Source organism: Myxine glutinosa, chromosome 7 (genome assembly GCF_964187855.1).
Source record: "Myxine glutinosa chromosome 7, kmMyxGlut1.1, whole genome shotgun sequence".
Lineage (NCBI taxonomy): Eukaryota > Metazoa > Chordata > Myxini > Myxiniformes > Myxinidae > Myxine > Myxine glutinosa.
The window spans coordinates 98769280-98872463 of record NC_136267.1 but is presented as its reverse complement, the minus strand read 5'-3'; the positions used below and the strand labels follow the sequence as shown (position 1 = coordinate 98872463).

General features: G+C 45.9%; 2 protein-coding genes across 5 annotated transcripts; both read right to left on the bottom strand.

The window, feature by feature from the left end:
• Positions 1-7997: 7997 nt before the first annotated feature.
• On the bottom strand, positions 7998-39743 carry LOC137431466 (protein HEG homolog 1). 2 transcript variants are annotated; one of them, XM_068122815.2, is made up of 14 exons: positions 39147-39743; positions 37801-38502; positions 34411-34527; positions 30713-30841; positions 28863-28969; positions 28384-28478; positions 27804-27964; positions 25287-25415; positions 14155-14197; positions 14017-14054; positions 13831-13918; positions 13562-13733; positions 11989-12142; positions 7998-8780 (listed from the first exon to the last, which is right to left on the bottom strand). In XM_068122815.2, exons 1-13 carry the CDS (start codon positions 39532-39534, stop codon positions 12002-12004), a joined length of 2310 nt encoding a protein of 769 aa, XP_067978916.2. In that variant the 5' UTR covers positions 39535-39743; the 3' UTR covers positions 7998-8780; positions 11989-12001. The 2 variants fall into 2 exon arrangements, with proteins under 2 accessions (XP_067978916.2, XP_078638163.1); XM_078782037.1 differs by lacking the exons at positions 7998-8780; positions 11989-12142; positions 13831-13918 and having other exon boundaries at positions 13575-13733; positions 39147-39707.
• A 12483-nt stretch (positions 39744-52226) lies between these two features.
• LOC137431463 (zinc finger protein 148) lies at positions 52227-94657 on the bottom strand. Of its 3 annotated transcripts, XM_068122808.2 has the most exons (11): positions 94557-94631; positions 94327-94401; positions 83122-83258; positions 73090-73164; positions 69936-70135; positions 69626-69776; positions 61051-61179; positions 60829-60949; positions 60303-60386; positions 55823-55941; positions 52227-55031 (listed from the first exon to the last, which is right to left on the bottom strand). In XM_068122808.2, the coding sequence occupies exons 5-11, from the start codon at positions 70121-70123 to the stop codon at positions 53589-53591; spliced, it is 2235 nt and encodes a 744-aa protein (XP_067978909.1). In that variant the 5' UTR covers positions 70124-70135; positions 73090-73164; positions 83122-83258; positions 94327-94401; positions 94557-94631; the 3' UTR covers positions 52227-53588. The 3 variants fall into 3 exon arrangements, with proteins under 3 accessions (XP_067978909.1, XP_067978910.1, XP_067978911.1); XM_068122809.2 differs by lacking the exon at positions 73090-73164 and having other exon boundaries at positions 94557-94657; XM_068122810.2 differs by lacking the exons at positions 73090-73164; positions 83122-83258.
• Positions 94658-103184: the final 8527 nt, after the last annotated feature.

The following is a 103184-nucleotide window of genomic DNA, read 5'->3' as shown; positions in this document are numbered from 1 at the left end:
ATTGCTGTTCGTTTTTTAATTCAAAATGGCGTTTTCAGACGATGGGTTCTATATACGACACGCCCCCAAGTTTGGCATATAAGCGTAAGGTGACGTCATTACGTAAAATTACACGTTGCTGCCTGTTTCCATCAAATTTTTCATGCAACTGAAATTTTATATCAAACTTTCGTAAAGAAAATATTATTAATTTTTTTTTTTTTTTTTTGTATACAAGATCGAGGCTCGTGAAAGAGCGAACATTAATCACACAGAAAGACAAACAGACACATAAAACAAATAACATCGGGAGTGGTAGACAAGATGGGGAGAGAGGGGGAAGGACACAAACACATCATTTGAGAGCAGGGACCGTGAGACATGGAGACATCGAGAGAACTGTGGGAGGGAGAGGGCTTTGGGGGGGAGGCATGGGAAGGGGGGGGAGGCATGGGAAGGGGGGGGGCATGGGAAGGGGGGGGAGGCATGGGAAGGGGGGGGGAGGCATGGGAAGGGGGGGGGAGGCATGGGAAGGGGGGGGAGGCATGGGAAGGGGGGGGGGGGTGGGAGAGGTATAAAACATATGGACACTGCCAGGACTTCCAGGAAAGAAGTTGGAATTTCAAACAAGGTGGATCTGGGGTGAATTAGTGGGGGTAGAAAAGATCAAGGTTTTGGATGGGGGAAGATAAGAGATGGTGGTGAACAGCTGTTTTAAAGACCTGGAGGGAGGAGTGTGATTGAAGTGAGTGTGGAAGTTTGTTCCAGAGGCGGGAGAAAAGAGGAATGAAAGAGTGAAGGTGAGCAGAGAGCCGAGATTTCGGCAGTTTAACCATCAGAGGGTGGCTGGCAGATCTTGTGCGACCTGTAGGAATATTTGGGGGACAGAGCACAGAGAGAGCTGGGGGAGCAAGGCCGGAGAGGAGTCTGTAGAAGACAGAAAGACCACCTACCTGCCTGCGGTGAGTGAGTGAAAGGCCCTCAGAGATAGCTTCATCGCGGGAGATTCCAATGATTCTGAAAGCTTTGGATTCAACAGCATGAAGCCGAGCCAGGTGTGAGGCAGGAGCACCAGCCCATAGGGGAGAACAGTATTCCATTGAGCTGCGGATGAAAGCCTTGTATGTGGTGAGGAGCTCAGGTGTGCCTAGGAAGGACTTCGCATGATGGAGGATGCCCAGTCGGCGACTGGCTTTGGAGGCCAGCTTGGAAATGTGGTTTTCCCAAGAAAGATCATGGCAGATAGTGAGACCTAAAAGCTTGAGTGACAGAACTTCTTGGAGAGGATTGTTGAGACAGTAGATGGGAGGCTTGTCCAGTCGATCTTTTCGGAGAGACATAGTAAGAGTGTGAGATTTGTCAGGATTGAAAGACATGTTCCACTTGTTTGACCAGTCTGTGATTTTGTCCAGGTCTGCAGAGAGTGAGGAGGCTGCAGACTGCCGATCAGAGGGATGAAGAATGGAGCGACAGAGAGTAGAGTCATCAGCAAAGAGAAAGAGAGGATTTTCCAGAGAGTCAGCGAGATCATTGATAAAGACCAGAAAAAGCACAGGGCCCAGCACACTGCCTTGGGGAACTCCAGCCTGAACAGGAAGGGGAGATGAGAGAAATCCATTCAGGGCCACACGTTGACTACGACCAGAGAGGAAGTCCGTAAGCCATGCATGGAGATTTCCAAGGATACCATAGGAGGAGAGTTTGGTGAGCAGAGCTGGGTGCCAGACCGTATCGAAGGCATGTGATATGTCAAGGGAGACAGCTCTGATTTCCTGTTTGGCATTGAGGACCTCCATCCATTGTTGAGACAGCAGAAGCAGCATGTCCAGAGTAGAGTGACCTGGTCTGAAACCAAATTGATGATCAGAGATCAAGCCATTGGAGAAGAGGAAAGATTTCATATCCGAAGCAATGATGGATTCCATGACTTTGCTGATAATTGGGAGCAGGCTGATTGGTCTGTAGTTGCAAGGATCTGTTTTTGCACCTTTTTTGTGTAAAGCGGTAATGTTTGCTGATTTCCAGGATGCTGGCAGATGACCTTGAGCAAAAGATAGGGTGAAAAGAACAGAGAGAGGGTGAGATAGAGCGGCAGAGCAGGATTTTAGGACCCGTGGGCTGATGCCGTCTGGTCCAGTTGCAGAATCAGAGTCGAGGTTTGACAAAAACTCCTCCACCTTGTCAGGAGAGAAGGACACAGAGTCCAGGAGCAGTTGGGTTCGACTGGGAAAGGTGGGAACAGAGAGAGATGGGTTTGGGACTAAGGATTTTGAGGCAAACACAGAGTTGAGGCATTCGGCTTTGTCACGTGCGATGTCAACTGTGTGGCCATTTGAGGTAAGGGAGGGGATGGAGGGGGAACAAACACCAGAAACGGATTTGACCAGACGCCACCAGGATTTGGAGGAAGGAGACAGGTTTGAGAGTTCATTCTTGAGTGAGGAGAGATAGTGCTTCCTGGCACTCCTGAGGGTAGACACACACTTGTTCCGAGCTTGGTGGAAGGAACTGAGATTGCCTTCAGTTGGATTAGCCTTCCAAGGGGCAAAGGCAAGTTGTTTCAGGGCAACTGCCTCACCACAAGATTCAGTGTACCATGGACGGGAGGAAGGGTAAGACAACTGAAGACGAGATGGGATAAATCTGTGCATGAGAGAGAGCAGTTTGCTTTGGAAGAATTCCCAGGAAGAATTGATGTCAGAGGCAGTGGAGATGGGAGACCAATCCAGACGATTGATGGCTGCTTGAAGACCGTCCCAGTCGGCCTGAGTGAAATGCCAGACTCGTCGACGCTGAGGAGGCTCTCTGAGAATGGCCAGAGAGATGTCCACTTTGACAAGCACATGATCAGAAGAACCGATTAGAGCAGAAGAAGAGCAGCAGACATTAGCAGGGAAGTTTGTCATAACCAAGTCTAGAAGAGAAGATACTCCATTGGCTGAGATCCGGGTCGGGAAATTGACAGATTGTGTCAATCCCAGTGAATCACAGAAGTCCTTTGCTGAGGTGCCATGACTGGTGAGAGAGGAATCCACACCCAACCAGGTGGCATGATGACAGTTGAAGTCACCACATATGAGGAAGAGAGAGTTGGGATGAGTGGATAGAAGTTGGTCCATGTTGTCAGACAGTGAAATGTAGATGAAGTCATCACTGTTTGGGGGACGGTACAGAACACATATGAACAAAAGGTGGGAGCAGAGAGGAAGCCGTAGCCAGAGGTACTCCTGGGGGTAAGGAGGAGAGAGGGCAGTGCAAGGAGAGTGAGGAAGAGAGTTTTTGATAAAGATAGCCACCCCACCACCAGGCCGAGGCTCAGGTCTATCATACCGGAGGAGGGAGTAACCAGGAAGAGATATTAAGGAATCAGAGACATCTTGAAGGAGGAAAGTCTCTGTTAAGCAGAGCAAGTCTGGATTGTCAGAAGCAACCTGTATGGAGAGATCAGTCAGGTTTGAGCGAAGGCCCCGGATGTTTGAGGTCCATACCGTTAATGAAGAGAGAGGGGGAGCATCGGGTACAGGACAGGGGAGGGGAGGAGTAGGGTAAGATGAAGGATGAGAGGGGGAGGTAGGGAGAGCAGTTGATAGTGTGTCAGAGATTGCAGAAGAGTTCCAAGAAAGGGAAGGATGAGGAGGATGAAAGGTTTGATGGTGAAGGGATGAGGCACAGTGAGGGGTTGTTTGAGGGGGGGCAGAGGAAAGTAGAAGGTTGGGGGGGTGGAGGTATGAGATAGAAGGGAGACGAAGTGGGGATTCATTGCTGTCATGGAGGAAATTTGTATGTTAAGTCGTGCATAAAAAAATACATTATATCTGGTCATCTGTATCCAGACGTCACTCGTTTTGTGGGCGTTGGCATTCTTGTGGATGGAATTGGAAGTGTCATTGAAATTAAAAAATATTCCATTTTCAATTCACAATTTTCTACTTTCACTGTCACATCCTCTCGATATGACCTCGTGTCTCATGCAATGCATATTCTATTATAGTGTCACTAGCAGAAGTACCCGGCATTGCCGGGCGGGGGAGGGGAGGGGCAGGGGGAAGGGGAGGGGAGGGGAACGGGGGGAGAGCGAGCCCCTTGGTAAAGCGAGCGATTTTTTTTTTCATAGCGTCAATAGCGTTCATAGCGTTCATAGCGTTTCTTAGCGTCATAGCGATTTTTTTTTTTCATAGCGTCATAGCGTTCATAGCGTTTCTTAGCGTCATAGCGATTTTTTTTGTCATAGCGTCATCACGTGATCGCTCTGAGCGAATCAGCGCCCACCTGCTCTGATTCCGTTGATTCCGTGCGCTGAAATGCGCTGAGGTAAATATGAATAAAAAATATGGATCGTCAAATATTTTGAGTTCGGCCATGTTCGTCCCAGGCTCAATGGCCATGTCTATGCCAAATATCAAGCACGTAAGCCTCTCCGTTTAGGAGTCTATCGGTAACATTACTTACACACACACACACACACACACACACACACACACACACACACAAACTGTGTTTTATATATATAGATATATCTTTGGGTTAGTAACATCACTCACCTAATTCCCAGTGGAATAACTTGCCAATAACGTACCCGGGGTACTAGAACTAGATGTACCTAGTGGCTATTCCTAGTAGATGTACCTGGTCTGAGTAGTGTACATAGTCCGAGTAGTAGTAGATGTATCTATAGTCCCAGTGTATCCTTTATTACTCTGCACTCACGAAGCGAAAATCAGGGTTAGGCATTTGGTTACGTGTGGCGTGCGTACGTGTGACGTGCGTACGTGTAGTGCGTACGTACGTGTTGGGCGTCTGCATTTTAAAATTCATTTTCTCGGCAACCGTTGGTCCGATTGACACGAAAGTTTTACCATAGGAGCGCCTCCACCTGAAAATTTTTTATTTATAATTATGACATCATAGGTCACATGGTGCAGACGCCATCTTTGAAAAAACGTTACACATCTATATCTCCGAAACCAATCCTTGGAAAAAATTGAAACGTGACTCATTGTCAAGTACTCCCCATGGAGAATAAGATATGTTGATGATGATGTCATCGGTGCCTTCATTATGACGTCATAATTCGACAAGTATAACACTTCATCTGACCAAGATGAATTTTTCTTCTCTGCAACTGTTGGTCTGATGGACACAAAATTTTCACTGTAGGAGCGCTTCCTCCTGTAGAATATTTTAATAATTATAATGTCATAGGTCACATGGTACATGCACCATCTTGGAAAAACCGAAAAACGATGCACCTCTATATCTCCAAAACCGCTCCATGGAAAAATTTAAAAGTGGCTCATTGTAAAGAACTCCACATGGGGAATAAGTGTTAATGATGACGTCATTGGTGTCGTAATTATGACGTCATAATTCGACAGGGACAACGCTTAGTCTGATCAGTTTGGAATTTATTGAGCGCAATCTACGCAACAATTATATTAAAGAATATAAATCTATGATGTAATCGCTCACGTGATCTGGCAGCCATATTGGATCAAAGAAAAAAAAGCCTTCAAAAACAGAAGAGATGGCTCGCACCAAGTTGACTGCACAGGGTAAGTATTCTATGAATACCATCTAGTTAACTCAGTGTAACATTGAATCGAGTCCATGTATTTATGCATTTTCATGTATTCATATTTTTTGGGGGATGTTTTGTGCCTAAATATTTTTACACACTTTTATTTAACTTCATCTGAACTTTGTTTGTTTGTCCGTTTCAAATATTTGAGCTGTTCGTTTTCTAGGTTCCATACGCCCCAGAGAGCTGAAATTTGGCTCACTGCCCTCTTTTCTGGTACATTTTCATCTCTCAAACTTTAATAATAAAAAAAAAAAATTTGGTTTACAACTTTTTTTTAAATAAAAGTGTGTAGCCCTAAAACATGTTTTTCATTTACTTGTTTGTGCCTAGGGCCCCAAAATGTTAATCTGCCTCTGATACCCCATTCTATGGAGTATTGGAGATCCAGTTTTAATGCACAACATTCAAATCTCAAAACAAATTTTCATTCATTATTTCATTCATTTATTCATTCATGATTTAATATATTATTATTTCATTAATCTCATTCATTCTTGTCATTCATTCATTACCTCCACCACCGAAGGTGTACGTGGATGGAGTTTATGTTTTCACCTGTGTCTGTTAGCAGTAAATCACAAACGGCTATTGTCAAATTTGGACGAAACTCGGTGGACAGGTACTGTTTGTCAATGTAAACTACGATTAGGATCAAGGTGGGTTAGCAGTGTGACTTCACAGGTGAAATCGAAATCTATTTTCGACACTTTGTGATTGGCAAAAATATTACAAAATAATGACACGTTTAATGATTTTCAATGGTTTTCAGAAAAACTTTTTTTTTTGGCATTTGGGTTCCCCTTTAATGTCACTCCTTTCTCTCGATACAATATTGTCTTTTACCCAGATTGCCCACTCTCCTTTTCCTATCAAACCTCCTGCAACTACAGACCAATCAGCCTGCTCCCAATTATCAGCAAAGTCATGTAATCAATTATTGCTTCGGATATCAAATCCTTCCTCTTCTCCAATGGCTTGATCTCTGATCATAAATTTAGATTCAGACCCAGGTCACTCTTCTCTGGACATGCTGCTTCTGTTGTCTCAACAATGGATGGAGGTCCTCAATGTCAAACAGGAAATTAGAGCCGTCCCCCTTGACATATCACGTGCCTTCGATACGGTCTGGCACCCCGCTCTGCTCACCAAACTCTCCTCCAATGTTATTCATGGAAATCTCCATGCATGGCTTGCGGACGTCCTCTCTGATCGTAGTCAACGTGTGGCCCTGAATGGTTTTCTCTCATCTCCCCTTCCTGTTCAGGCTGGAGTTCCCCAAGGCAGTGTTCTGGGCCCTGTGCTTTTTGTGGTCTTCATCAATGATCTCTCCGACTCTCTGGAGAATCCTCTCTATCTCTTTGCTGATGACTCCACTCTCTGCCGCTCCATACCTCATCCCTCAGATCGGCAGTCTGCAGCCTCCTCACTCTCTGCAGACCGGAACAAAATCACAGACTGGTCAAACAAGTGGAACATGTCTTTCAATCCTAACAAATCTCACACTCTTACTATGTCTCTCCAAAAATATCATCTGGACAACCCTCCCATCTACTTTCTCAACAATCCTCTCCAAGAAGTTCTGTCACTCAAGCTCTTGGGTCTCACAATCTGCCATGATCTTTCCTGGGAAAACCACATTTCCAAGCTGGCCTCCAATGCCAGTCGCCGACTGGGCATCCTCCGTCGTGCGAAGTCCTTCCTTGGCACACCTGAGCTCCTCACCACATACAAGGCTTTCATCCACAGCTCAATGGAATACTGCTCTCCCCTCTGTGCTGGTGCTCCTGCCTCACACCTAGCTCGGCTTCACGCTGTTGAAACCAAAGCTTTCAGAATCATTGGAATCTCCCGTGATGAAGCTAACTCTGAGGGCCTTTCACTCACTCACCGCAGGCAGGTTGGTGGTCTTTCTGTCTTCTACCGACTCCCCCAGGCCTAGCCCCCTCCCCCAACCGCCCTCCAGCCCTGTCTGTGCTCTGTCCCACAAATACTCCTACAGGTCGCACAAGATCTGCCAGCAACCCTCTTCTGGTGAAACTGCTAAAATCAAGACTCTCTGCTCACCTTCACTCTTTAATTCCTCTTTTCTCTCACTCTCTTCAATCCCAATCCTCCCTCCAGGTCTTTAAAACAGCTATGCACCACCATCTTTTATCTTCCCCCATCCAAAACCTTGATCTTTTCTACCCCCGTTAATTCACCCCAGATCCACTTTTCTGAAATAGCGACCTCTTTCCTGGAAGTCCTAGCTGTGTCCATGTGTTTTTTGTTTTTTACCTCTCCCACCCTCCCCCTCACCCTCATTCCCACGTCCCCTTCCCCCAAGCCCTCTTTCTCCCACAGATCTCCCGATGTCCCTGCTCTCAAATGTTGTACTTGTGTGCTTCCCCCCCCCCCCCCCCCCCTCCCCATCTTGTCTTGTCTGTTTTTTTTTTTTGTCATTAATGTTAGCTCTTACACGAGCCTCAATCTTGTGTCCCAAAAAAAATACAAAAAAAAAACCTATACATCTTGTTACCTTCTAATCCTATCCTCCAAATACTCAATAAACCAAGTCTCACTTTCTGCAACTACATCGCACACGTTATCTCCTTTAGCCTTAAGCTCTTTCATCTTACTCGTATTATTTAAACTCCTGGCATTGGTATATGATATCCTTAACTTTTCCCCTTCTGTAACCACCATTTGCTGCCTGTCCACACCGTCCATGCCATCTGCAGCAGTTCTCCCACCAATAGCATCTCCACCCTCCTCTAGCTTAAAAAAAAACCCCTTAATTCCCTCGTCAATTCCCATTGCAAACCTTGGTGAAAATAAAGGTGAAATTGGAGGATAGGATTATAGAAGGTTTCAAGATTTGAAAAGCTCTGGGTATAGATGGTTTTGACGGTTATTAGGTCATAGTATTTTATTCAATTTATATTTGGTTATCACCAATGCCTTACAGCAAACATCAGTGGTTATCAGATGCATTATTGTACTGTTCCTTCAGTGCAAGTCCAAGTTCAATGGTGGATTGTGGTCAGACATGAGCATTGAGGCAGCATTCCAAGGAGTCCCAGAGTGGTGTCTTTGGGTTTAAGTCAGGGTTCTGCTCTGGCCGCTGCAGCCTTGCAACATTGTTGCCCTCGAACCAATTCCCAACAGATGCAACAGTTTGGCAAGGTGCATAGTCGTGCTGGTGGAGGCAAGGACCTGCACCATAGCAGCAAAGCTTGTACTGCGGGGTTTTGAAAATGGCACAATATGACACCTTTATAAAGCACATGTTGCTTTGCATTGCTGGAAAAAAAATAAACATATGTGGGTTGGAACAGTTCATTGCAAGTTTGGCTGTGCAGTCTCAATAGTTCAGTATTCCTTATTTGCAATAGTTACCTTCGCAAAAGCGGAAGGTTATGTTTTGATCGCTGTGTATTTATTTGTATGTCTGTGTGTGTGTGTGTATGTTATTCGCATAACTCAAAAAGTATTCAACCGATTCGCATGAAATTTGGTGGGATGATAGGTTATTATCCGGGAACCATTTGATTAGATTTTGGAATCGATCGGGTCAAAGGTCAAGGTCAAGGTCACGAAAAGGTCAAAATCGTATTTTTACCATAGCGCGGTCAATTTTTATCCAATTGGCATGCAACTAATGCCAAAATGTTCAGAATTCAATGCCCGATCTTGTGATATACGACATGACCCAGTGAAGACATTACCCTTGTTAGCGGTTGGGGGTCAAAGGTCAGGGGGGTCACGACCTTGCAAAATGTGCGTTTTTTGTCATAACTCGGTCAATTCTTATCCGATTTGCATGAAATCAGCACCAAACTGTTCACTGTTCTGTTCCCTACACTCCCATGCCAAGTACAGAACAGTAGCTGCGGCGAAGCTATGCGCTCTACCGAGTGCCCGTTCTAGTTTTATATAATATTGTACAGTTTTTCATAATGGTCAGATTTGCATGCTGTTATTTATTGTAGCAATATCATATTATTAGTCATAAAAATAAAATAAATAAATATTAAACATCAGTACTTTACTTTTTTTTTTTTTTTTTTTTTTTTTTTTTTTTTTTTTTTTTTTTTTTTTTTTTTTTTTTTTTTTTTTTTTTTTTTTTTTTTTTTTTTTTTTTTTTTTTTTTTTTTTTTTTTTTTTTTTTTTTGTATACAATATCGAGGCTCGTGAAAGAGCGAACATTAATCACACAGAAAGACAAACCGACACATAAAACATATAAAATAGGGAGCGGTAGACAAGATGGGGAGAGAGGGGGAAGGACACAAACACAACATTTGAGAGCAGGGACCGAGAGACATGGAGACATCAAGAGATCTGAGAGAGGGCGAGGGCTTTGGGGGGGGGGGGGCGTGGGAAGGGGGCAGTGGGAGAGGTATAAAACATATGGACACTGCCAGAACTTCCAGGAAAGAAGTTGGAATTTCAAACAAGGTGGATCTGGGGTGAATTAGCGGGGGTAGAAAAGATCAAGGTTTTGGATGGGGGAAGATAAGAGATGGTGGTGAACAGCTGTTTTAAAGACCTGGAGGGAGGAGTGGGATTGAAGGGAGTGAGGGAGTTTGTTCCAGAGGCGGGAGAAAAGAGGAATGAAAGAGTGAAGGTGAGCGGAGAGCCGAGATTTCGGCAGTTTAACCATCAGAGGGTTGCTGGCAGATCTTGTGCGACCTGTAGGAATATTTGGGGGACAGAGCACAGAGAGAGCTGGGGGTGCAAGGCCGGAGAGGAGTCGGTAGAAGACAGAAAGACCACCTACCTGCCTGCGGTGAGTGAGTGAAAGGCCCTCAGAGATAGCTTCATCGCGGGAGATTCCAATAATTCTGAAAGCTTTGGTTTCAACAGCGTGAAGCCGAGCTAGGTGTGAGGCAGGAGCACCGGCCCATAGGGGAGAACAGTATTCCATTGAGCTGCGGATGAAAGCCTTGTATGTGGTGAGGAGCTCAGGTGTGCCGAGGAAGGACTTCGCACGACGGAGGATGCCCAGTCGGCGACTGGCTTTGGAGGCCAGCTTGGAAATGTGGTTTTCCCAAGAAAGATCATGGCAGATAGTGAGACCCAAAATCTTGAGTGACAGAACTTCTTGGAGAGGATTGTTGAGAAAGTAGATGGGAGGGTTGTCCAGTCGATCTTTTCGGAGAGACATAGTAAGAGTGTGAGATTTGTCAGGATTGAAAGACATGTTCCACTTGTTTGACCAGTCTGTGATTTTGTCCAGGTCTTCAGAGAGTGAGGAGGCAGCAGACTGCCGATCTGAGGGAAGAGGAATGGAGCGGCAGAGAGTGGAGTCATCAGCAAAGAGATAGAGAGGATTTTCGAGAGAGTCAGAGAGATCATTGATGAAGACCAGAAAAAGCACGGGGCCCAGAACACTGCCTTGGGGAACTCCAGCCTGAACAGGAAGAGGAGATGAGAGAAACCCATTCAGGGCCACACGTTGACGACGACTAGAGAGGAAGTCCGCCAGCCATGCGTGGAGATTTCCATGGATACCAAAGGAGGAGAGTTTGGTGAGCAGAGCGGGGTGCCAGACCGTGTCGAAGGCACGTGATATGTCGAGGGAGACAGCTCTAATTTCCTGTTTGGCATTGAGGACCTCCATCCATTGTTGAGACAGCAGAAGCAGCATGTCCAGAGTAGAGTGGCCTGGTCTGAAACCAAATTGATGATCAGAGATCAAGCCATTGGAGAAGAGGAAATATTTCATATCAGAAGCAATGATGGATTCCATGACTTTGCTGATAATTGGGAGAAGGCTGATTGGTCTGTAGTTGCTAGGATCTGTTTTTGCACCTTTTTTGTGCAAAGCGGTGATGTTGGCTGATTTCCAAGCAGATGGCAGTTGACCTTGAGCAAAAGAGAGGGTGAAGAGAACAGAGAGAGGGTGAGATAGAGCAGCAGAGCAGGATTTTAGGACCAGTGGGCTGATGCCGTCGGGTCCAGTTGCAGAATCAGAGTCGAGGGTTGACAGAAACTTTTCCACCTTGTCAGGAGGAAAGGACACGGAGTCCAGGAGCAGCAGGGTACGACTGGGTATGGTGGGTACAGAGAGGGATGGGTTTGGGACACAAGATTTAGAGGCAAACACAGAGTTGAGGCATTCAGCTTTTTCACGTGCGGAGTCAGCTGTGTAGCCGTTTGAGGTAAGGGAGGGGATGGAGGGGGAACAAACACCAGAAACGGATTTGACCAGACTACTTTTTTTAAATTATTATAATCCTCGTGAAATTGTATGTAAAAGCAAAAGTAACGTTGTTGTCTTTTTGTTGTCCAAATTGTCCATTGCTGTCCAAATATACAATTTGATCTCCAGTCCAATCAAATCTGACAAAAACCGTTTATTTGCGTATGCAACAAACAGAGTACCTATTACAAAATCTTCTTCCTTATACAAAAAATTCCGGCAACTTTGCAAGCACGCTTACCTGTTCACATGAGTCAGAAATAATCACTGCGGCGATTCTCATCATATGTGTAAGACAGATTCTGTCGACCACCAAATATGTCACACTGCACTCCTGGCAGAATAGCGTAGGATTCTTCACCTTCCAATGTTTTAAGCGAACTGCGATAAGCAGGCTGAAAAAGGTGAATGGGGAGAATGAAAGAAAAATAATACAAATAGGTCTTCATGATGCTTGGCCTAACTTGCTTTGTCTTATTAACTGAAAAACGTTTTTCGAAGTAACTAAAAACGGGCCGAACTGAAAAACCTTTTTAAACGTTTGGTTCATCGACATATTAGGGACACACAAATATCTGAGTTTTTCGACCACCTCCCATTCCCAATTTCCCTTTCCACTTCCCTCTCCTTCCAAATATCATTACCCATATCTTCTCAGATTAATTCCCTTGCCTTGTCCCTTGGGATCTGTTTTGCAACTTGTTGCATTCACTCATCTTGATGTCGATTTATACATTAGCATGTGTGCGTACCGATCCATCACTGATGGGTTTAATCCAAAGACAACACGTTGTACTTCACAAACATATTGCATGTCTATCTATGAGTGTCAATAAGGATGTAAAATGAGGTGAAAGAAACAAAAAAAAGTTTTTTTAATTTTTATTTTTACATGTTTTTGCTGTTGCTGTTGCTGCTGCTGCTGCTCTCATTGTTGTTTGTGTGCTCTTCCCATTACATTTATATATATTTCAATTGCCTTGCAAAATATTACTAAATATGATTTCGTGTGATCCTTTCTTGTCCTCCCTTATAAAGGGTTCCAGCTGCCGAAACATAATAAATATTAGCGTTTGAACTGCTACATTAAGCTCACATTACCGCTTCTTCTTCTTCAATGCTGGAAAGAAGGCTTTTTAAAACAGGCAACTTTACGATTAAACGGATATGAAGTTTTGGTCCAAGTCAGTCAATTATATAATGACAATAATTGACTGACCTGAACCAAAACTTCATATCCGTTTAATCGTAAAGTTGCCTGTAAAAAAAAATTAAAAATAACCACCTTTAGAGGCCATTTTTCCCCGCAAGCGGGGGTTGGCCTTTTTCGGGAACCGTGGTTGTTGTTGTTTTTCGGTCCCCTTTTTGAAGCAATGTTTTACGGCCGGATGCCCTTCCTGACGCCAACCCTTTTTGCCGCCTTTAACGACAAACAGGGAATTACCAGTGAACTGGTACTCAATTAGCCGACCTCGGAAGGATGACAGGCTGAGTCAACCCCCCTGGCGTGAATTCAGCGATCGACCGGGATTCGAACCCAGGATCCTTGGATCCTAAGCCAGCACCCTAGCCGCTAGCCCAACACCAGGGATTTACTTTTGTAAAGTAATGAATTTACTTTGTTGGAAAGCTAATAATTATTAGCCTTCAAACCAAGTAAATTCATTAATAGTTTACCAACAGTACCGTTTTTATTATTCGAAAAGCCGCTAAAGCTCCATTGTGCTGCTTCTTCTTCGCATGACATATACACACAAACACACAAACATGGATGGATGGATGCGTCTCCTTTTAGTAAAAGATGGAAAACAAACCGAGATGTAGCTTTCCTCTGTACGCAGTAGGCTGTGGGTGCTGCTATTATCATGGATTTCATTTTCCTCCCTTAACCAGGAGTTCCGTGGGATGTCAGGTAGTTCAGAATACGGTGAAAGCTGGAAAGCTTCGTGATTAAAGTGTGAGCATCTCAAGTCCACCCGGCGTTTTCTGCAATGGCATATGAAACAAGTCATCTCTCAGTTTATGATTCAATTTTATGAATTAAATATTAAGATTAAGGAGTGTTTGGTATTCTGGATAAGACCTCTTGCATATCACTCCAAGTGCAACAGTGAAAATCAATAGTAGAAGTCCTGCAGATGCAGCAAGCAGGACGGAAGAAAGTAGGTATGCTGTCAAGAAAAGCAAAGTAATAAATACTCAGAGAAATGCAACAGAAACCAATATAATTGTGAATAAGCATTAAAAAAAACAATTTGCATTTACATACGTTCTCTGCATCCATGTCCAGAAAATCCAAAAGAACACCTGTACAAAGGAGATCAGAGAGACCATTATTTAACATTGCTGAGTCAATACACATAAAGATAGAAATGAACACAAATAAAGGTGTTTGTTTTAAACTTACTGAATGCATTCTCCATTTTGGAGAATGAACCCATTTTCACAAGCTGTAACAACAAACATGACATTTGATGTTCATCTAGGTACCAAAATCATGTAACTGGCTTTTTTTGCTCATGTAAATATATGAAGAACAAACAAAAAGTTATCTCAACGAGATGCTCACAACAGTGCAAGTCCAAGAAACGCCAGTGGGTTTTTTTTTTTCAATATACAGGTCTGATAAAAAATATATACATATTGACAATCATTGTCACGTGCACCTCTGGGTATCAGTTTGCAACAACACAAGTTTTTAGCTCTTAATTGTGAGCTCAGTGAATTGTGAATTGTGGAACAGGAATCGACCGGGTCTCACAGTATCCACGTGGGTGTGTGTGTGTGTGTGTGCATACATGTGTGTATATGTGCTTGTGTGTTTGTGCGCACAATGTGCACTATGTCACGAACAAGACGCGTGTACACAACATACCACTGTACAACATTTCACATATAACGTGTGCATACAATACAACATGTGCGCACAATATGTATATATGTATATAATGCATAAAAATAGTATGTGTGCATACAATGCACAGCATATGATGTCACACAAAACAAAACATGCCAAAGCAAAGCCAAAAGCAAAACCAAAGCCAATCGTGTATGTGTACATGCAAATTACGACCCATGCACATGTGTGTTTGTGTGCGTGTGCATGCATGCATCATCGCCACCGGTTCTCATCTTTCTCAGGCCCTCCTTGCACTCGGGTCTGCCAAATCTCAGGTCTCCCCGTCCCCTTTCCACTCGTGTCTGCCAAATCTCAGGTCCCCCTTCCGCTTGGTCTGCCAAATATCAGGCGCTTCTTCCACTGATCCCAAGAAGCAATTCGAGCTGTGTCTACCTTTTTTAATGACCTCCCTCACTATCTCTCTGGGCATTATCAGCTCTGCAAAATCAGCAGTTTTTAACAGCTCGGTGCATGATGAAGGGCTTTTGCAAAAAGCCATGTGCTGCAACAAACCTTTTTCACATGACACCCACCCCTCCTCCCTTGCAGTGATGTTAAATGCTGTGTGTCAAGCACCTTGCACATCAAGGTCTTGTGTGTGGTTAAAAGCAAACATTTAAGGGACAGATAACAGAGGAAAATATTTCAATGCTTACTTAACAAGGCATAATCGAGCTGCAGACACGATACAGAATGGAAGGATCACAATTAAATCTGTGTATAGACACACCTCGACACGTTGTGATCCTTGTACACAAACACCATACGTCTTATGCCCAACATTTGATAATGAATTAACTATACTACTGTACCCCCTTTAAAGCCTACCACTTTACCGTCACGTGAAAAAGTAAGTACACCCCATGTAAAGTTTTGACTTTTTAAACATATTTCAACATCCAGCTATTTGATGTTCATTTCAACAACATTGATAGATAAAGGTGATATAATATAACAAATATCATGAAACATTTACATTTTGTAGTCCATTGTATAATTTAAATAAACATAAATGCAAATTTCGCATGTGGAAAAAGTAAGTACACCCCATGAAATAATTTTTTAAAATCTTTTTAACATATGTGGACATATCAATATTTGATCTTCATTTAAACAGTATCTATAGATAAAGGTGATCTAATTGAACAAAAAACATTGATAAATTGACTTTGCAATAATTTATTCAACAAAAAATTAAGATGTTTGAGGGGTTTCTTGCATGCACAGCTCATTTCAAATCCCCCCACAACATCTCGATGGGATTTCGATCCGGGCTTTGACTTGGCCATTCCAGAACCCTCCATTTCTTTCTTTTCAGCCATTCATTGGTGGATCTACTGGTATGTTTAGGGTCATTGTCATGTTGCAAGGTCCACCTTCAGTTGAGCTTCAACTTTCCGGGCAGATGGCCTCACATTATCCTCAAGCACCCTCTGGTGCAATGAAGAATTCATAGTGGATTCTATGATGGTGAGCTGCCCAGGCCCTGATACAGCAAAGCTGCCCCAAACCATAATATTTCCACCACCATGCTTTACAGTTGGTATCAGGTTCTTGTGGACAAATGCTGTCTTTGGTTTTCGCCAAACATGTCTTCTGGTACTGTGGCCGAATAACTCTACCTTTGACTCATCTGTCCAGAGCACATTGTTCCAGAAGTGCTGGTCTTTGCCTCGGTGTTCATTGGCAAACTTTAGTCTTGCCCTGATGTTCTTTCTGGACAGCAAAGGTTTCCTCCTGGCACACCTTCCATGTGGATCAAATTTGTACAGCCTCTTTCTAATGGTAGACTCGTGCACTTTGACATCAACAGTGGCAAGAGCTACCTGTAGGTCCTGTGATGACATTCTGGGGTTCTTAGAGACTTCTTTCAGCATCTTGAGGTCTGCTCTCAGGCTGAACTTGCTGGGGCGGTCTGGCCTGAACAAGTTGGGAGTTGTTTGGAATCTTCTCCACTTGTCCATGATCTTCTGGACAGTCGAATGATTGATTTCAAATTGTTTAGAGATCTTTTTAAATCCCTTCCCAGACTCGTAGGCATCTATAACCTTCTTTCTGAAGGCCTCAGTGAGCTCTTTTGATCTAGGCAAGGTGACGACGCACACTTCAACAACAAAGAGCAAACCAAACTAAATGTCTGAGGTTTAAATAAGACAGGTTCCTCCAAGATCCTCTCTAACGATGTTCTAATCATTTGCACCTGAGCTGGTGCACCTGATTCAAATTTTAGGTATTTGAAGTCGTGATAAATGTCGGGGTGTACTTACTTTTTCCACATGCGAAATTTGCATTTATGTTTATTTAAATTATACGATGGACTACAAAATGTAAATGTTTCATGATATTTGTTATATTATATCACCATTATCTATCAATGTTGTTGAAATGAAGATGAAATAGCTGTATTTTGAAATATGTTTAAAAAGTCAAAACTTTACATGGGGTGTACTTACTTTTTCACGTGACTGTGTATGTATATATATATATATATATATATATATATATATATATATATATATATATATTGTTGCGGATTTGATAATCTTGTTGTAAATATCACCCTGAGTAGTGTAATGATTCCTTGTAAATATCTCTGTTTTGTGTGTAAAGGTCAAAGGTCGTCCTCTTAGTTAGTCCATATACATGCACATAGGCCACCATATACCCTTCTAAATAGTTATTTCCTTATTATGTGTATTAGTTTAAGGCTGTGTTTCCCATTAATCGACTCTGCATTGCATCAGATGACATAAGATAGTTCCCTTTTCAAATTCCCAAAAACCTCCATTGCCAACCGCATTTGCCAACTGCATTCGCCCTCTATTAAGCACGCGGTCGGTTCGGAGAAGAAAGGCGTGTCTCCACCTCGTCATAGGAAGGAGGAGGGAGCCCTTGCCGATCAACCAACCAAGCACGAGGGGTTTGGCTTGAGAGGGCGGAGAAAGAACGATCGGGCAGGTTCGCGAAGATTCAAGGGTGTGGCCCTATATAACCCGTCACGCGACGCCCCCACCAGGGAAGGGATGAGTTCACCTAAAGGAGTCCACCGCAGCTTTGAACAAACCGCAGCTTTGAACAAACCGCAGTTTTAACCACCGCAGCTTTGAGCGTCGACAGCGGTGACGGCAGTTGCGGCCATGAAGCAACATCGCCGTGCGGAGACGATTGGGGAGAGTCGGCGGCTGCTCAACTCGAGCCGGGATCACACCCACCACCCGCATCCTTCCCGCTTTGTGACCCCACCTCCTCGTCCGTCCAGCCATCCACCTCTAGCTGAACCTTCCTCCCCTTCCAGCCATTCGTTCCTGCCTTCATTCCCCATTTGTGTAAGTCTGATTGTCGTCCGTCTTCTGTGTTGTCCTGGGGTTTAAGTAAGACTGCATAGGTAAGCTAGAATTGCTCAGTGTCCTTCTGGTCCTTCCATCCTTCTGTAAATTATTTTCGTATCTTTCCTTCTCCTTGGTTACTTTTGATTGTGTACATAATAGTTAGTAATAAATTCCTGTTCCTCCTTTCTCTGCCTTCTTTCCTTTACATCCGTTTCGTTTTAGTGATTTCCCCATTGGATACCTGTGGCACGATTTGGCCAATGTTTAAGAATCGGGTCTAGTTTCTGCTAATGGTTCGTGCCGCGGCTGCTAATCCGCTCGGCAATTAACATCTTGTCCGTGGTCGCGAACGAGGTTGCTCACCTGCCTCTCCGGAGGGAGCTGGGCAACTTCAGGACTCACGTCGGTCAGTCACACACAAGGGGATTAATCCCCCCTTCTTAAGGGGGAAAAAGGCCGACGTTGAGATCCGTAACAATTGGTGTCAGGATCGGGATTCGGACCTGAAGTGCGCTTAGCGCACTCAAAATTACGACTGGCCCAAAATATTATTTTATAACCACTAAATTTTAAAATCGTGCCATGGATAGTCAAGGCGACCGGATGCCGGTGGGTGAATTAGAGGGTTTAGAGTCGACCCAGGACCCCAGGGAAAGGTATATGGGGGAGAGAGAGGAGAGCAATGAGGATGTGGTTGCAGAGGTTTCAGGCGCACAAAATGGCGACGCCGCAGACGAGGTTGGAGGCGCACAAAATGGCGGTTCGCACATGGTTGCGGCGGCCGCGCCCGCTGCACCAATGGGGATGGTCCAAATGCAGGCCCTCATGGAGCAATTTATGGCACAAATGCAGGCGTCCCTGAACCTGTAGGGGGACAAAACAAGGGCGGAAATCAGAGCAATGAGGGCTCAGGAAAGCAATTGAGAAACCAAATTAAAGAAATAACTGAGGGACTGGCAAGGGACAGAGCCGCATACGAGGTAAGGGAAGCGGAGAGGGAGGTTGACCACAGGTTGAGCGGGAGGGGCGCACGGGTGCACGACGAGGTAAAGCGGGTCGAGGAGCGCTGGTTGAGCGAGTCAGAGCAAGGCACAGGTAACTGGACCGGGGTAGACATCGCGACTCGGGGTATGGAGAAGCCGGCGACCGCTGAGGTAGAAGAGAGAATTTTTATAAAGCCAGCGGTCGTCGAGGTGAATAAAGAAAAAGCAAAAGTTGAAATTGAAATTGTAGAAACGACAGATGTAGAAGAGCAACAGTTGGAGGAAGGAATGGAAATTGCTCAAAGTCCGTGCTCACATCACAATGCTGTGCTTATTAACCCAAATTAAAGTTTGCAGGTGTTGGTGCAGGGAAGGAGAAGAATCCCCCAGGTGAGTCACGCTGTTTATGGTGCTAAGAGGTTTTTCGGCAAAGTGTTTGGCGCAGAAAGAATTTTCGCGCGCTTGGGATCGAGAAAGCATCCGGGCGTTGGTGAAGGGTCCCCTGTGAGTGGTGTGCGTGGAAATGGCACGCTTGTGAGGAAAAAGTGTGCGTCGGCGAGTGGGAGTGTTATAAAGTGTGGGAGTAAAACCGAGTGCGAGCGGGAATGCACGTCGGAGTGTACGGAGTGTGACACAGAGAGTGAGAGCGATACGGAGTGTACGTGCGAGGGTGAGAGTGACCCGGAGAGTGAGCTGGTGGAGGAGCGGGTGCGAGGATGCACGTTTGGAATGGACGGCGAGAGTGTGCGAGGGAGCACACCTGAGTTGGTTGTGACGCGTGTGCGGCAGGGCACATCGGAGCGCGTGAGTGGGTGGATGCAAGAGTGCACCCCCATGAGTGGTACGGAGTACGTACCGAGGGAGAGTGTGCAAGACGGTGCGCGAGGTGTGTTAAGGAAGTGTGCGAACGGTGAGTGTGCGCGAGAGGAGTGGTGTGTAATAGGGAGTGCGGTGGTAGAATGGACGGAGTGTGTGGGATGCACTGGAGGTTTGGATGCCGAGACGCCGGGTTTGGCGAGTGTGAAAAGGGTCGCGTGGTGTGAGCATGCAAGTGAAGCATCGACGTTAACCGGGTTAGCAGTTAGGGCGAAGGATAGCCGAGGCGAGCACATGGGGCGCGGTGCGCTTTGTTGGATGCGAGGCCCGGCACGGGTCGGTGCTGCTTCGCTTCTCTTCGAAGCGTCGCGCCCGATTCTGGCCTGGCCCCGCCCCGCACGGTCGAGTCCGGGCCTTGTCGGGCAAGGCGACCGGTCCGGTTCAGGAGCAGGTGGGAGGAAGCGGAACTGTGCCCCCTCGTGGGGGCGGGGTCCCAACCGGGCGAGATTGAGCCATCGGGCCGGAGGCCGCAAGGTTCTGCGCCGAGATGGTGCGTGGAATCTCGGCCCGACCAAACCGCCTCCCCTGAACCGAATGCCGGACGGATTCAACCTGCAGGTGACCAAACCACCCGAATTCATTGCTCGGCTTTGCGAAGCCGAGTTTTAATAATGTAACGACGCACCGAGGCTCAGATATAGCGGACTGTGATGATGATAGTGTTTTGGACCCGAAATTGAGGATAGGGAATTTGTGATTGGAAAATTTTTGATTGGTTGGAATTTAATGGCAAATTTGGTAGTGAGAGATGCCCGATGTGGTGGGATGGCAAATCTGCCATCCCTCACATACGGGGGCACATGAGCAATAGTTCTATGGGGTTTAGCAGTGAAAACTAGCCCGGGAGGGTTAGGATAATGTATAGGGACCTAGAGATGACCATAGGTAACTGTAGATTTAAGTAGCGACACTGGACAGGTAGTCGGGGACATAGAGAGGTTAGAATGGATGTTAATGACGTGGGATGTGCTTAGTTTAAAGGGAAGACGGGGAGCATCAAGTTAGAAGGAAACCTGGTAGAGCAGATGATGCCGTGTGTTTGAGAATCGAAAGTGTATGGAGCAGTGTATGAGTGAGTGAGGTGATTGTGAGATGTATTGAGCGTGGAAGTGTATGGAGCAGTGCATGAGGAACAATTGTGGTTGTGCATTGTATTGAATGAATGAAGAAGCCTGGGAGGAAGGAGGGTGCAGGAAGCACCAGGTGTAGGAGTGATTGCACAGGTGTGCCAATACAGGTGAAAATGGTTGTGTGGAATACATGGAGTATGGAATGGATGGTGTGGAGCGAGTATGGTGAAAACTGTGGCGTGGAGTGGATGGTGCGATGGCAGTGGATGGGGAGGATGGACCCCATCACGAATACCTGGGGAGGGTAGTTTAAGAGTTAGGTAGAGGGAGTAGGTAAACTGTGGTTGGATATTGGCATCTGTGTTGCATGGTGGAAGAATGGTGTTTGGATGGGTGCATTAGTGACGTGGAAATGGCTGGGCGTGTGGCCTGTTAGTGTGTGTAGTTAAATGGGCACTCCACCACTGTGAGGATGTCGGCCAGGTGAGGCCGCAGGTGGGCTCTGGGAGCCGGTAGAGTTGTGGATGGGGCCCGAGGATCCGGAGGACGGACCCGGGTAGCCCAGTGCCAGAGGGCACCGAGTGGGGAGAGCGCCAAAGGGCCTTCCCCAGGTTGTTGTTTTTTTTTTTCCCCTTTTTTTTTTTTTTGTATACAGAGTCGAGGCTTGTGAAAGAGCTAACATTGATCAAACAAACAAATCAAACAAACAAGTAAACAAAGCACATAAAAGTGGGAGCGGTCGACAAGATGGGGAGAGAAGGGGAGGAAGCACACAAACACAACATTTGAGGGCAGGGACATCGGGAGATGTGTGGGAGGCAGAGGGCCTGGGGGGAGGCAGGATAGGTATAAAACGCAAGGACACCAAGGACTTCCAGGAAAGAAGACAAAAGTCACCTCAAAATAGTGGATTTGGGGTGAAATTAGCGGGGGTAGAAAAGATCAAGGTTTTGGATTGGGAAAGATAAGAGATGGTGGTGAACAGCCGTTTTAAAGACCTGGAGGGAGGAGTGGGATTGAAGAGAGTGAGGGAGTTTGTTCCAGAGGCGGGAGAAAAGAGGAATGAAGGAGTGAAGGTGAGCAGAGAGTCTTGATTTTGGCAGTTTAACCATAAGAGGGTTGCAGGCAGATCTTGTGCGACCTGCAGGAATATTTGGGGGACAGAGCCCAGAGAGAGCTGGGGGACCAAGGCCGGAGAGGAGTCGGTAGAAGACGGAAAGACCACCAACCTGCCTGCGGTGAGTAAGTGAAAGGCTCTCGGAGATAGCGTCATCGCGGGAGATTCCAATGATTCTGAACGCTTTGGTTTCAACAGCATGAAGATGAGCTAGGTGTGAGGCAGGACCAGCCAGGTTGATAGGTTAGGGTAAGGAGCAGGTAAGCTCGGAGGCAACTGCAGTGGTGGAGGTGTGCAGGTGGGTAGACCTGCTGGGAGAGCCACACGACCCAGTCTTGACATTGTGCAAAGGCACAGGGAGTTGAATCGGGGGAGTGAGACCCCAAATTGATGAAGCACCACAGTTTGGTCAATGGGAATTTGGTTCTTAAAACCGCATAGAGTAAGATTGCCAATGGATTGGCAGGGAAAGACCCCAGGTAGTGTAAAGTGTGTTAGTCATTTAGAGCATAGTTAGGATTGAAATCCCCTCGCACCATCTACATCCACTCACCTGAGGTGACAGGACTCCACACCGTGCCATGGTTTGTTGTTTTTATTATTTTTGTGAAAATGTTTTGGGTTGTGAGACGCATCATGACGTGGGTGTGACATTGTGCTGATGTTCCATCTCTCCCTCCTTATGAGGATTGATGATGAATTGGGGATGGCAAATTTTGGATTAATGGGATTGTGGTGACGAATTTGGTATTAGGGGAAATATGGGGAAGACGAGACAGTTGTGATGAATTGGTAAATGTGTAGGTTTTTGTAAATATGGGTAAGGGCAAGGGTAGAACAGGTGACGGGTGGGGTGACGTATGATAGGGACGAGCTTTTCTCCGCTCGGTCTCCAGGCGCACCTCACCTTGCATTGCCTTTATTGATGTGTACCCTTGTGACCTTACCCCTCGCTAACCTGCCCTCTCTGTCTTCCTTCCCCGACCCATGGATCGTGCTCTGGGCACTGAGGGGAGCGTGCGGGAGTCCGCCATTGTGTGCCCGAACCACCGCAACCAGCTGCTTGCATCGATGCACCACTTATGGACCACATGTCTGTGGCTGAGCACCACTCATGGACCCCACGGGTTGGGGCATGGCCCCTCTGCTGGGACCGGCCACGATGGCCCAAGATCTTGCTTGCGGACGTCGGTGACGTGGCACCTATGCCACACAGGTGAACCACTCATAGTCGGCCCCTGTGGGCCATAAATAAAAAACGGACACGTTTGTGCTTTTTATTATGTCCAAATAGGCCACCAGCAAGAAGAAGAAGTTGACAACATCTGGAAGAACAACGACCAGCAGAGGGAGCCGAAGAGCAAGACCAGCAACAGGGTTTTGGTTTTTTAAATTCGAATTGTAGTGACTGTGCACTCTGGTGCGTTTTGGTGCTTTATGGTGCTCTTTGTTGGTGCTGGTGCGTCGATGCAGCACAGGCTGTCTTCCCCCCCCCCCCCCCCAAAGTCTCCCCTCCCCCAAAAAGAACTATCGCAGGTCCTGGGTTGCAGTGTAAATACAATCAGCGTCACTTGTAAATAATGCTCCCCACCGTTCATGTATAGTTTGAGAACAATTCCACAATTCGGTTATCCTGTGGGCGTAAATCTGTTAGGCAGGGTGCAATGCAGCAGGGGGACATATTTATTTGTGTTTTAAAACTGTCACATTCAGGGTCAGGTTAAATGTAGAGGGAACTACACCTACGTGTCGCACTAAGTTAAAGTTTTTTCGGCCCGAGCCCGTGCCTGGAGGATGAGGGTGCAGTGTTGCGGATTTGAGAATCTTGTTGTAAATATCACCCTGAGTAGTGTAATGATTCCTTGTAAATATCTCCGTTTTGTGTGTAAAGGTCAAAGGTCGTCCTCTTAGTCCATATACATGCACGTAGACCACCATATACCCTTATAAATAGTTATTTCCTTATTATGTGTATTAGTTTAAGGCTGTGTTTCCCATTAATCGACTCTGCATTGCATCAGATGACATAAGATAGTTCCCTTTTCAAATTCCCAAAAACCTCCATTGCCAACCGCATTTGCCAACTGCATTCGCCCTCCATTAAGCATGCGGTCGGTTCGGAGAAGAAAGGCGTGTCTCCACCTCGTCATAGGAAGGAGGAGGGAGCCCTTGCCGATCAACCAACCAAGCACGAGGGGTTTGGCTTGAGAGGGTGGAGAAAGAACGATCGGGCAGGTTCGCGAAGATTCGAGGGTGTGGCCCTATATAACTCGTCACGCGACGCCCCCACCAGGGAAGGGATGAGTTCACCTAAAGGAGTCCACCGCAGCTTTGAACAAACCGTAGCTTTGAACATACCGCAGCTTTGAACAAACCGCAGTTTTAACCACCGCAGCTTTGAGCATCGACAGCGGTGACGGCAGTTGCGGCCACGAAGCAACGTCGCCGTGCGGAGACGATTGGGGAGAGTCGGCGGCTGCTCAACTCGAGCCGGAATCACACCCACCACCCGCATCCTTCCCGCCTTGTGACCCCATCTCCTCGTCCGTCCAGCCATCCACCTCCAGCTGAACCTTCCTCCCCTTCCAGCCATTCGTTCCTGCCTTCATTCCCCATTTGTATAAGTCTGATTGTCGTCCGTCTTCTGTGTTGTCCTGGTGTTTAAGTAAGACTGCATAGGTAAGCTAGAATTGCTCTGTGTCCTTCTGGTCCTTCCATCCTTCTGTAAATTATTTTCGTATCTTTCCTTCTCCTTGGTTACTTTTGATTGTGTACATAATAGTTAGTAATAAATTCCTGTTCCTCCTTACTCTGCCTTCTTTCCTTTACATCCGTTTCGTTTTAGTGATTTCCCCATTGGATACCTGTGGCACGATTTGGCCAACGTTTAAGAATCGGGTCTAGTTTCTGCTAATGGTTCGTGCCGTGGCTGCTAATCCTCTCGGCAATTAACATCTTGTCCGCGGTCGCGAACGAGGTTGCTCACCTGCCTCTCCGGAGGGAGCTAGGCAACTTCAGGACTCACGTCGGTCAGTCGCACACAAGGGGATTAATCCCCCCTTCTTAAGGGGAAAAAAGGCTGACGTTGAGATCCGTAACAATATATATAAAAAAAAATTTTTTGTCTTTTTTAAACAGCGTTTCTTGCACTATTGTGTGTATCTCGTTCTGAGAAAATTTTGAACTCGTGCATAATACAATGTTTTACTCAGGTGAAAATTTATTAATAAGTGGAGAATTTATTAATGCCATCCATAGGTGCTACCTCTGCAGGCACGGTCCAGTGAGTGGTGTTTGAAGAAGCCAGGCAAGCAGGTGCAGCTTATGATGCCTTCATTGTTGACGCAAGTTGAACTTTGAACGTCACATACGTTCAGCTCACAGATGTCTCTCTCTGTAGTGTTCCACATAACAATAAGAGATCAACAAAAATTATGTGGAACTGGCAGGTAGGAGGAGGAGGGAGAGTATGGGGAGTAGGAGGAGGAGTAGGAGGGGGCGAGGGGGAGTAGGAGGAAGAGTAGGAGGGGGAGAGGGGGAGTAGGAGAGGGAATAGGAGGGGAGGAGGAGCGGGAGGAGGAGGATGAGATTGGATGAGGGAGGGAATGTTGAAATGGTCAGTTTTCATTTTGTCATAGTTACTATATGTCATACTAATATTGGGTGCATTGGAGTGCCCACAACCAATCTTGAATTTTTACATCATAAAGGATTTACCCCTGGGCAGGACATTACTCCATTGCAGAGTGCTGCCGAAGGATCCTTCAACCATGGCAGAAATTTGAATTTGGCCAGGAATGTACACAGTATTGCCTAATCTTTCCATACCTTAAGATAATTATCAAGCACAAGCTAAAGCTAGAAGATGGGACAGCCAGCTATGCCTCCTCTGAAGGATGACATACTCAGTGGTGCAACACTCTGCCTAGAAAGCATCATGCTTACAGTCAGACAAGCAATCAAACCCAGATTAGACAGCTCAGAAGGGAATACGTCACCTTTGAACTATCTTGTCAGCAGCCTCAACATTAATATTGTGAAGTTTATTGACAAATGCATTAACCAAAGGACTAGCCCAGAGTTCCATGGGATTTTACAAATCCACGACCATGTTCACGTCCTCTCAAGAGGAGAAAGTACTAATGTCTCAGTTTGGTCATGGTTTACTTTGTGAGTTGTCAAAGGCAGAACCCGTCAACACAAAAGGAAGTACTCTCACAAATCTCACAAATCTCACAAATCTTACAAATCTCACACTCTTACTATGTCTCTCCGAAAAGATCGACTGGACAACCCTCCCATCTACTTTCTCAACAATCCTCTCCAAGAAGTTCTGTCGCTCAAGATTTTGGGTCTCACTATCTGCCATGATCTTTCTTGGGAAAACCACATTTCAAAGCTGGCCTCCAAAGCCAGTCGCCGACTGGGCATCCTCCGTCGTGCGAAGTCCTTCCTCGGCACACCTGAGCTCCTCACCACATACAAGGCTTTCATCCGCAGCTCAATGGAATACTGTTCTCCCCTATGGGCCGGTGCTCCTGCCTCACACCTAGCTCGGCTTCACGCTGTTGAAACCAAAGCTTTCAGAATTATTGGAATCTCCCGCGATGAAGCTATCTCTGAGGGCCTTTCACTCACTCACCGCAGGCAGGTAGGTGGTCTTTCTGTCTTCTACCGACTCCTCTCCGGCCTTGCACCCCCAGCTCTCTCTGTGCTCTGTCCCCCAAATATTCCTACAGGTCGCACAAGATCTGCCAGCAACCCTCTGATGGTTAAACTGCCGAAATCTCGGCTCTCCGCTCACCTTCACTCTTTCATTCCTCTTTTCTCCCGCCTCTGGAACAAACTCCCTCACTCCCTTCAATCCCACTCCTCCCTCCAGGTCTTTAAAACAGCTGTTCACCACCATCTCTTATCTTCCCCCATCCAAAACCTTGATCTTTTCTACCCCCGCTAATTCACCCCAGATCCACCTTGTTTGAAATTCCAACTTCTTTCCTGGAAGTCCTGGCAGTGTCCATATGTTTTATACCTCTCCCACTGCCCCCTTCCCACGCCCCCCCCAAAGCCCTCGCCCTCTCTCAGATCTCTCGATGTCTCCATGTCTCTCGGTCCCTGCTCTCAAATGTTGTGTTTGTGTCCTTCCCCCTCTCTCCCCATCTTGTCTACCGCTCCCTATGTTATATGTTTTATGTGTCGGTTTGTCTTTCTGTGTGATTAATGTTCGCTCTTTCACGAGCCTCGATATTGTATACAAAAAAAAAAAACAAAAAAAAAAAAAAAAAAAAAAAAAAAAAAAAAAAAAAAAAAAAAAAAAAAAAAAAAAAAAAAAAAAAAAAGTATGGTAGTACTAAGCTGCCTGTCGAGAAGCAGATAAATGTTTTCATTGGTAGAATATTTTGAATGACCCACAATACAAGAGTTGTAACAGCTTGTGGAATTAATGGGACTTCCCAGCTGAGATCAGTGCTACCGCGGAGTTTCTAGTCAGAGCGGAGCAGGATACTACAAAAATGAAACATCGAGTAATAAGTTGAGTTGATTTTTATTTTTATTTTGCACTTGTATCTTTCCTGGTGAGACTTTGCTCAGTGCTTTTCCTTACGCTTTGCTCAGAGCCGTGTGCATTTATTGCATCTCCAGCTGTTGAAATGTTGTACTGCAGAATGTTGTTTTACTATTACAACTGGCATGTTTTATAAAAGAAATAGTTGTGTTGTGTCGTCGTGAGATCGTTGTGCAATGCAAGTTGTAAAAAAAAAACAATGTATTCTGTACTCACGTGCATATAGCAAATTGTGGGTTTGTGCAAAGTGGCATTCCGAAGAATATCTGATGTCACAGTTGTGAATAAATCTATCTGCCGCAGTAGCCACTGTCCTCTCCGTAACATTTGCATCAATTTTGAAACTGTTTATCACCAAGGCCACAAGGCTCCCTGGCCTATCAGAAAGAAAAGAGATGTGATAAATTATTAGGGCACACAAAGATCGAGTTTTTTATGAAGAATATTTTATGGAACCCAAATGACCATAAATGTTGACACACGGAAAAGAAAGTTAAACAACGCTCATAATGAACACACATATATTTCAAATCCACACTTTGAAAAATGGCGAGACATAACCAACTTAACAAAAAAGACAATGCTGGCAAGTCCTGGAACAAACACTCCTGTAAGACACTGCAAGGAAATAATAATTTATTATTTAGTAAGTATTTAACCTGAATTTATTTTATGAATGCCGATATGAGCATTGTGTGTGCCGTGCATTGTCATAATGGGTTTGATTTGATCATACAAGTAACGAGGTGTACACTACATCAAGCAAACGACAGTTGCTTTAATTCGCTCTACATACAGCAAGTTTTTGTGCTCTGTTGCCTTGACTTGCTGCAATTTCACCACCACTGACTCCTTGTAGCCAAATGCGAAGCTGCTCAGTGATTCATTCAACTGAAACAGAAAGAGGGAAATATTGTTACCATTGTAGCTTTTTAAAAGGGGAAACATTTGTGGTTTTCACCAGCTCCTCCGAGCTCTTTGGGGCCCCAGACATTGCAATGTCGTGTCGAGTCCCCAAATAGCATACTTGGAGGAACTGCTCAAGCCCACAAACTTGACAGTAACAGCAGCTAGAAATCGACAATGCTAATAGTACAGTGACAAATTGAGAATCTATACATGTGCTCAAACCTCCACACAGAGTTTTGTGAAAAACCTGAGCATCAACATTGCAGCAGTTAAAGCTGAGAATTACAGGAGTCCCTAACATTGCCTCTTGACGATACCGGATCTCTGTATATTAAAATACACAACTATCTGTTGGATGTGACTTACAAGTGCCAGTATTTGCTTTTCAGTCTCAGCAAATTCCTTAGAACTCGTGTCATCCATTTCCTTGAGATATTGAACTGTCATCATAATGTCGCCAAGAAATGTTTTCCCTGAAAAGAAAAAACGAACTACTATTATTACTTTCCTGCTTAAATGCAACTTGATGATATCAGAAGCTGACCACCACCTGCTCAACAAGAATTTCCAAACCATTCAGCCTAGAAATGACCCCTGGAGGTAGGCCAGCAATGTAAGACAGATATTTCCTAAGTTGGAACATTACAAAGCACAAATAGCTTTCTCTTTCCAAGATGTACTGTTTTCATTTAAAAAGGACAACATTCACATTCAGTGTAAACTGCAACGGTGTCTTCCTAATTGTATCGATACACAATGATAGACAAATTTTATTGTCAAAAATACCTCCATGAATAAATTATCCTCAGCTGTCTACCAGTCACTACCGGACACTTCAAAAGTCGTCCATCCAACCTCGTGTCCAAACAGTTTCTGTTATTTTATCAATGAGCGTACCACCTCACATTGCCGACTTGTTGAGCTGATCTGGGATTTTCCCTCCAACAGCCATTGGAAATCACACAGACCAATAAAATGTAAAACTAGAACGGCACTCAGTAGAGAGCATACCTCCGCCAGGTGAACAGTTTACGTTTTGTATCCCACTGAGAGGTCGTATCTGGATCCAGACCTGAACCAAAATCTAATCAGCTTGTTCCTGTCACCTAACCAATTCATGAACCGAGTTTTGTCATAACTCGTCCATGTCAGAACTCGTCCATGTCAGAACTCGTCCATAACTTTTTGAGACATCCTGCTATATATCGTTTTTGGCCCTATCTCTCAAAGGTGAGGAATCACCTAAATGCTTCTATCTAAATCCAGATCTTCACCAAAATTGAATCGATTCTTCCTTGTCACAAACACAACCTTTCACCAAATTTTGTCCAAATACGTCCACAACTCTTTGAGATATCCTGTTATATATAATTTTGGCCCTATCTCTCAATGGTAAGAATCACTTAAAATTAAATAATTCTCGTATCCGAATCCATATTCAGATCTTCACCAAAAACTAATCGATTCGTCCTAGTCACACACCAAACCGGTCCACCAACTTTCGTCCAAATCCGTCCACAATTTTTTGAGATATCGTGCTATGTATCATTTTTGGCCATACCTCCCAATGGTGAAGAATCACTTTAAAAATTCTAGTAGCCGGATCCGAATCCGGATCTTCACCAAAATCTAATCATTTCGTCCGTGTCACATACGCTACCTCTCTGCCAAATTTCGTCCAAATTCGCCCACAACTTTTTGAGATATCCTGTTCACAGACAAACAAACAAACAAAGACAGGGGTGAAAACACAACCTCCATCCACCTTCGGTGGCGGAGGTAAAAATGTTTTATTCCTTTGAATTTGACAAACTATCTTCTCAATTTTAATATATAATTCTGGTGTCAGTATGAGAAGCTGGTGGAAAATGATGTGCAGTTCCTGTGACTCGGTGGTGTAATGGTTGAAGCATCTGCTCTGAGTCGGGATGGTTGGCGGTTCGAATGTGATCCCGGTTGAGTCACACCAAACAATGTGCTGCTTTCTTACTTGACACTCAGCATTTAAAAAGGATTGAGCATGGACCAACAACCATAGGTTGGCAACCACTGCAAGGCTTGATGGCCCAAATGGCCTGCATTGAATTTTCTTGCTAGGAAACTTATTTTTGTGTGCAGTTCACATTAAAACCAGAAACAAAAAATACCACATTATATGTCAAGACCCATGTTGGATTGTAGATTAATGTGCACATGTACTCATAAAGCACCCACACCTGGTGTGCATCCCTCACGTCCAGCAGAGTTGAATCCAAGAGGACAACGGCAGGTGAAGCTTCCGAAGCGATTCTGGCACGAGCTAAACAAGGGGCATGAGATATCTGGCTGCAGGCATTCGTTAACATCTGAGAAACAAGGGCAGGTGAAATCTGCATCATAATTTTTGTGTTACATCTGCACTTCTACTTCTAAGGAGGAAAGTAACATTTACTATTATAAACAACATATACCTATTCTACCGATAGGCCGGATCTGCATCTGGACCTGAACCAAAATCTAATCAGCTTGTTTGTGTCACCGACCCAACTCATCCACCAAGTTTTGTCATAATTTATCCACAGCGTTTTGAGAAGTCGTGCTATAAATCGTTTTAGGCCCTGTCTCTCAATGGTAAAGAATCACATTAAAGATTTTAAAATTATCGTATGGATTCGGATCCTGCATTCAGATCTTCACCAAAATCAAAATCGAATGAACCCTAACAAGGACAAATCGAATCGATTTGTCCTTGTTAGGGTTCACCAAGTTTCATACAAATCTGTCTAAAACTTTTTGAAGAGATATCTTGTTCACAGACAAACACAAACAGACAAACAAGAAAGACATCATGCAGAGCACGATATTTGCAAAATCCACTCCTCCCTCCAAAAAAAAGTTGCCATGGATACATCAAATTGTCCATTTCATTAATATTAAAATTGACGATCTTAATCAAAGCTCGGGTCAATCAGATTTAAATTGATGATTTTTCAGATGAAAATTGATATTAGAAGTTTGACCTTTGTCCTTTTGACCTTAAAATAGTTGTTTCCCCAATTCAGTGAGGCACTATGCAATTAATTGCTCTTTAATTTTCCAGTCACTTGGACGAAAATTGATGATTTTTCAGATGAAAATTGAGGACTTTAGAAGTTTGACCTTGAGTTGACATTTGACCTTTAAACCTCAAGAATAGTTGATTTCCCAATTTATTGACTCAATATGCAAATGCTGTTCAACTTAAGTCAATCAGATGAAAAATGTCAATCTTAGAAATTTGTCCTCAAGATGACCTTTGACCTCAAAATCAATAGGCTTCTTCCTTATGACCAACTCTACCATTTGGTGGATTTTCGTGAAGATCAGTTTAAAATTGGGACCTGTAGGTGATTGACAGACAGACAGAATGAAAAATCACTCATAGAGGGACACTTGGCAAAACAGAACAAAGTAGAATGGCACTCAGTAGAGCATCCTTTTGATCTAAAAAAAAATAAAAAAATTAGTGGTTGAATTCAGTGACCTGATATGCAAATCGTCTTCAAATTTTAAGTTAATTGGATGAAAATTGACAATTTTAGAAATTTGGCATATGTTGACCTTTTGGTCTATGTTGACCTCAAAAATAGTTGGTGGTTGAATTCAGTTCGCTGATATGAAAATCCCATTCAAATTCCAAGTCAATCGAATGAAAATTGAGGATTTTAGAAATTTGAGAAAAGTGGTTGAACTTCGGCCTATGTTGACCTTGTGACCGATATTGACCTCAAAAATAGTTGGTGGTTGAATTCAGTTAGCTGATATGAAAATCCTATTCAAATTTCAAGTCAAAATAGAAGAATAGAATGATCGTTTTAAGGCCATTTTTCCCTGCTGGAGCGGGGGTTAGCCTTGCGGGCCCCATGACAATCGTGGTTCCCTGTTTGAGGAAATGTTTTTATGGCCGGATGCCCATCCTGACGCCAACCCTTAGTCGCCTCTTACGATGCGCAGGGATACGGTGTACCTATTTTAAACTGGGGTACACACCAGGATCATTAATCCCAGCAAGCTGGTACTCAATTTTGCCGCCCTCGGAAGGATGACAGGCTGAGTCAACCCCCCTGGCGTTAATTCAGCGATCGAGCGGGATTCGAACTCAGAATCCTCGGATGCCAAGCTGGCACCCTAACTGCTAAGCCAACACCAGGCTCAAATTTCAAGTCAATCGGATGAAAATTGAGGATCTTAGAAATTAAAAAAGTGGTTGACCTTTTGGTCTTTGTTGATCTCAAAAATAGTTGGTGATTGAATTCAGTTCGCTGATATGAAAATCCCATTCAAATTCCAAGTCAATCAGATGAAAATTGGGGATTTTAGAAATAAGAAATGGCTGTTGACCTTTGGCCTATGTTGACCTTTTGGTCTTTGTTGATCTCAAAATTAGTTGGTGGTTGACTTCAGTTCGCTGATATGTTAATCTTATTCAAATTTCAAGTTAATCGGATGAAAATTGAGGATTTTAGAAATTTGAAAAGGTTGTTGACCTTTTGGCCTATGTTGATCTCCAAAATAGTTGGTGCTTGAATTCAGTTAGCTGATATGTAAATGCTATTAAAATTTCAAGTCAATCGGATGAAAATTGAGGATTTTAGAAATTTGAAAAAAAGTGGTTGACCATTGGCCAATGCTGACCTCTTGGCCTATGTTGATCTCCAAAATAGTTGGTGGTTGAATTCAGTTCGCTGATATGAAAATCGCATTCAAATTCCAAGTCAATCGAATTAAAATTGAGGATTTTAGAAATTCAAGAAAAGTGGTTGACCTTTGGCCTATATTGACCTTGTGACCTATGCCTCCCTCAAAAAATAGTTGGTGGTTGAATTCAGTTCGCTGATATGAAAATCCTATTCAAATTTCAAGTCAATCGGATGAAAATTGAGGATTTTAGAAATTAAAAAAAAAAGTGGTTGACCTTTGGCCTATGTTGACCTTTTGGCCTTTGTTGATCTCAAAAATAGTTGGTGGTTGAATTACGTTAGCTGATATGTTAATCTTATTCAAATTTCAAGTCAATCGGATGAAATAGAGTATTTTAGAAATTTGAAAAAAAAAGTGGTTGATCTTTGGTTTATGTTGACCTTGTGACCTATGTTGATCTCAAAATTAGTTGGTGGTTGAATACAGTTCGTTGATATGTAAATCCTATTAAAATTTCAAATCAATCGGATGAAAATTTAGCCTGGTGTTGGCTTAGCGGTTAGGGTGCCGGCTTGGGATCCTAGGATCCTGGGTTCGAATCCCGGTCGATCGCTGAATTAACGCCAGGGGGGTTGACTCAGCCTGTCATCCTTCCGAGGTCGGCAAATTGAGTACCAGCTTGCTGGGATGAATGATCACGGTGTGTACTCCGATTTAGAATAGGTACACCGTATCCCTGCGCATCGTAGGAGCGTGATCAAGGGTTGGTGTCAGGAAGGGCATCCGGCCATAAAAACATTGCCTCAAACAGGGAACCATGATTGTCATGGGGCCCGCAAGGCTAACCCCCGCTCCAGCGGGGAGAAATGACCTTAAAACGATCATTCATTCATTTATTCATTCAATCGGATGAAAATTGAGGATTTTAGAAATTTGAAAAAACGTGGTTGACCTTTGGCCTATGTTGACCTTTTGACCTAAAAAATATATCGGATTTTGTCGGACCACGAACCCTTCCATTTGGTGAAGTTTCGTGAAGATAGGTTTTAAATTGTGACCTGTACACAAGTACAAGTGAGCGGACAGGCAAACAAACACACAAACTGGAGTGATCAACATACTTGTCAAAAAAATGCTTTTGCCAAGTAATAACGCACAAGACCAACCAATGTACGTACTTGAAAAATCTTCGATTTCGCAAGTACCAATCAAACAGACAGGTTTGTGGCAGAAGTAATGAGCTAAATATATGCACCTTGTAAGCAGGTTAGTCCTTCCCAGTTGCTGGTGCAATGACACACACTGTGTCCTGTGCCATGTGAAGAAGATACACAGGTTCCACCGTGATGGCATGGATTCGAGAGGCAGCCACCTGCCAAAATACACCTGCATTAGGAGCTAAAACTGAGTGTGCACACCCATATAATTGTCAATTGCACTACTATCATAATCAATAAATTTCAGAATTTATTTCTGCATAATGAGGTGCAAAATGTTTAAATTCAGAAGCTTGGACAAAAAGTCCAAGCTCTGTCGAAGTCCAAACTTTTGATAAAACTATATTTTGATACGTGTCTATTGGTGAGCATGTTTGTGTGTTCGTTTCATGGTCCGGGGGATTCAGCGTGGGGGGAAAAGCAGAAATTCTCTCGAGATACAAATATGTATGGGCATAGCGCTGCCCCTGGTGGGAGGGGTATTACAAGTCATATTAAAACAAGCATTCTGAGTATTGTGCTGCAATACATGTCCCCTATCAAAGTTCAAAGTGCCATAACTTTGTCAAAAAGATCGAATATGCAAATTTATGCACGGTTGATGCTGGTTTTCAAACTTGATCTGAGGTATGCTGAGACATGTGTCACGCCTCGCCTCGGTGATAAGCCCGCAAGGTCGCTCCGTGGAGCAGCCTGCACGTATTGCACTGTGTGAATTATATAATTACCAACTCACGGTCTGAGGTAACTCGGCTAAAGATTATCCGATTTGCACCAAATAAAGTTTATGAATGGTTGCACAGACCCCTACTTCTCACTAAAAGGGGAAAAAGAATGTAAATCGGAGTTAAAATAAGCCTGCAAGGTCGCTCCGTGGAGTGGCCTGCACGTATTGCACTGTGTGAATTATATAATTACCAACTCACGGTCTGAGGTAACTCGGCTAAAAATTATCCGATTTGCACCAAATAAAGTTCATGAATGGTTGCACAGACCCCTACTTCTCACTAAAATTGGAAAGAGAATGTAAATTGGAGTTAAAACGAGGAATATTAACAGCTTTGACTTACCGCACTCCAAATTATAGCCCGGAAAACTGTTGGGGAAATTACCAAAGTTCAAAGTGCCATAACTTTGTCAAAAATGATCGAAACGTAGTGAAGTTCGAACATGATCTGTAACTTATCATGAGGAAACCATGTGCCAAGTTTGAAATCGTTAGCATTAAGCGTTTAGAAAAAAACGTCCGGAAAGCTGTTCTTTGCGTGACGGACGGACGGACTGACAGACTGACAGACTGACAGACAGACTGACAGACGGAGGGACGGCGTGCAAACCCAAAGTCCCCTCCGGTGTACACCGGTAGGGGACTAATAAGCCATTTCTGGGTAAATTTACCCATCCGTAACTCTGGGGGATCATTCGCTTGTCACAAGGAAATATATAGCCCAAGGTGCTGGTACAATGTGATCATACTAAAATACATATGTGGTGTCTGTCTGTCTGTGTGACTGATTTTGACCGTGATACATTCGCTCATCAATTATACAATCTCAACCAAACTTAACAGGAGACTAAGGGTGACATGATGGAGGTTGTAGAGATGTAACTGCGAAAATATACGAAAATTATTTAATTTTTAAGTGATTCTTCACCATTGAGTGATGGGGCTAAAACCAATACATAGCAGGATATCTCAAAGATTTATGGACGGATTTGGACGAAACTTGGTGGACAGGTTCGGTGTCTGACACGGACGAATCGATTCGAATTTGGTGAAGATCTGAGTGTGGATTCGGATACGAGAATTATTTAATTTTTAAGTGAGTCTTCACCATTGAGAAATCGGTCGAAAAGCAATTTATAACATGATATTTAAAGAAGTTATGGACGAGTTATGACTAAACTAGGTGGATGACTTGGTTAGGTGACAAAAACAAGTGATTAGATTTTGGTTCAGGTCTGAATCCAGGTCCGGGTCTTCGACATTCTCTGGATTTGCCTCACCATCCGCAGATTTTGCCTCGCCATTCACAGATTTTGCCTCGCCATTCGCAGATTTTGCCTCGCCATTCGCAGATTTTGCCTCGCCATTCGCGGTTTTTGCCTCGCCATTCGCAGATTTTGCCTCGCCATTCACAGATTTTGCCTCGCCATTCGCGGTTTTTGCCTCGCCATTCGCGGTTTGATCCTCTCTATTCGCGGATTTTCACTACTCGGGAACCTATCCCCCCTTTTTCCATTGAAACAATGCCCTACCATTTGTGGTTTCACAATTTGCGGGATTTTCCAGGAACGTATCCCCCGCGAATTGTGTGGCCCCACGGTAACGTATTTCATTTTTAAAATTCATGCATTTCGTTTTTAGTTATTTTGTAAAAAAATAAAAAATAAAATAAAATTCCACTTTTTCATTATTGGGTATTATGTGAAGATCAGTGCAAAACAATCTCAATTTAATCCATTTTTAATTCAGGCTGTAACACAACAAAATGTGAAAAAGTCAAGGGGTGTGAATACTTTCTGAAGGCGCTGTATTTGCAGCATTTCTCGTTCTTGCAGGGCACCTCAAATCACGGACTGAACAAGCACAGCTGAGCGGTCTTAGTGATATTTCAAACTGACTAGTGGAGCTGGTAGTCTGATATGCAATTTAAGGCCTTGGGTCTCTACCAGCGTGCCTGGCCTTCTACCGACTCCTCTCCGGCCTTGCTCCCCCAGCTCTCTCTGTGCTCTGTCCCACAAATATTCCTTCAGGATGCACAACATCTGCCAGCAACCCTCTTATGGTTAAACTGCCAAAATCAAGACTCTCTGCTCACCGTCACTCTTTCATTCCTCTTTTCTTCCGCCTCTGGAACAAACTCCCTCACTCTCTTCAATCCCACTCCTCCCTCCAGGTCTTTAAAACAGCTCTCCACCACCATCTCTTAGCTTCCCCCATCCAAAACCTTAATCTTTTCTACCCCCGTTAATACACCCCAAATCTACCTCTTTCACTCTCTGACTTCTTTCCTTGAAATTCCTAGTAGTGTTCATTTGTTTTATACCGTGTACCCACCCCCCCCCCCCCCCCAGCCCTCTCCCTTCCACAGATCTACCGATGTACCTGCTCGCTACTATTGTTGTACTTGTGTGCTCCCCTCTCTTTCCCTCTTGTCTCCCGCTCCTTTCATTATACGTTTTATTGTCCGTTTGTTTTTGTGTTTCATGTGTTTGCTCTTACACGAGCTTCGACTTTGTATACAAGAAAAATTCCCAAAAAAATGTAATTTATTCAATGTTTGTTCTTAGCAGCATATACACAAGTCAAACACTGCTGATCGGATATCGTGCAGGAGTAGTCTTGTTTACAGAAGACAATTCATGATCGCTGGGGAAACCCCTTTACAATGTTGGTAAAATAAAAACAACAAAATAACTTTTACCTTGAGCTGTTTTGTTCAATAAAGTGGTGTTCACCGTTACCAGCATTCTCGTCGGAAAAATTATTTCATGAGAACTCTCATTTACAGTGAAGGATCCTGGGACAAGGGCAAGAGGATCTGCATTGTGCTCCATCACAGTAGTCGGGGTACGTCGCGACTTTGTTGACAACTGCAGAGGTGGCATCGATGTCGTCTGTGTCGGCTTTAGTCGGTGAGTGGTTTGACTTGTTGGCGTCGAGAAGTTTCCATTTGAAGATGGCATCGCTGAGGACGAGAGCATCTTGGCACTTGGCGAAGAGGCACTATTATAATTCCTTGCTTGATCAGGCATCTCTTGAGTTGGCAGGGAGGTTACTGGAAGATCTTTTGGCATTTTCTCAGAAGAAGAAAATGGTACAATGGATGACGTCACCAAATCTTCAGGAAAGAACAAATTTACGTAAGTGGGTGCTCTGCACGGTCCTGAGCATTCTTCATTCTTTGATGACAGCGTTTTGATGAGAGATGGAGAAGCACTGACGGATATTCTTCTTATCGGATCTGTGGTATTGGATAAAATAGATGAGGGGATGTTTTGTCGTTTCGCCGTTGTCATGTTCTTGATCATAGTTGTTGTTGTTGTTGTTGTTTGAGAAACAGAACTGGAGAGCCTTTCCTGCTCTGGAGTTATCATTTCTGGTTCTTTCTCCATCAAGTTTTTATCTGCAAAATAAAACAACAAAAATTTGGCAAATTGCGAATAAACAATAATGTCATCATTGGATATATATATATATATATATATATATATATATATATATATATATATATATATATATATATATATATATAGAGAGAGAGAGAGAGAGAGAGAGAGAGAGAGAGAGAGAGAGAAAGAGAGAGAAAGAGAAAGAGAAAGAAGAAAAAAAAAGAAGATAAAGTAAGAAGGAAAAGGAGGTACGGTTGGAGAAATTGGCAACTTCAGGTTAATGAGTGATAACAATGGGGGTACGTAACCTATACGTGGTAACTTTGACATTGGAGGTCATTTCAATACCTTTGAATAAATGCAAAATCGAATCAGATTTCTGTATCCAATCAGGTTAAACGAAAATTTAAATTAAAAAATTGGCCGGGTGGAATTTGAAGGAGGGGGGGGGGGGGGGGTAGGAATTGAGGGTCAGGTGGGAATCTTTCCTTCAGTCACATTTAATGAGAAATAAAATACTTGATGTCATTATAAAGTTATCTGAAATACACTCAAAATTTCATTTTCAGCCAGGAAAGCTTTTCGATTTGTTGATTTTAATTCATATATTTGCTGAGTTGTTACGTGTACAAAAATGACGGCTTAAGCTATGCGTTACCTGCAGTTTGTGTGAACGTCCGACCGTGTGATGTAACCAAGCATGGCGGAGTTGTAGGAGGTTTGGAACCCTCCTGAACCGATGGAATGACTCCTTCGAGCACTGCAGCGGTTCGACCCTGCGTCGGCGAGATACTCCAAACATATGGAGTCACCCGGGCGGACCGAGCGATCCGTCGAAGCGAAGAGGTCACCTGCCCAAAAGGTCCAACGGTCGTGCTGGGTTCTCCCGTGCCACCGACTTGCTGGGACAACTCCACGGATCTCTGGAACCAGACGCTGCTGATCGCACGGGCCGTGGAGGAGAGCCAGACCGGTCCAGTTTCCTTCGCACTCGCAATCTCTCCCATGACCACGACCAACACAGCGATGACCCCCTGGAAATGCATCACAGGGAACAATATTTGAACAATTGACAAACACGAGTTCAAATGGGTTGCAGACACTCACACCTAATACGAGATTCTAAATATATCTGTCTCTTGTACAAGTCTCTTCCCTTTAAAGCTCATTTCGGTTTCAAATGTCCCCTTGGAGTCTGAGTAACCATGAACTCCCATTTACTGGACTCAGAGCCACTGTTGTTCTTCCTCGCAATAGCCAACAACAATATGACCCACCCGGATCTTGTTTCTCCACCCTCCGAAACAGCATTTTCCTCCGCTAAGGCTGCACGAACGTGGAAATGGACGATTTATTTTCCAGAAAGTTTCAAGGGAGACTAAAGAGATTGATGCTTTCATCACCGGTTATCGTAGTATTCATTCATTCAAAGGTAGTTGCTAGGAAAGTCGAATGGAAGTAAACGATTTCAACTTTTCTCGAAGTTTTGAGAAGTGGGAAAGAACTCAGATTCAATTGTTGTTCCTTCTCAATTGTCCAGGTTGGGGGAACTCGCACACAGGAAACGGCCGTAATATAACATCAGCTAACACCGGTACAAATGCATCTCAAACCCCATACAAAGCCATAATATGGTGCCACTGGCCTGATACATGAATGCACAAAATTGCACATAATCACACAAATTTTGGGATATATCCCTAAAAAATTTTTTTTTAAGGAAAAGCCATTTGGTGCGCCATATCCAGATCTCAGCTTTACCTACCCATCTATCACTCAATGCAATAAACTAGTGATGTTGCAGGTACACAATGACCTGCTATTGTTGAAAGATACCATATGATTTGGACAAGAGACGGGCAGCTTGACATCCCCAACCAACGGTACATTCCGAGATGTAGGGTATACTGCTGACATCAGGAATCAAACGAGGAACAAGTTACGCGATGGCAACAAACAAATACTGCTACCAAAAATTGAATACAACGAGCGTTACGCCCAGGTCCCCCGTCGGTGAAGTGATATGAGTTGACAAAGTGGAAGACGCAAGGCGGCCATCTTGGATTTTGACGTGGCGACCCAATTTTCAATAGCGTTCTTCCTTATGCCTAGATACACCTACACACCAGATTAGAAGTTAGTAGTTCATTTCTTTTTCAAGATATTCCACTCACAAGGTTCAGACATACATGGCGTCAGACATACATGGCGGCGACCATCTTGGATTTTGATGTGGGTTGCACCCACACACCCAATTAGAATTCGGTCCTTCGCTTACGCACGCACGGACACATGATCGCACGCACGCACGTTCGTACGCCCGCACGGATGGATGGGAAAACAATAGTCCCCCTTTTGCTCCGCGGTGCGACGGGGGACAATAAACAATACCAATTGTTATTTAAGAACAATATGCTAGCTATTGCATATTTGCAGATTCAGCTTCACAAGTTATTGAAGCTTCAAACAAGCTACGTCACCTTCCCTGCTGCAAAGAATGCTGAGACCTGATGCTGGATCAATTTTCAGAAAGTAATTGGTGGAAAAGTAGTATTTTGAGGGGATAAAAGTGTCCATCGGTGTACAATAAATTGGGGAGGATCCTGGAAGTTGTGGGTTCAGATCCAGCTGAAGGCAGTAAGTAGTGAAAAAGGATCTGGGTCCTAATCTTCAGCAGATAAAACTAGTCTCAGGAGACATACCATATGTCACCAGGAGATTGTCAGTAAAACCCAGTTGGCTCACTAATGACTTTCAGAGTGGGGATACTTTGCATCCCTGCCATATGTGCTGTCATGGTCTGCATGTGATGCTGGTCCACTTACACATTGTGGTTGACTCTCTTCCTCTTTTACAGGTCGTTTCCGAAATGACTATGGGACTGGGTGATCTACCCTTCTGGAAGTTTCCACTTTAAAAAATGGATGGCAGAAACTTTGCAGTCCAAATCCAGGTCAAAGGTGAAGCAATATGGCTTGATGAATAATCACATATTGTTTATGCCCTTTCACGCCACTGAAAAGATTGTCCTCTACATTTCCCATGATCCAAACAAAGGATGTTCTTATTTTCATGTTGCTAGAGTATCCAGGTAATGTTTTCCTCCTTGATGCAAACCATTAATTGTATGCCCTCATGCAGGTGGACTTCCACATTTTTTTCTTCTTCTTCAAGTCACAATTATTCCCACGTTCCTCCTGTGGAGTTGGCTGGGATAAGCTTGGCCGGTCTTTCACGAACCGGCTGGCCAGGCCTGACGTTCGACGAAGGTTAGGGCAGGAAGTTGGTCATTGTGCCGAGAATGGCTTTTCTGCTCTACGTAAAGGACATGGTAGGATTTTTGACATCCACCTATTAATGCGAGCAGATGGGACGTCAACTTTAACGTCCATCCGAGGGACAGCACACACACATTGATGAATCACTCGGCCGTGAAATACCAGGATGGCAGTTTATAGCTGCGTCGGGATTCAAACCCAGGCTAGACAACTCAGAGGAGAGTGTGTGTACCTCTAGGGTCGAGGCCATCATGCCAGCTAGGCCATACTGTAACACCAATATTACACCTGGTGTTGGCCTAATGGTTAGGGTGGTGGGCTTGGGATGTTAAGGTCCTGAGTTTGAATACCGTTCACCTGTTGAATTAATACCACGTGGGGTTCACTGAGCCTGTCGTCCTTCTGAGGTCGGCGAAATGAGTACCAGGGTACTGGGTCTCAAGGAGGTTGGTGGCAGCATTTGCACTCCGGGTGCAGTAAAAACACCTCATTCCATAGCACACACAGTGGTGTGTCTTGGGATGGTGCTGAGGAGTCTTCCAAGGAACACAGCGACGTGCTGATGCAGTGTATTTTCCTATATATTGTTACGGTACGCGGTTAAAGATGGTATGTTTGCCGAGCGGAGGCTCCGCGACCGAACAGTGCTTCCCTGACTAAAACCCGATTTACCCCAAACTTTGGCCGTATCGCGCCGCAGCTGCTCAATCTGGAAAACTCTAAAGCGACCGAATGCAAAGAGGAAGAAGACGTACAGAAGAGTAACTGGGTTTATTATTATTCACACATATAAGCAAGAAGAAAGCAGTCACGTTTATTTACAGGGACATGAGACGCAGGTGACACAGTGAAATCTTTAGCTTATCTAACAGGCTTACTTACTACCCAGGGACAAGACAAAAGACAGACTACGAACACACTTACACGGGGAATGATGATAGGGATGGCAGGCGGGATAGGGAGGTCCAACTGGTCCTGCAGCACGATCGGCTCGTTGGGCAGCCGTCGTTCCTTCGCGGCCCTGCTCCAAACTGCCGTCCAGGCCCCACGCTGCTGTGGCTGCAGTTTCGGTGGCTCGAGCTGCTGTAGAGGCAGTTTCGGTGGCTCAAGCTGCTGTAGATGCAGTTTCGGTGGCTCAAGCTGCTGTAGATGCAGTTTCGGTGGCTCAAGCTGCTGTAGATGCAGTTTCGGTGGCTCAAGCTGCTGTAGATGCAGTTTCGTGGCTCAAGCTCGCAGCTCAGCTCTGACGCCCCAGCTCTTGTCTCCTCCCTCCTTGTCTCAACTCTGTCAAAGCTCATCTCATCTCGGGGAACGCCCCGCCGCGGGTTATATAGGCCCCGCCCCTCAACCTTTGCGAACCTCCCCCAAACGTTCTCTCTCCGCCCTCTCAAGCCAAACCCCTTGTTCATGGTTGGTCGAGTGACTGGCTCACTCCTCCCCTCTCTGACGAGGTGGGGACCCGCCTTTCTTCCCCAACCCTGCCTCGTGGCCAATGGTGGTTGAAGAGAAAACCGCCCAAAATGCAGTTGGCCATCGAAATGAAATGAAAGGGGACCTATTCTTATTTCACTTGGTACAATGGAGTATTTAAGTTAATGGGAGACACAGCCTTACCCTAAGACACATAATAAGATATAAGCTATCGAACAGGGGTATTCTATGATTGGCTGACGTGGATGCTTTATGGACTAATTACCGAGACGCCCTTTTTACCTTTACACAACTCCGGAGGCAGGAGGCGCAGAATAAACAATAATAATAATAAAGCACACAATAAAAAAAACACAATCCTCATATCCGCAACAATATATATATATATATATATATATATATATATATCTATATATATATATATATATATATATATATATATATATATATATATATATATATATATATATATATATATATATATATATATATATATATATATACAAAACACTAAGATTCAAGTCGACCTTCAAGTACCATTCAAAATGTTGTTGAAAAATTGCTTAGCACTTAGATTGGGGAATCTCTGGAAAGGTAGAGGGTGTGATAGGTGATTATAGGTGAAGCTGGAGATAAATCAGCTGGTGGCATGCTCATCTCTAAGCTGTCTGGTTCTGGTTTTGTGTCTTTCGAGTAGAATCCACCCAAACCTGGCATTGCACTCGTTTGAGGGGTTGGCGGGCCGACGACACAGAAAGTAAATGGATTGTCTTGTGAATGGAGTAAATGATTGTAAATGGATTGATATGGAGTCACGAAAGCATGGACTTCATTTCAATGGACGATGAGAAAGAGATGGTGGAAGTGACCTTTGAGGGCATCCTTCGTGCTCTATTAGTCATTTTGGCTCTTCGCTGGAACATATTTTGTTTAAGAAAGTGGATGAAGAAATTGCAAAAGCTTTACACCAAAAAGAACACCACCAAAAGAAGAAGAGGAGCATGTGTGTGTGTGTGTGCAAGCTAGCTTGAAAGCCAACGTCAAACCTCAACGTCAAGTCCTTGGGCGAGGTGATGCAGCATATGCGGGCGATGACCCACAGGGTGCAAGGATCTGACATACACATACATACACACACACACACACACACACGTGTCTGATGGTTAAACTGCCGAAATCTCGGCTCTCTGCTCACCTTCACTCTTTCATTCCGCTTTTCTCCCACCTCTGGAACAAACTCCCACACTCCCTTCAATCCCACTCCTCCCTCCAGGTCTTTAAAACGGCTGTTCACCACCATCTCTTATCTTCCCCCATCCAAAACCTTGATCTTTTCTACCCCCACTAATTCACCCCAGATCCACCTTGTTTAAAATTCCAACTTCTTTCCTGGAAGTCCCGGCAGTGTCCATATGTTTTATACCTCTCCCACCCCCTTCCCATGCCTCCCCCCCAAAGCCTTCTCCCTCCCACAGATCTCTCTATGTCCCTGCTCTCAGATGTTGTGTTTGTGTCCTTCCCCCTCTCTCCCCATCTTGTCTACCGCTCCCGATGTTATATGTTTTATGTGTCGGTTTGTCTTTCTGTGTGATTAATGTTCGCTCTTTCACGAGCCTCGATCTTGTATACAAAAAAAAAAGAAAAAAAAAGGTAAGAGTGTATGGATATAAAACAGATATAATGGGCCAAACGGCCTCCACACAGTCAAGTTTCCACACAGTGAAACCAGTACCTTGTACTGCAGATAAAAGACAAAAGGTGTCTAGACAAACTTAAAGCAGGTACTTCACCTCTGTTACCAAATAGGTTTACTGTATCGGTTCCTTAAACAAATGACACCTGAAAAACCACATGGAAAGGGCACAGACTTCATTATGTTAGGTATACCATGCAATGATGATGCACGAACATCACAAGGAAACTGGAACGAAAAGTTGAACAAGCACTCCCAAAGTAGCACCTTTTCCTGCGTGCCACTCCTTCTCGGGGCACTTAGAGCAGGTTAAAAAACCGAGAACAATCGGCATTTCCTGCATGACCCCACAAAAGGAAATCTCCACCCATCATTCAGATGGACCAGTCTCTCGACTCGCTTCAAACCTCTCGGATTAGCACTTTTAACTTCCAACTTCAATTCAACAACAGTTGTAGAATTAAACTTTAATGTCTATTGCACGATTATATATATATATATATATATATATATATATATATATATATATATATATATATATATATATATATATATACATATACATACATAGTTGTACGTCAGGCAGAAGGTAATTTCAGGATCATATTCCACATTAATAATCGTGGACGTAGTTAATGCTGTGGGGTTCAGATCATAAAGAAGTCTTAAAAAGTGGGGAAAAAACAAAAACTGTATCTCATTTGCATTCATAGAGTTTCTATGAAGTCTTCATAATTGATTCCAAATAAAACAAGTCACTGCATCAGTGACGTCATTTCCTCTTATGTTTAGTTTTCTACTTAAAAGCATAATTTGTACAATCTTTTTTGACAAATTGAAAACTACATTACAAAGGTTTTTTTTTTTTACTCTTCATGTATCATTTTCTATAGATTGGAATTTCCAAAGCAACGGAATCGGTACAATTCATTCCTTCCAACGACAAATGCACATTTTGCAAAACGAAATTACTGAAATGATTGTCATTCGCCATTCCAATCATCCACAAATACTTTATTCATTCACTCATTCATTCAAACACATTTTCCATTATCACAACAAATTTTCTACTTTCTGCTGCATATACGTGTACAAAATGTGGGACAAACAAGATACAATAGTCCAAGACATGTGAACGTCATGTACAGCTTTATTTAAAATTTTCCAATTTAAAAGTATATTTCGGAAGAAAATCTATAAATATTTATATTCTTTTTATTACTTTTCTTTTTGGCATGTCTTGGAATATTATCTTGTTCGCATAACCTTTTGAAATATATACATTCAACAAAATTACAAGATGAATGTACTTGCAATTGGTGTACACAACGAGGGACTGACTACATGTGTTAGGGGTACACAAGTTTCCAGGCTGCTTCACGTACAGGAAGTGGAAGGGTTCAACCGGATGAGACCGCATAGTGTGTTTTGGTTACACCTAAAGTAGGCTGGGCACGCACAGTGGATACAAATACCAATATATGTCTATGGATATGTATACAGTCAGGTGAAAAAGTAAGTACACCCCATGTAAAGTTTTGACTTTTTCAACATATTTCAACATACAGCTATTTGATCTTCATTTCAACAATATTGATAGATAAAGGTGATATAATATAACAAATATAATGAAACATTTACATTTTGTAGTCCATTGTATAATTTAAATAAACATAAATGCAAATTTCGCATGTGGAAAAAGTAAGTACACCCCTACATTTATCACTACTTCAAATACCTAAAATTAGAATCAGGTGCACCAGCTCAGGTGCAAATGATTAGAACATCGTTAGAGAGGATCTTGGAGGAACCTGTCTTATTTAAACCTCAGACATTTATTTTGGTTTGCTCTTTGTTGTTGAAGTGTGTGGGGTCACCATGCCTAGATCAAAAGAGCTCTCTGAGGCCTTCAGAAAGAAGGTTATAGATGCCTACGAGTCTGGGAAGGGATTTAAAAAGATCTCCAAACAATTTGAAATCAATCATTCGACTGTCCGGAAGATCATCTAGAAGTGGAGAAGATTCCAAACAACTGCCAACTTGTTCAGGCCAGGCCGCCCCAGCAAGTTCAGCCCGCGAGCAGACCGCAAGATGCTGAAAGAAATCTCTAAGGACCCCAGAATGTCATCACGGGACCTACAGGTCGCTCTTGCCACTGTTGATGCCAAAGTGCACGAGTCTACCATTAGAAAGAGGCTGCACAAATTTGATCTACATGGGAGGTGTGCCAGGAGGAAACCTTTGCTGTCCAGAAAGAACATCAGGGCAAGACTAAAGTTTGCCAATGAACACCTGGGCAAAGACCAGCACTTCTGGAACAATGTGCTCTGGACAGATGAGTCAAAGGTAGAGCTATTTGGCCACAGTACCAGAAGACATGTTTGGCGAAAACCAAAGACAGCATTTGACCACAAGAACCTGATACCAACTGTAAAGCATGGTGGTGGAAATATTATGGTTTGAGGCAGCTTTGCTGCATCAGGGCCTGGGCAGCTCACCATCATAGAATCCACTATGAATTCTTCATTGTACCAGAGGGTGCTTGAGGATAATGTGAGGCCATCTGTCGGCAAGTTGAAGCTCAACCGAAGGTGGACCTTGCAACATGACAATGACCCTAAACATACCAGTAAATCCACCAAGGAATGGCTGAAAAGAAAGAAATGGAGGGTTCTGGAATGGCCAAGTCAAAGCCCGGATCTAAATCCCATCGAGATGTTGTGGGGGGATTTGAAACGAGCTGTGCATGCAAGAAACCCCTCAAACATCGCACAGCTGAAAGAATTCTGCATGGAGTGGGCAAATATTTCTTCCAGTCGATGTCAGAGACAGGTAGACAGTTATAAGAAACGCCTACTTGAGGTTGTTTCTGCCAAAGGGGGCAATACCACCGATTAGAGCCAAGGGTGTACTTACTTTTTCAACATGCGAAATTTGCATTTATGTTTATTTAAATTATACAATGGACTACAAAATGTAAATGTTTCATGATACTTGTTATATTATATCACCTTTATCTATCAATATTGTTGAAATGAAGATCAAATAGCTGTATGTTGAAATATGTTGAAAAAGTCAAAACTTTACATGGGGTGTACTTACTTTTTCATGTGAATATGTACAGTGCATTCAGAAAGTATTCAGACCCCTTCACTTTTTTCACATCTTGTTATGTTGCAGCCTTATGCTGAAATCGTTTAAATTCATTTTTTCCCTCATCAATCTACACTCAATACCCCATAATGACAAAGAGAAAACAGGATTTTAGAAAGTTTTGCAAATTTATTTAAAAGAAAAAAACTGAAATATCACATTTACATAAGTATTCAGACCCTTTGCTATGACACTTAAAATTTAGCTCAAGTGCCTCCCATTTCTCTTGATCATCTTAGATGTTTCTACACCTTGATTGGAGTCCACCTGTGGTAAATTCAATTGATTGGACATGATTTGGAAAGGCACACACCTGTCTATATAAGGTCTCACAGCTGACAATGCATATCAGAGCAAAAACCAAGCCATGAGGTCGAAGGAACTGCCTGCAGAGCTCAGAGACAGGATTGTGTCGAGGCACAGATCTGGGGAAGCCTACAAAAAAATGTCTGCTGCATTGAAGGTTCCAAGAGCACAGTGGCCTCCATAATTCTTAAATGGAAGAAGTTTCGAACAACCAGGACTCTTCCGAGAGCTGGCCGCCCGGCCAAACTGAGCAATCGGGGGAGAAGGGCCTTGGTAAGAGAGGTGACCAAGAACCCGATGGTCACTCTGCCTAAGCTCCAGAGATCCTGTGTGGAGATGGGAGAAACTTCCAGAAGGACAACCATCACTGCAACACCCCACCGATCTGGGCTTTATGGCAGGTTGGCCAGAAGGAAGCCAAACAGTTCAATCTGGGTTTCATCAGACCACAGAATCTTGTTTCTCACAGTCTGAGTCCTTTAGGTGCATTTTTTCAAACTCCAAGCGGGCTTTCATGTATCTTTCACTGAGGAGAGGCTTCCGTCTGGCCACTCTGCCATAAAGCCCAGATCGGTGGGGTGTTGCAGCGATGGTTGTCCTTCTGGAAGTTTCTCCCATCTCCACACAGGATCTCTGGAGCTTAGGCAGAGTGACCATCGGGTTCTTGGTCACCTCTCTTACCAAGGCCCTTCTCCCCCGATTGTTCAGTTTGGCCGGGCGGCCAGCTCTCGGAAGAGTCTTGGTTGTTCGAAACTTCTTCCATTTAAGAATTATGGAGGCCATGTTGAAGAAAGCTTCAATGCAGTAGACATTTTTTCGTAGGCTTCCCCAAATCTGTGCCTCGACACAATCCTGTCTCTGAGCTCTGCAGGCAGTTCCTTCGACCTCATGGCTTGGTTTTTGCTCTGATATGCAGTCAGCTGTGAGACCTTATATAGACAGGTGTGTGCCTTTCCAAATCATGTCCAATCAATTGAATTTACCACAGGTGGACTCCAATCAAGGTGGAGAAACATCTCAAAGATGATCGAGAAATGGGAGGCACCTGAGTTAAATTTCAAGTGTCATAGCAAAGGGTATGAATACTTATGTAAATGTGATATTTCAGTTTTTTCTTTTTAATAAATTTGCAAAACTTTCTAAAATGCTGTTTTCTCTTTGTCATTATGGGGTGTTGAGTGTCGATTGATGAGGGAAAAAATGAATTTAAACGATTTCAGCATAAAGCTGCAACAAAACAAAATGTGAAAAAGTGAAGGGGTCTGAATACTTTCTGAATGCACTGTAGATGGGAGGGTTGTCCAGTCGGTCTTTTCGGAGAGATAAAGTGAGAGTGTGAGATTTGTCAGGGTTGAAAGACATGTTCCACTTGTTTGACCAGTCTATGATGTTATCCAGGTCTGCAGAGAGTGAGGAGGCTGCTGACTGCCCATCTGAGGGTTGAGAAATGGATATGTGTGATTTGCAAGCAAAGGTGGATGTGAGATCGATGCTGACAATGATGGTGACATCTGGTTTAAATGATCGTTCTTACTGCTATGCTCAAGAGCTTGTTTCAAGTATTTATATCTATACCTACAAAAGACAAAAGTTTCTCTCTCTCTCTCTTTGTAAGTGTACTATGCACGGACACATATTTTAAGTGACAAACTCCAAACTCCGGGTACAAATACAACTTTTGTGGGGAGTAACACAGACAATGTGGCCAAGCTCTCACGCGGGTGTGGGGAAGAGGGCGAGGGGCATAAAATCTCTATGTAAATGTCTAGCGCCACCTGGTGGTGGCAGAGGGTATTTTTTTTAGGATTACTCCACCCTATCTATGTTTCGGACACATTTTTCTTGTAAAAAGGTCAGCTGCTGTGGAATCCCTTTCATCAGACCTGGACAAGATGATCCGTTGGTCAGTTGCATGGAACAACGTTCGACGCCAGCAAATCACACTCACGCTCTCTCAAGGTCAGCAATCAAACTATCCATTCCAATTCCCTGGACAGCCACTGGAAGAGATGCAATCCCTGGGCCTCATTGGCCTCAATATCTGCAATCATCATTCATTGAAGGATAATATCACCAAACTAGCAGCAAAGGCTAGTTACCCATCTGGGTACTCTCTGTTAATTAAGTAAAGCCAAAGGCATTCCTGAACTGCGCTAATCTCATCACGGTGTACAAGTATTTCATACAGGGCTCCATGGAGTGTGTCCCCATTTTGGGCTTGGGCTCCTGTTTGCCACCTTGCTCCTTTCAAAGAGATCGAAAGCAAGGCTTTCTGCACTAGTGGAATACTAAGACAGAAGGTGGATTCCCAAGGACTGTCGCTCTCCTATTGACAGCAAGATGATTGCACTACATTTTACACAAGCTTACATTTGTCCTTCCAATGCCATCCCAGGTGACACATGTTCCTCTAGAAACCCTCACCTGTTCACCATCCCAAAGTTCAAAAACAAAAAACATGCTGCCTGTTGCTCAGGACAATCTTACTAAAATACCCGTCTCCACAGAGCTTCTGGAAGAGATCACTGACTGTCACCAATGGTTCTGGATCAGATACAATGATCTTGTCTTATCGACCACTGGTGATGCTTGCGGTGAGTCTGACCGTCAAATAATTCCCATCTCCAACATCTCCTGTATGTCTTGATGAAGGGATTCTCTGAAACTGTGCGGTAGTGTGTACACTGTTGACTGAAGAGGCTCACATTGAATCAAGATTACATAATGGTGGAGTCCCTGGGAAATCAGTAAACATGTCTTGATGTTCTTTGATTGTGGACCTGAACTTGCTTTGTGCATGGTTGCATGACCAAATATCACAACCCACCTTCTTCTTTCTTCCTGGGCTTACATGTGCAGAGCTCGAGCAGATGTTCATCATCTCCATGTGATATTTCTGCTACAACGTCATCTGGTCCCCATCACCACTGATAAGTCTAGATTAACGTGGGAAGGGCTAGCTGATCACCCTCCCCTCACCCTCGCCCTGACCTGTGCAGTCACCACATAATCTCCCTGCCACGCTGGGTCCGGATAAGCTGGTACTACAACTCTCTGGTGCATTACCAATGACCATTCGATACATTGCCTCCGGTAAGCACTGAGCTTCAACCACTCCTGTTAATTAAGGAGGCAGCCACCTTCATCTTAACCAATGGAACCTTCTGCAGCATGTAACTAAACCTTCCATGGTGCTGGTCCTCCTTTACCAACTTCTACACCAAGATTCCACTGCAGCCTCTATCCTTCAAAACCTGCACACAATCGCTCCAGACTTTCACCTTTGCCACTGGCATCTGCACATGCAAGAAACAAATAGTCCTCACCACTAAAGGATTCCAATTCAATACAAGACACCACCATCTCAAGGACAAGTTTCCCACCCCCCCCCCCCCCCCCCCCCCATCAGGCATCTGGCTCTCCCTTTGTAATCTTTGCAGCTGCCAAAATCACACCCCAGTGTCACTATTCTGCTCCTTTCCATTTCTGGCATTAAAAGAACCTCTACTCCATACTTCCAATTATATTTTCTCCTCCTAATCCCACTCGTCCCAACGATGGATATATTATTAATGGTTGATGGATGGAGTTGGGTAGATGACAAGAACAAGTCGACTCCATTTTGGTTCAGGTCCGAATCCAGATCCGGCCTCCAAGTGGGATACAAAACGTAAACTGTTCAGCCTGGTGCAGGTATGCGCTTTACAGAGTGCCCTTCTAGTTCCCACTGTAAACGTTCCGTTTACACTATCTTACAACTAAAATCCTAACGGTTTGGCATTCCGTCTCCAATCTTGGAAGCTATAGAGTTTACTCTTTTGGGAGCACACACACAAAACAAATTTTTGAAGTTAATCCAAACAGCAGCAACCCAGACTTGGTGTTCACAATGCCAGGTGTATTAAGAACAGAGCAATCAAAAAAGGTAGAAAACAAGGCACCAAATTTAAATGGTCATGGAGCACTGCCCTATTTCTTACAACAGAACACACGCAAAGTATCTATTAAACCGTTGGTGTGTGCATCCTTTTGTGGTCATCAAAACCCCAATTATAATCTCACCAAGTGTTTAATGGAAACATTTGCAATGGTCAAGTAGAATGCATTTCACAAGATAGGAAAGTTAACCCTGAGGCAAAGCCATGTTCTTGACTGTCAAGTGGAAGAGGTGAATCCTTGGAATTCAATTCTGAGGAATGGAGTCAAGTTACACACATAAAAACAAATGCTGCAGAGGTCAGTGGAAGACCATGATAAATACAAGATGGGCATAAAAATTTTTTTTTGCTAAAAAACAAAACAAAACAAAGGAAAAAAAAAAAGTCAAGTGTGCTACACAATAAGAAAGTTCAATTACGATTTAATGCAAGTTACCTCAAAACAATCATTCGGGGTTTAACCCAATGACCTCATGCATAGTTCAGTGTTCACACAACCCCTTAGGAAAGCGTTCAAAACTATTTCCGACCTGCAAGTTTCAAAAATAAAAAAAATAACGGTTTAAATTACCACTTCAGCTTGCACACAAGATACCATCGTCAGTGTATTTTGATAATTTAAATAAGGCACCAGAATACTACACACGTTGGTATGCAACAAAAACGTGCAGTTATGTTAAAAAATAATAATGAGGCAGTTGAACAAATAAAATTTAAAAAACAATTCATTACAAGATAAAAAATATAAAAGTCAATAAAATACTTTCAAAATACGAGCCGGTCGATGTGAACACGTAATTGGAGCAACGAATGAGTAACGGTAAACAGTCATCCTTCATAAAGAACAAAACCCTGTGAATATTCCACGCGTCGGGAAAGCCAACGTGGCCAGCCATTCCCGGCAAATAATGCAGCACAAAAAGTTCCAGGCCGATCCAATGTAAACAACTATTTAAAAAGTTACAATAAGAATAAAATAAGAAAAACCAGAGTACTTTTACCCAGCTTTTAAAAAGGTATACTGCACATAGTGTGTGTGTGTGTGTGTGTGTTTGTGTTTGGTGCGCAAAGAACGAAATATCCTTCCATCTTGTGTGCAAGTTCACAGGCTTTTGCTTGCTCTTAAAATACCTCTACAATGTTGACATTTTGCATAATGGAATTTCATAATAATTAAAAAACAATCACACTTGTTTGCATCGAATTCTCTACACACCTTAAATACTGTACTGCCAAACTGAGGCAAAACGTCCTCTACGTATCTGAGTTTTCACCCTAAACGGCGCTCGAGGCGATTTCCCTCAATAAGGTAGAATGTTGCAAGGATTTTTTGCTTTGGCTGGAAATGGTTGCTGGGCTGCATTCATGGTCCCAATCCCAGCCAAAGAGAAAGTGTGGGGAAGCATCCCTTCAAGATCATCAAAAGCACAGCACTGAACCTCGTCTGCTTTCTTACTAGCTCCGTTGATGTCCATCATGTCCTGAGTTAAAGGGCCGACCTCCCAGGTACCGTCGGAGAGAGAAAAGGTGGGAGGCTTGAAGCCAAATGAAAATCCCTGAGGCTTTGTGGGAGCCCAGTATAGCGCAAGGTCAGCAGCAGAGGGATATGGAAGTGTTGTCTGGATGGAATCAGAACTTGGAAACAGCAAGGGGGTGTGATCTGCAGATAAAGGCGGCCGTGGTGACGACGACAGCAATGATGGCGATGGCTGGTACAAATGATCGTTCTTACTACTACGCTCAAGAGCTTGCTGCAAGTATATATAATATTCGTGCAGAGTTGCTGCTTTCCCTGGAGAGCAGGATTGAGAGTTGACGTCAACGGACTCTGCACGAGGAAGAAATTCGAGCCCCATCCCTTGTGGAACCAGGTGTGCCCCCACGATCCCAAAATTAATGTCTTCCTTAATGAAACAATGATCTAGAATTGTCTGCAGCACTTCCTCGGGGATACCAGACCCAGACTTGTCTACATCACACTTAGTATCCACAAAGGTGGGCGGGGCGTCCAAGGCCGGGGCAGTTTCTTGCACAGGCGTCCTGGATTGGTTCGTCGCTTGTGCGGGTGACGCATGCTGCATAGTACACGACTCTGCTCCTCCATTCAACTCTGTCCCTGTTGCTGCCTGCAGATAGCGCCGCTTCTTAAGGAATTGCATGGCATCACTGCATGCCGTTCTGTTCGCTTCAACTTCGACACTCTTATCATGCACCTGAGGCAATTTTGTTTCACCAGTGTCACCATGGACCTTTAAATCTTGTTGCAAATGCACCGTACCCTTGCTTTTACCTCCAATTACATTTCCATTTCTCCTGAGCGCAGACGATGCACTCTGCATCTGACCCTCGGTGAACCTCTTAAGCGGTAGCTGAGGTATCAACAATTCACTCCCAACAGGACACGTTACTTCAACCGAGGTCATATCCACTGCAACCTTGCAATCTTCACTGCCAGCATTACCATTTTGCCATTTGTCAAGAGCACAGTTTTCCTCTGTACATTCAACTGGTGAAACTTCCTTCTTTATCTGCGAGTTGTTGTTTGGACGAGGACGAGGTGTACGTTGTGACAGGCCTATCTTGCGCCGCCAGCTCTTTTGGATGCCAATGTCAGACGGCACCATCTGTACGTTGGCATACTGCAGTGAATGGAGCTCTGTTGCACCCTCCGTTACCTTTGTGTCAAATGCACCTTCATGGCACATTCTCTTGTGCTTGGCCAGCTGGTCTGTGCGGGAATAATACTGGAAGACACACAAAGAAAGCAGGTCAAAGTCAAGAAAATATGTATTTAAAAATAAAAAAAACATGGATATTTGTTGCAGTGTTTGCATCGAATTTTCTACACATCTTAAATACTATACGGCCAAACTGAGGCAAAACGTCCTCGACATAACTGAGGGTTCACACTAAATGGTGCTCAAAGCGATTTCGCTCAATAACGTGGAATGTTGCAGGGAGTTTTTTCTTTGGCTGGAAATGGTTGCTGGGCTGCATTCATGGTCCCAATCCCAGCCAAGGGCAAAGCATGGGGAAGTGTGATTAGACCTCTACTTAATTTTTAAGCGGTGAAGCCATTTCAAAATTTGGCAATGTCCTTTCTTCCATAAATAATAAAGAAGAAGAAGAAGCTTTATAACCCACCATGTTTAATCCCAAAGGAAACTAAAGGTTAGTTCTAAAGGTTAGGTCGAAAGGTTAGTTCGAAAGGTTAGTCCGAAAGGTTAGTCCGAAAGGTTAGTCCGAAAGGTTAGTCCGAAAGGTTAGTCCGAAAGGTTAGTCCTAAGGGTTAGTCCTAAGGGTTAGTCCTAAAGGTTAGTCCTAAAGGTTAGTTCTAAAGGGTAGTTCTAAAGGGTAGTTCTAAAGGGTTCTTTTAAAGGGTTTTCTAAAGGGTTCTTCCAAGGGGTTCTTGTAAAGGGTTCTTCTAATGCGTTTCGTTTGTTTCTAGGCGTCACCCATTTCATATTAAAATGCCAAACTGAACATCTTCCTTCGGCCACGGATGCAATTTCTTAAAAATGCAGAGATATTTTACCTGATTGCAGTATTCACAAATGTAAGGTTTTTCTCCACTGTGTGTCCTCTTGTGCCTTTCCAAGTGGTATTTTTGTATGAAGCGCATTCCACACTCTCCGCACGCAAATGGCTTCTCTCCTGAAAGATTGTCATATGACAGCAACTATAATCAGCAAATCAACTTCTGCAAAAGCTTAAAATCCGACATCAATACACTACCGACTTATTTATATCCTCAAAGTTTCATTGCTTTTAAGATGACACAAATATTGAATGGTAAAATGGGAATAGAGGTCAAAGAATACGATTGTGAAACTATTTCAATGGAGCTGCTCTGTTCCAACTGCCCATTAGTCAGGTGGTTGGCTAATTTTCTATATGAATGCAAACAACAGGTGGTCCTTGATGGTGTAATTTGCTATTATCTTTCCCTTCACAAGTTTGGCGTCAGGAAGGGCATCCGGCCATAAAAACATTGCCTCAAACAGGGAACCATGATTGTCATGGGGCCCGCAAGGCTAGCCCCCGCTCTAGCGGGGAAAATGGCCTTAAAACGATCATTCATTCATTCATTCAGGCTGGGATACCACAAGGCAGTCTAAGGTTTGCATTATTTTTGATCTATTTATCATTGATTAACAGCCAAAATGGTTCTGACTTATTTTCAACTATTTCTCACTCATTTGGTGCCCACGAATCCGAATCTGACCTTAAAATTTCGCTATCACGTAACCTTGATGTAGTACATCACAAGTGTGGAAAAAATCTTTAGAGCAAGCGAATTTCTTGATTAAGTCTCAATAAGTCTATTTATTGTCACAACAAATAATATGAACTTTAAGTTTTTATTTACATCACATAAAAAAATGTGAATCTCCAAAAATAATATGAACTTAATAAAATATCACAAAAAATAAAATGAACTTTAAGTTTTTATTTACATCACATTAAAAGTGCATCTGAACTTTACTTTTGCGTTTGTAGGAGCAATCACTTTCACGCTGTAAAGTCCAACAGTAGTCGCCCATCATGTTTGGATTGAATCGGCCTTGATATCGAGTCTCCATGATGGCAATTTCCTGGTGAAACCTTTCTCCATGTTCATCACTGACATCGACAAGATTTTGTGGAAAGAAGTCCAGATGAGAATGGAAGAAATGTATCTTGAGTGACATTCGAGCACCGAGCACCTGGTAACTCTTCAACATCTTGTCCACAAGCTCTTCATAATTTGGTGCTCAAAAATTTCCAAGGTAATTGTTAGCAAGAGCCACAAAGCTATCCCAAGCAACGCTTTCCAGCTCAGATAGTCTCGTTACAAAGTCCTGATTAGTGAGTACAAGACGAATTTAAGGACCATTGAAAACACCCACCTTTACTTTGGCCTCAGATACAATGCCTTGGAACCTCATTAGCAAGTAGTGGAAGCCAGCACCATCTTGATCCATGGCCTTCCCAAAGTTTTTTATCAAACCAAGTTTCAAATGAAGTGGTGGTAAGAATACCATCTCAGGGTCAACAAGAGGTGGTTTGTGAATTTCAAATGAAGTGGTATTCCTATGGTATACTGGTTCTCAAAAACTGGATGTGCTAGTGAAAATTGGATATCATAATCAAAATCTACAGGTTCATGTTGGTTAGAATCACCTCAAAATATATTAGAACCATAAAACTTTTAAAATTTTGTTGACCAGTGTTAGGCCAAAAAAAATATATTGCTGGTCTGGTCAGACCAAAGTTCCAGAATTGATGCGGTGATGCGGTTTTTTTTTCTTCTTTTTTTTTTTGAAAAGCATGGATTGCACATACAAAGGTGTTGTTTTTTGTGTCCTCATGCCTTGCGGTCCTCCTCATCTGCCGTGGCGCCGTCCAGAGAGAAATTAAAGACAGCCAATGGGACTGGTAGGCCTTTTTGTAAATAATGAACGCAAGCTTAAGTTATTTTAAAATGTATTTATTCTGAAAATCATTAAGTTCTTCAAGCATATTATAGACTGCCATTTCGTTCTCGAGATCGCCTCGCCGTACCGTCAAAAATTCCAATGCGTCGATCGCGTCAACACTGCGCATGCGCAAGTGGTCTAACAGGCGATTGCCGAAGCATTTGAATGCTGAAAAAACCGCGCATGCGCAAATGACTACACCCCGGACCAATCTTCGTGTATGGGTTGACACGCTGCATGTGTATCAAAGCCGCGCATGCGCAGATGGGCTGTATAGTGTGGTTCAAATCGGCGCATTCACAGCTGGGCTAACGCAGAAGCGCTTGAATCCATTGCGATGGTCTCCCACGATCTCTTCTCCCAGTCCACCAGATTATCACAGACACTTACAACTTCATGACAAACGAGATAGGATCCAGGCCGAACTAACGAGACCACCCGCAGCTCTCGAGGCCTTCTGCTTGCTTCAAATGAACCCGACAAAGAACGTCTTCGTTTCAATAAATGTCAATATCAAGCCGATTGGATTCATGACGGCACGGCACACAAAACTACTCATATCTTTGGAACGGCTGGTTGGATTTGGACAAACTAAGCGTAGTTTTGTAGGGGAGAACCGTGCGCGAACGTCGATACCAATGCGACCCTCGCAGACCCGTATTTCCCGAGATAGCGCGCTGGCCCGGCAACAACATGTGCGCGCTGTTGTCGGTACCGTTGGAAATTTGAAAAAAAAACAAGCGTTACACCTAGGTGCCCCGTCGGGGAAGTGATATGAGTTGACAAAGTGGAAGACGCAGAAAACATGCTATGATATGATATTTCGGTCAAAAGGTACAGACATACATGGAGGCGGCCATCTTAGATTTTGACGTGGCGACCCAATTTTCAATCGCGTTCTTCCTTATGTGTAGATACACCCACACACCAGATTAGAAGTTAGTAGTTCGTTTATTTTTCAAGATATTTCGCTCACAAGGTTCAGACATATATATGGTGGCGGCCATCTTTGATTTGGACATGACGACCCAATTTTCAATAGGGTTCTTCCTTATGCCTAGATACACGCACACACCAGATTAGAAGTTGGTACTTCGCTTATTTTTCAAGATATTTCGCTCACAAGGTTCAGACATATATATGGTGGCGGCCATCTTGGATTTTGACGTGGCCACCCAATTTTCAATAGCCTTCTTCCTTTTGCCTAGGTACACCCACACACCAGATTAGAAGTTGGTACTTCGCTTATTTTTCAAGATATTCCGCTCACAAGGTTCAGACATACATGGCATCAGACATACATGGTGGCGGCCATCTTGGATTTTGACGTGGGTTGCACCCACACACCAAATTCGAATGCGGTACTTCGATTACGCACGCACGCACGGACGGACGGGAAAACGATAGTCCCCCTTTCGCTCCGTGGTGCGATGGGGGACAAAAAAAACAACTGTTGATGTGCAGGGTCAAAATCGATGCGCGCGCTGACCAGAGACCGGAAATATATTTTTCTCGGCCTTATCATTGATCTGTTTGGTTGTCTTGAAAACAAACTTCGCTATTTTGCTGATGACCACTTTGTATATAGAATGCTACATTGCTCGTATAAACGGCCAGCCGCTATAGAATCCCTTTTGTCAGACCCTGGACAAGATGAGCTGCAGGTGAGCCACTTGGAACACAATGGTCAATGCTGGCAAGTCACATGCTTTCACACTGTCTCTCCAAAAGGATCAGCAAACTATCCAATCCACTTCTCTGGGAAGAGGTGCAGTCCTTGGGACCTCAATGTATGCCATAACCTTACATGTGAGGATCATATCACAAAACTAGGAAAAAAGGCCTTCTAGGAGTTTTCCATAGAGCCAAGGCATTCCTGAGCTGCACAGAAGCTTGTCTTGGTGTGCAAGCCTTTCATATGTGGCTCCATGGATTGTGTCTCTCCCTCTCCCTCACCACTCCTGCTTCCCACCTTGCTGCTCTTCAGGCGGTCGAAAAAGCAGATTTCTGCAAAATTGGAATCGCAAAGCAGATTCCCAAAGACTGTCTCTCTCCCATCAAAGGCAAGTTAATCGGCTCTTCATTTTATACAAGCTTACATCCCAGGTCGCACACATTCCCCTACAAACACTCATCTGCTCACCATCCCAAAGTTTGGCCTGGTTGCCACATGCACTTATTTGTTCACTTGTGCAATTGGCTCGCTGGGCCTGTCTCGCCACTCGCCACCCTCACTCATTCTTAAAAATGCGCTCCCCTAAACTATCTCGACCACCAAAGGTAGTTTATAAAGCTGCTGCTCCTTGTTGCTTTGCTCCTCCATGATCCCCGACCGTGGAATAAATCAATTTAAAAATAATAACAGCTTGTGTCTAAAGAGCTGCCACAACAAAATAATTAATTTATTTGACAAGCTAAGCATTCAACAAAAAAAAAAAAAAAAGTATCATCTAAGATAATGGAGTAATCTCATGATGCCATAAACCCACAATGGCAGAGAGTGCATTTACTAGGTCCAACCATGCATAGTCGTGGACCCTGCCCTAGTGTTCGTACCGCTGTGGATTCTCTCATGCCGCTGAAGGAGATACTTCTGAATAAACCGCATATTGCATTGTCTGCATTGAAAAGGTTTCTCTCCTGCAATGAAAGAACAAAACTTTAAACATCAGTGAACACTTCTTAACATGAATCTCGGATGAACCAAAAAACCCCCAAAACATTGGAACAAACTTTCTCGTTTGACCACCACATATATTTCATTCCCGCAATAAAAAAAACCTCCAGAGTACAAGAAATAATCACAATTAATAAAATCACCCCTCCCCTACTAATAAAAACAAATTAGCAACAAATATATCTTCATCCAATTTCTCAAAATTTTAATGTGTAATATTGAAAAAGCTCCCTTTCTGTGTCGTAATGTGAAGTGACTCAGGCCAACTAGGAACTTTGGCTTGGTAATGTCATCAAAGCTTGCGGTTTCCCTCCAGATAATTATAATAGCAAAAAAAAATTCATCATCCCATCCCACTGCATAACTATATGAATAATGGTAAAGGTTTTCCCCAAATCGGTATACCAGTGTGAATGAGAACGTGACGTTGCAGATGATAATTGGTACGGAAGGCTGCGGGACATATGGTGCACACAAAATTCTTTGGGCCTTTTGCAGCAACTGCTGAGACGCCATCTATACGTTCCTGCAGACAGCATGACAAAACAACTCGTTATTATTCAAATAGCTTTCATTTTGTACGATCTCGACTGGAAAGGTAGGGCAGGACGGACTGAGGTCTCCCACCTTAGTTGGTAGTTTGAGTTTCCGTCTAACCTTCCTTGGACTCTGTCCTGAAGACTCTTTTTTCTTTTTGTTTTCCTTCACGGGTAGCTTTGTTATGCACATCTTGTCAGCCTCTTGCTTGAGCAGGGCCTAGACATTCCACAGGGGTGATTTCTTATGACCAATTGTAGAAAGCTTTGCATATGGAATTTCAATCTTACTCGAGATCGTTATTCTATCCAAACCAACTCGTGTATTATGTGTGGATGTGGTGTAACAATTACATGGCCACCAAAGGTTTTGACAGCTGCAATACAATATTTTGTCCTGCGACATCCTGATACATTCAGTGCACTAACTGTTCCACGAGCCTCGGCTATGTATAAAAAAAAAAAATTCCCCAAGAATATTGCATAATAAAGGACTTGAAAGCTAAAATCAGTCATTTGTGTTTACATACAGCAATACCCCGGCCTACGTCATTAATTGGTTCCATAAGCCGTGACGTAACTCTGTTTTTGACGTAAACCGGGCGTAATGTTTTTAAAATGCCTTAAAATGAAGACAAACACCGTAAAACTAGAGTAAATAATTGGAGGAGGCTGCGGCTTCGCCCTGAATCTTTGCCGCTCCCCGTCGGGAGTCCCTCTGTTGTTTTCTATCGGTCGGGTCTTCTCCTCGAACGGGGTGATCGGCACGGACGTGTCGACCGTGAGCGGGCTTGTGTGCCGAGTGGCTCCGCGGCCCGCTTCACCACGACGTTTTACCCAACGTGTCCGAGCAGTATCACCGGTGGTCGTGTCGTGTCGTCTGTGACGAACGAACGAGCTCAGGGTTCCGTGAACCCGGCCGCCCCGGGGATCAACGCTCGCCTCCGAGTCGTAGGTGTGCCCCGTCTTTCCTCGATCGGCCGAAGTTGCGTGCTTCTTTTTTTTTGGACGATGCGATATACGCAGAAACGACGACGTACAGGCAGGCATTTGCAAATCCGTGCACATGTGCACATGAACACGTCGATCGGTTCGTCGACGCCGGACGCCGGTGAGATGCCCGACGAGGCACTCCGGCTCGAGGCATGACACGGTCGTTCGTTTCACATGGGCCATGGGGCCTGACCTCATCGCGGACATTGCACACTCTGCACGGTGACGTGACGTGACGTCTGCCACGGACGGTCGTCCGAGCCGGCATCGTCGTCATGTTTCGCCGTTGCCACGTTACGTTGGTTGTTTTGCACAGTAAAGGAACCTTTACACAGTAAAGGAATAATCACAAAAATACCAGCGAAAGGCAAAGCAAGCACGCGAGCGCAGCACAGGACAAAATGCATATGGCGTCGCCTTTGTTTTGAATGAGAACCAGCAACTACGCGTACGTTCAGTATACTGTATGTACTTTTTTTTTTTTAATGTGCTTTTTATTGTATTTTAAATTGTTTTTTAGCTTCTTTTATTGTTAATTTATGTACTATTTTATTTATTTTAAATATCCTTTTAAGGAAAAATTAATTTTTTTTCCACGTCCTCCTATTATGATGTAGGAGTGACGTAAAGTCGCACATAATGACGTTCGCTGAATTGAAATTTACTCTAAAAGAGTGGCGTAAAGTCGGATTTGACGTAGGTCGAAATGGCGTAAAACGGGGTATTGCTGTATATATATACAGATAGTTCCCGACCTACGACGGGGTTACATTCCGTCATGTCCGTCGGATGTCGGTTCCGTCGGAAGTCGGACCCCCCTTTGGTGGACCTGTATTTTTCAGGTGGTAGTTGGGTCATAGCTCCAAAGTACGTGTACTGTCATTGTATCATGTGTTAGTCTCATGACGTTAATTACATGGGACATGTATTTCAAGTTCGTATTATGTCTTGAAATACATGTACCTATTATTGGCTTGAATTACATGTACCTATTAATATCCGTGTACAAGTACATATTCATGGATTATTTGGGACATTTTTCAAGTCCGCTTTCCATCATATGACTTTGGAATGGAATATGAGATTTAGGCCAACGGCAAGGCACTGGGACCTATAGGGTCATTCAGCGCCGATATGACTTTATTATGTACCATGTATTGATACGTATTCAAGTACGTATTCATGGATTATTTGGATGAAATAAAAAAATATGACATTTTATAGCAATTTATTAAACAAAAAATATGTACAAATACAGTATACAATGCAGTTTAATAGGTACTAAATAAAATGGACAGTGTATCAATAATATTGAAATCAGGAGCCGGGATCGTCTATCGTTGAAGAATCATCGGTGGTTGAAGACGAAGTTGATGGTGGCGGTGATGGTGACGAGTTTGGTCTGGGAGACACGGAAAGGGCGGAGGTGGTGGCGGAGGCGTTGGAGGTGGAGGTGGAGGTGATAGGATCCTTTTTTTTTTTTAAGAACTCGTCGAGAGTTGGCTGAACTGTTTGCTTCCTTTTTCATCGTAAATTTCCCTGTAACACGCTAGGGTCTGCTGAAGTTGTCGATCGAATTTGGAAAAGCGGTCAACATTGGTGTCCATGCTCTCGAACAGCTGTCCTTTGTTGAAAACGGCAAACCCCTCAGCCATTCCCTTTACGGAGTCTTGTCCTTGATGATGGTAGACACCGTTGAGTGGGAGAAGCCAAGGTCACGTGAGATGGCGGTAACGCTTTTACCGTTCTCATGCTGCACAATCATTTTGAGGTTTTTTTTTTTTTTTTTCTTTTTTTTTTTTTTTTTCTTTTTTTTTTTTTTTCCTTTTTTTTTTTTTTTTTTTCCCCTTTTTTTCCTTTTTTTTTTTCTTTTTCTTCTTTTTTTTTTTTTTTTTTTTTCTTTTTTTTTTTTCTGCTTTTTTTTTTCCGTTTTTTTTCCTTCTTTTTTTTCTTTTTTTTTTTTCTTTCCTTCTCGTGGCTTTTTTTTTTTTTTTTACGTATTTTAATTTTTTTTTTCCGTCGTCGTACGTCCGAGTCGTCGTAAGGTCGCGTACTTCGTAGGTCGGGAACTATCTGTATATACGTAGTGTGTTCAAAAAGTATCCGACCTTTATTTTTCGTGCGTAAAAAAAAAAGGAGCTAGGGAGGCGTTGATTGGTGCACGTATGTAGGCGATCCTAATGCGCACCGCCGTGAATTTTTTCCCACCTGCAGAAGCTGTCATTCGACGGCAGACCGCCGATGAGTGAGGAAATGTAAAGTGAGCGCCCGTCGGATTTTCGTTTTTGACAAAATGACGGAAAAACTTGAACAACGCTACTGCATCAAATTTGTGTTTCATCAAACTTGCATCAAAACTGCAACTTGGTTTCTGGGTCGTACCCATAAACCCAGGACTCATCGCCAGTGATCACTGTGTTGAGGAAGCTGGGATCGCTGTTCACAGTCTCCAGCATGTCCTGTGCGATCTCTCAAACGGAGCTGCTTCTGCTCAATCGTTAGCAGCTTTGGTACGAACTTCGCTGAGATTCTCCTGAAGCCCAAATCCTCCTTCATAACGGAATGAACGGTGTTGAATCTTGCGGATCGTTTCCACTTGGGAATCGCCAAGCTTTACACAAAATTTGATTTGAGGAGTTTGTTTTGAGGAGTTTCTTGCATGCACCAGCTTGTTTCAAATCCCCCCACAACATCTCGATGGGATTTAGATCCGGGCTTTGACTTGGCCATTCAGAACCCTCCATTTCTTTTCTTTTCAGCCATTCCTTGGTGGATTTACTGGTATGTTTAGGGTCATTGTCATGTTGCAAAGGTCCACCTTCGGTTGAGCTTCAACTTTCCGACAGGTGCCTCACATTATCCTCAAGCACCCTCTGGTGCAATGAAGAATTCATAGTGGATTATATGATGGTGAGCTGCCCAGGCCCTGATGCAGCAAAGCTGCCCCAAACCATAATATTTCCACCACCATGCTTTACAGTTGGTATCAGGTTCTTGTGGTCAAATGCTGTCTTTGATTTTCGCCAAACATGTCTTCTGGTACTGCTGTGGCCAAATAGCTCTACCTTTGACTCATCTGTCCAGAGCACATTGTTCCAGAAGTGCTGGTCTTTGCCTAAGTGTTCATTGGCAAATTTTAGTCTTGCCCTGATGTTCTTTCTGGACAGCAAAGGTTTCCTCCTGGCACACCTCCCATGTAGATCAAATTTGTGCAGCCTCTTTCTAATGGTAGACCTCGTGCACTTTGTCATCAACAGTGGCAAGGGCTACCTGTAGGTCCCGTGATGACATTCTGGGGTTCTTAGAGACTTCTTCCAGCATCTTGCAGTCTGCTCTCGGGCTGTGCTTGCTGGGGCAGCCTGGCCTGAACAAGTTGGCAGTTGTTTGGCATCTTCTCCACTTGTAGATGATCTTCCGGACAGTCGAATGACTGATTTCAAATTGTTTGGAGATCTTTTTAAATCCCTTCCCAGACTCGTAGGCATCTACAACCTTCTTTCTGAAGGCCTCAGAGAGCTCTTTTGATCCTCGGCATGGTGACGATGCACACTTCAACAACAAAGAGCAAACCAAACTAAATGTCTGAGGTTTAAATAAGACAGGATCCTCCAAGATCCTCTCTTACAATGTTCTAATCATTTGCACCTGAGCTGGTGCACCTGATTCTAATTTTCGGTATTTGAAGTAGTGATAAATGTTGGGGTGTACTTACTTTTCCACATGCGGAATTTGCATTTATGTTTATTTAAATTATACAATGGACGACAAACATTGTGTTAGCAATAACAAAACCGTGCTTTGTGCAGAGGAGTAAATATAAGCTTTGTGATTATTGGCAAGCATCACCGACCTGTTGCTAGATATCCCTCTCTCCTCCACTCTCCTGTAACTGCGCCACCTTCCCCTGTCCCTGCGCCACTTCCCCTGTCCCTGCGCCACTCCCCTGTCTCCCCTGTCTCTGCTCCCCTCCCTCCCCTGTCTCTGCTCCCCTCCCTCCCCTGTCTCTGCTCCTCTCCCTCTCCCTCCCCTGTCTCTGCTCCCCTCCCTCCCCTGTCTCTGCTCCTCTCCCTCTCCCGTCTCTGCTCCTCTCCCTCTCCCGTCCGTCTCTGCTCCTCTCCCTCCCCTGTCTCCCCCTTCTCCCTCCCCTGTCTCCGCCGTCTCCCTCCCCCTCCCCTGTCTCCCCCTCTGTCTCTGCTCCCCTCCCTCCCCTGTCTCTGCTCCTCTCCCTCCCCTGTCTCTGCTCCTCTCCCTCCCCTGTCTCTGCTCCTCTCCCTCCCCTGTCTCTGCTCCTCTCCCTCCCCTGTCTCTGCTCCTCTCCCTCCCCTGTCTCTGCTCCTCTCCCTCCCCCGTCTCTGCTCCTCTCCCTCCCCCCTCCCCCATCTCTGCTCCTCTCCCTCCCCCTCCCCCTCCCCCCGTCTCTGCTCCTCTCCCTCCCCCTCCCCCGTCTCTGCTCCTCTCCCTCCCCCTCTCCCCGTCTCTGCTCCTCTCCCCCCCCTCCCCGTCTCTGCTCCTCTCCCTCCCCCTCCCCCGTCTCTGCTCCTCTCCCTCCCCCTCCCCCGTCTCTGCTCCTCTCCCTCCCCCCTCCCCCTCCCTGCTCCTCTCCCTCCCCCTCCCCCATCTCTGCTCCTCTCCCTCCCCCGTCTCTGCTCCTCTCCCTCCCCCCTCCCCCGTCTCTGCTCCTCTCCCTCCCCCTCCCCCGTCTCTGCTCCTCTCTCCCTCCCCCCTCCCCGTCTCTGCTCCTCTCCTCCTCCCCTCCCCCGTCTCTGCTCCCTCTCCCTCCCCCTCCCCCGTCTCTGCTCCTCTCCCTCCCCCGTCTCTGCTCCTCTCCCTCCCCCGTCTCTGCTCCTCTCCCTCCCCCGTCTCTGCTCCTCTCCCTCCCCCGTCTCTGCTCCTCTCCCTCCCCCGTCTCTGCTCCTCTCCCTCCCCCGTCTCTGCTCCTCTCCCTCCCCCGTCTCTGCTCCTCTCCCTCCCCCGTCTCTGCTCCTCTCCCTCCCCCGTCTCTGCTCCTCTCCTCCCCCGTCTCTGCTCCTCTCCCTCCCCGCCTCTCTGCTCCTCTCCCTCCCCCGTCTCTGCTCCTCTCCCTCCCCCGTCTCTGCTCCTCTCCCTCCCCCGTCTCTGCTCCTCTCCCTCCCCCGTCTCTGCTCCTCTCCCTCCCCCGTCTCTGCTCCTCCCCCCCCCCCCGTCTCCCTCCCCTGTCTCCCCCCTCTCCCTCCCCTGTCTCTGCTCCTCTCCCTCTCCTGTCTCTGCTCCTCTCCCTCTCCTGTCTCCCCTCTCTCCCTCCCCTGTCTCCCCCTCCCCTGTCTCCCCCCTCTCCCTCCCCCTCCCTGTCTCCCCCTCTCCCTCCCCCCTCCCTGTCTCCCCCCTCTCCCTCCCCCTCCCCCCTCCCCCTCCCCCTCCCCTGTCTCCCCCTCTCCCTCCCCCTCCCCTCCCCTGTCTCCCCCTCTCCCTCCCCTGTCTCCCCCCTCTCCCTCTCCCTCCCCTGTCTCCCCCTCTCCCTCCCCTGTCTCCCCCTCTCCCTCCCCCTCTCCCTCTCTCCCTCTCCTGTCTCCCCCCTCTCCTCTCCCTCCCCCGTCTCATAAACAAACTGCTCCCCCTCTCCCCCACTCCCGTCTGTCGCCCACTCCGTCTGTCCCCCACTCCCGTCTGTCCCCCACTCCCGTCTGTCCCCCACTCCCCGTCTGTCCCCCACTCCCGTCTGTCCCCCACTCCCGTCTGTCCCCCACTCCCGTCTCTCCCCCATCTCCCGTCTCTCCCCCACTCCCGTCTCTCCCCCACTCCCGTCTCTCCCCCCACTCTCGTCTCTCCCCCCCCCCCACTCCCGTCTCTCCCCCACTCCCGTCTCTCCCCCCCCCCCCACTCCCGTCTCCCCCCCCCCCACTCCCGTCTCTCCCCCCCCCCACTCCCGTCTCTCTCCCCCCCCCCCACTCCCGTCTCTCCCCCCCCCCCCCCACTCCCGTCTCTCCCCCCCCCCCCCACTCCCGTCTCTCCCCCCCCCCCCCCACTCCCGTCTCTCCCCCCACTCCCGTCTCTCTCCCCCACTCCCGTCTCTCCCCCACTCCCGTCTCTCCCCCACTCCCGTCTCTCCCCCACTCCCGTCTCTCCCCCCACTCCCGTCTCTCCCCCCCCCCTCACTCCCGTCTCCCCCCCCCCCCCACTCCCGTCTCCCCCCCCCCCACTCCCGTCTCTCCCCCCCCCCCCCCCACTCCCTTCTCCCCCCCCCCACTCCCGTCACTCCTCCACTCCCCTCTCCTCACATCCCACTCTCTCCACCCCACCCCTCTCTCCTCACCTGCCTCACATGCCGCTGTCTCCCCCCAACTACCGTCTACTCTATACAGTATACATGTCTGTACTCTATCCTTTTTAAATGGCTTTAATTTCCTTTTTCAGTTTTCTTTTGCTTTCCGCGATTCAGTTGTTACATTTATTTGATATCTGATATAACATACTCGTTACTGAGTGTCTGGTGTGCCGCCAAAAACAGCTTCCCGAGCAAGGGTTATACTGGGTGGTTTGCCATTGCCTTCCCAGCAGTAGGTTTGGGCAGGAACTTGCAATTTGGCCAGGGTGTTGGCAATAGCTCGCCCACTTGTTCATGAAGGACACCATAGGGATCTTTAACATCCACCCAACTAATGTCGGAAGACAGGACGCCCAGATTAACGACCATTGGAGGGATGAGACACATTGATTTACCCAGTCTGTGAAACGCCAGAATAACATTTTATAACTGGGCCGAGATTCAAACCCAGGCTAGATAGCTTAGAGGCGAGTGTGGGTTCCTCGAGATCATCCTGTCAGCCGAGGTTGTCCCTTAACGCACTGTTAATAAACAAACTGCAATTCCATGTTGTATGTATTAATACTGTATATGTTAAAAATCTATATAATAATAGCGTAAGGACTCGACTTTGTTATCCCTTTTACGCCGCACCCAGTGACCCGATGCCCACGGCACTAATGGATTTACGATCTAGGAACCGCGCTCTTTGTTTATCACGTACAGCCATACTCGAAAAATCTGAATTAGCCGACGTTGGAGCCCAAAAGCATCTGATTAACTGCCGATACGACTCCATCTTATTGGCGTCTGCTGGGTGAAGGCGAAGCAAGCCGTCCGCTGATTGGACAGTCGAAGGCGACAGCAAGCCGTCCACTGAGTGGACAATCCCAGAGTGGTGCTATGCCGATTCCTATTACGAATCCATTCATTTTTCAAAAGTATATCGTAGCGTTGTCATTTAAGTAGATTGCAATAAATACGTTGTTCATATACGCACTCTTCATTCTCATCTTTCTTCCTAACTCTTACTCGGACAAGCAAATCCCCTATGCCATCCATAATGGTACACTCTATCCATACACCACATCCTCCCTTCCGTGGATGTTCCACGGGTTTCGGCTCGTGTATAATAAAAGTAGAAACCGAATCCAAAACGATCACGACCAATGTCCGTGGATGGTGTAAAATAAAATCCGATGTACAATAATTACCTTAAAAGAGTAATTCCCTTTATCTAAATATATAAAACCTTTAGTTCAGAAATGAATTGAATTGTACTGTTAAATCAATCGATCAAGTTTGTGATTTAATTACGTGTCACACAAGATGAAGTGGTATGGCAAGGTGCAGACGACAAAGAATTAACAATGAAAAACAAACACCACCGTACATCAGTGAAGTAGGTGCCCGTGCAATTTTCTTCACATTTAACAACTCGCTCTGGCATTATTGTCCCGTCGTACAAGAAAATGCTGGGCAGAAAATATTGTTCTTTAATGCCATCGTTGTAGCTGCATCGTCCATCTAATGCCTGCACATCACTGCCAATGAAATAGAGCAGAAAATAGGGTATGAATGAGTGATCCACAGAATTCACCAACAGTAAATAGAATAAAGTAATCCTGAGAATCGTATACAGCTGGTTTCTATAAAATATTTAAATGGTTGAATGACCACAGGAAGCGCAACGATATGCTCACGTGGAATTCAGGTCGAGGCCCAAGTGTCGTGTCGGCATCTGCACGAGGCCATCGGTGGATAAGCCAGGAAGCCTGCTTATGAGGCTGGAATGTGGTGTACCTTCCACCTTTCCAGCTGCATCCTGAGCCTGGTATGGTTCCTTCAGGCTCCACAAGCTGTTCACAAATCGCTCAACAGCCCCACTCATGGCCGCAAGCTTCTGAAATGACAATGACGTCAGAAGCTGAATTACATCATTAGGCACGACTTGAAATACAGTATTTTTTGGTACGGCCAGGGTTCTCCCCCAGAACATTTGTCAAATGGGAAAGCCCAACGGAAATCTACTACTCCGAGCACAATTAATTGTTTTCCCCTCACTGCTATCATACTGTATATGGATGAGGGGTTATGGGTACACATTTGCCAGAGAAATGACATCTCCAATATATGCTCAACTTGGGTGATAAATGGGGTGTTTGAAGACTCAATGCAAGTACAAGCCGAATGCATGCTAGTGCTTCAGAATGTATTCACACCCATTGGCTTTTTCACATTTTGTTGCATTACAGCCTCAATACTAGAACGGTCTCTGCCCATATTCTTTCAGAGTAGTTCCATATTCTGGGTAGTTCCATATTCTTTCAGAGACACACCTCCACCAGGTGAACAGTTTACGTTTTGTATCCTCGAGTAGACTCGAAAATCACAATACAGAATCACATTTAATCAAAATCATCCGTCCACAACTTTTTGAGATATCCTGCTATATATCGTTTTTGGCTCTATCTCCCAAAGGCGAAGAATCACTTTTAAAAAATTATACTGGCCGGATCTGGATCATCACCAAAATTGAATCGATTCTTCCTCGTCACACACACAACTTGTCCACCAAGTTTCGTCCAAATCCGTCCATAACTTTTTAGAGATATCCTGCTATATGTTAGTTTTAGCACTATCACTCAATGGTGAAGAATCACTTAAAAAAATATAGTAGCTGGATTTTCACCAAACTCGAATCATTTAGTCCTTGTCACATATGCTACCTCTCTGCCAAATTTCGTCCGAATCCATCCACAACTTTTTGAGATATCTTGTTCACAAACAAACAAACAAACAAATAGACAGGGGTGAAAACATAACCTCCATCCACCTTTGGTGACGAAGGTAATAAAATTGGTTAAATCCAATTTTTTTTTGTCACCGATCTACACAAAATACTCCATAATGACAAAGTGAAAACATGTTTTTAGAAATTTATTGCATTTGAAATACAGAAATATCTAAGTTACATAAGTATTCAGCCCCTTGAGTCACTACTTCGTAGAAGCACCTTTGGCAGTGATTACAGCTTCAAGTCTTCTTGGATATGTCTGTATCAGATTTGCACATCTGGATTTGGGGAGTTTCTCCCATTCTTCCTTGCAGATTTGCTCAAGCTCTGTCAAGTTGGATGGGGAGCATCAGTGCCTGGGTAGTTCCATATTCTTTCCATTTCCTAATGATAGAGCTCACTGTGATCTTGGGAACACATTGAACATTCTAGAAATTGTTTTATAACCTTCACCAGATCTTCGCCTCCTCACAATTCTATCTCAGAGTTCTACGAACAGTTATTTGGACTTATTGGTAGAGTTTCTGCTCTGCCATGCACTGTCAACTGTGGGACCTTATATAGAAAGGTGTGTTTGTTTCTAAATCATGTCCAATCAATTGATTTGGCCACATGTGGACTCCAATCAAGTTGTAGAGACATCTCAAGTATGATCAAAGGAAATCGGATGCACCTGAGCTCAATATGGAGTGTCATAGCAAGGAGGTTGAATACTTATTGACTCAACACATTTCCGCTTTTCATTTTAAATAATTTTGTAAAAATTTCTCATAAAAATTCAACGTTGACATTATGGGGTATTATGTGGTATCAGTGACAAAAAAAAATCTCAATTTAATCCTTAAAAAAAACAAACAAAGAGGTGTGATACTTTCTGAAGGCAATGTATTTCAGCAGAAACTTGATGCAGCAGAGTTTCCATTATAAATGCACCAAACTTTTGTATTTTTGTGATCTTTAAAGTGGTAAAATTCATATGTGAGCTGGGGTTTGTAGTTGGTTGTGAATGCCAAGATCCCCCACTTCCCAAGGGGGGTTTTCTCGTTGGGCAAAATCCGTGTTAAGGTGTATATCCGTGTTTTCCAATGTTGCTTCTAACAACAAAATCAACAACAACACTAAAGATAATAGCATAATATTGATTCGGGTTGTGATATGGGATAAAGGGGGAACGTAGCATAGTTATTGAATTAGTAAATGATCAGCATAGGAGTATGGTATTTGTGAACAAAGATCACAACATGTTGAAGCATGTTGAGACAGATATTAATTGTGATCCTTCCATCCTCTGTTATCTCTTCCAATGTTTCTTTTTAAAGTCTTGAGGTCTTGAGGTCTTGAGGTCTTGAGGCTGCTAAGCTGGCAATTAGCATCACTGCAGGAAGTGAAAAAAAAACCCATTATGGCTCATGAATGCAACTCGTTGATCGAGCGCTGGGCGGTTATAAAAAAGAAAGACCGAGTAAAAATAATCTGAGATCGACAAATGAAATAGAGCTGGAGAACACCCGTATATGTCGATCGAATTGCTTCGTCGTATCTAAAGAGGAATTTTGTTTTCACCACGGTGCTGCTGGATGGACTGAGCATGCAGAAAGGGCTACTGAGTCGCACGTCGTCAAACAAGCTGTGGCCCTTGTTCCTTCCTAGGTTAAAAAGCACGTGCAGAACAATCAGTCGCCCAACGCCGAGATTAAAATCAAACAGCCTCAAGACGCCTTGCCAAGCTCCACCTACGGGTTTACCAATCGTCTTTTTTTTGTGAATTTCCCAAGCGTGTCATGACGTTTGTCAAGTGAATGACCAAAGTAAATGGTTAAGCCGAACGAGTCATCGTGGGCATGGGAGAATCATAACTGGATGGTCTGTATCTAATAAATTGTTACGTGTACAGTCATGCACATCGATTCTGTAATTTCTGTTGATACGTGCTTTTCCCTCCTCCATTTATTAAACCTAATTACTTCAATCAACTTGTGTGGGCTGGTTCATGGTTCATCATTTGGCTATTAACCTCAGTGTGGTTAAAAAGCACGATTGTAGGAAATTGGTGTCATTACCTCACAGGAAGCTTTATTAAATCCACTGCCGGATCGTCCAAGCCACCACTCGGCTCATCCTGTTCATAAGGCGATCTGGATAGAGCATCAGATTCTTGTTAGAGCTATCTGTATGCCAAAAACTGCAGAAATTATCAATTTAGCTTTCCCGGCGGATGGTGCATGGTCTCTTTTGACGATCCGCCGTTAAATTAGTGATCATGCGGGTGGAGAATTTGACCTCAAGTTGTATTTTTGTGATCGTTAAAGCGACAAAATTCAGAGATGTGAGCTGGGGTGTGTAGTTGGAGTCAGGGTTATGATTGCCAAGATAAAATACCATTAATTGCTTTGTCAAAGAGATTATCATAAACTTTGGTTCAAATGTGTTTGAGAAAAAAGAAAAACAGCTCCATGTTGTATTTTGTCGAAACTGTATTTATCTTTCGGTGTGTGAAGTTATTGTGTGCAACTTTGGTTGTTTCTCGGTGTTTATCTTTCATAAATTGATCGTCTGTTTGCCGTGTCGCGAGCAAGGCCTTTGCCGCGTCGCGAACGATTTGAAATCGAAGTTAAGTGATTGTTCCCATTTGTATTTTCGTTAAAACTGTATTTATTTATGGTGTTGTACGTATATTGTGTCCCGACGAAGATTTTTCGGTGCAAATCTTTCATACCTGTATTGAAAATCGTGTTAATTCGTGTCATGTCTTGAGGCCTTGTACAGTGTGCACTGTACAACCTTGAGGCTTTGTTTTTCTCAGCGGTCCGTCGTTTGTGATCCAATAACTTTCGTTCTCTGTATTCCCAGTCTTTTCACCCATAGCCTACCTACTTCCTTGTGTAAATCTCAACTCGGGGGGGGGGGGAAAAAAAAAAAAAAAAAAAAAAAAAAAAAAAAACATTTCCTTCTCTGTTCTCATTCGTTTATTCATTCTTATTCGTTCGTTCGTTCTTCGACCACGTGTTTCTCCCCCATTTCCCCAGATAGTTTTCACTCATTAACCTTCAATGTTTACACTTTCCCCTCAAGTTATGTATTCCGTCATATTTTATAACACCTTTTTCTTCTTCTTCTTTAAAAGGCTGCTTTCGACTTGCTCACCAAATCAATTCATCCCAAAAAAAATATCCATCTCCTATAGTGCCTTTTTTCTACATTCCCTAAACTCTCCTGCACTCCATCCTCCATCCAGCGTCCTTAAACGTATTTTTAACTCGAAGGTCACAAGAAACTCATTTTGCAATAAATGTTCGTTTCCCATAAATCGTACACTTTCAAAAATCCAATCTCACCCCTCCCCTCCAAATCTTCCCCATAACCCCTCCCCTCCAAATCTTCCCCATCACCCCTCCCCTCCAAATCTTCCCCATCACCCATCCCTTTCAAATCTCCCCCCTTGCCCCCTCCCTCCTAAACTACCCCCTCACCCCTCCCCGCCAAGACGCCCCCTCGCCCCTCCCCTCCTAGACTCCTGCCTCACCCCTCCCCTCCAAATCTCCCCCATATCCCATCCCTTTCAAATCCCTCCCCTTGTCCCTTCCCTCCCAAACTCCCCCCTCATCCCTCCCCTTCAAATCTCCCCACCCTCATTGCTTCTCAATTTCCCCCCTCTCACTCCCCCTCCTCAAAGCGTCCTCCCCGCTTCTTCCCCCTTCAAACTCTCACCTCCATCTCCCCCAACCTTCTGCCTCGCTCTTCCCCCTCCTCAAATAACACCTCATTGTGGCTCACCCAATCACCATCAAACCTTTTGTCCGCCCCATCCTTCCCTTTCTCCGAGCTATTCTGAAATCTCTGACACACCTTCAACAGCTCTCCCTACCTCTTCCACCTCTTCCACATCTTACCCTACCCCTCCTCCCCCCTGTTCTGTATCTGATGCTCCCCCTTCCTCTTCATTAACGGTATGGACCTCAAACATCCGGGGCCTTCGTTCAAACTTAACTGATCTCTCCATACAGGTTGCTTCTGTCAAACCAGACGTGATCTGCTTAACAGAAACTTTCCTCCTGTATGATGTCTCTGATTCCATAGTATCTCTCCCGGGCTACTCCCTCCTCCGGTATGATAGACCTGAGCCTCGTCCTGGAGGCGGGGTTGCTATCTTTATCAAAAACTCTCTTCCTCACTCGCCCTGCACTGCACTCTCTCCACCTCACCCCCAGGAATACCTCTGGCTACGGCTTCCCCTTCGCTCCCACCTCTTGTTCATATGTGTGTTGTACCGTCCACCAAACAGTGATGACTCCATCTACATCTCGCTGTCTGATGATATGGACCAACTTCTATCTACTCATCCCAACTCTCTCTTCCTCATATGTGGTGATTTCAACTGTCATCATGCCAGTTGGCTGGGTGTGGGTACCTCTCTCACCAGCCATGGCTCCTCAGCAAAGGACTTCTGCGACTCACTGGGACTGACACAATCTGTCAATTTCCCGACCCGGATCTCAGTCAACGGAACATCTTCTCTTCTGGACTTGGTTATGACTAACGTCCCTGAAAATGTCTGCTGCTCTTCTTCTGCTCCGATCGGATCATCTGATCATGTCCTTGTTAAAGTGGACATCTCTCTGACCATCCTCAGGGAGCCTGCTCAGCGTCGACGAGTCTGGCATTTCACTCAGGCCAACTGGCACGGTCTTCAAGCAGCCATCAATCATCTGGACTGGTCTCCCATCTCTACCACCTCTGACATCAACTCATCCTGGGAATTCTTCCAAAGTAAATTGCTCTCTCTCATGCACAGATTTATCCCATCTCGTCTTCAGTTGTCATACCCTTCCTCCCGTCCATGGTACACGGAATCGTGTGGTGAGGCTGTTGCCCAGAAACAACTTGCCTTCGTCTCCTGGAAAGCAAATCCAACGGAAGGAAATCTCATTTCCTTTCACAAAGCCCGAAACAAGTGTGTGTCCACCCTCAGGAGAGCCAGGAAACAATATCTCTCCGTTCTCAAGACCGAACTGTCTTATCTGTCTCCCTCTTCCAAATCCTGGTGGCGTCTGGTCAAATCCGTTTCTGGTGTTTGTTCCCCCTCCATCCCCTCCCTTACCTCAAACGGCTACACAGCTGACTCCGCACGTGAAAAAGCTGAATGCCTCAACTCTGTGTTTGCCTCTAAATCTTGTGTCCCAAACCCATCCCTCTCTGTACCCACCATACCCAGTCGTACCCTGCTGCTCCTGGACTCCGTGTCCTTTCCTCCTGACAAGGTGGAAAAGTTTCTGTCAACCCTCGACTCTGATTCTGCAACTGGACCCGACGGCATCAGCCCACGGGTCCTAAAATCCTGCTCTGCTGCTCTATCTCACCCTCTCTCTGTTCTCTTCACCCTCTCTTTTGCTCAAGGTCAACTGCCATCTGCTTGGAAATCAGCCAACATCACCGCTTTGCACAAAAAAGGTGCAAAAACAGATCCTAGCAACTACAGACCAATCAGCCTTCTCCCAATTATCAGCAAAGTCATGGAATCCATCATTGCTTCGGATATGAAATCTTTCCTCTTCTCCAATGGCTTGATCTCTGATCATCAATTTGGTTTCAGACCAGGTCACTCTACTCTGGACATGCTGCTTCTGCTGTCTCAACAATGGATGGAGGTCCTCAATGCCAAACAGGAAATTAGAGCTGTCTCCCTCGACATATCACGTGCCTTCGACACGGTCTGGCACCCCGCTCTGCTCACCAAACTCTCCTCCTTTGGTATCCATGGAAATCTCCACGCATGGCTGGCGGACTTCCTCTCTAGTCGTCGTCAACGTGTGGCCCTGAATGGGTTTCTCTCATCTCCTCTTCCTGTTCAGGCTGGAGTTCCCCAAGGCAGTGTTCTGGGCCCCGTGCTTTTTCTGGTCTTCATCAATGATCTCTCTGACTCTCTCGAAAATCCTCTCTATCTCTTTGCTGATGACTCCACTCTCTGCCGCTCCATTCCTCTTCCCTCAGATCGGCAGTCTGCTGCCTCCTCACTCTCTGAAGACCTGGACAAAATCACAGACTGGTCAAACAAGTGGAACATGTCTTTCAATCCTGACAAATCTCACACTCTTACTATGTCTCTCCGAAAAGATCGACTGGACAACCCTCCCATCTACTTTCTCAACAATCCTCTCCAAGAAGTTCTGTCGCTCAAGATTTTGGGTCTCACTATCTGCCATGATCTTTCTTGGGAAAACCACATTTCCAAGCTGGCCTCCAAAGCCAGTCGCCGACTGGGCATCCTCCGTCGTGCGAAGTCCTTCCTCGGCAAACCTGAGCTCCTCACCACATACAAGGCTTTCATCCGCAGCTCACTGGAATACTGTTCTCCCCTATGGGCCGGTGCTCCTGCCTCACACCTAGCTCGGCTTCACGCTGTTGAAACCAAAGCTTTCAGAATTATTGGAATCTCCCGCGATGAAGCTATCTCTGAGGGCCTTTCACTCACTCACCGCAGGCAGGTAGGTGGTCTTTCTGTCTTCTACCGACTCCTCTCCGGCCTTGCACCCCCAGCTCTCTCTGTGCTCTGTCCCCCAAATATTCCTACAGGTCGCACAAGATCTGCCAGCAACCCTCTGATGGTTAAACTGCCGAAATCTCGGCTCTCTGCTCACCTTCACTCTTTCATTCCTCTTTTCTCCCGCCTCTGGAACAAACTCCCTCACTCCCTTCAATCCCACTCCCCCCTCCAGGTCTTTAAAACAGCTGTTCACCACCATCTCTTATCTTCCCCCATCCAAAACCTTGATCTTTTCTACCCCCGCTAATTCACCCCAGATCCACCTTGTTTGAAATTCCAACTTCTTTCCTGGAAGTCCTGGCAGTGTCCATATGTTTTATACCTCTCCCACCGCCCCCTTCCCACGCCCCCCCCCCCCCCCCAAAGCCCTCGCCCTCTCTCAGATCTCTCGATGTCTCCATGTCTCTCGGTCCCTGCTCTCAAATGTTGTGTTTGTGTCCTTCCCCCTCTCTCCCCATCTTGTCTACCGCTCCCTATGTTATATGTTTTATGTGTCGGTTTGTCTTTCTGTGTGATTAATGTTCGCTCTTTCACGAGCCTCGATCTTGTATACAAAAAATAAAAATAAAAAAAAAATAAAAATGAGTAAAGAGAAAAGAAGTTTACACTCTAGAAAAAAAAGGTGGAAGGACGAAGTTACGTAGCCGTAAAAAGGGGGCAGTGGAAGGACTAAGTTACGCAGCCGTAAAAAGGGGGGCAGTGGAAGGACTAAATTATGTAACCGTAAAAAGGGGGGCAGTGGAAGGACTAAGTTACCATAATATTGTTGTGGTGGTCGACTAACATGGGAGTCAGGATTGGGATCGGGACACTGGTCCGAATGAGGCAACCGTAACATATATCCATCCACAAGGGTTTTTCCTCGTTGGACAAACGCCGTGTTAAAGTGTATAAATAGGTTATTGGGGTGTTTTTAGCCCCCCACCCCCCAAGAAGCAAACAATTATCATAAACTGCAAAACACATACGACTACCTTTTTAAACAGTCGCTGGTGCTGTTTAACACTCAATTGAAAGGGAGGATATGCTGTTCTTGAAGCCCAAGCCTAGATTTACTGTAATCGATATACCCCAGAGAAGATAATAACATGACTCTTCCTGCCGTTCCCAAAGTGTGTGGGTGTACTAGTTTTTTGAAAGATACCAACATATCTTCTGCCCCTCTCAGTGCTCTTAGCTTGGAAAATAGTGGGAAGTCAATAAAATGATGTTGAGAAAAATGTTAAACGCATCAAATAAGAATCAAACCAGGAGTTAGTTAGCTTTAGATATTAATGCCATTACAAATAAGGAAGGGGTGGTGACCTGAACACAATCTACACTGAAAGCTGAAAAAATTGGTTTTATTTGTTCCTTTTTATACCCAAAAAAATATTTGTACCAAGATAAATAAAAAATAGGCTAAGATTCCATGGACAGGCTATGAGGTAGCTGAAGTCCATAAATGTATGTGTAAGCAAACGATGCAAATGATGTGACTTCCATCTGAGTGCCCAGGCGCCCATATTTTGACAGAACGTGCAACAAATTAAATGCATCAATGGACTCAATGATCGAAAACATTACTTTCTAAAATCCCATTTTCTATGAATCCAAGTGAAGAACATAATCATTAATTTCCTAATTACCTTAGAATCCACAAAAAAATTCCATAAAAGGAGAGAGGGTGACGGCAAAGTACAAAGAGCTTAGCAGGGAAGTCTTAGCAGTTTAGCAGGGAAGCTTACCCTCCTCCGGTATGATAGACCTGAGCCTCGTCCTGGTGGTGGGGTTGCCATCTTTATCAAAAACTCTTCCTCACTCTCCTTGCACTGCCCTCTCTCCACCCCACCCCCAGGAGTACCTCTGGCTACAGCTTCCTCTCCGCTCCCACCTTTTGTTCATATGTGTTCTGTACCGTCCTCCAAACAGTGATGACTCCATTTACATGTCGCTGTCTGACAACATGGACCAACTTCTATCAAATCATCCCAACTCTCTCTTCCTCATATGTGGTGACTTCAACTGTCATCATGCCAGCTGGCTGGGTGTGGGTTCCACTCTCACCAGCCATGGCACCTCAGCAAAGGACTTATGAGACTCATTGGGACTGACACAATCTGTCAATTTCCCAACCCGGATCTCAGTCAATGGAGTATCTTCTCTTCTAGACTTGACCATGACAAACTTCCCTGCAAATGTCTGCTGCTCTTCTTCTGCTCCAATCGGTTCTTCTGATCATGTGCTGTTTAAAGTGGACATCTCTCTGGCCATTCTCAGAGAGCCTCCTCAGCATCGACGAGGCTGGCATTTTACTCAGGCCGACTGGCACAGGCTGCAAGCAGCCATCAATCATCTGGACTGGTCTCCCATCTCCACTGCCTCTGACATCAATTCTGCCTAGGAATTCTTCCAAAGCAAACTGCTCTCTCTCTCATGCACAGATTTATCCCATCTCCTCTTCAGTTGTCTTGCCCTTCCTCCCATCCATGGTACACTGAATCTTGTGGTGAGGCAGTTGCCCTGAAACAACTTGCCTTTGCCTCTTGGAAGGCAAATCCAAATGAAGGAAATCTCAGTTCCTTCCACCAAGCTCGGAACAAGTGTGTGTCTACCCTCAGGAGTGCCAGGAAGCACGATCTCTCCACACTCAAGAATGAACTCTCAAACCTGTCTCCTCCCTCAAAATCCTGGTGGCATCTGGTCAAATCCGTTTCTGGTGTTTGTTCCCCCTCCATCCCCTCCCTCACCTCAAATGGCTACACAGTTGACACCGCACGTGACAAAGCCGAATGCCTCAACTCTGTGTTTTCCTCAAAATCTTGTGTCCCAAACCCATCTCTCTCTGTTCCCACCTTACCCAGTCGAACCCAACTGCTCCTGGACTTTGTGTCCTTCTCTCCTGACAAGGTGGAGAAGTTTTTGTCAAACCTCGACTCTGATTCTGCAACTGGACCAGACGGCATCAGCCCACGGGTCCTAAAATCCTGCTCTGCCGCTCTATCTCACCCTCTCTCTGTTCTTTTCACCCTCTCTTTTGCTCAAGGTCATCTGCCAGCATCTTGGAAATCAGCAAACATTACCGCTTTACACAAAAAAGGTGCAAAAACAGATCCTTGCAACTAAAGACCAATCAGCCTGCTCACAATTATCAGCAAAGTCATGGATTCCATCATTGCTTCGGATATCAAATCCTTCCTCTTCTCCAATGGCTTGATCTCCGATCATCAATTTGGATTCAGACCAGGTCATTCTACTCTGGACATGTTGCTTCTGCTGTCTCAACAATAGATGGAGGTCCTCAATGCCAAACAGGAAATCAGAGCTGTCTCCCTCGACATATCACGTGCCTTCGATATGGTCTGGCACCCAGCTCTGCTCACCAAACTCTCCTCCTATGGTATCCATGGAAATCTCAACTCTTGGCTTGCGGACTTCCTCTCTGGTCGTAGTCAACGTGTGGAATGGATTTCTCTCATCGCCCCTTCCTGTTCTGGCTGGAGTTCCCCAAGGTAGTGTTCTGGGCCCTGTGCTTTTTCTGGTCTTCCAGTTCCAGTTCCAGTTCACTGGTAATTCCCTGTTTGTCGTAAAAAAGCGACAAAAAGGGTTGGCGGCAGGAAGGGCATCCGGCCGTAAAACATTGCTTCAAAAAGGGGACCAAAAAAAACAACAACAACCACGATCCCCGAAAAAGGCCAACCCCCGCTTGCGGGGAAAAATGGCCTCTAAAGATGGTTTTTTAAAATTTAAATCAATGATCTCTCCGACTCTCTGGAAAATCCTCTCTATCTCTTTGCTGATGACTCCACTCTCTGCCGCTCCATTCCTCATCCCTCAGATCGGCAGCCTGCAGCCTCCTCACTCTCTGCAGATCTGGACAAAATCACAGACTGGTCAAACAAGTGGAACATGTCTTTCAATCCTGACAAATCTCACCTATGTCTCTCCGAAAAGACTGACTGGAAAACCCTCCCATCTACTTTCTCAACAATCCTCTCCAAGAAGTTCTGTCGCTCAAGCTTTTGGGTCTCACTATCTGCCATGATCTTTCTCTGGGAAAACCACATTTCCAAGCTTGTCTCCAAAGCCAGTCGCCGACTGGGCATCCTCCGTCGTGCGAAGTCCTTCCTTGGCACACCTGAGCTCCTCACCACATACAAGGCTTTCATCTGCAGCTCAATGGAATACTGTTCCCCCCTCTGGGCCGGTGCTCCTGCCTCACACCGAGCTCGGCTTCACGCTGTTGAAGCCAAAGCTTTCAGAATCATTGGAATCTCCTGCGATGAAGCTAACTCCGAGGGCCTTTCACTCACTCACCGCAGGCAGGTTGGTGGTCTTTCTGTCTTCTACCGACTCCTCTCCGGCCTTACTCCCCCAGCTCTCTGTGCTCTGTCCCCCAAATATTCCTACAGGTCGCACAAGATCTGCCAGCAACCCTCTTATGGTTAAACTGCCAAAATCTAGGCTCTCTGCTCACCTTCACTCCTACCTCTGGAACAAACTCCCTCACTCTCTTCAATCCCACTCCTTCCTCCAAGTCTTTAAAACAGCTGTTCACCACCATCTCTTATCTTCCCCCATCCAAAACCTTGATCTTTTCTACCCCCGTTAATACACGCCAAATCCACCTTTTTCAATCTCCGACTTCATTCCTGAAATTCCTAGTAGTGTCAATTTGTTGCTCTCTCTCATGCAATTTGTTTTATACCGCGTACCCCTTCCCTCCCCTCCCACCCCTCTCCCTTCCACAGATCTCCCGAGGTCCCTGTTCTCTACTGTTGTGCTTGTGTGCTTCCCTCTCTCTCCCCATCTCGTCTCCCCCTCCCTTTATTGTTTTATGTGTCTGTTGATGTTTTTTGTGTTTTATGTGCTAATGTGTGTTTAATGTGCTAGGTCTTACACGAGCCTCAATCTTATGTACAAAATTAAAAATTAAAATGTCATTTTTACTTCGTATTTGTTATATTTATCATCATCTTTGTTTCCGTATACCATAGCTTCGCTGCTTTATTTCCAACTTAGGAAGCCAGTAATGTATGCTTGTTAATAACATTTCTAAGATCAATGGGCTCACTTTCATTCTCCAGTCAAGATCTGTCATTTCTGAGCTTTTCCATTAACCCCATATGTAGTTGGACAGTGGTTTATCACATGACCGACCAGAAAGATGCAGCCTATGACGGAGCAACTTCAAACAATACATAAATTTAGACTGATTTCGCATGGCTATAAAACTGCATAGCACTCACATTTTAGCAGATTGCAGTATCAAACTATGTACATCAGATGTGGCTGTACATTTGTCAATACATTGTTGTTTTCGTTCTTCCTGAATGTCAACAATCCGTTAAGAATCAAGGAAAGTATCTGGAGCAGCAGCTTAGGCTTCAGCAGTTTCAGCAGGATGTGGCAAACACCTCCAGTGCCAGCTATCATTGCAGGCCAGGCCAAGCAAAGGTGCTCAGCTGGCTTTTAATTTCTGTTATACAGATATCTTTTTCTTTTTGTTAGCATAAACATGATGAAAAAAAAAGTACAGTTAAATACTTGGCTGCAACATCAAATGACATACGCAATGTTGTCATGTATGCAGAAAACCATGGCGACTGTGGAAGTTATGATGAAGGTGCACCAGGGCCTCTGGGGGGTTGGTGTGGGTGGGAGCCAAAAATTCTCAGGACTGAAAAGTAACGCCAAGGTCTGGTGGCCCTAACAGGTGAAAAATATGACATTTTATCAATATTTAGGCCATTTTGGTGCCATTATTGAAGCAGTTTAAAGACAAAACATTTGAAATACTGTAATTTAAAACAGAATACACATTGAAATGTCATTTGCTTCACAAGTCCAAAACAGGTTGGTAGCTTCTTTCCTTTCACAAATATAATCACATAATATTCTACAAAACAAGATATTATTATACGAGGGAGAAAGCCCTTGACAAGTCCAAAAGAGCACCTCCCCAACCCCCATCACCACCATCGCAGCACAGTTGTTAAAGAATACAACTCACAGGCTTGTGATCTCATCCAAATTTAGTACCTCTCCACGTGCGGGAAAAAAAAACATCCACGTGTGAAAAGAAAAGCATACATCTGAGTCGGGCAAAAACCAAAATTATACGTTCAGAAACCTCCACTTGTTAAACAATTTGCTCATCCCTTTATTTGGATGGTATATAAATCAATGCTACAGATCGCTGTGTAATTGTCCCGAAAATAATTAAAATAACCCGATGTACATACATGAAGCGAAAATATGCACACTACTTATGTGCATATGTAACACATCATAGTTATATACCTGGGATCATTCCAATTGCACTGGGACCCTGGTCGATCGCTGAATTAACGCCAGGGGGGTTGACTCAGCCTGTCATCCCTCCGAGGTCGGCAAATTGAGTACCAGTTCACTGGTAATTCCCTGTGTGTCGCAAGAGTCGACTAACAGGGTTGGTGGCAGGAAGGGCATCCGGCTGTAAAACATTGCTTCAAAAAGGGGACCATGGTGCCCGAAAAAGGCCAACCCCTGCTCCGCAGGGAAAAATGGCCTCGAAAGGTGTTCTCATTCCAATTGCACTGGGACATGGACTGACACCCAGGCCAAAAGCCTCGCAATCTGTGCTGATTCACAAAATGGTGGAGTAGTGCGAGCTGTCCAACCAATGGGGCAAAGGTAGTCCATTGGTACATGAACACATACATACATACATACATACACAGTGCCTTCAGAAAGTATTCATACCCCTTGACTTTTTCACATTTTATTGTGTTGCAGCCTGAATTTAAAATGGATTTCATTTAAAATTTTTGTCACTGATCTACACAAAATACCCCATAATGACAACATGAAAACTTGTTTTTAGAATTTTTTACACACACACACACACACACACACACACACACACACACACACACACACACACACACACACACACACACACACACACACACACACACACACACACACACACACACACACACACACACACACACACACACACACACACACACACACACACATTGTCGCGTCCAGGTGGATTAACACCAATGCTGGACAGATGGACCAAACTGGCTTTATCTCCCTTGGACTGCATTCAATTATACCGGACCTTACGCGCGCGCGATTGTGAGGACAACACACAAGAACCTTAAAGCTTTTGTGAAACCAACGGGTTTATTTATGAAAACAAACAGGGAAGATCGAATCCGATGGCGAGGAATCCGATGGTGGGATGGGGGTAGGGAAAAATGGAGAATGTAATCAATTAGTTATAAATATTGAGGTAAAACTAAAATAAATCTAAGGCACCCTCACTCCAGAATCAAGCACAAAGGGGCAAATGGAACTAAAACGGGGTGGCTTATCTCTCTCTGGTGGTAACGGAGGAGGATGGGGGTACTGAGCAGCCACAGACAGGTGGGACGAGCAGGCGATGAGGAGGTTATGAGGAGACGAGCAGGATGACGAACAGGCAGGAACCAAGCATGGTATACCTTTCTCTCTGGCACGATGCTCTCTCCCAAAGTTCTCCTCCGAGCATGACCAGAAAACACTCTCTTCAAAAATCTCCTCAGAACTCGCTAGTCTTCCTCAGAACTCACGCAATCCATCCCTCCGCAACGAATCCGCGCTATACAGGCTCCTCCCCCTTGCTCTCCCGACACTCTCAGCCCTCCGAGGCGTTGGGCTCCACCCTCAACACCAAAAGACTAGCACCTAATTAACCTCAATGAGATAAATCAGGAGGGGCTGTGGGAAGCGAGCCGTAGCTAACTTCCCTATTCTCCTTACTGTACTACCCCTTTAGTTGCAAGCAAACATTAAAAAATGTACAATTCTGTATATAGTGAAATGTTTCTCCCCGGTCTCCTCGCTACAATGTACAGTACTGGGACGTGGGACGGGGACGGGGACGGGGAGAGAATGGCTTCCAAAAAACACCAACAGGCCTACCTTATCAGATAATTTACCTTTACCAATTCAACCCACTACTTGACCACATCCCCCAGTGGATGTCACCTGCTCTAGCTGCCAGTTGAGCCCAAATACCCAATTTTGAATCTACCTATCCAATTTTACGAGCTACCTGCCCTCCACAGTACATTTCAAGTTGCATGGGACTGAGTGAAACACTCACACTCAAACAAAGCAACAATAACAACAACAACCATTACACAACTATCAGGGATGCCTCTATGCGGTGGTTGTACCCTCAACACAGGTTTGGGAGCCAAATCTTCCCCATTCTTCCCTGCCACCCGGATTCGTCAGGGCAGTGCAGTCACGGTCAGCGTGCCAATCGGTCCCAATAAACCGGCCCTTTCCCTCGTGCCTCTGTCTGTCTGTCTCTGTATATCTATCTCTGTGTGTCTGTGCCTGTCTATCCCTGTGTGTGTCTGTGCCTGTCTATCCCTGTGTGTGTCTGTGTCTGTCTCTCTCGGCTCTGACTTTGTGAAGGCGGGAGTATACCATCATGGATGTAGGGGATCTCTGGGTAGCTCCTGTGAGATTGATCGGCTGACTCTGTGTCGTGGGCTTGATCAAGAGAACTGTCCGGGGCTATACTACTACTACTACAACAACAACAACAACAACAACAACCACCATTACATCTGCTGCAAACCCATGGCTTCCCTTCTTACATACTGCAGGTGTGGCCCTCAACTCAGCAGTGGGGAGGTCCTGCACAACAAGATGGTTGGGTGCTTCAGGCTGTGGTGCCCACAGACCAAAATAGTCACCGACTTCATGAGTTATTTGCCTCCCTCTTCAATTTATTTGCCTCGGCCCCAAGCAGCCAAACAACTCCTTTGCTGTACATCCCGTCGGAGAGGGTCTCCACAGAAAGCTCTCCTGGCTTCAGACACTTGCCCTCTCCCCAGGTCACCAAAGATCTCTCACCTAGTGGTCGCACAAACCAGACCCTCCTCCGACAGGCACCACACCCCCCCCCCCCCCCCCCCGCCCCCATTTCCAGACACCACCGGCTACAAGGGACGAGTTACCTCAGGAGCGGCCACAGTCACTGCTCCTCCAGAGCCTGATCCATACCTGCTGACACGCACACCTTCCCCACCCACAAAACTAATGTCGCTCCCTCCCCCGCTGCCATGTAATCTCCAACACCTGCAATGCAGGTTACTGGGTACCTACTCTGCCATGGCCTGCTTACACACTAAACAACCACTCAAGCAAAACGCAATTCTTCATTCACAACACACCACATTGTAACCCTTTCCACGTGATCCACATGCTTGGCTCACATGGCAACTCTTGCCTGTGTTACGTGTCCCTCCCCGACTTCCTGGTCTCGGTATACCTCCGAACCCCGAGAGGAGCCACGGCAGAAAAATATGTTATCCTGTGTCAAAAATCAATGGTGAAACCACACCAATTGCAAATAATACAAACACCAATAATACAAACAAATATTGTATTAAAAATCACACAAAAATAACAGTACAACAATAATAGGAATCAAGAGTACAATCAATATCTCCTATGATGGTACCATCCGCTAGCATGCATAAGGTAACTCACTGTGCTCCAAGTAAGTGGAAAAGAACCTTCCCCAGTGTCTCTATATTCCCGTCTTCGAGCTCAGAGTTGGTCCCCTCCAGTGATCAACGGAACGATGTCGAATCGAAACCAGAACCTCGTTCAGAGGACAGGCACAGACACGCCGCCCAAAACGGCACAAAGGCGCACGCGGCCCAAAGTGGAGAAAATGGTCACGTGGTTAAAGCGGCACAAAGGCGAACTCACGGCGACTGGGAAATCCAACGGCACCCTCCAGGTATGAACTTTCACTGTTCATGATCAGCGAGCCACAAAGTAATCGTCAAAAGCCTCGGTGCACACACACACCACAGATACGCCTGAAAGCGGTGGAAACGGTTGACGAAGCAAGGAAAGCCTGCTCGACGCGCGAAGCGCACGAGTCAAAATGGCCGACGGCTAGTGGTTCTCGAGTCGTCACGACCCAGCGATGATTCTTCGGAATCTAACAGCCAAACCTGACACGCAGGATGATCCGTCACAGCAATAACAACTTTATCGCAGGAATTCCTTTTTCCCAGGAAACCCAAAGTACGTGACTCTTGCTCGACAACGTTCGTTGCAGACCGCAAAGCAACCAGCTTCTTCTCCGACTCTCTCGCTCCGCCCTCTCCTCTCTCCTCTGCCGTCGTCTTCCGGTTCGGTTTCCGGTATCATTTAAAGTTAGCCTTTTTAACTTCAGATAACTGTTCATGAATAATAACTCTTTTGAGAATAATAATAGTACATAATATCAGAAATATGTCAAGTGGGTGAAAACCACAACAACGGAAGTTACGAATCCGTAACACCTGTTACCCACTGGGTGAGAGACCCATACTAATTTCCTAACTCACCTGCATACCTGCAATAGCAAAGCACGGCGAGTCGTGACAATGTGAAAAGGTAAATTTGAATTTGAAACAGACACACGCCACAAATCGAATTACCACTGGGGTGCCGTTCAATACAAATAGCACCTGCTGCAGCCAATCTCCTCATATATCCCATGCCAATCAAACTCAGGGCTCTCTTTCCAAACCAAGAGTCTATTAATCACAGTGGACCATCTGTGGAAAAATCATGTGGCCTTCACCAGGCCTTTCCCAAACACTCGATAATGTTCTGCAGATGCTCCAATGGTTGTGCAATGGGTGGAATTTGCCAACGATGGGTGGTATTTTGAGAGAGACCTGCGGTGCGACCCCATGGTCCCACACGGACTAAGAATGGTTCCTGAGGAGCACAGGCCAGCCCTTCATCTTGAGAAAGTTAACTCACCCACCCCATCATCCTGGGGTATGTTCCATTACCCAACAATCAGCTTGCTATCGCATGCCAGGCCAGGCATTTATCAAGCGTTTCGTTGAAATAGCTTGAGTGCTTAAACTACTTGGCAAGCGCTCTTCAAGACTATTCATGGGGAGCGTTCTTCAAGCTTCTTCACGGCAAGCACTGCAATTGGAACACCCCCCCCCCTGCTCCCCCACCTCCTATGCAGCCATCTCCTCCTCCAGCTCCACCCCCTCACCATCCTCCAGCTCCCCCCCTCCCCCCACACTCCAGCTCCACCCTCCCCACACTCCAGCTCCACCCTCCCCACACTCCCACTCCACCCTCCCCACGCTCCAGCTCCACCCTCCCCACGCTTCTGCACCACCTCCCCATCCTCCTGCTCAGAAACAAAGTAAGGACAAGCGTTACGCCTAGGTCCCCCGTCGGGGAAGTGATGTGAGTTGACAAAGTGGAACACGCAGAAAACATGCTATGATATGATATTTCGCTCACAAGATTCAGACATACATGGAGGCAGCCATCTTGGATTTTGACGTGGCGACCCAATTTTCAATAGCGTTCTTCCTTATGCCTAGATACACCCACACACCAGAAGGTACTTCGCTTATTTTTCAAGATATTTCGCTCACAAGGTTCAGACATATATATGGTGGCGGCCATCTTGGATTTTGACGTGGCGACCCAATTTACAATAGCGGTCTTCCTTATGCCGAGATACACCCACACACCAAATTAGAAGTTGGTACTTCGCTTATCTATCAAGATATTCATCTCACAAGATTCAGACATACATGGCGGCGGCCATCTTGGATTTTGACGTGGCGACCCAATTTTAAACAGCGTTCTTCCGTGTGCCTAGATACACCCACACACCAGATTAGAAGTTGGTACTTCGCTTATTTTTCGAGATATTTCGCTCACAACGTTCAGACATATATATGGTGGCGGCCATCTTGGATTTTGACGTGGCGAACCAATTTTCAATAGCGTTCTTCCTTATGGCGAGATACACCCACACACCAAATTAGAAGTTGGTACTTCGCTTATTTTTCAAGATATTCATCTCACAAGGTTCGGACATACATGGCGACCCAATTTTCAATAGCATTTTTCTTTATGCCTCTAGATACACCCACACACCAGATTAGAAGTTGGTACTTCGCTTATTTTTCAAGATATTTCGCTCACAAGGTTAGACATATATATGGTGGCGGCCATCTTGGATTTTGACGTGGCGACCCAATTTTCAATAGCGTTCTTCCTTATGGCGAGATACACCCACACACCAGATTAGAAGTTGGTACTTCGCTTGTTTTTCAAGATATTCATCTCACAAGGTTCGGACATACATGGCGGCGGCCATCTTGTATTTTGACGTGGCAACCCAATTTTAAACAGCGTTCTTGATTGTGCCTAGATACACCCACACACCAGATTAGAAGTTGGTACTTCGCTTATTTTTCAAGATATTTCGCTCACAAGGTTCAGACATATATATGGTGGTGGCCATCTTGGATTTTGACGTGGCGACCCAATTTTCAATAGCGTTCTTCCTTATGCCTAGATACACCCACACACCAGATTAGAAGTTGGTACTTCGCTTATTTTTCAAGATATGCAGGTTATAAGGTTCAGACATACATGGCATCAGACATACATGGCGGCGGCCATCTTGGATTTTGACATGGGTTGCACCCACACACCAAATTCGAATGCGGTCCTTCGCTTACGCACGCACGCACGCACGCCCACACGCACGCAAGGACGGACAGACACACGGACGGAGGGGAAAGCCATAGTCCCCCTTTCGCTCCGCTGTGCGACAGGGGACAAAAAGATATATTGAGTGAAACTAACGTCATGAAGGAGGACATTGCTGTCCAGACAGATTTATTTTTTTTGGAGGTACATCAACACAATACATACATTGCACCCCTGCAGGATTGCTCGAAAGTGAACCAAATCACTATTGAATAGCTCTCCCCTCTCCCAAGCACCAGCATATCAGATTTGTACCAGCATACCAGATTTCAGGTATCTGCATTCGATTCGCTGAGTGAACACGTTTGATTCAGAGGCTGACAATAAAAACAGCTTCGCACTGTTTCGGAGCATCTCTGAATGCCATTGCAAAGTCCGATTCCATCACCAGGTGAGAACAATAAATGAACAGCAAGGTGAGGAGCACATCAGGAAGAAGTACAGCAAGCTGTTCTTGTTCTCTCATCAGTAAGGAATATCAGGTATCATCAATAGTTTATGGTGGATCACAATCCAGCGGCTATAATGGCAGGACTAGGCTATAATGGCAGGACTACTCGTGTAAATATTCACTTGGAATCAATTCATGTTGTTTTTATGTTTTCTGTTGGATGTGATTGAACCTTTAACTGCACCTTTGCCTGGTCCCAAGTCCAGGCATCTCGATGCTGGATGAATCCCCATTCAGTCTCCCACAATTAGGGAGCAAATAACTCCAAAGAATCAACAATTTTCCATGAAAGCAATCTTTGAGAGCAATCAGTCTCTACTCAAGTTTGCTTACAAAATGATCTGTACGCCAATATGGCCACCGGAACACGAGCACTGGCTTCACTTCCTGAGCCGCATTGGTCCTCCGGGTTTATTACAAGACCTCCATGCACGGCAGTGCCGAATGAGCGACGTGGTAAGGTGAAATGAACGATGAGTTATTACAGAGGTTATGCAGTTCAGTGACGTGTGCTATGCGGTGCGGTGTTAACAGGCAAAAAAAGAATGCGTGTGTGTTGGAGATGTGCGAAAATTTGTGGAGTCTGAGAAGTATGTATGACTATTACAGGACATGGAGAAGGAGTGCCAGACAAGAGCAAGAAGCAGTATGGGAGAGAATGAGAGTTTTAAAGTTAAAGTTGGATTGCATCAAGGATAAGTTCTGAAGCCATTCCTATTTGTCATGGATGAATTCTAACCGAGCAAGTGAGACAGGAAAAGCCAAGGCCAATGATGTTTGCAGATGACATATGGCTGCATGGTTGGGATGATGAGAAGATGACAGGGTATCTGGAGAAACGGAGAAAAGTGCTGGAAAAAAGGCGTATGAAGATCAGTTGACCAAAGACTCAACACGTGTGGATTGAGTTTGAGCCTAGGGAAGAGGATCGGGCTCAAAATGTACAGACTTTGCCTGAAGATGTGGAGAAAGTGAGTAATTTCTAGTGTATGGGGTCAATGGTGGCAGAAGATGGAAGTATGGAAATTTAAATTAAGCAGCGGATTAGTTCTGGTTGGAATAATTGGAGGAAGTTAAGTGGAGTGTTGTGTGATACAAAAATACCACTAAAAATGAAAGGAAGAATTTACAAGAGTTGTGAATCCGGCTTTGTTAAATCTTGCAGGAACTTGGGCAATATCAAAGAGGAACAGAAACTGGATGTAGAGTAGAACGGCACTGGGTAGTGCGCATACCTCCGCCAGATTGAACAGTTTATGTTTTGCATCCCACCAATAGGTCGGATATAGGTCAGAACCTAGTGTTGGGCTAGCGGCTAGGGTGCCAGCTTAGGATCCTAGGATCCTGGGTTCGAATCCCGGTCAATCGCTGAATTAACGCCAGGGGGGTTGACTCAGCCTGTCATCCTTCTGAGGTCGGCTAATTGAGTACCAGTTCACTGGTAATTCCCTGTGTGTCGTAAAAAGGCGACAAACAGGGTTGGCGGCAGGAAGGGCATCCGGCCGTAAAACATTGCTTCAAAAAGGGGACCAAAAAAACAACAACAACCACGGTCCCCGAAAAAGGCCAACCCCCGCTTTGCGGGGGGAAATGGCTTCTAAACGGTGGTTTTATCCCACCAATAGGTCGGATATGGATGCGGACCTGAACCAAAACCTAATCTGCTTGTTCTTGTAACCAATCCAACTCATCCACCAAGTTTTGTCATAATCCGTCTATAATGTTTGAAATAATATCATTTTGGCCCCATCACTCAATGGGGAAGAATCACATTAAAAATTCTAGCAGCTGAATCCGGATCTTCACCAAAATCTAATCATTTCGTCCTTGTCACATTATGCTACATCTCCACCAAATTTCATCCGAATCCGTTAACAACTTTTTGAGATATCTTGTTCACAGACAGACAGACAAACAGACAGGAGTGAAAACATAACCTCCATACAAGTTTGGTGGTGGAGGTAAATATTGTCCACCATTGTCCCCCTATTTACAGCCATGACATATGAAACATTATACACCTTTTTTTCATTTAAAGTGAATAAATGTACACGTGATATCTATATCAGTTTAATTATATGCATTTTGACTGTTTGGTGTTGATGTTTTCCCAATAACTTCTAAAAAGACCGACTGAGGACATACGTCATATCGGTGGGTAAAATCCGATGTTGAATTTCAGTATGCCCTACTGAGGTTTCATTGTACTATTTCTGGGTGGTTACCTTCTGAAATTAATCATTATGGCATGAGGAACATCCATGGATAATTTGGCACTTTTGGCCACACGGTAGTGGTATTTCCCAAATATTTCATCAAGCCACCTTTACTATTGTGAACAGATAAACAGAGGTGAACCTATTGCTTAGCCCCATTTTCACTTTGCTCCATGTATTGCCGACCTGTGCGAACCGTCAGGAACCATGGCAATATGGCACGATTGCCGTTTTAGAGATGCTAGTGAGGTACACGTGCTACGCACGGGTGGGAGGCCAGAAGCAAACAGACAATGCAGAAACGGCGAATGCTAAAGCATGAAACCAATAAATTCCACATTCCTGTAGCACCTTCAGTCGCACGTCAGACATGGACAGCAAGTTCGTGAAGGACTTCCATGAAAAACGTTGCCATAATCTGTCCACTTCTGCATTCGCGGCAGGTTCTTAATTCTCGTCAAAATCTAAACAGTATTTGTAGAATTTCAATAAAAGCCACATCACTGTTCATATCGGTAAATATTATTCCATCGTGTTTGGAAAAACTGGAAAAATTGGAAAACCAATATAGCCTATTTTACTCCAGGGGGTCCCAGGATTACCCACCCAAAATATCGTTGCGATCGGTTCAGCCGTTTTTGCGGTACCTGGGAACGGACATTTGGTGAATTATAGTAAGATTACAAAGAAATGTAGTTTGAGAAGTGGAATTTCAATTATTGGAGCGGTGGAGGGGCGGCTTTGCAGCTTTAAAAGTCCTTTTGTTGATTCATTGCACTGGTGTTCTCCAACACGCAAAATCACCTGGTATCAGCTGATTTACCTATTCACCAACAGGTTATCATCATCACATTTCCTCCTGGGAGTCAGATTCAAGTGCCAGAACTCCAGACCCACTTAATTCAGCAAGGCAGCAGAAATGTTTGAAAATAAATAAACAGGAGAACCCCGGCAGGCGTTACGAGGTCACTCACTACAAAGGTGCACAGGTAAACATCCGTGGGACACAGAATCAAATCCAACAAGCAAGCCAGGCGAAGAATCCCGAAAATTGCCAAAACGATGTGAAATCATCTTCAATTTCAAAAGGAAAATGTCGGGAATTGGGTGCAAACATTGGAAATATTAACAACCGGTAACTCCATAAAATTGCAGGCACCAAGAGTTAAAATAAATAAATAAATAAATCAGACAAAGGGCACCCGAGTCAGTTCGGATTTGAGTGACACAAGGTACGAGTACGTGCGAGCGCGCGAAAACAAGGCCTCGCACATATTCGTGCAGGTATTCGGAATTCGATATTCGACAGAGTTCAAGACGTGTCACGAATAGGTCGATCAAAACAAACAAACCTTTCCCAAAGGCCTACAGTTCGGACTAGCGAGGCCTACCTAAACACCGAGCACGAGATGCAATAATACCGTACATGGAAACGACGTACGGTCAAAATACACCCAAAACGAGCACCCGCAATCGCAGCGTGTGTGTGCGTGTGTGCGAGTGCGGTTAGTACCTGCTAACGGGTTTGGAACACATAGGCGGACTCGGAGGACAGCATGGCGCGGAATGGCGGCCGAGCTGCCGAGCCCTGCACACGGGAGCAGAGAGCGCGACAGATTGCCCAACGGAATGTGTGAGGAAAAACTGCAAATGCACTGGATTTGAACGCTGCGGACCATTGCAAAGGTGCGATTTACATCCTGGTGTGACACGGCGACCTTTTCCACACCGAGCACACTTTACCTTTGTTTGTTTTGTTGCTGCTGCCCCAAGCGCTTCCTGCGTTGAAAGCAGCGATCCACTTGAATTGAGGTCAATGGCGATTTTCAGATCTACTACAATCTATATGCTGCTAATGGTGTTTCCTCAGGTCGTGTGATTTCAGTTTATTTTATTTTCGCGATTAATAAGCCTCGATGGCCAGCGTGACTGTTTTATTTGAATAAATCTGCATAATACTATGCCATGTGGCTGCAGCTGTTACACCGCAAAAATTACCCTGGCTTGTCAACTTTAGAGTTACAGTATATGAGAGGCCTCCTCCATAAGTTACGTGTGCCGATATTGTGGGAATCTGAACCCGCTCCATTTAATTCCTTTTCGCACAATGAACGACCGCACTGATCCAAACAACCCGTCAACCGTCTCTCCCCTCACTCCGTCAGGATGTACAGGTCTGAGTGAATGAGTGCCCTCTATAGGTCTATAGGAGTTGTGTGTTTACGGATGTGACGTCACGCGCTAGGTACCGCTTGCCCTGGGTGGGAGAAGGGTTTGCCCCATCTGAAAAGTGGAAATATCGTATTGAAGGAGCTGTGCTCCAACGCGAGTCGAAAGGATTGACGCGACCAAAGACGGAAATTCGTCCGAGTTGCTTTATTGCACGTATCAAACTCGGGTACTCTGAAAAGCCCGTTTATCGGGCAGCAATATATATACACATTTATGCCGGAGCGTTTGCCCGGGAAAAGCGAGACCGGGCATGCCCGGGTGTCAAGGGCGAGTCCTGGAAAGGCGAGTCTGGACCTGCCCGGGCATCCTGGGCGAGCCTTGGAAAGGCGAGGCTGGGCGTGCCCGGGCGCTCTGGGCGAGCCCTGGAAAGGCGAGAGCGGGCATGCCCGGGAAAGACGAGACCGGGCGTGCCCGGGAGGTTCGGGCGAGTCCGGGCATGCCCGGGAGAGGCGCGTCTGGGCCCGTCCGGACGAGCCCGGCATGGCGATTGCGCCCTGGCCGCGTCCTGGCAGGTGCAAGGCGATTGTGTACACCCAGCAGTAGCCGCTACACACGCCCCTCCAGAATCGACCTGCACCGGCAGGGTCAATTTAAGGGGGGTCCGGATGACCCGGCCGAAGCGACCCCTGGAGGGTCGTGGGGGGGGGGGGGTCCGATGTGGTGGTGAGTGGTCGAGCGGGGGGAACTGTGGACGGGGGGGCGGCCTCGCCGCGGAGGAAGGGCCAACCGTGGTGGTCGGTCGACGTCCACGTGCGCCGGTTTGAGGCGGTCCACAGAAATCCGGTCTGACAGGCCGCCGAAGTCGACGACGAATGACTTGTCGCCCCGTCGCAGGACCCGGAAGGGCCCGTCGTACGGCGGCCAAAGTGGCCCCCGGTGTGCGTCATGAGTCATGACGCACAAAAAGTACTCCGCTGTGCGAAGCGCCGGGGGGACGTAGGACTGGGGGCCACAGTGGCGGGACGTTGGCACGGGGGCAAATCGTCGGGCGGCCTCCTGGAGGTCCGAGCGCTGGCGTGCGGCAGACCAGGGACTGGTAGCGTCGGGCACGAACTCGCCCGGGACGCGGAGCGGCTGGCCATAGACGAGCTCGGCGGCGGACGCCCGAAGGTCCTCCTTGGGGGCCGTGCGGAGGCCCAAAAGGACCCACGGCAGCCGGTCGGCCCAACCGTCGTCCTGAAGGCCGGCCATGAGTGCGGCCTTCATGGAGCGGTGAAACCGCTCGCACAACCCGTTGGCTTGGGGGTGGTAGGCCGTGGTGCGGTGCAGAGTGACTCCCAACGAGCGGGCGACCGCGCCCCAAAGTTCGGACGTGAACTGTGGGCCGCGGTCGGACGAGATGTCCGCCGGTGCGCCAAAGCGCGCGACCCAGGTGGCAATGAACGCCTGCGTCACGTCGGCGGTGGTGGTGGAGGTGAGGGGCACGGCCTCTGGCCACCTGGTGGTCCTGTCCACCATGGTGAGCAGGTGGGTGAACCCCCGCGATGGGGGCAGGGGACCCACCAGGTCCACGTGGACGTGGTCGAAACGCCGTTCAGGCACGGTGAAAGGTGCCAGCGGGGCCTGGGTGTGGCGGTGGACCTTGGCCCGCTGGCAGGCCGTGCAGGCGTTGGCCCAGTCGCGGACGTCCCGTCGAAGGCCGTGCCAGACGAAACGCGCCGACACCAGCTTCTGAGAAGCTTTCCGGCCCGGGTGAGAAAGGCCGTGGATGGAGGCGAAGATGCGGCGCTGCCAGGTAATGGGCACGATGGGGCGAGGCTGGCCCTGGGAGACGTCGCAGAGCAGGACAGTGTCCGCGAAGGGGATGTCAGCCAGGCGGAGGCCCGTGTCCGCCGCCCGGAGGGCCTGCACCGTGGTGTCGGTGGTCTGGTCGGCCGCCATGAGCGCGAAGTCCACGCCGAGGTGGACCGCGTTCGCGCTGGCCCGAGAAAGACAGTCGGCCACGGCGTTGTCTTTGCCGGCGACGTGCCGGATGTCCGTGGTAAATTCCGACACGGCGGAGAGGTGGCGCTGCTGGCGGGCCGACCACGGCTCCGTGACTTTGGCCATTGCGTAAACCAATGGCTTGTGGTCGACGAAAGCTGTGAACGGGCGGCCCTCCAGGAGGTGGCGGAAATGGCGAACGGCCAGGAATAGACCGAGCAGCTCGCGGTCGAACGTGCTGTATTTTAACTCGTTCGGCCGGAGTTGCCGGCTGAAAAAAGCGAGTGGCTGCCAAACCCTGTCCACCCATTGTTCATGGACGGCGCCCACCGCGTAGTTGGAGGCGTCCGTAGTGAGGGCGATGGGCGCGTTGAGCACCGGGTGAGCCAGCAGCGTTGCGTCGGCGAGGGCCCGCTTTGCACTCGCGAATGCCGCGTCCATGGCCGCGGACCAGACGATGTCATGCTTGGCCGGCTTGCCCCGGAGGGCCTCGTAAAGGGGCCGCATGAGCTGAGCAGTGCGGGGCACGAATCGGTGATAAAAATTCACCATGCCGAGGAACTCTTGTAGGGCCTTGATGGAGCGGGGACGCGGGAACGTGGTGATGGCCTCGACCTTGGTCGGCAGCGGCACGGCCCCGGTCTTGGTGATGCGGTGGCCCAAAAAGTCAACGGTCGTCGTGCCGAAGTGGCATTTGGCCGGGTTGACAATTAAGCCGTGCTCACTGAGGCGACCGAACAGTGTTCGGAGGTGGAGGAGGTGCTCGGCGCGGGACGTGCTGGCGACGAGGATGTCGTCTAGATAGATGAAAAGAAATGGCAGGTCGCGAAGCACGCCGTCCATCAAGCGTTGGAACGCCTGGGCCGCGTTCTTGAGGCCAAACGGCATCCTCAAAAATTCGAACAGGCCGAACGGCGTGATGACGGCCGTCTTCGGGACATCGGCCGGCCGGACAGGTACCTGGTGGTATCCCCGTATCAGGTCAATTTTTGAAAATATGACCCGTCCCGCCAAACGGGCGGAAAAGTCCTGGATGTGCGGGATCGGGTACCTGTCGGGGGTGGTAGCGTCGTTGAGGCGGCGGTAGTCGCCACGGGGCGCCATCCGCCCCCCGGCTTTGGCACAATGTGCAGTGGTGAGGCCCACGCACTATCGGAGTGCCGCACGATGCCGAGGCGCTCCAACGCGTCGAACTCGGCCTTTGCCACGGCGAGCTTGGCCGGGTCGAGGCGGCGGGCCCTGGCATAGACCGGTGGGCCCGTAGTGGGTATGTGGTGCTCGATCCCATGTCGCACTGCGACGGCCGAAAACATCGGCCGCGTGAGGGCCGGGAATTCCGCGAGCAGGCGAGCGAACTCGTTCGCCGTCGGGAGGGCGCATGCCAGTTCGGTCGGCGCGGAGCTGCTCATCGTACACGCCAGGGAGCTGAAGGTCTCGGCATTGACAAGGCAACGTCGTTTGACGTCGACCAGCAGCCCGTGCGCGCAGAGGAAGTCGGCGCCCAGCAAAGCCATGGGGACGCTGGCGGTCACAAAGGTCCACTGAAAGTGCTGGCTGCCGAAGCAGAGGGTGACGTTGCACGGGCCGAAAGTGCGTATGGCCGATCCATTAGCAGCGACCAAAGAGGGGCCGCAAACGGCGTTCCGCCTGTCCTGCTCGGAGGCGGGTATGACGCTCAGTTGGGCGCCGGTGTCACAAAGGAAACGCCGCCCGGACGCTTTGTCCTTAATAAAAAGCAAGTTGCCCGAGTGGCCGGCGCTCATGGCTGGTAATGAACGCCGGCCCGGCCGTTTTCCGACTTGCCGAAAGTGCACGGGGGTCGGCATGTCCGAGCCTTGTGTCCGAACCTGGCGTGGTAATAACACCACGCCTGGTCAGGTGGAGGCCCCGGCCGTCGTGTTGGAAGTGGTCGGCGCGGCGTGGCGGCCGCCAGTTGCACCGGCAGTTCGGCCTCCAACCGTGCAGGGCGCTCGGGCGTCGTGGGCGTCGCCTCGGACGGCGGCGGGCTCCAGGTAGCCGCTCTGATGTGCTGGCCCGCCGAGGAGATCTTGTCGGCTTCCCTGGCGAGGGCGCGGGGATCCGTGATCGACGTGCCAGCCAGGGCGAGGCGTACCGGGTTAGGCAGCTGGCGAAGGAACAGCTCGCGGAACAGAAAATCCGGAGAGTGCTCACCGAGCAACGAGAGCATGTAGTCCATGCGCTCGGACGGGCGCGTGTCGCCGAGCTCAGGCAGGTCGAGCAGGCGCCATGCGCGTGCCGCCAGTGAGAGGGCGAAAGCGTCGAGGAGGAGCGTCTTAATCGCGTCATACTTGTCAGCAGCTGGCGGGCGCTCGAGGAGGCTCAGGGCGCGGGCCGCGGTGGCGGAGCCGAGCGCTGCCACGACATGGTGGAAGCGGGTGTCTTCGGCGGTGATGCCTCGCAGGGCGAACTGGGAGTCCGCCTGGGCGAACCAAACAGCCGCGTGAGCCTCCCAGAAGGTAGGCAGTTTAAGAGCCACTGCCGTGTCCATGTTCGGGGTCACCAATGAAGGAGCTGTGCTCCAACGCGAGTCGAAAGGATTGACGCGACCAAAGACGGAAATTCGCCCGAGTTGCTTTATTGCACGTATCAAACTCGGGTACTCTGAAAAGCCCGTTTATCGGGCAGCAATATATATACACATTTATGCCGGAGCGTTTGCCTGGGAAAAGCGAGACCAGGCATGCCCGGGTGTCAAGGGCGAGTCCTGGAAAGGCGAGTCTGGACCTGCCCGGGCATCCTGGGCGAGCCTTGGAAAGGCGAGGCTGGGCGTGCCCGGGCGCTCTGGGCGAGCCCTGGAAAGGCGAGAGCGGGCATGCCCGGACGCTCTGGGCGAGCCCTGGAAAGGCGAGAGTGGGCATGCCCGGGCATTCTGGGCGAGCCCTGGAAAGGCGAGAGCGGGCATGCCCGGGCGTTCTGGGCGAGCCCTGGAAAGGCGAGAGCGGGCATGCCCGGGAAAGACGAGACCGGGCGTGCCCGGGAAAGACGAGACTGGGCGTGCCCGGGAGGTTCGGGCGAGCCCGGGAACAGCGAGTCCGGGCATGCCCGGGAGAGGCGCGTCTGGGCCCATCCGGACGAGCCCGGCATGGCGATTGCGCCCTGGCTAGTCTAGTAGGAAGACTAGGTCCCCCTGCACCCCCGGAGATATACTTCTAATCAGTGTTTCTAGATTGGAAAAAATGTGTAGAAAATGACTAGCTATGGCCCCAAGCTGAAATAATGTCCCACATACCATTTTTATGCAAATTACTGCTGCCATTATCAAAAAAACGATTTTTGACATATCTCAGCCAATATTGCAGATAATTGAAAAAATAAGGTGTCTAGACTCATGTTTTGACGGGTGTAGATCATGATAGAACTATTCATAACAAGATCACCTGTGTCTATGGTTTGCTAGTATGCTAATTAGTGCTTTATTTACAAAATAATCACAGTTTTACGAAATAATAGACTCATATTAAGGTCCGTCTACACAGACGTTAACACAAAGTTTTATTTTTCTAAATATTACAACTGTCAAAATAGTCCTAGCACTCAATGTGACCACTCTTCTCTTGCTTGTTTTAGATAAACATCATTAGCATTAGTGATTCTACACTGAGTCAGTCATCATCATTTTCATCGAAATCGTCAGAGTCAAACTCTTCTTCTCCTTCCTCTTCCTCCTCCTCTTCGTGCTCTCCTGTGTTCAGAAGATCCACCAGTGAGGTTGGTAGGATGGGACCACTGGACCACATTGGTTTCAACAGTCCTTCATCAGTCCTTATCCATCCTTGCTCCTCATAAGGTTTTGGCTTTTCGATGATAGGTTGATCGGCTCTTTTGTACAATGCTACGCGGTGGTTCACACGCTGGATGTGCGGCTTCAGGGCAGACTGGCATGGAGGAAGGCGAGCCAGATCAACCTTGGACTTGGATGTGAGGGTCTTGTCCTCTCCCACCATTTTTCGTAGCAGCTTGGCACGGACAATGTCCACTGATGACTCGCGACTCTGGCCGTACATCACACAGGTGAATTTTTCTAACTGCCTCTCCACCTCAGGGTTGGCATCCCAGTTGTCACCCAGTTCACCGAATGCCCTGTGAAACCTGGGATTCTTCTCCAGCTTTTTCAAGGGCCCGACTTTTCCCTTCCCTTTGAAGGCACTGGTGTAGTCTTCTTCGCTGAACACATAGTACCCCAGGAGAGTGGCACAGTAGTCCTCTCCCAGGGATTCTGCCAGCTCAGAGACGTTGACAAGTTGGCGATGCTTCCCTGACCCTGTATCCAGGTACACCGTCAGCTTGATGTTGTGGGCATGGTGGAGCAGGATCAGGAGGATGTCTGTGTCCGGTGTTCTGACCGAACTGTTATGTTTGAGCTGTGCACAAGCCAGAAAGAAATGACATCACATTTGTCATGATCAACCTTCGTGAAGTGGATATGCTCCTTGATTGGGTCATTCTGTAGGCGTTTCAGTAGTTTCTCTGACCGATAATTTGAGTTCTCATATCCATTCAGTTTCAGTTCCTCGACATAGAGCAAGCGCAAGGAAGAAAGCTGTAGAACTTTATTCTGCTGGATGACCTGGGTTTGAATGTGTTCCAGTACTGAGTTGAATGCCTTTTCATGGGCGGCTGACATGCAAGCCTGCTCCTTTGGTGCTTCGGCTCTGTGAATCGCACGCTCATAGTTGTAGAATGCTGTGCGGAAAGCTTTAAAACATGACGGATGGTGTTTGGCCTCACATGCAAAGAGGTCTTTGTTTTTCACCTTTCGATGGAGTCGATAGAGACCCATTTTCTCAGCCCGTGTTTCGATTTGCTCCCATGCATTTTCTTTGTTTTTAAAGGATGGGAAGGTTGTAGGCCTCTCAGTATTGCGATGAGCATCTTTGGTCTCAACTTTCTCACAAAATATACACTCTGGCGGGAAGATGGGTTCAGCAGAACCTCCTGGTTTACGAGGAGAGTGATGCCATGATGAGGTTGATGGCCCTGGTTCTGTATCATCTCCCAGACGATGAAAGTGGCGGACAAAGTGCTTATAACACTTGCTGTGATATCCTACTCTTTCTAGGTCATCAGGAAGAGTTGCCGGGATCTGATCACATACTGATTGCATACGACATGGGGAGTCATGCGGTTGGTTGAGACGTCTATCCCGGATCTTTTGAAGCAGTTGCAGTTTTTCTGAAGCAGATCCTTTAATTTTACGGAGGGGCGTGAAATCCCCATGATCAGACATGGATGGTACATGAAGGATGCATGTAGGAGGAGAGCTTTGGGCTGCAGGTTCTACACTCCGTTTTCTTTTGGGCATGCTTGCTGTCGATGTCTACCATCACTGTTAAATGACAAATAAGAAATCACGAATGATGTTAAAAGTGCCTGTGAAAGGAGGCTCTGAGTTTTCAGTGAGGTAACAGAGGTTCTGAGTCATGTTCTACACTAGGGTACTTTTTAGCTGACTAAACCATGTTTAGTGGCATCAAAAGTGCTAATAGCTAAAACATCTAAATTCTTCCACACTAACGTTAGCTATCTAGGCCAATGAAACATTGTGCTAAGTTACTGTAGCTAGCTCAGCTGTCGTGCCTCTTTCTGGTTCAATTCATATACAGAAGTCAACAGATATGTCTCATGTTTGGCATTAACAAAAGTTTAAGTTACACCGACATTAGGAACATACTGTACATAGATGAGGCTAGCTTTAACGTTAGCTAACATGGTGCTAGCTGGCTCAGCTGTTATTCTGCCTGTTTATGATTTCATGCAGAAACTGAAGTCAAGAGTGTGAGTAACATTATAGTTAGCATCTTACCTGGCTAGATTGGAGGATGAATACCAAGAACAACACACAGATGGAATGGAAGACTGAACTTTCAACTGAGGTATTCAATAACATCAACGTTACCAATTGATACGAGCGCGCGACATTACCAATTGATACGAGCGCGCGAGCGCGCATGTTACATGGATGGAAATGTAAAATGGCAGCTATAGCAGCACTAATTTGGATCTCTAGTCTGTCATTTCTGCACTGTGATTGGATAACATAAAAAAATATGTTTGGGAGTTAACAGCAGGAGTTGGTAGATTTTACGTGGGCTGGGTGAGAAACCTTTAAATAAGCAAGTGAAAATCTCTCGCAATACAAAGTCAATGGTGGGAAGAAAAGTTGAGTGGTACCAATGTTACTGCCAATGTCCCGCC

What these genes read in the sequence shown, in the direction of transcription:
- LOC137431466 (XM_068122815.2), bottom strand. Translation starts at nt 39,534, where the DNA reads ATGCATTTCCAGGGGGTCATCGCTGTGTTGGTCGTGGTCATGGGAGAG. An exon ending in CAAAATGGAGAATGCATTCA is followed by an intron (nt 14,055 to 14,154) that starts GTAAGTTTAAAA and finishes TCCTTTGTACAG; the next exon opens with GTGTTCTTTTGGATTTTCTG. An exon ending in CAGAGGAAAGCTACATCTCG is followed by an intron (nt 12,143 to 13,561) that starts GTTTGTTTTCCA and finishes CACCTTTTTCAG; the next exon opens with CCTGCTTATCGCAGTTCGCT.
- LOC137431463 (XM_068122809.2), bottom strand. Translation starts at nt 70,123, where the DNA reads ATGAGTGGGGCTGTTGAGCGATTTGTGAACAGCTTGTGGAGCCTGAAG. An exon ending in TCACGTTCTCATTCACACTG is followed by an intron (nt 60,387 to 60,828) that starts GTATACCGATTT and finishes CTTTCATTGCAG; the next exon opens with GAGAGAAACCTTTTCAATGC. An exon ending in GCATGAGAGAATCCACAGCG is followed by an intron (nt 55,942 to 60,302) that starts GTACGAACACTA and finishes ACAATCTTTCAG; the next exon opens with GAGAGAAGCCATTTGCGTGC.